Source organism: Camarhynchus parvulus, chromosome 3 (assembly GCF_901933205.1).
Source record: "Camarhynchus parvulus chromosome 3, STF_HiC, whole genome shotgun sequence".
NCBI classification, from domain to species: domain Eukaryota; kingdom Metazoa; phylum Chordata; class Aves; order Passeriformes; family Thraupidae; genus Camarhynchus; species Camarhynchus parvulus.
Window position 1 is genome coordinate 80,462,134 of NC_044573.1, and position 144,179 is coordinate 80,606,312.

Consider the following 144,179-nt stretch of genomic DNA (forward strand, 5'->3'; position numbering starts at 1 on the left):
TTAGTTATGAGAATGAAGAAGTTTGGTTGCTAATTGCCACTTAACTGCAGTACTATGGCCTGTACATGCCTAGGATTTTCTCTTCCCCCCCTGCAATAAACACACAGCTGTCTGCTTCAAAATTCACTAGTAGCTATAAAATAATGATACAAAGAGCAAAAGTTTTTTTATTCTATACTAAAATATAAAAACATCCTTTTCTATTATAAGACCATAAAAAGAAATAAACGTATTTCAAGTATTGGAAACTTCACAGTAGGCATGAAGAATGCAATCACACTTGACACGTTTCTTCTGTGAACAATGAAGCATGCAGTCATAACCAAACTGCTATGTCTGCATCCTAGCAAATACATTGACTTTTACTATGGACCAGATTGCATCTTTGCCACATACCCCATGTCAGAACGAGCAAGCTGAGAAGTGCTTTGATGGTTGCATATGTTGTTATCGTGCAGCCCCAACGAACAGCAGTTTCACGAGAATGAACTCCCAGTCTATTTAAATATATGTGCTACAGTGCAACCTCTTTCTAGTTCAGCATATGTCCTATATTGGGTTGTATTTCTCCCCATGGTAGTTAAGCCCTGTATTTTTTCACTGCAGAGCTTCTTCTGTGGAAACAAATGTACCCATGAGAGCTAGAGATAACACTATATCTAAAGGAAATATCATGCTACCTCTGAGACAGCACAAAGCTTTAACTCCTTTTCTTGGCTTGGTCCTGTCAAGCAGAGATTCAAATAAATAAAGTCTTTGATCAATGAGAAACCATAAGCAACAGCCAGAAAAGTAGATGTGGTTAACAGCTGACATTACTATTGCTGATCCACAGGGCATTAAGTGCTCCCCAACAGAATGGTGGAAATAAGGCTGAGAGTGTCTCACATAGTGAACAATATTGTCAGCCCTGGGATGCAAGGCTAAAAACAAACTATTCTCAGCTGTCACCGTCTAAAATCCAGGTAGGCCAGCTGCTAATAACAGCTGGAAACAGGAAAACAAAACAAAATCAGATAAATTAACAAATACTTTCAATACTTTTTTGCATACCAGGTTGTGTAACAAGTTAACAACTTTTTTGGGCTATGATACTTCCAAAATTTACAGGCAATAAAACAGCAGTGTTGAGTGAAGAATGTCTTCAGATAGTTTATACAGCATAACTGGTACTCAGTTTTCTATTTTTTTTCCATAACCATAGGTATTCTTTATAAATACATAGTAGCTGTTTGAAAATAGTCATCTATATTGTTGCTATATTTCAATATTATGGATTCATTCTCTTTAGGGATATTTGCTCAACATTTTTGAAGCTCAGTATTTGTGTTTGTTTTTTTTTTTTGCAAAAGGGGCCATTGTTTATGTAACACCAATGCCATTGCATAAAAGTGCACCATTGCCCCACAACTGATCTTTCCTGAAGTAACAAATGCTGGGAAGAGAGTTGAAGATCAGCATGTTCCTCAGATCTAGCTCCACCTGCCTTATTGACCTTAAGGGCAAATTGAATTACCTGAATTCAGGTTTCTTTCAAAACCAATTTGCTCTAACAGTAGGCACATCCTCTTAAGAAACTTCTGAGGTTTTTTGTTTGTTTGGTTGGTTAGGTTTTTTTTTTTTTTTTTTTTTTTTTTGCCAGAAATCAGATACATGGAAGCACCAGGGAATACATGTAAGACAAAGAAAGATGAGCTGTAGTGAACAAAGTAAGGGTCTTTTTTCCATTTTATAAAACCACTGCTGGTTTTAAGGATAGTAATGGGATTGTATCTCAAATACATATATGGTTATACTAAGCATGCATAAATGGTAATCTTGGATTGTCTAAGACTTCAAGAAATGATTTCAACAAATATAGTTTGTGTAAATTTGAAATTTGCTCCTCTTAAGTGTCTACACTGGTAAACCACAGATCTCATATATAGAGGCATCTTGGCTATATTCTTTCAAACTAATTTCCAAAAATGTTTTCTCCATCTGTTCATTACTAGTAAAGACTATCATTCTATCATAACTTTTGATTAAAGAAGAAGCAACATTGCATCAGCTACTGTCATTGTGGAATGCATAAACCCAGTAAGAATCTTTCAGTCTTTAGGCAAAAGTGATATAATTCATAGTGCTTAAAAATGTACTTTGTTTAAGAGATGCTATCTTCCTATTACTTAAATGTCTAAGACACATCTCAAATTAGCATACTATTTTGCTGAACTTTGCTTTTGCATCACATTTAGTAGCAACTAGCAATCGTCTCTCCTTTCTTTTATTTGCTATTTCATCACCTTAAATACATATCACTGTCTTTTCTTTAATCTTGATTACTGTTTTCCTTTTTCTAGTCACACTTTATAAATTTTGGTTATTACTTCTGTTTGATTTTTAATAAGAAGGCAAAGGACTGCCAATATTAATTTCCTCTCTCAATAATTCTAGTACTTGTCTCATTCATACTGTAATTATTTTTTGTAAGACTTATGGAAGCTGCTACTATTTTGAGATAACAGTAAATCAGTTTCTGCACATTTTTAGTTTGAGAAGAGATTGAGCATGACAAGCATCACCCAGAGTCAGTTTTTCTAAGCACAATTGCAAATATAAGCATTTGAAACACAAAGCTTGCAAATAGAAAGACTCAGAAAAGATGACCAACCCTCCTAAGACAGCATTACCAAGAAAATTTGAACTGAGGAATTGCCAGTTTCCAGCCCTGAGGACGGTCTAATGAGACATATTACCTACTGCAAATGAATATTGTTTCCCTATACTGACTAAAGCAACCTGAGTATGCAGGAGCATGCAGATCCTGGAGCTCCCCACATTGTAAAGAAACCACGTGAAATATTGAAGATCAAAAAGTAGGTCAGACTTAATAAATGCATTTTTAAGTAATCCACACTTCAGATTCTGATATGAAATGGATGAAATCTGTGGTCTGTTTAGTAACTAGAGATTCACCCTATTGGCTTTTATTATGCTAAAAATCTTGTGCACACAGAAATGGCTTATTTGCATCAAAAAGGAAATTAAAGAAGCTGCAAAATTAAACCCCCAATTCTAAATAAGAAAACTGCACAGCAAAGATTGGAGCAGGGCCAAATGTAGTAAGAACAGTCACTTTTACCTAGCAGATATTATATGTGGAAAAATCATGACCTTGCCTAGGAACAGTGAAAATATCCAAACTACTCCTTTCTGGCCTTCCTTCCTCAATTGCAAATAAAACACAATTCTTATTACATGCAAAACAATATCTTTCATTCACTATTAACAGAGCATTTTTATGGGTAGTATTTTATGACTGAAATATAATGTATAATCAGCTGCTCCACAGATCTTGCTTTGTGCTAGAAAGAACTATAAATTGTAGCAGTTCTGAGTGCTGAATCTGCCTCTGGATGTTGACACTGGAGCTGCTCCACCTTTGCTTCTTATTCCAGATATGAAGCCAAAACATCCTGCTGTTAATGCCAGATACAAAAGAAGCAAAGGCAGTAGAAGGATGGCAGCACACTCTCACTTGGAAAAGCAAAGGTTTTGAAACATGATTGTGTTCCACATGGCAAAAATATGATCTCCTGAGTCTCCACTGCTCTTTCATTTGCTTGTATTTACAAAGTCAGTGCTCAAGGTATTTTTATACAAGTCCTTGGCTCTCAGTGGACCTCCCAGGTAGTTCATGTGGGTGTTCTACATAATACTTGGTGCATTGCTTTCATGAGCAAACAGATACAGTTTCTAAAGATGCCTGTAACCTGTGAAACCAGTCATGCCTTTACGGAAATTCATAGTAACAGCAACCAGAGGAAAAAATGGTCTGGTTGTCTCTCTATTATTGACAGCACATCAGAAGCTTGGGGTGCTTCCACAGGCACAGGAGGACTGATACCCCCTAATAAGTAGGAGAGATCCCTCAATCATCACACTCATGCAAGACATGCACATTGTCCACACCTTTAAAAAGATCTTTCTATTCTCCTTATTCCTTTCATCTTTATACTGATACATCTCTGCATGTATGTATACACACACACATATACATAAGCAAATTCCATTGCACCAATATCCCTGAGAGTACTGGAATTCAATTTTTTTTTTGTATGCTTAAATTGTTAGAGCATCACCTCACAGTTTTTTGGACTATTTGCACCCTCTTCTTTGGCACATATGGTGAATTAAGCATGGCCCAAGGACCATGTTTAGCAGGGATATGCAGATTACTCATATTGTGAACAGTAAAATAGGATGGACTATAGTAATAAAGCAATTATTATTAGGGCCAGAGAATAAGTCCAAATACCATTTGGTTTACTAGTAAAGAAGTAATATTTGGGTCTCAGAAGTAGCACAAACAATGAAAACTTCAGGGAGAAGACTCTTAAACAAGTGTTTTTCATTTTTACAGATGCTCTGAGTGTGACCATATTACTTATTTCATCACTCCTTTGCTGGAACTGTAGTGAAGTCTCTATTCATGTCTCCAGAACTCTCAACACAGTTGAAAAATTTTGAACCAAGCATGTTTTCCTCCATAGCACTGAATATTTGCGGATCTAGAGACTTTCTTTTCACGCTTACAGTATTATTCCATTGAAATTAATGAGATTTGGGGGCCATTAGAGATATGTAATCAATCCAAAGATCATAAACAGCCCCTACATTTCCACTGACTTTGAGGGTACAGCAGCAGCTCTGCAGTAAGACTCAATCCCTTGAGGGATAGTTTTACAGAGTTCTTTATAACCTACACATAAGTTTAAATTTCCCAAACCCTGATAAGATGTTGCCCAGCTTTTCTCAATAAGCAATCATATATTTAGGATTTCCAAAGCATTCCCTGCGCTTTATGAATGTGAGTTCAAGAATTATTAGAATAACTACCCTTTACATATAGACAGCTGAATAGGCCCCAGAATAAACTGTTACCACAGAGGCAAGGGCTTGAAACAGATCACACATTATAGCACGTATACACGAGAACAAGTGGGTAAAATATTTCCCATGCTAGCAAAGATTGAAGTGACAATCAACAATTTGCAATATTTGATGAGTGTTAAGCTTCCATAGTTCCTTTTGAGAGGAAAGCCAAGTTACAGTTACAATTTTAACAAAGAAGCCAGTGTTGAGGTGAAGATTTTTTTGCTGTGTCCCTTTTTTGTTTAGTTTTAGTGGAGGCACTGGGAGCGGATCAGATGACCCACTGTGGCGTTTGTACCACAGCAACACACACAGGAAGCACAGGATTCTCTGAGTGCAGTCCTGAGCAGACCTTCCCCCTTTTTGCTGCCATCCTGACGTGGCAGAATGTCCTTGCTGCAGAGAGCCCAGCGGGGGCCAAGGGCAGAGGCAGCTCTGACACCGCGGGTCGCTGCAGGGCGAAGAGTCGTGCCGCGCTCAGAGACCACGACTGTCACTCAAGGAATCATTAGCAATGAAAAGAGGCGGTGAAGCTTGTGGTGTTGTCATCACACTGTAAGAAGGTTGGCTGCAGCCCAAATTAACTTGCTTAGGGAGTGTGAATCAAAATGACATGCAATCTGAATGTTAATGAAAATTTTTTTGTGCTTTAGACTTTAGATTCCATCCAGAAAGCTGTCATCTGGAAGACATCATCTCTCTCCTTTCCCCTTGCTCTCTTCTTAGGATATGTATTTGCAAATATAACTGAAAAGAGGAACTATTTATTTCTCTTAAAACCTGTGCTGCTTGGATCTCAGTTTCCAGAGCACTGTATTGTTTCTGGAAATTTCCCTGCATTGTAGCAGATAAAAAAAGAAAGGCAATAGAGAAAACACCCTACTTTTCAGACAAGAGAATTGCAAGGCAAGTTTCACAGGCAAATAAGTGTCATACCTCTAAGTGCTGCTTTACACTAGTGCAGCTGTACTGTCACAGAGAAGGTTCTCACTTAGGTTTCCAAAGGACTGGACTATTCAGATGTTATTTGTGATATTCACCCATATAAGACTGTGTCAGTGAAAATCACATGTTTTTCCAACCCAGACAATAGAGCTACTCCAATGTGAAACCAGTCTACAGAGATGGAAATAGAAGGAAAACCTTTAATGTACACAATCATCCATTTCCTGACTAATGTGCAGTCATATGCCTCACCACTTGGCAAGGAGCATAGTTAATTTTAATTAGCATCATTTTTTTCTAACAGATATTAGAGACTCTGGGATTGCTAAATTCAGAGGTCCTCTTCTCTCCCTCATGCACTTAAAAGGCAGCTCAAAATTGAATTTCTTGTCACATGTTGTCCACCACGAACTTGTGTTCTTCACACTATATTTCAAGGCAGCTGCTATGTGTTGCAAAGCACACATATCAATACACACGTGTTATCAATAACTAAAAAAAACCCTCTTTCCTATCAAAGTCAAAAGAAAAAAAAAAGAAAAAACTATCTTGAGAGATTTGAGATCATAAAATGGTGAGCATTACTGGTCTAAATTATAATTTAGTCAGTAAACTGTCCAAATCCCTATTTTAAATCAACAAAAAAACCAGATTCTGGCTTAAAAGAGAATATGAATGCCTGAATCTAGCAAAAATAGTCTTAGCAAATTGAAACAATTTCTTCAACACAGAGAGACTTAAAGTGAAGAAAATCTAATGTATATCCCTTTAAAAGCTGTTTCTAAAGCAGGATCACTGTATTTAACAGATATATAAAGACTGTGTACAGAAAATGCTACTGTAAAGTTAAATAATTTGTGATGAATGTTGGCAATTTTTCTTCAACACAGAAATGTGAATACAGTGTTATCACTGAGAGACAATTCAACATTTTTGTTAAAAAAATTAAGAATGCTTAAGAATTCTTAGACATTAAGAATTGTAAAAGAATTAGATAAACTGTGTTTTAGAATCATACTATTAATCCAAAAGGATTCAGATTTTAATAAATATCAACACATAAAGAAGTACTGGTGAACTCTGAACATTCTGAATTTGGGCTTTTTTCAAGTTACATATTTACCCTTCCAAAAAGTTGGTTGGAGGAATGTTTTCTTCTGCATTAGAGACAGTAGCACACTCAAGAACTGATGCAAAACAGACTGAAGTCAATCAAGAGTATTCCAGTTTGGAAAGGAAGGCTGTATCTTCTTAAAGTTGAGTTTCTGATTCAGTTTGGTCAGTGTGTACACTATTGTATTTAAAATATTGAACCAAAAACTTGGTTTGGGATACAAAGGATGAGTTAGGTCACTAAATAGAACTTCAAATGTGTTAGTTCAAAAATCTAAAACCTTGAAGTCCTGAGAGACCTCAAAGTTTTCATAGGCAAGTACAGTCATCTGGGCTGCCAGGCATGCACAGCTGCACATCTCCACTTTTTAGATGTGCTAAATCAGACCTTCTCTGAGCAAACCCAAACTTAAAGAAGCAAGGATTAACTAAAGAGAAAAAAACATCACATGGACATCAGCAATGAACTAAGTTTGCAAATCTTTGAGGACAGGATACAATTCAGAGAATAAAATGTCATTGTTCTGCATTCTTGATTTTTTTTACTTAGCAATAAACTACTTTAACCACTATTCTCCTTCCATTATGACATCTGCTCATCCCAGCGCATTTCTTTGTAGGAACACATTATAAACCAGAAAAATTAAATTATCCAAACAAAACAAACATTTTGGGGAGCCCTTTTGTAGGTCCCATCATTCATTGAGGCTGTCTCCAGGACAATGTACAGTAGATCCATCAGCATAGCAAAAGGCAGCAGAAAAGCAGAATACTTGACATTCTTTTGTTTTCTCAGGACAAGCTACTTTCTTGTGGTCCTATAACTCACAATTTCTTTTTACTGTTTAAATATGATCACTAAATAATTTTTGGACTCTATTAACAAGGCCACAGTATTACCTAATCTGTACCTCTGGTACCTCTTGTGTGGGGAAGGGTAAGAGTGGTTTCTCTACAGCTAAGGGCAAACACAGTTGAAAGTTTCATGTATGGTTCAGCTTTATTTGTAGCTCTAGTGCAATGTATAGATGTAAGGATATGAAGCTTAGATGTGATGATCAGATAAATTTGAAAGTGGGCCAAATTAAGAAGCAATGTATGAGGAACTGTGACTCAGGCTTGTTTGCAGTCACTTAGGTCTAATTACAGCCACTTTACTGATGTGAAAGGTAATCTCATTATAATTTACATGCTTAGAAGCCGGAAGGAGGTGTAACATAAAAGAGATTGGTTACTTCATTTCCATTTCTCTATATCTCCTTAGCATGCCATTTAGACTGAGACTCCTTAACACACGTGTAGAGATGGAGTAAGTGAGACTTAAAGTCAAGAAAATCTAATTTATATCCCTTTAAAAGCTGTTTCTAAAGCAGGATCACTGTATTTAACAGATGTATAAAGACTGTGTACAGAAAATGCTACTGTAAAGTTAAATAATTTGTGATGAATGTTGGCAACTTAAATAATTTAAAAGTTAAGAAATACCAGGCTTGTTTTTCACGTAGGCAACTCATTTGCTCACTTATACAGCTTTACTGAGCAGAGAAGAGAGGGATCCTATGGAAAAATGCTATATGATCTCACAGAGAAATTTAATGTATTCAAGATGTACAAAAAGCAAGAGACATATCCTAATCTTCATATGCTTGATTATGGAGGGTGAGGAAACAATGTATTTTTATAATTACACATGAATTTCCCTTTTTTTTAGTGATAAGAGGAAAACTTGAATGTGTTAAACCTCATGCCATTCCTGTCATGCATTGCTGATATCCTTCTATCCTGAACTTTCAGCACTGCAAGACAGCTGTGACAGAAGTCTTATTCTATACATTGCCACTCAAAGTAGGTTGCTATTTAAGTGAGAGCACAGCATAATCTGTCCTCTGCTTCTTCTCTGGCTCTGTACACCTAAGGCTATTTCCATCACCATACAAAGCTGAAAAGCCTCTACACAGGCTGAGATGTCCATGTATGCACAAAATAGGAGGTAAATCAAAGAATAAAATTAGATGTTGTCTCTCCTCCCCTTTCTTCACTTCTAAAAGATCTTCATCCCTTTGTGTTCCCTTAACCAGAAATCTGGAATGAACATTTATGGCAGAGTTTAATGGAGAGAAGTAATTTTCAGGGCATGGAATAGCCAAAAAAAATTCCTATGCCATTTGGTACCTTCCAAGGCTGCATCTGTACCAGAAATAAAAGGGGACACATATTATTCTATTTTCCTGTCACAGCACAGCTTGCTTCTCCATGGCTAATCTATGTCCTCCCCAGGAAGAGGTGGCACCCTTTGCGCTGCCTGTTGAGAAGAATTCTTGGTGTGTACTCTCACCAAAACCCATGTCTAAGCTCGGTCTGGAAGGATGATAATTGTCACAAGGCACAACTTTGTGAGGTGACATCCCTGCTAAAAACGCAGACAACTACAAACAATGTTCAATGTTACTGCTCATTGGCTTGTTTTGTTATTACCTAGGACAGATTTAATAAAAATATGACAGAAGAAAGAAGAGTTGTCTGCTCTTCTCCCTTCTGCCATCTCTCAGCAAATCCTGAGAACTTTCAATAGCCTGTTGTTGCTGCTCCTACTGCTGCTCTGGCAGTAATACAACTCCAGCCTCTGGATGTTCCTATATTTAGACATTATTTCTGCCGTTGCCAAATCATACCAAAGGAGAGCAAACTAAAGTAATGATGATAGAAAACTCAGCAGCAGCTCACTAAATAATCACAGCATTAAAAACTCACCACTTTACTTCTTGTTAAGCCTAAGGGGATTTCTTTTGGCAGCAAAACCTTGCACCTGTAAGACTTTAAATGAAAAGGTAGTGAGAATCATTTATGAAGCAGAGCAGTAGGCAACTTAGAAAAACAGCTTCTATTTGTGTAGTCTATGCCTATCTTTGCCAGATAATAGACAGATCTTTGACTTATGACAGCTGTCAAAGCATCTTAAAATTACAGAGCAATGCAGTATATCCATGAATCAATAACAGTGCATTAGCCAGCGCCCTGCTGCTGGAAGAGTCATTTCTCAGGAAAAGTAGACAATACGTCAAATATTTTGCTTTTAGTTTTCTCCTTGAACAAATCAGTAGGCAGAAGTACAAAGATTTGACTACCCAGAACTATTGCAGGATATTTTAACTTACATATGCTTTTTGCAAGTTCACCACGTCTTCTAGAAATCATGGACCAGCAGTGATCACTGCTGCAATCTCAAACCCACACTCTTCATGCACAATCCTTACAAAATGCCCATACAACATTATTTCATGGTCTATGCAGAGTTAGTGCACAAGGGAATAGGGATCACATCCCATATGGCCTCATTTCGTGCCACCTTAGGTTTCAGTGCATGAACTTCAGTCCGAGAAAGCTTAAGGCCAGTTTACATAGGAAGGATATGACTCAATTGCCCATAATTACCAGTTTTTATGTCATTGCTGAGACTGTCTTGTCTGCAAAAACTGCTGATGCAGACTACTACAGCACAGGCAAATTTTACATTTGCAGGAAAAACCCAGGGTGGAGTTCTTTAGAGACTCTTGCCTGCTGTTTCTGCAGGCACAGTTGTTAGCTATAACATTCGGACCTGAGCAGGCATAATCGGAAACAAGAGAGAAGTCTAAAACATTACTTGTTTAAAAGCAGTTCTACAAAACCTCCCAGAACTTTAGAACAGCTCACTGAGACACCCTGACAATTGTAGACTGCTTTTTGCAAAGTTTTAAGCAAGTACTAAGGGCACCCTGGAAGAAGTTGAATATCTAAACCATTTCCACATGCTCTCTAAGCTGCTTCCTTTTCAAAACACAATATCTTTGAGGAACTTTATAACTGTCAATACTATTCCCAAACTCGCTTGAAAGAAGCACCATTTATTTTTGAAGTATACCTTCTTGATATAGTATTATGAAATTATTTATATCTCCTATCAATGAATTTAAGTCAATCTTTGATGGTTAAAATTAAGCCACTTTCCAAACCCAAAAATTAAAAAAACTAAAGGAAAAAAAAAGAAAAAAAAAGACAATTAAAATGTAATATTATGACTGATCATAGTTCATGGTAAGCCTTTTCTCTCTAGTCTTAGTTTCCTTGATAAACATCACTTTTCTACCCTTCACTTACTTGGTAGAAATCCTTTACTCAAAATATTGACAATAAGTTAAAATGCCTCAGCTTTTCTTCTTCAATGCTAATTTGAAGCAGCAAAATTTGATTAATTATATCAGAAAATACAAGAACCACTGCTTCTTTGATATCTAGAATCAAAAAAATATCAATACTGGATGTTTTGAGGGTCAAAATACACACACATCCACCTCTGCCAGCTCATTGTTGATTGTGTGTCTGTGTGACAGACAAAAAATACATTCTGCAACCTTTTAAACTTAATCTGATGACTTCAGATGTCTTTGCTCTGGGTGTTTGAAAGAAAAGACCTTCTGAGTGCTAGAGTAAAAAAAAGGTGTTTGGAGATGCTGTCCAAACTAGGAACCATTCAATAATTAACATTCAACAATTAATTATTTAAAGCCTTTAAAAGAAACCCTTAAGCTTTCTGAATATATTTCCCAAAGCCTATTGGTGGTCACTTATGTTGGGTTATGCTACATTCTACCTGAAAGGCTGAGAAAAACGAGCCTTTGCATGCTCCTGCAATGATGGAAGTTCCAGTGAAGCACTGAGGCAGTGGCTACTGTCAAGAGAAGCACTTTGCAATTCTGCAGGACATCACAGGAGATGGCCAACAGGCAGGATAAGTCTGGGAGAGCAGAGTCTTACACTGGTTGAACAGAGGGAAATTAAAAACTCACAGGAGGCAAATTAACATCCGTGCTTACATTCATCTTCATCACCAGCTGTAAGTTACACAAACCTTTTTCTTAATTGAACAGGTAAGTATACCTAAGTAGCCAAATTCTTGGACTGTTATGTCTGTAAATGTGTCTAGTGGCTGTATTCCTCTCCTATACTGTCATTATGCAACCCTTCTCCCTCATAAAGAAGGTCAAGGCATGTTTTAATTGCCTTTGCTAATTTTCAGGTCAAGTCTAGCTAAAGAGTTTAAATCTTTTTTCTTTGGTTTTTTTTTTTTTTTTTTTTTTTTTTGCTGATGTTTCCCAAATCCATTGGGAAGTATCATGGAAAGTTGTGGGTGCATAGATTTTTGGTGGTTGTTGCTGCTGGTTCAGTTTTTTATCTTTCATTTTCTCTTGGAAATTTCCACTTGACTACAAGCTATTTTAAAAGTAATAACCAAACAATTTTTTTGTCACCAGTTGTAATTTGACTTCAGTTTAGAAACCACTCAGATTAACTTTGAAAATGTTAGTAGCCTCACTAAATCCACCACACATATCTGTCCAGCTGTAAATTTAATTCACTGTCTCTGAAAACCAAACCAGACAAGCAAAAAATAAAAAATGATCCTGCCTTGTAAAAGAGAGTCATAAAGCATAACAACTAAAAATTTTAACAGAGGAGAAAGGGAGAGAAGGTTCTAAGAATCTATTCTCCTTGACAAGTGGTATTTATTTAAACAGTCTTCTGCTTCGTTCTCCTGATTATTACACAAATATTTTAGGCTCTGGTTGTTTTACAAGTGCATTAGCTCTTAGGAGAAGTATAGTACTTTTATTAGTGCTCTATGAGACTGTTATACAAAAACCCACCTGGGAGGTTTAAATTTTATATCCCCAGCTCTACTAATTGTTCTCTAAGGGATTAATTAGGGTAACTCTTTAGCTTTCCAACAAGTTTGTATTCACACATACACTGAGTTAAGAAAGAGCTTGCACAGTGATCACAGAAAAATTCCATTTGTTTCTTTAATATATCTAAACCTTCTGACAGGGCTCAGAGTGGTTCCAGTAAAAATAAATGTAGATACAAACATAAGAGTTTTAAAATATCATAATCACATTTTCATTTGATTTTGTCCTCTGAGTTTTCTGGACAAAGATAATTATTTACAAATAATATAAGGAAGCAGCTGAATGCAGTTAGAAGTCATTCATGTTTGTGAAATGTTGTGACTATTCAATTAGTTTGCAAAAGTATCTAGCAAAGTTATCTCTTGTTAGTGTCTTTCCCTGGATGTCCAATTGTACTGTGCTTTTAAGACTACCACAGAGGAGGCCAAATTAAAAAATAATTTCTTATCTTTATTCACATGAATTAAGCCGTAAAAATAATTTGTTGAGATTTGAATGTTAGGTGTGAATTGGACATTGAATCATCTAATTAATGGTCTGATATTCATACATGCAACTATTTTATGTGCTAATATAGACTCCCAGTTCAGAGTCCGTATTTCCAGGGTAGTTTCCTAAAGAAACTACCTTTAAAAAAATTATTGACCACTATACTCCTTTAAAGCCCGATGGCAATTTAAAGAGGGAAAGATGATATTAACCAAGAAAAAAAGATGTTAAAATTCAGATACCAACAGTAAAACTCTCTGTTGGAAATGGTCCCTGCCTGTGCTAGGTACTATTCTGTGCCCAACATAAGTTTGGGACTGTGCAGGTCAGTCTGGTCCAGGACCAAGCTTGGGACCATTCAAACAATCAAACAACAAAATTCTTAAATTTTATTAATATCTATGCCAACTCAGTGAAACACCCTCTGGTCCAACCCAGTCTCTTCCATGGTAGTTATGAATATCCCTTTTGGAGATATTAAACTAACTACTTTTAAGAGTGTTCAAAAGCAATTTCCAGTTTTGGGTCCTCTCTTATTTTCTGTTGCTTACTAGAAAGATGGTAGTCAACATTTGTCATGGGTGAATTTTCTGCCAAACCCCGGCTATGAAGGCAGAAACTGACAACCTAGCTCCTGCACCTTTGTGAGGAAAGTCCTTGCGATCAAGGAAACTTGCACCTTGATAGCAATCCTGTGACTTTGAAAAGTGAATCATTTTTTTGCTTGCTAAACAAGTATGGCAACAAAAGCACAAATGCTGAAGTAAAATGAAGTTAATTCTAAAAGCATGTCAACTGAAAAAGTTAGCTTCTGCATTCCAGAACAGGCAGAAGGCAATCATAACAGAAATTTTATTTACATTTGTCCACATTAAAATTTAATTTCAGGATCTTCTGTGTTTTCATTTAAAAAATCTTGTATTCCTTTATACTTAATTGCTATCCATTGGAACTGCTGATTGACCTGGATATAGCCTTCAAGGATGGACTTGGATAAAGGCACCCTTTATAAATCTCTCCAGTCACTGAGGATCTCACTGACTGTGTAAACATCCTAGGGGTATTTCTAAAACCTTTAATCTTGATGCAGTCTGACTCTAGCCTGTTTCCTTCTCTTTTTTTTAACAAGGAAAATATGGCTGGGAGGTACTGATGTGAAGGGAGACACCGAGCTGCAAGGCACTCAGTTTGTGTAGACTCAACCTAGAGAGCAAGGTCAGGTTTATCTTGCAGACTGCATGTAGCTTGTTCAGAGTCAGTTTACATATTTCCAGGCTTTCTGGTGTGTCGGAGGCCAACTTCTCTGTGAAGACTTTTCTTCATTGAACAGTTTTGTTTATCTAACACTTTAACTCTTACGAGTTTTTTTTTCTCCTGTAAGGTCTCCAGAGTCTGGTAGCTATGGCTTCAGCAGCTTTACAGAGGAACTCATGCATTACAAGAAAGTCTCCCTCTGGTGATCCAAGCACACAGTTTGACCTTAATGAATAGACAGGTTCTAAAATAGGAGGTGAAAGTTGTTTAGATAAGGGCCTTGTTCTGTTAAAAGATATTTCTGTGAATTTTTTCACTACTCTTTAATAGAGTGCCAAAATGCTTATGCTCCTATTAAAAAAGAAAACAAAAAACAAAACCAAAAAACACCCAAAACCCCAAAAAACCCAAACCAAACCAAAACAAAAAAAAAAAACCCAGACACTTTAAATTATTTCCGCAGAGTTAGGGGAAACACCAGCTCTCAAATCTGAAGAGTGTGTAACAAGCAATTTCATAGCCGAGAAAGGCAAGCAAAGCACCTTTTTAGATTGTGGGGTCCTATTTTAATGAAAGGGATTAGAATCCTTTAACATTTATGATGCATTTGAATTATATAGTAAACATCTACACACTGGCAAAAATTTGAAACCTTGGACAAAGTTTCATTTCATGATTTACAAGAGTACACTCAGCAAACTATTTTAAGTAACTGTGCCACTGCATGCAGAAGTTGCCACAAATGTCAATTTTACACTTGGAAAATTTGGGAACCCTAAAGATGATGTACTTTCTTCTTTGCTGTATAAGAGCTTCCACCCATTGTCAGTCAGAGTCATGATGTTTAATTTTCTCTAATGTAATCGTTTTTTGTGTGCTATGTTTAAGACAATTTGAATCAATATCCCATGCAAGTCATTTAGAGTCCGTATCTATAACCATTGCAGGCAGTGAATCGTCTAAAGAACAAATAATTTGGGCTGAATTTCCTACTTTCTCTCACTGGCTGTGTATAATGGTATTCGCTTTGATTTGATTTGGGGTTTTTTTAAAGAAAAAATAATAATATGTTTAACAATAATTGCATAAAAGTAAATGTTTCCTGCTACTCAACCTTAAATTGTCACAGACATTTCTTTTATGAAAAATCCTCTTTCAGGATTTTTCCTGCTGAAGCTGAGAGTTTCAGCAACAAGACATAAACAATAGATTATCTCCTGCTGTGGAATGCAACAAGTCTGTCTGGATTGGCCCAACTTGCATGTTTATAATTAATGACCAATCCAGAGCTGAGATCTCTCGGACACAGTCCGAGAGAGCTCGTTTGTTATTCATTCCTTTACTTTCTATTCTTAGGTAGCTTAGGTTAGCAGCTTCTGGAAACTCTCCTTTCTTTTTCTTTTTAGTATAGTATAGTAGATGTATATATCATAATAAATCAAGCTTTCTGAAATATGGAGTCAAGGATCTTGTATCTTCCTTCATCCCAAAAACCCTTGTGACCACCGTCAACATTAAATAAAAAAAAAAAAAAATTAATTGAAAGAGCAAGTTCTGCTCGCTTGTCCTCCTATTACAAGATACAAGGTAATGGTTTAATTAGGTCTGTCAAGTCTTACACTTTTCATTTAGCTCAAGGATCCACTCACATAACTTCCCAGAACATGACACTTTGCTTATGCAACATCTGTGGCTTCTGAACCTCTCACAAGGAATTCCCCAATACCCCTGTTGTCCAGTGAATGGTTTAAGAAGGAAAGACCAGGGCACCAATCAACCACCTGGAAGGTCACATACTTTCTAAGAGGGCCTAGGCCAAGGAACAAGCTTAGATCTGTTTTGCCCCTCAGTCTCATGCAATTGCAGTGGAGAAGGTGAAGGATGGTTCTCACTCAGCAGCCAATCTTTTATTCAGCAGTTCATAGTGGGGTCAAGTCCCTGCCTCACCTCTCTCGAGAGGATAATGCATTACACCCCTTCAAAAAGTCTCCTCTCAGAGCACAGGTGCTTCCAAATTAGCAGAAGACACCAAACACTGGAGTATGCATGTCTTCCTCCAGAGAGAAGCCGAACACAAAATGCAGATCCACAGGTTGTACTACTCCACAATACTGGGAATTCTATGGTTACTGAGGGAAATAGGTCAAAATATGACTTGACTATGGCATGATGACATTTCCCCTAGTGTCAGAGACTTGCATATTGTCCTTAAAAGAAGGGGTGCCCTACATCGTTGTATTGCAGTAAAGGCTTTGGCTTTGGTTTGAAAATTAAATTTTCAAAGAACATTTTTCAGCAATACAACCACAGGTAGATAAGAGAAATGCTTGCAGTATCAACCTTCACTGCAGCACATGAGACACATTAATTTAACCAAGTTGTTTTTCTTCATTCAAAGATCAAATTTTCCAACACCATGTACACAAGATGCCAAATATTCATGCACTGAAAGATAATGAATATATATGTTTGTTCTAACTACTAAGTGGGATGACTAGGCACAAAAAAAATTGGCTTATGAGCTATCCAAGAGAATTGAACACTATTCTTACTCCACTCAAAATTATAAAAAAAGCATCAATGACTGTTCTTTACCCCTGAGACTTCATCAGAAATAGGATTAGAGAAACACAGGCATAGCTTCAACAGGCAGGATAGACCAAAAGAACACTCAGAGGAAGAGATATCAACAAGCACTTCAAGAAGCTGTTTGTCTAACCTCTTACTCATGCTGGTTTTGTCTGTGATAGATCAAACTAATTAGTGACTGGGTTAAAGGATAAAAAAATCTTTTATGAATATTTGACAGACATAGTTTAAATTAGCACTACACTTTTCATTCCTTAATTGTATGATTTTATAATCCCAATCTTTAAATTTAATATTCTATGAATTCTCCAAAATGCATTGTTTAGTCAGGGACCACAAACACAGACAAAAAAAATCCCTGAATTATGCAAGACTTTGTGTAAAGGTATTGCAAATACTGAGTTGCACTGGAAAAGTCTTTAAATTGGCAATCTATTTTACTGCTGGGAAGCAATAAAATTGTTGCATAATTTCTGGTATCTAATCTCTTAATCAATATGAATTCCCAGTAACAAGCAATGAATTCCATCCTAATTGAAACAATTAGCCTAACACTGTTGTCAAGAAAATAAACTATCATAAATCATGACATATTAAGTATTAATTTCTTAATCTAATTTGAAATATGACTGCACACAGCCTCTCCATGATACTTACTGTTGATAATACAAATGTTGGCTGTGAGCCTGCAAAGCGATCAGTGTGAGTTTATATTGGCATGTAGGGTCTGCAGATTTACATTACTTTGTAGAATGTAGTGTACAGGGAAAATGGAAATGAAGAAATAGTGCAGAACTTGTTTATGGTTGGCTTTTCCAATCTGGAAATCTTTTCTACAGAACTCAGATCACCTCTGTAAAACTTAGGAAACAGGGCTCTGATGCATGCAGAAATAACTTTGAAATAACTTGTTTCTACAACAAAAAATATTCCTAATTTAGTAACTTAATTGTTTTATTCTTAATTGTTAAGAATTTAATTCTTAAATTCTGAATATGGAGTTCTTAAACTAGAAGACTAGAAGTTTATTGTGTTTATCCTTGTATTGTGTGTTTACAAAACATTATTCCTAGTAGGTGAAAGATAATAAAACATAATAAGCCATAATAAAAGACAACTCCCTGTGTAAAACGCAATCTCTAAAAAGCTAATGTAAAATAATAAAAGTAATAAGAAAGAATGAGAGAATCTGTAGTATTTTAGAGAAAGGACAACTGAGAAATCAATTTCAGCAAGATGCCTCTCATTTACACTAATGCATATAACTTGTCCTCTAAATTCCTTCATAGCAACAAAAGATCTAGTCCCACACCTCATAGGTACTGTTCATCTTACCCAGAGGTGAACATAAAAATCAGCTCAGCAAAGCTGTGCTATAGAAGTGCCTGTTATGGGAAATATTGTATTTTTAGGTCACATCTAGTTCTCTGGTGTCCATGAGTAAGCTGTGTCAATCAAGGAAACCTAAGAATACTTTGCTTCATCAAATTTTTACTATTCAAAAAACAGATATTTTGTCTTAGCTATTTTTCATTGTTCTTACTAAAGTTAATAGAGAAAGAGCAGCACATCCAAAAGGTAATCTTCTTGCCTCTGTCTTTGAATGAGATTACTTTCAGGAGCTCACACAATGCATTTTTGTTTCATGTGTCTTAAGTTAGAGAACCTCACACTCTCAGGCTTACTCAAGCCTGTACAGAAAAACTACTGCAAATTAGAAAATCAAGCAATGTGTCAAATCCCAGATGACTGTTTCAGCCAAAACAACGCATTTCTTTTCTGAGGTGTCTCTTTTGATTTGCTGCCTGATAAAACAGTAGTGAAATAGTGAAATATAAAGGACCTACCTTGTATTAGGAAGATCTTAAAAATTCTTGACACACAAAAACATCTGTATATACACCAAGACAATTTTTGGAACATGTAAAATATAGCAAACTCTAGAATGATATTTTATATCATGAACAGAATATTGTTGCAGAGAATGGCAAGTATCATTTCCCAAGAAATTTTTCATAAACTGACATACATCCTGAAAGAAATTGTATGAAGCTCTATATCCAGTCCCTTGACCACACAATTTTCATTTTATTTAATTTAGCAAACTTATTGGCTGTTTTGGGAACCGCTGATCTAAAAATGTAGTAAAAGTAGATAAGACCATTTTTAAGAAAATGATTGTACAATAAAATACTTCAGTTCAAAGGAAACTACAACAATCTGATGATTTTCCAACTGCCTGACCACTTCTGGCCTGACCAACAGTTAAAAATGTTGCTAAGGGCATTGCCCAAATGCCTCTTAAACACTGACAGGTATGGGACATCAATCACCACTCTAGGAAGCCTGTTGTAGTGTTCGACCACCCTTGCTGTAAAGAAATGCTTCCTAATATCCAGTCTAAACATCACTGGTGCAGCTTTGAAACAATCCTACATGTCCTGTCACTGGATACCAGGGAGAATAGCTCAGTACCTCCCTCTCCACTTCTACTCCTCAGGAAGATGCAGAGAGCAAGGAGAAGAGTCATCATTTTATGCAAAAAGTTCCACATGACGCATCATATTTCACCAAAACTTATATCTGGACCAGTATGTCATAATCACTGCATAAAAAATTATCAGGAAAAAAAAAAAGGTAGTAAGAATATTGGAAATGGGATGATTCAAAACAGAGAATTTTTGTTTTGGTTTGGTTTTGTTTCAACGCACTTTCCAAATCTCTACAAACTCATTAATTCTTGAGTTATATCAGTCAAACAATCCTTTATCCTTAATCAAATTGCATCTAACATCTTTAGAGGAATCTGTACTTAGTCCATGATTCTATATTGTCATTATTGCTGTTAGATTCTTGCCACTAAATCAATAGCAGCCTAATCTGCCTCTAGAGATCACTGTATTCGCAAGAGCTTACTCTTGTTCATGGATCATTTGAGATCTATGTAGGGCTTTCATGTGAGTAATGGTGAGGTTTGGGACATAAGAAAACAGTCACACATAATTTTATGAAACAGTAGTCCCTTAAATAAACAGCTTCAAATACAAAGCAGAGGACACATGAAAAAAGACATAGCAAAGGTTTGAAAATGCAGAATCCCAAGTGCATTGGAAACTAAGCAAAAAAAGACAACTGTCAGCGTTGATCTAACATGCTAATTGGAGAGATTTTTCAAAATATCTCTCAGAGCTGAAGAGTAATTCTGCTGTAAGCTAATGGGAATTGTGATCCTAAGCCATGTAACCATGGTAAAAATTGTAGACTGTGTATGACAGAATTCCAGAATTTCATAATGGTTGGAAGGGTTCTATAGAAGTAATTTAGTTCAACTCCCCTAGTCAAGTAGGATGACCCAAAGCCAGTTGTCTGGGTCTGGGTCTGTATTTGTAATATCTCCAGGGATAAAGAGTCCACAACCTTCCTTAGCAACCTGTTTCCAGTACTCCATCACCCTTTCAGTAAAAATATGTTTCCTGACGTTCAGACAGCGCATCCTCCATTTCAGTTTGTGCCTCTTGTTTGCGCCACTGGGAACCACTGAAAACAGCCTCCCTTCAGATATTCACATACATTGCACCCTCCTTTCAGGAGGTATTTACATAGATTTATAAGATCCCTCCTGAGCCTTCTCTTCTCTAGGAGCAATGGTCCCAGCTCTCTCAGCCTTCCCTCACATATGCAGTACCCCAGGCCCTTAACCACCCTTGTGTCCCTTTGTTGAAGTCTCTTCTGTACGCCTGTGTCTCTCTTGTACAGAGCAGCCCAGAACTGGCAGAATACTACAACTGTGGTCTCACCAGTGCTGAATAAATGGGCAGATCACCTCCTCTGGAGTCTGATGCAGCACAGGGTACCATTTGCCTTCCTTGCAGCAAGGGCTCCCTGGCTCGTGTTGAAGAGTTGTGCATCAGGACCCCCAGCTCCTTTTTGGCTATGCTGCTTTCCAGTTGATCCCCAGCACATAATTCTGTTCAGAATTGCTCTTCCCCAGGTACAGAACTTTGCACTTGTCTTTGAACTACAAGGGGTTCATGGTTTCTTCAGCCTGTATCCATTAAAAGGAATTTTTCTACGATGTTAAATGTTTTGCTCCTTGTAACTGAAATTGAACTCATGTTGTTGGATCTCTTTTCTGAAAGAAAAAAAAATACATAGTTTTCTTCCCTTCATGGACAGGTATATTTTCATTTCAGTAAATTCCAGTACAAAACAATTGAAATTTTAAGATGTGAATACCCCCTTGCCTGTGCAACTGTCAAAATATAACAAAACTTTTTCGGTTTGCAGGAGATGGCAGGCAGAAGCTCTCCCCACACACTCGACAGAAATGATGGAAAGGACAATTACATTTTGTTAACAAACAAACATTCAAACATAAGGTAAAATTATGCTTGACTGCACAGAATTTATTTTTTCCAATAAAGATTTAGTAATAAAAATGATGAAAGACTTATTAGTTCTTCTCAGTGGAAAAGGGATTTTTATTATTTTATGATATGTTACAGATTGCTCTTCAGTAATATGTAGAGCAAACTACTTGAACAGAACAAAAGTGTCACGTGAATAAAATGCAAATAGCCTGCTGGGGGCGTATATAATAATTCTCTAGGGGTTTTGTTGTTATTATTATTGTTTTTTGATTGGTTTCTTGGGAGTTTTAATAGAGCAAGCATCCAAATCAAAATAAAGCTACATGAATGTGACACACTTGAACTGGACTGGGACCTCAAGAGGGACTCAAGGGAGAAGAAGGATCCATTAAAACTGTTCAAGTCCACAAGCACATCTCTAGATAGTTGAGGTTTTAAATTGCCTTCTTCATCCTCACTTTATTGGTGCTTATACTACTGAAAGAAATGGCTTCAACATGTACATGGTCTGATTAATTTCATGGTACTTATAAATTTGATTCCATTATAAATTGCATTGCAAAGTACTGTCTTCAGCTAAGATGACTACATAAACATGCATAAATTCAGTGGCTAGACCTGCAATGCAATAAAACAGAATGTTGATCTGAAGGTTCCTGAAGAGCCATGAAAATATGTATGCTAGCAGGTAGGAACAGACAAAATGTGCTACACCAATACAGTTCTTCTTTTGTTCCAGCCAACACATGGTAATGTAAAATTATAGTAATTGCCTGATCCTTGCATTTCAGGGTAGGCAAATTAATGTATTCAAATTAGTGGTTTAGTAGTTTCCTCACCTCCTGTTTTGTTCTAAGCATTCTGAATTCAAACCAGCTAATTGAGATATCAGTGCTAAAGGATGAAGCTAGATTGGCTTGGTGGACTCAGAAATTTCTAAACATGAGAGAAATTTCCAAAAATTAAACCCTAAGAAAGAGAAAAAAATCTTTTAGGCATCATTTTCACCTCCTCCTCGCATATAATAAAAAAGCTAAATACAAACTATCAAGTTATAAAAACACTTCCCTCAAATCAGAGGCAAATTGCATCAGGAAGAATTTATTCCCAAGACACTTCAAAATCTGAAATCACTGAATTTTAAAACACAAATCAAGATAGTGGAAGACAGTGGAAATAATGTCATGAGACATTTCAGGGGTAAGGAACTTTGTGTGAGTTTACTTCTCTAAGGCATATAACACCCCTTTCGTTTATTTATTGAATTTTTCAGCAGCTGGAAAAAATAGGAAATCTTAGAATTTCATTTCTTGGAACTGTGTTTTGGCATTCAAAGCTTTGCAGCTGCTAATTGCAGTATTTTGTTGTAAACCTCCTTTCCTTCCAAGCCTGTTTCTTTTTCTTGTCCCATCACATGAATACTCCCCAAAGAGAGCACAAAGTGGATTTCACTGTTGAACTTTCCGCAGAATGAAATGTCTTCCATGAACACCTGAAATTCTTCATCACAAGAAAACTGTTTTAGAAGTGAGCATTCTATATTAATTTCTAATATCCCTTAAAATAAAGCAAAACCCACAGAAACTTTTTTCTAAATATCTCATCACACTAAATTTGTGTCCATTGTCAAAATGTTGAGTCTTGTGGCTGACAACCAGAAATGTTAGCCTTCCTAGTAGGAGGCTAAAATAATCCCTAGTAGGATTATTTTCAGTGTCTGAACAAGTACTTTTCTGTTCTTGCTCTTTGTGATTGAGAAGTCCCCATAATTATCTACAGTATCATATTTCCATCTTGAAAAAGATTCTTCCCTCCATCTCCTCTTTTCCATGACTTGTAGAGAAGCAATTAACCTGTTACGCTGATTAAGCTTAACTCTTTGCTTTTCTATCTGTTATCTTGTTTCTTATATAGACTGTTCAGAATATATTTTGATGTTTCTGCCAAATAAATTTCTGAGATATTTTCTCTGTACTTCATGCAACAGCAACAAAACACATCAGTGAAAAATTCTGGACAGGTTCCTTTGAAGAAGATCTTTTAAAAAACTAATTTTTAAAAATTACATATTTAGAGGAATCTTGCATTCCCTATTGCCCCTGTCTATATTTCACAATGGGAGAACTACTCTGGTTTTCCAGTATAGCTCTGACATTTGAAATTCTGGACAAGTGCTAACTGTTAGACAGCATTAGTAAACAACTATTTGTCATTTAAAAAATCATTTGGGGTTGAAAACAAGGGGTTTGGAGTCAGGGGATACCTTCTGAGGATTTATTGTTGAGGGGAATCTCTCAAGTGACTGATAGACAACCATTTCTCTTAATGGAACCTTAAAATGTAAAATAATAAAATATATGCCAGGTTGTACTTTTACAGAATAATCTGAGTAGTATAAACTAGTTTGATTTCCTTCTATTTTTAATTTTTACAACTATTAATAACAGGAAAATTAGTTACACTTAAAAGAGTGATACTCAATTTATTTCTAGAATAAAAATTAGGAACCTCTAAGTGTTACAAGAACTCCTTATGTATTTTAAATTTATTAGCAAGCAACTGAATGCTTGAAGTACACTGAAAACTGGAAAAAACCTAGAATGCAGGGCCACTAGACTATGCATATATTCATGCTCGGGGGAGAATGCACGTCTTTGTTCAGCCAGCCAATGTGTTTTGCACTCATTTTCACAAAGAAAAACTCTCAAGATTTAGAAAAAATAAGAATAATAATCAAATAAGAGGAAAGGGTCAGTATATATTCCTGGTCAGATCAGCTCAGCTTAAGTGAGTCATAAATTAATTCTGTCAAATGAGGAAGTGTCTCAAGCCTGTGAATAAATTACAGTAAGTTGGTCTGTTACGTTGCGTGCACTTAAATTTAAAGTTTCTGTTTATAATCTCTCACATAACAAGATAATTTAGAAATGCTAATGTTTACCATAAATGACCATCTTAAATGAATTTTAACAAGCAGGCAGGTGAGTAGAATTTCATGGTGATTGCACCATATTTAAAGCTTTCAATTACAGCAGTATATTCAAAGATTTCATCTTGTTGTTCTGAATATTCACATTGTTGATTCTCATAGGATTAATAACTACAACAATTCACCCTTCTGAAACATTCTTTGTTCACATTTCTCTGTCTTGGCCTCTTTGGTAAGTTTGATGTATGATTCCTTCATACCTTAAAGTGTAAAAATAGGGTGACTACTGAAAACTGTACAAACATAAAACTTCATAGGCTACAACATAACATTTTTCCGGGCAAGAAGTTAAGGTTAAGGGAAGTATCTCTAATACACTTCCAAAATGTCAAATTAAATTTTCAGGACTGAAGTCTTTCTGGTTAGTTGTACCTTGACTAAATTTACTTCACAGACTATGGTCACTCTAGCAAAAACTGTGTGATCCTACGCTTCCTGGAGCAGTCACATGAGGAAAAGAAAATAAACAAGCCTGAAAATCTGATACTATCCAGAGCAAGTTCTTGTTTGACAATAAGATCATTGATTAAAAGAGTAGCTTCAATTATCTTCAACAAGTTCAAGCCTAAGCTAACTCCATCAGTTAAACGTGCAATTACCTCTGGTCCTTTTCCTGGTCTTGTAAAATCTAAATCTGAAATTACTTTTCCCTCATCTATGGTGGATAAAGTTACATGTTCTCCTAATGAAAATGCGGTCTTCCATTTGGTTGCTGCTTATGTTCTTACAAAGTCAGTGTGAACTTGTTTTCCTGGTTTGTACTGAGCAAGCCAACATGATATGGACTAAGCTGCCATTTGCATCATGAACCTTTGGACCTCTGTTAAGACACCCACTATTACCTTTCTGATTTTTAGCACCTTAATGTACATGAGAGGGTTCTTGTAGGGTTTATTTTACACCATAAGAAAATCATGACTTTTCAATCAAAAATTTAGATTCAGAAAGTGTTAAAAAGACACAAATATTTTTTTACCTCCATTACAGAAGAAATGTTTTTTGTCAAACAGCCAAAGAAGAAAAAAAATGAGGTATTTTTTAGAACTATCTGACCTGTGATTTGTTTTTCTTCTGATCTAATTCTTATCTAAATACTCTTGGTTTGCTTCCAAGAAAACATATTTTGCCTACTGTGAGGTTTAATTAGTTATAGCTGGCATAGCACTTTGAAGATGTGAAGTATTCTGTCCAGCCTAAGTAACCTCTATCATCTCTCCTTTGCTGCTGTCTAAACTAAACTAAATAAAATATCATGCTGCCTTTTTTTTTTAAAGTATTATTCTAGAAATACACATCCTAAATAAAATGCAAAATATTTCTGTGTTTTTGCATAGTGGAAAAGTATTTTTCCATAGATGCATGTCCCTTTATTTACCATTCTCAGTCATCAACAAAAGAAACACCAGCATTTCCACTGAATGCCAAGAAAGCCAATATGACATGATTTATTTTTAGTGGTAGTACTGAACCCAAGTTAAATCACAGCCCTGTACCAGACATTGCATATACACATTCAGTCCCAATCTGCAAAGCTTGCAGTCTAAATGCACATCATAAACTGACATAGGAAGGGAACTGAGGCAGAAAGGTCAGTCAAACAACACTTGTCCAGTTCACACAGCAAGATTTATAAAACTGAGATTCAACCTACATAGATTTCTTTGGGTTCAGATCATGTTTTAACAGCAACAACTTAGGCTGGAATGTATCAACTGGCTGGGGAAAGAGGAACCTGAAGGTTTATTGTTAACCTACAAACAGAAAAATAAGGATGAATACAGGAAGTCTAATCCCTGTATGCATCAGTAATATGAATGTGAAACCACAGCTGTTCATCAACTCAAGGAAACTTAGTTGGAGTCAAAATCCATGCTAAGACACTTCAGGAAAACTTTGAATCAGTTAGTGTGCAGTAAGAAAAGAGGAAGAGTTCAGAAAACATTGATAACAGCACATAATAAAATAATGATGGATGTAAGGCTATTTAATCTAGGAAAAGAGGAGGGAGGTTATGGTTGTTCACGCTTGGCTGGCCACCAGGTGCTCATCCGGATGTTCTCTCACTCCCCTTCCTCAACATTAAGGGGGAAGAAAACAACATGAAAAAATTCATGGGTCAGGATTAAGACTGGGAAATCACTTGCTTATTACCATCATGGACAAAACAGACTGAACTTGGAGAAGATAAATTTCATTTATTGTCTATTAAAAATAGCACAGATTAGTAAGAAACAAATCAAAACTAAAGAGATTTTCTATGAACACCACCTCCCCTTGTTCCCAGGCCCACCTATACTCCTTCACTCTTGTATCCTCTATCTGTTCCCCTCCTGAGCAGCACAGGGACCCAAGGAAAAGGAGTTAAACTCCCTTCATAACTCTCTGCTCTTCCTTCCTCACACTTTTTTCCTATTCCAGAGTGGGGTCAGTCTGACATGAACTCTTTTCACAGGCTGCAGTTCTTCAGGGCAAATCCATCTGCTTCAGTGTGGGGTCCTCCATGAACTACAGAGCAGATGTCTGTTCTGACATGATTATCCATGGGTTGCAGGGGAAGAAACTGCTCTTATTCATGATCTGTGTGGAATCTGTGGTGCCTAGAGCACCTCTTCCCCCTCCTTCTTTCCTTATGTGGGTGTCTAAAGGGCTGTTTTTCTTCTACTTTTCTCACTTATTTTTTTCACTCTCATGGTTTAACCCCAGCCAGCAACACATCCCTACACAGCTACTTGCTCACTCTTCCTGGGTGGGATGGGGGAGAGAATTGGAACACTTAAAAGGAAAATAACTTTGTGGGTTTAGATAAGGACAGTTTAATAGGTAAAGCACAGACTGCACATGGAAGAAAGCAAAACAGGAAATCCATTCATCACTTCCCATGGACAGGCATGTGTTCAGCCATGCCCAAGAAAGCAGGTCTCCATCACATAGAACAGTGACTTGGGACCAAAAATGCCATCACTCCAAACATTCCCTTCTTACTTCTCCTTACCCCAAGTTTGCATGCTGAGCATGATAACATATGGTGTGGGATATTCCTTGGGTCAGTTGGGCTCAGCTATCCTGGCTGGGTTCCCTTTCACTCCTTGTGCACTCCCAGCCTCCTCACTGGTGGAGTGAGGAGTAGAAAAGGCCTTGATGCTGTGTAAGGTCTGCTCAGCAACAAAAACACACGTGTATTATCAACACTGTTTTCAGCAGTGAATCCAAAACGCAGGCCTATAGAAGTCATTTGCAAGGAAATGAACTTTTTTCCTGCCAAAACCATTATGCTTCTCTCTCTTGCAACTGCTGCACAGCAGTTTTTACTCTTTCTAAAATGTTAAATAGTAATAACATCACATTACATTTATGCGGTATGCAAATGGAGTCACCACCAACATCACTGATGGCTCAGCTTTGGGCAGCAGTGGGCTCCTTTTGGAGCCAGCTGTAACTGGCTTTGTCTGACATGGGGACAGCTTCTGGTCTCACAGAAGCCGCCCATGAAGCCCCTCTACTACTAAAAATTTGTCACTTAAACCAAAAAGAGAGGTGAAATTTTCAATTCTTAAACTCTATTAAAATTTATGTAATGGAAATTAGTAAAGAAATAAACATCATGAAGCTCAGGAAATCTCCTGTTCTGAAAATGCACAGAGGCCAGGAAATCATTAGGGATGAATTATGGATGTTTGCCACACGTGCTGGACCTGCCACTCTTACTGAAGGACACGCAAGATGGAATACTGGCTAAGTGGTCCACTCTAAACCAGAGCATCTCTTCTTAAATCCCTTTATTCAGAATTTTATAAAACCAATCTAACATTTTATTACTTTCCTCTTGAATGTCACAAATAGAATTCAGTAAGGTTCGCTTGCTATACCACAAAAATCTCAGGATTTGAATACATCTCTTCTGTATCAGATTAAGGACTTTTCAAAGTACATACATAGTTATAAAGGAAGTGCTATTTACTCAAAACAACCAATAATATCTATTAAAGTGGTGATGCTTCAAGATAAATACATTAATCTAAGGATTATTCTGTGTTCTGGGATAAATGAAAGTCTTCCCTGTTTCAGAAATTCCATCATTACTGGAACTGGTAAAATCTTGCTGAAGTGTCCTGAAAGGTTAGACTGGTCAGAAATATAATCATTGTACATGCTCTTACACTTCTTCAAGCTGAAATTTTTAAGGAATAAAGCTTTTCAAACCTTGTGAAAAAAAACCTAAGAAGTTAATGAAAATATCTTGGATTGGGGAGGACATCTGGGCCTTCTTTATTCACATTCTTAAAATGAAACAAATGTTTAAAATGTCCAGTGTAAATAGTCGCTAAATCTTCAATCACTTCCTTGGGTAAAACAAACCATTATAATGAATAATCTAAGAAAGACATAATGGAACAAAAGACACACTTGTACTATGATTATGTGCATTTTGCCACAGGCTAAACCCTGAAATTTAACTTATGCTGAAACTTTACTAAAACCAGTAGGGACACATTTAAAGAAGGGAAAAAAAAAAAAAAAGAGATTCAGTAGCCAGGTTTTCCCCATATTCCTTAAAGGCAATTTTTTTTTTCTGAAAGGTGCCTGCTGGACAAAAGATAAAGCAGCTTTCATTCCTACCTTTCCCATGTAACAGAATCATCAAAGAAAAGCAGCTGAAGCTTCTTATACATGCTTCTGATAGTTCTAATACTTATATCCTTATTTTTATCTATTTAGTAACAAATGGCATTGATATGCAGCCTTTTAGTGCTACTTAACATTTGCTAACTCCTTCTATAAAGTAACTGTTCTGTTACAGTTCTGTTCAGAGATACCCAGCGGTTGGTACCAGGAAGAGTAAGTTATTCAGAATTTATAATTTGCATTAGATAAACACAAAAAGATTTAGAAAATGTTTAGCTGATGCTTCACTGTTTTGCTGCAAAATAAAAAAAATAAAAATAAGATGAATATTTATTTTAACAGCAAAACTCAGGATAATTATTTATTGTTTATTTAATGGTTATTGAAGAGGTAAACTCAACCCCACAGCAATACACTTTCAAAGATTCTTCTTCCTTCCCTCTCAGTATTTCCATTTAAAGTGTGGTCATGCTGTTGACACACAGTCAGCAAATGCCAAGCAGCAGAGCTTTAAATTCAGTCAAATCTGAGTTCCATTTGCATTCCACACTCACAAAAAGAAGTAGGAAGCTGCAATATACCCGCTTTCACAACTTCAAGCTTTACTTATTTATGCTTCCAGGAACACTGCTGGAAGTCTTAAATCATATTAAAGTTGGTCTCTAAATAGGATTTTCAAACTTCAGAAGAAATGCATAAGCAGTGTAAAGCTCTTTCTTCTTATCTTGCATCACCAGTGCTTACACTAATTTCAACAAAATAATCTCTAAAAGGCACAGATTTCATAAATTAGCAACACAGTACCCGTTGGAATCCATCCTTCAGATCATCTGGAGGCTTTGCATTAAAAGGAAAAAAAGGAGAACAAAGCAACAATGTAAAAGTTAAATATCTGCCTGAAGCACACAGTGTGATATGAGCATTGATACCAGACTCTGTTTTAAATTAAAAGCAATTTAAGGAAGTTCCTTATAAAGTAAACCAGCTAGGCTGCAACTGAATAACATAATGGGCTTTTACTGCACTGTTTGCTCCTGTTGCCATACTCCTGTCTAGTGTTTCTCAGGATTTATAGGACTTTCTTGGAGGTCTTCTAAAGAGTTTTGGGTTTTAGTATTTCTTTGCTTTTCTTCATCATCCTTTGTAAGTTACTGTTGTCATGTCACAGGACCACAACTGTTTATTGTGAAAAGTCACTAATGACCAAATGACCCTGCCACCTGGGGAACTTACAGCCTCATGTTAAACTCCAGCTTTATTAAAAAAAAAGATCTTCCCAGGCTATTGATTCACTGGCAGTGTTTGATTGTACCCTTGAGGCAGGTGACAGCAAGGCAACTGGGCTCTTACTGTTTTACACTCCCTATTACACAAACCAAATAAATCTTCTCTAAATGAATTCACGTTTGTTCTAACTTCTATGTGACAGTTCAGTATTGAACAATCTGTATACTGTTTGCTTCTGGGATATTGAAACCAAAATCTTTATCATCTTCATAACAACAAATTTCTAGACCCTCAATTTAGCTTTAAGATAGCGGCAGCATTTGTTGTGCTCTACACTCCACAGACTTTTGAAACTGTCAGGTCCACAGCACGACTCCTTTAATACTTATCACGGTCTCCTTGTCCTACCCAGATTATCTCATTTTGGAAAAGACTTCCACTAACTGGAAATATGGGCAACTCCTACAATATCACTTGTCTTATACTGTGACTGCAAACATAGCAAGCTGGCCTCATAGCGAATGAAATGAGAATTTAATGATCAAGCTAGTCTAGAATATGAATGTCTTGAAGAAAAGCTGCAAGATTTCTTCAAAAAAAGAAGTTGGAAAAAAAAGTTGCATTAACCTGCCAGCTTTCCCAGAAGGAAAAATAACCCCAAATGCCTGAATAACCACAGCAAGAAAAAAGCAAAGGATTGCAGAATCTGACTGAATAGATATTCTGGGAGGTGCCAACATAAAACCTAATTTTTTATTTTTAATTTGAAAATCTCACTCAATTTAGAATATACAGTGTCCTTTACTTCCTGATTTAGTACACCATAGTGCATATAATGGTGGTCTTAAGAGCAAAGTCATCTTAAAAAAGAGCTGCAGTAATGAATAAGCAATTGGAGTCACAGGTGTGGTCAAATCAGGAGCATTTCAATATTCAAAACAGATTTTCTTGAAAGACTTCTCTACTGATTGCCTGTTTTCTCCAGTTCTTTTTTCACTGTGTTTTAAGTTCAGTTTCCTTTTGTGCCTAACCTGTGAACTGGTCATCTGCCCTCTCTCACCTCTCTTCTGTTCCCTTGTCAGTTTATGTCTTTCTAATTCCCTGCCTCCAAAACCCTTGTATTAATGTGGGTTTCTTGGCATCAAGAATCACTTTTCTTTTTTAATCTTGAAGTCTTTTTTGCCTTGCATCTGCCGTATGTATTTCTATGGTTGAGTATCTTCTATGACTCTTTAGGTGCCTCTCTGTGTGACCAGCTGAGTTTGGTAATCAAGCACAAGGAATGGCTTCTCCACAACGAATCCTTGTGTAACTTAGGCTTCTTCAGTCTGGAGAACAAGGAGTTTTAAGGAGACCACAAAAGAGGGTTTCAAAACAGTGACTGATGTGGGTGGGTTGGGGTTGACCAGTCACAGACTACTTGAAAACAAGGTGCCACCAAATGAGATCCCAAGAAGCAAGGCTGATCAAAAGGCAGAAGTCCTTCCTGCAGCCAGCAGTAGAGCTGGAGAACCCTATCAAGTATGTGTACACTATCTCTTCTGTTCATAGCCACCTCTGGAGACAAAATATGGACCTGTTCATGATCAAAACAGTTTTTTCACATTAATATCAACAATGTCAACTGCAATGAGATCATTCTTAAAGGCTAGCAACAAGCTAGCAAAGACTAACAAAGACGACTAGTAAAAAGCAAACAAGCAAAGAAACAAAAAACAACCAAAAAAGACCCACCAAAACAAAACCGTTTTTATTTAAATTTCTGCCAAAAAAAGAAATTTGATTGGAAAACTTTATGTAGTCCTACTGAAAGGACTATAGATAAATAAATTAGTTAGACAACAAAAATATATTTAGCTGAATTGAAAAAACACTCTTTCATTGCATATTTTGCAGTTATTTCCATGCCTAAGTCCTTTTCTATATTAATCTCACAGTTGGAGATTTAGAACTTGTCACCACATTTGAATATGAGGTTGTTTGGACTGAATACAATGTTTAGTATACAATGACAACTTATGACCTTCTGTCATCAGTTCTGTCTTAATATTATGCACATACTTTATTTCAGCTCTTTGAAGTGCTATTATTTAAAAATATAATAGAAATATTTGTCATTTGCCCTTTTTATGCACATTGCCTCAATTATGCTACTGTGTCATGACAATTCTCATTTAATATAAAGTAATTTAGGCTTGTAAAAGGAAAATATGCAGCTAGCAGGATGTTGGGTTACTAGAAACAGAGGTTGCTCATGTTTTAGCCCTCACATTTTGAGGAGGCATCAGCCACAGGAAGTTGTGTTAAACCAGAGAATAGGCAGTATTTCAGTCCCATGTACTCCATTTGCTCTCTCTCCATCATATCTGCCTAAGACACTCTAAGGGCTAGAGGTATTTGAGAAAATGAAAAAGTCCTGCCTGGACCCTCACTGCACCTAATTCCAAACAAAAATGGCCACCAAAATCCTAATTGTTTCTGTAATTTATATTTTTTAAATTTGGCTGAGCCCTATCTTTAGTTTGTACATGTCATTAACCAATATTTCACATTCAAATACTGAAGCTTTCAGCCTTGATTTATGTTATACAGGAAGCTAACTAAACTCACTGATAAGTTTGTACTGAGATTTCCAGCACTGAAGCAGAAACCCGCACTCATTTTTTTAAGTTTCAGGTTGGTTCCACCTCAAGAAACCATGTATGTTCAAATGAGGATTTCTAAAATCTACTGGAGTCTTTGAAACTGTTTAAAAGCCTGTGACTTTCCCTGATGAGGAGGGAAGGATAAAAGGCAGTAAAAGTTCTGAAATGAGGACATCCTGTGAAGGGGAGAAAGCATAATATGGGATTATTTAAGAAAAAACTATGCACTGCATTGAAGTGTCAGTGAAGCAAAAATAGTGTTGCTGAGCTGCTTTGGATATTCGCATATTTCTCATCATCACAAAGAAATTCCAATAAAATCCAGAAAGAATTGTAGCTAACTCTGTTTACCATGATACACATATATGTGCATGTGCTTATATCTCTGTATTCATGTTTATATGAAAACATTGATTCCATTGCATTAATTCCTGCCAGGAAGTACCAATTCATTTTACTTGAACAGATGAAGTATTTTAAATCAATTAATGGAAGTACTAGCTCCTTTTGAACTTCTTATAAATTTCTCTTTCCTCCTATGCAACCGGGTCAAGGAAAAGGAAGATCCAGCACATTCTTTGTTCTCTCAGAAAGAGAGAACAAAAACTGGTCACATCTACTCGTGGCAGACTACAAAGCTCCCTCTCCCTCCTCAAGAAACTAAGTTAAGTAGGCATGTAACAGCAGTTAGCTCTGCTAACTAAACATTTGCAGCCACTTCTCATTAACCTTTCCTGAGGAATTCAGTTGTTTAGCTATAAATTATAATAATTATTTTGTGATATTTTTTTACTTTAACTGCATTTCCAGAACAATAAGTATTTTAAACACAGATTTACACTTTCCTCTTTTCAGCCTTCCAATCTCTATTTGGCCCTTACTGTGGCTCTGGGATGTCTGAGCTCACAGGGTAAGAAAGTTGCCTTGGCTCAGAGGAAGCCACTCTGTGAGGGCTAATAGCTGCAGAAGCTGTCCTTCACTTTGCAGGAGCTCAGGCTAACTCCATTCAAGCTAAGAACATTTTTAATGTAACTCTCAGTGCATTACATCTTTTCCATTTGGTAAGTTGACACATTACAGAAAATACTTAAACCTGTTAAATCTGAAATTGACAAATCCATTATCCCAAAGAAAGGGTGCCGAATGGTGTTAGCAAATAACCTAAACTATCAGAAGTTCTGCAGATTCCAAGAAAAGATAGTAAAAGATGCTTTTTCTACAGCGATAGAGAAAGTATTATTTGGCATAACAGGTTTTAAAAGTCAGATATGAATACAACAGTACAATTGACAGAAACATCAGAGAGGATGCATTGATTAAATTCATGGTATCCTAAATTGTCTTTTTTGGAAGAGAAACAATTTAAACTCTTGCCATGCTCACATTGAAATATGAAGTGGCTAGTACAACATCAAAAATTATGTACTTTTTCTTCAATCCCAACAAAGATTTTTTCAGGACTAGTGACAGTCTTTAATGTGGCATTTAGCCATTTATTCCATGTGTTCACATGTCCCTTCTTTTGACCACAGAAATGCTTTTTAATTATAGAGTCAGAAGAGAAAACCACACTAGTGATTTATGATCTATTACTATTAGATGACTTGAAACTTAAATAAAACTGTCTTGACTTACACTAGCCAGAAATCTAACTCTGAAACAGAAAACTACCCTAGACTTTTCCAATTAAATTCCTCCATTATTCCATGTGAAAAGTTACTCTGCTTTTTCAAAAAAGTTTTGCGGAGAAAAGATGGAATTTGCTATATGAACTGAAACTGTTTCACTAACAGAGGAAGAAATATTCTGACTTTTTTTTATTGAGTCATTAGTAGAATAAAACCTAGTCCCTTATGACCATGAATAGACATGAAATGGCAGACAACATGAACAGCTTCCCACAAGACGCAACACTTAAAGAGATGGCATGTAAAAAGTGAAATTTCCAAGTAGCTTCAAAAGACCATGTAGACAGTAGAGCAATCTAAAATGGAATTGAAAACAACAAAAAAAGGCTTTAAAATTATTTAATTAAATCAATCTTACTTTTAAAAAACATTCCTTCATGGTCATTTTCGTAGGTAAAGATTATGAGAGTGAAAAAGTGCAAAAAATTATGTAGAAGACTTCTTGAATCAAAACAAAAGAAAACAAGCAAGCAAGCAAACAAACAAACAGAAAAACCCAAGAAAACCCTAATCAAACCAACTAAAAAAAAAATCCCATTTCTACTACTTTATGATTCTTCATTCAGTCATCCTAGCCATAGCCACAAGCAGGCTGTCTTTGATGTTTGTTATGGCTCAGTCATTCTCCAACAGCTTTTTCTGGTTCATTTTTCTACTCAAAAGACAAGATTATCCAGCTGTTGATCATTCTTGAATTTCCTCTTCCATTAAGTGGCACATGCAGTCCCTGGTGCTCAGAAGGAGTTCCTTCTCAGAAGGAAAACCACATAATTACAGTGCCTACTATCCATGCAGTCATGCTGGCTTTCAAAATGGAATTTGAACTTCAGAGAGTATTTTCACAAAATCAGACTGGAACCTCTGAATCTCTTGCATTTGTCAAAAAAAAAAAAAAAGAAAAAAGAAAAGAAGCGAAAATGTATATAGCAGTATATAGGATTTACATGCAACTTGTTCACGCAGTGCTAAGCAGCCAAGTCATTACTAACAGTGCTAAGCTGATATAATATTATTATAATACTATGGTCAGATGACCTTCTCTGGCTCAGGTGCCCACCAAAATTCTCTATCACTTTTCCCTCTACCAATAAGACAGAGGGGAGAAAACATGACAAAATGTTCATAGGTGAAGATAAGGACAGGGAGATTACTTACCAATCACAATCATAGGCAAAACAGGCTCCACTTGGTGAAATTAAATTTACTATCAATGCACATAACAAGAAATAAGAACAAAACTAAAAAACATCTTCTCTCCACTCCTCCATTCTTCCGGGGCTCAAATTCACTGACATTTCTTTTACCTCCTTGCCCCAGGTGGCACAGGGGGACAGGGAATGAGGGTCTTTGTCAATTCATCAGAATTTCTCTCTTCTGCTTCTTTCTCCTCAAGAGGACTCATCACACTCTTCCCCCGCTTCAAAGTGAAGGCCTTCCCACAGGAGACCGTCCTCCATGAACTTCTCCAATGTCAGCCCTTCCCACAATCTGCAGTTCTTCATGTTTTCCACGGGTCCTTCAGGCACAGGCTGCTCCAGTGTGGGTTCCCTACAGGGTCACAAGTTTTGCCAAGCAAAACTGCTCCAGCATGGGCTCCTCCCTTCACAGGGACAGAGGTCCTACCAGGAGCCTGCTGCTGTGTGGGCTTCCCAGGGAGCCAGAGCCTCCTTCTGGCATCCATCTGTCCCAGCATGGATCCTTCATGGGCCTGGGTGGGTCTCTGCTCCCTCACGGACCTCCCTGGGCTGCAGGGGCACAGCTGCCTCGCCATGGGCTGAGCCAGAGGCTGCAGCACCTGAATTATCTCCTCCCCTCCTTCTACAGTGACCCTTGTGTCTGCAGGGCTGTTTCTTTTACATATCCTCACTCCTTTCCCAGCTGTTCTGTGCAGTGGATTTTACCTTATCTTAAATATATTATCCCAGAGGCACTCCACTCCCACTGTTTCTGCCTGGCTCAGCTTTGGCCAGATGTACCCAATAGCAAGACCCTCATTAAGGCAGCTGGCACTGACTGTCACAGACGGGGGCAGTTTCTGGTGTCATCTCACAGAGTCATCCCTGTGGATTGACCCCCAAAACCTTGCCACATAAAGCCACTACAAATGCAAATGTAAATGTATCATATTGCTGATGTAATAGGCTTCAAGGTTTTCTGAAGAGTTATATCTGCATATCATCTCAATTATCATATATTGCAGTTCCACACACATGAATCATGCAAAGATAATACAAAGTCAGCATTTTTTATCTCATGACTTCATTTGCCTTTCATATAAATGATTTGGCTGCATCACAGGGCTACCAAATAACACTGAATCAGCGTGCATCTAAGTCAGTGGAAAGATGTCTATTGATTGCAATAATCTTTGCACAAGAAATTGAGTAAACTCACCACTTGTAACTTCAAAAAGAGATTAGAATTAAAAAACCTCAAAATCATGGAAGTTAAAATTTCTTCACTTTTTTCACCTACCTTATTCTCTTATTAGTAATAGTGATTTAAATAATTAATCTAATGAACGTTAACGTTCTCTAATCATTTGAAAAACAGACACTTCAAATAGATCACATTCATGGCCATGGAGGCCAATGCAGAAAACCATTTTATTTTATATGTGCAGTATAAACTGTCATAATATTCATATAAAAAGAAAATGTTTCAGTGAGCTTTTAGTAATGGAAACATTTTGATAACAGCAACAAATCTGGGGAAGCAAAGCTAGGAATGTGGACTCTGGAAAAAATTTTAGACATATATGTTGCTATTTTATATACGTTGCTCTGTTAATTAAATGGGAAGTAGTCTTGATGAGTCAGGCCTTTGGAGCCAATATGGTGACACTCAAATTTTATATAAGGTATTCCTCCACAGGAAAAGGATAATGGTGCTTTCCAGTGTAAAGGCAGCATCAAAAATTCTTACATACTCTGAAACAGATAGAGCCAGGAAAATCACTCAAATATATCACCTGTTAAATGTTTGACCACTTCACATCTAACCACAATATACTATCAATCAAAATAAGTTTTTCTATTTTAAGATGTCCTGAGAGAAGTTAGGGCTTCTGAGAGTGCTTCCTATCTTGGAGTTTGCTTGAAGATGAAGCTGTAACTTACATGGAAATTGACAGATTTAGACTACCAGTAGAACTCCATTTCATGGGACATACAGTTATTTCAAATTTTTCTTTTATTCTGATGCAATGTGAATCATAAGGTATAGTATTCTACAAGAAAATATGTCTGAAAGTGGATTTTGATACACATTCATAGTATTCCATGTCTCATTTTATTTCTGTTTCTTAAAAGAAATATATCTATATGTCCACAGACAGTTTTATTTCAGTCTCATCAGGAGAACCTTTCTAGCTAGGTCTGAAAATGGCACTCTAGCTTTGAAAGGATATTAGATTTAATAGACTGATGTTATTTTGTTTTCGTTTTAACAATCTTTTGTTCTATTGTTACTTATCAGCCCACTCATTTCTATAAAATTTAATTATATACTGATTCATTTTATTTTTTTAGTTATTGCTACATTCATGGCCTCCAAAGTATGTGCATAGAGTTCCCAAGCCAAACTTTAATTCTAATTTTACTTTTCAGTGGCTTCCCTGGAAACCAGGTCAATCATATACATTTTGGTAGAGGCAAAAATTTACAGGAGGACTCAGCAGATGTTAATATATATGAATTGTACTTGAAAAACAAAGGAGTCCACAGATCCAGTGTAAATTAGAGGTTTTATGAACAACTCATCACAGTTAATTAAATTACAATTAACTTTCATTGACTTCAATAAGCTTTAGATCAGTTGTTAGTCAACGTATTTGATACTTCTAAAGCAGATGGAATATGCTCCTTTTTTACTTCTTTGAACTTGTACTTTAGTAGGTGGTGTATTTTTATTAGGATTTTATCAGGTGTCAGGGTTCCCAAGGATCAAGGACAAGATTATTTTCTCTTAGGAGTATCTATGATACCAGTATTTTGAAATGTGTACATTCTAGTAATAAATGTTTTCTACAAAATAAATAGATTTTTCATTTTAATGATGGTAGAAGTGGCATATTATTACTCTCCAAAAGTTTTTCTTTTGTATGTATATGCATATATATGCACACATATGATATATTTGTGTGCAGTATATATCTTTCAAATGCACACAAACAATATATCCACTGAGTAATAAGAATATTTCTCTATGGAAAAGAAAAAAATTATTTGTATTTAAACTCAAATCATACAATAATTTTGCTTAATGTATTTAATTGTTTTATAGAATACTTAAACAGTTTAAAATACCTGGTATTTCCTTTCCATTTATGGTTGATAAAGTAATAATTTTATCTTCTGGTATAAATTTTTATTATATATTACTAAATATTGTAATGTCCTTATACAGTCACAGACAAATCATCTACATGTTCTCTGTTTCTTAAATTCAACGAAATCATAAGACTTTTTTTGTCCTCTAGTAGTTTAATTATAAAATATTCCTTTTCAAAAATAGCATCTGTTAAGCTAATGTACAGAAAATGCAATTTTTACTTTAGTTACAGTTTTGAAACCTAAACACTGCCTTGTACAGATGAATCTTCATAGCCTAAGGAAAGACTTCAGGCATACTAATAAAATGTGATCAGTTTAGGTCCTTAAAAAGCAATCTTTTTTGTGTCCACCTTGTGTTAAAAACTCCCTAATTGTTGCATAAAATCAATCATTGGGTTCCTTTTGCTCTCTCTCTATGCTAAGCATATAACAACTAAATTTTAAAAACCATCAGGGCCTACATAATGGGACACCCTTGACAAAAAACAAGCTTAGTTTGTGTCAAAGCTACTTCACCATAGCTGCTTCTCATGCAGCAGAATTTGGGGAATGCTGGTTCAGAAAGCAGAGTTTCTTTAACTTTCCCTCTTGGAAAAATAAGTCTTAACTTTATCAATACTTGCAAACATTTTTGTCTTAAAACTCCTTTTGTCTCCCCTTGGATTTCCCACCTAGGGTAATAGCAGTGGGTGATATTCATTCCTGTTCCCACATCAGAAGAGTACAGAAAGGCAGTTTAAGATGGTTAATTTCTCTTACTACCTGGAAGAAAAGAACCTTACCTCAACATCTCTCCCAACTGAGTCTTGTTGATCACTGCTACTAATCTAAGCTGTAAAATCAAGCTAAAGAAATAAGCCATATTCATGAGAGAAATTGAGTCTGTGGTAGCCATACACAGAAATTTGGGGGCTTGAGGCTCATTCATATACTAATTACTCTAGTACAATACTTAGAAGAAAACTATGTGTTGGCTGCCATTTTATTGTTGCTAGGTTGTTTGGGTTTTTTTTTTTACATAACACTTCATTTCAGTGTTGATTTTTGTTGGACCCTTTGGTGAAAAAGATAAAGGGAGGGAATATAGCATGTAATATCATTTGAAACCAAAGGCTCTGTATTTTAGTATGGACAGCACCAGAGTGAGAGCTGTAAGAACTACATTATGAAACAGAACAGCTGCAGAGTTAAACAGTGTGATATTGCCAAATGCTAGGAATAAATGTCCCTCTTCCATAAAAGGGGAATTCAAAAGGGGAAAATAAAGCTCTCCTGAGGGTTGGCAAGTGTCTTAGAAGAGGAATTATATTTTATCCCCTCTTATATAATTTGCTACTAGTAAAACCACCACTATCCTTGCAAAACTGTTGGTCTGTGGCCATGCAGCTAAAAGTCATCACCATAATGCATCCACAAGCAGAAGAGAGCTGTCTGCACCAGTTTCAGAAAGCAGTCATGGGCACAACACACCCAGTGTGCCTGCATATCATATGGTTTTCCTCAGAGTCCCTGAAGTCTACATTTGAAAAACTGATGCAAGCTGTTGTGGTTGCCTGTGCAGATACTGGACACGCTCAGATATAAGGAGTCCTTTGTTTTCTAATGGGTCTTCTCCAGCTGCTTGTGGTTATACAAACCATAAACACAACTTGCCTGGTCTTGAGCTCAGCCTGGGCATAAATCTTAAAATGCAAATTACAGTTAGCTAGAGAAACTCTAATCTGCACTATGGAGTAGTACACTAGAGACAAAGAGTACAGTTCTCCTATTTTCAACAGCTCCCTTTGGCAATGGAAAGACCTTAAAAGAAGCAGTTTGACCTCAGAAGAGGAAATCAGGGGAGGGGAGGAGAGAATATCAGGAGATGAAGGAAACTGCTGTAAGCAAAAGGAGAGGAAGTCATCAGTTAGAAAAGTCACAGTGACCTCTCTGGGGCAATCCAAAAACTGAAAACCAGAAAAGTATTTAGTCATATTCCTTTTCTGACCACACAAAACATTGCATAAAATTTGACCCTTGGTCTGCTGGAAACATCAGCAATCTATCTGCAATATAAACAAAATAATGCTTGCTGGCTTTTTAAAAAAGCAAGCTGTAGCTGTGCTCTGCAAGGTGGGTGGGGGCTGCCCCATTGCTCCGTGCAGATTCCTGTCTGTGCCTCGAATCACGTCATCTCAACAAGCACCCATGAGTTATGGTTCTGAAGTAAGTCTCAGCTCGTCATGAGAAAATCAATGTACAGCAGGAGTGAATTTACTACCCTGAGACCTGTTTTTAGCAGCTGCAAGAGATACAGGTACTAAATATTCATATATAGAAATTATGAGTTTTTGCATCTTTGTGCAATGGTACTTTCAAGCCCTGGACCTCAGACCTACTGTCGTGGTTTGTGAGGAAGTAAGTTTTCTGGGATATGAAGTGGTCTGGCCAATAGGTGTTCAGATTTGAACATTGGCACCTGGTTTGGCCACTGGGAACAATGAAAACTTTGCAAAACATTACCCTTTCCTAGAAGAGAGATAGAGATGAAATGGAAGAAGGAAATGTGCACATGTGAAGGTCTGGGCAAGTGAAAGATGTTGGGAGAGTAGAGAAGAATCTTAGGTGGGAAGAGATGATAGAGTGGCTTTTGCTGGATTCTTCTTGTTATAGCCATGGACAGAACCATGTTTCCTGTGACACAGAGACTGCATCTAGGGGGAGGCAATGGCTCAGAGCCAAGAGGGTTCAGTGTTGAGACCCCTTGGCCCCAGGGGGTGAATTTTGGGGGGGACAGGTGTCCCAAACGTGACACTGTGCTCTTTTTGGAACGGGACAAAGCATCCTTAAAAGGAAAACCCTAGAAGCAGCTCTGGTCCATGTGCAGTGGTGGGAGCACTGGGCATGGAAGGAAGAGGTCACGATGGCAAATGTTCTCCGGGCGGTGCCACGAGTGACACGGAAACACACGAGGTTTCAACGGTGCTTCCAGGGGAAGCCTATGGCACAAGAAGGACTCCTCTCCTCTTGATGAGTTGAGAATTGATTATCTAAAGGGTGGTGATAGACAGAGAATTGGTGATTTGGGGGATAGATGTATTGGAAATTTGGTGGGGGAGGAGGAAATGTTTTTGGAAAGTTTTCATTTTCCCTGTGTGTTTCTTGTTACTTAGAGTTGCAGTTTAGTTAATAAAGTTTTCTCTTTATTTCTAAGTGGGAGCCTGCTTTGCTTATTCCTGCTCACATTTCACAGCAGACACCAGGGAGCATATATTTTCATGGGGGCATTGGCATTGGGCCGGTGTCAAACCATGACACCTACTCTCATGCTCACATTCCCAATGCTTAATGCAAGGATGAATTTGTAACAAATTTCCTTCCAAAATTTGATTTTCTGAAGCAATTATATTACTGTTCTTCACACACACATGGAGTTTCAGCCTGGTGCACTAGAAATTATAAGCAATGTCAGATGCCAATGAGATTCTCATACATAAATAAATTCCTCCTTCAATAAATGAAGTTTTAAAGTTTCATTCCTGAAACTCATGCTTCTTGCCTCCCAAAATTATTTTCTAATATGCTCAAGAGAAAATTAAGTTTCTAAATCTTACAAAAATTAAAACAACTTCTCTCCCTTGTCCTTACCACTCAAGTTTGGGCCAAAATAAATCAATCACAGGTATGGAATGAAGGTTCAGAAATGTCAGATTAAGAAACTCCACCTTTTAACATCAAAATTACACATTTAGAAATCAGAATGTGTCACAAACTGCCACTTAGGAGAAATAAACATTATTAATATATAATAATCAGTATTTCCTCTCTAGCAATTTTTTTATTTCATTAGAATTTTATATTTCTTTGAAAAATGCTAAAAAAGTTTTCCTTGTGTCTATTATTCAAAATAAGTTATGCATATATCTAGTGCCTGTTACCAACCAGGGAGCTTTAAGAAAATGTTTCTCACTAAATGTGGGCATATTAATATTCCTATGACTTTCCTCATTACATTTATTCTTCAAATTTCCTTTCAAACCAGTTTCAAATAATTTTCTGTAGCATGCAGAAACCATGCTCAGTGATAATCATGTATTGCCTATTCTTCACATAGGTTTATAAAATACAGGTTTAGGGAACAGCAATTTTAAAGGAGTCAAATACTGTGGGATCTTATGTGTTAAATTATTCACATAGAGTAGCATGGTCTTACAACAGCATGGCTACCTGGAATTCTGGGGTGGTTTTAGATGTTTGATGGGACCAGTCTCAAGGCACCAGAGATGTAAACAATAGTTCTCATTTATTTTAATATGATTCTTTCTCAACCAGTAAGTTTTTCAGCCATTGACAGAGGCAGCACGAAGAACTGTGTGTGTGTGTGTGTGTGTGTGTGTGTGTGTGTGTGTGTGTGTGTGTGTGTGTGTGTGTGTGTATGAGAAAGAGTATGCAACGCTGATTACTGATTAATGCATCACTATCTGCAGAGTATGCTTCAGTTACAATGTCTCACAGTAAATTGCAGAAAAATCATCATAATCCACTGCTCTCAACCTCTGGGAAAAAGATCCTGAAAGTAAGGAAGATGCATGCATTTAAAAGAAGCATTTACAATGCATTCACAAGAATATGGAAGATGTATATATGCCAAGGTTTACTAATGACTGTGGCTTCTATGGAGAGGTTGGGTATTAGCTAGATAAATCATCTGCATTCCATTTTATCGGGCTTTCAAATGCAATTGATATCATCCATCTAGACCACACAGCTCTATACTTCAAGTAAAAATCAAAACAAAGCTGTGTGGTCTAGTTTGTTAGCACTGTAAAGACAACTTATTGTTAAGCTTAAGATAAGCCTCTGCATTTAAATCTATTTATAGCAGTCTTCAATAAGTATGCCTGGGTTCTTTTTTACTTTCCAGGTCAAAGTCACAAAGGCTGTCACAGGAAGGTGTAAATTACACTCCTTTGCTACAGCAAATCCCTTTGCATAAGGGATGGAGTACATTTCAGCTCAAAACAGTGAGCTATTTCACTGCTACCTTCTCTCAGGATTTCTACTACAGAATAGAGGAGTGGGCAATTTAATTTTGATAAAGCTGTCAGTGGAAGTCATTGAAGAATCACAGACCTTGACCACCCCACTTTTATGTCAGAATTGCCTACTTTTAAAAGCTTATCCTAGCCCTTCATGCCAGGTAACAAAGAGAACTATAAAAAGAGATTGCATCTTGTTTGTGATCTCATTCCCTCTAAGAAGGGCAATTAAAATAGCTTTCATTTTCTTTCCATGGAAGAGAATCAGTAAAGTGAGTAGAGTACTGTATGAATCCACTCATTTAATATCTCTCATGGAACTGAACTACAAATGTAAAAATAAAAAAAAAGTTACCATTAAAACACCTATGTCTGAGTGTCTATTGAGATACAACTGTCCTGGTATCCTCAACAATGCAAATTTATTTTCTGCCCTTTCACCTTAGTTCTTGGTAAACTATTCTTCACCCATACACACTCGCTCTCTGTCTCCCAACCCAGACAATGGAACAGAGAGAATCAGGCTTCAAAATACTTCAAAAACTCACAATAACTCAATCTGTCTTGTTACAACAGAAAAAGCTATCTCAAACTGAGAGATACTCAAGACTTCTAAAACGATTACTTGGAAAAGGAGCAGAAGGTGCTGAGTTCCAGTTCCATCCCTCAGAGCCTTCTAATGAAACAGGACATTTCTGTCTGAGTCTCCATGTGCACACTGGTGTGCTTTGGAAAGCCTGGGCAGATGACCAAACTCAGTTTGCAATCCTTCTTTCACAATTACAGCTGGTCAAGGGGGTTGACTTATGTCTGCTATTTATAACTTATGCCCCATGGCTTCTTGTTAGAGAGCAGGCTGTGCTGAGAGCCGTGTGATTGATAGTGAGTTAATGATTCCATTGTCTGCAGTAATGCAGAAAGTATAATTCTCATGCATCAAACTGAACAGGAGCTTTATCACCAAGGCTCTGTGCTTTAAAATGGTGCTGTCACCAGCATTCCTGAAAGGAACAGCAACCAGGACCAGAGGCGCTAGGATGAGTCTTTGATATTCATGTTATTAATACTTCTGTTAACTCCTCAGGGTACAAAACTTGTGGAAGAGAACTCGTCAGAGTTGTTATGATGAGTGCATTAGGATAAACAGAAGAAGGGCAGTTTTTCACCTTGCCTAAGGAAATGTCCTGGGGTTTTTTTGTTCAGTACTGCAATTAAGTGCTTGCAATCAGTTACTCAAAATAATTGTTACAACTTTTCTAACTGCCCTTACTCAATGCATGCATTGTGTTTTTCCCCCTATTTTACCAGACCTACAACACTATACCTCCCTTGTGATACCCTCAATAAAGTGACTGGCAGTGCACACACCACTGAGTGGCTTAAAATTCAAACATTTCTATTGAATACAGAGAGCATCACTTTTCCTGGACAAATTTCATTTTTGCCTTTAATAAGTGAGGAACCTTAATTTCATTGTCACCATTCTGCATCCCCTTCAAAACTATCAACAAACCTCAACTCTGCACTGTGTGTCAGGTACAGATGAAGAGCTGGAAACGGTTCTGTTGACTTTCATCTGTCTGCAGAGATTTCTTCACATGATAAGGAGTAATATTACAGCCACTCACATTGGATCTGAAGTAATGCCTCCAAGCATCTGGAAGTGTCACTAGCTGTAACCTCGAAGGCTTAGAACTACACATCTGTCCTGCTGAGGGTATCATTTGATGAAAAGAACAAAAACCCTTAACACCCTGCATTTTATTGCTCTGTGCTGAGACCTGGGATTCACAGAAACTCATGACCTTAGAAAATTCATATATTTGTGTAGATACACGTTCCATCATTGCATTTTTTGAATATTTAACTCTGTGAATAAGATGAAAAACTTCCTACACCTCTATATGTGAATAAGATTTAAGTTCCAATACTTGTTTCATATTTTGGACCAAAATAATATCAGTAAACTACTGCACACCCGATTCTTGCTCAAAGTGATGTTCAGTGTTATAAGCTTCTACCTTAAAAAATAAATAAATAAAAAATTGCCCAGCAATTTTTTTCCACAGAAATATATTGCCCAGTTCTGTGTAGAGTGTTGGATTTGCATGACATTTCCTGTGTGTGCACTGAACTCCCGTGAGCTCAGACACAGCAGACATGTTAGATACAGCCTTCATTCCTCTTAGAAGTATCTATATGCTTAAATCTCTGAAGAAACAAGCTTCAAACAGGCAAACAAGGCGTGTTCAGGAAAATCTAAATGGATTATGCTCCTAATAAATATTAGCATCAGAGTTTATGTTTCACTTTTATTTGCCCATCATAATTTTACATAAAATTTTATCTCCCACTGTGAAGAAAGGCAGTCCTGAAATGTTTCTATAGACAATGTAATGTGCAATTGTGTGGGACACAATAAAAGCTGATCCAAAGCCCCCAGTGTTGACATTACTGGCAGAACCACATAATGAAAACCAGAATTTTTTGGTGCTGACATGGAAATTTTCATACAAAGTTAGGTTGAAGTTATGACTGACCAGGATGGGATCCTTCATACCTAGGTACTAGTGTGTTTATGGTTCTAGTTCTCTTAAAATCACATACATCCACAGAAGTGAACAGAGTCCCCCAAATGGTGCATTATGCAGAACTGCCAACAGAGCAAACAGGGTAAATGTGAATTAAGCATAATAACAGTGGTTGTGCTTTTCATAAAGGTGTAGGTGACAACACGTCACAGAGGAAGAAAAAGAAACTGTCCCAGTAACATTTTTTTCAGTCAACATCCATGGAAGAAAACCAAACCCTTATTAGACACCCCTGTTTAGCCCATTATTACCAATGTTTATGATCGCAAAGAACGAAACCTCAACTCCTCCCAGAAAGGAAGTAATGAGTGTATCAGTCAAAAGAAGAACTTGTAAGGGACTAAAATAGATGAATAGCAGTAAAATAAAATCTACTAATGTTTTGTTCTCCAAACTTCCCAACTCCTTCCTAAATATTATTCATCCTTATAACTCTACTTGTCATGTCTGAAATGTCATCTAGATTTTCCTGTTTTCTAAAGATTACTTTGTTAAATCTATTGACTAAAGAAAAAAGTGTATCTGGAAGAAGTCAGATTTATTTGAAGTATGCATATTTTATAGGAGTTCAAAATTTGAAATGCTTTCTTCAAATAAATACTGATTTTTTTGGTTGAATCTCTATAATTTGTAAGGTTTGGATTGATACCTCATTGAGATAGAAGCAAGGCTGTATAGAAATGTTAAAAGATGTCTCTTTTCAGAACATTTTATCTTGATTAAAAAGTTTCTTTTACCATGCTCCATCCTTAGAATTAATTTTAAAAGAATTTTAGAATATGGAAGCTTTTACTACATGTTCAGTGTTAACATTAAAACCAATAAATTCCCAGAGAGCAACAGATTTTACTTTTTCTAATTTGATCATCTGCTGCTGCTTTAGGATGATATGCAGATATGTGTACGCTGACATCTCACTTTGTTCCATCACATGTTGACAAGAACTGAGAAGAAGGTGAGAAACACAGTTCTGGTCTAGCCTTTCTAGAGTTCCTAAATAGAGTAAATAAAGTAGTAAAAAACACACCCTCCATTCACATAAGCTTATTTTTAAAAGCTGGAATAGAGATTTGCCTCTTGGCAGTGCTAGTAATGTTAGGACATCACCTTAGGATAACAACTTTAATTGTACAACCATAACCTTTCACCCCAGTTATGTTCAGTCTGAATTTATTTATTACTGAAGCCTGATGCACTTTTGGTATGTGCTTTTTATTTTACCTTGCCTCTTTCCCTTAGAAAATTTGTAATGCCCCACATACAGAATCATTAAAGGTCCCTTGATAAAAGTTCTTACTCTTTGACGAGTCTGAATACAGTTAACGTGCAACAAAGTCTAGAGAAAACTATTTCTTATTCCACATTTATTTGCTGATCATGGTTTTTCTTCTCCTTTGGCTTTGTAATGTCACTTCCCATTTTCCCTCCATTCTGTGAGAAAAAGCAGCACTAAAATAATTCTATCAAGACCTACAACTTACTGAGTAACAGTCATTTTATGTGGTATCACATGACAAACATAACCCAAGACAGAATAAGATGGATATACTGTGTGACTTAAAGTCATGCACATTAATTACAGATTTAAACCAAAACAAAACACCTCTTCTCAGAACACTTGGTATCTTCACCTATTCCCTAAGCCTGAATTTGATTGCTTGTGTCCATTATTACCTTGACTGACTGCACTGACTTTAATTATTCTGACTTCAGTGTAATTGCTGACTGTTTATTTTCCTGAGTTATGGGAAAGCAGTGCATGAACTTAGAACTAGGAAGCATTTAGCCACTTCTTACCCTCTTTTCAAGGATGTTTTTGTTATAGCATTTCCAATATTTTTTGGAGGCCTCATTCAATCTCAGAATACAAAGGACAAAGAAAATACCTGCTTTCTCAAACTTCAGGCACAATGCATGAGATTCAGATGAAAAGAACAGAATCAATACTCCTGTTCTACAATGTGCTGGTATAAGCTGCACCCATGTTAAGCTAGATTTACCTCAGAGAGCTTTTGCACAGGAGCAGCAACTCACTGTAAGTAAGAATATTTAGTCCCTAGATCCCAGTTTGTCTAATGTCTGTGTCTATAGGTGTCACACCAAAGACACAGGAAATCCAGATTTTCTTTTAAAAAAGGACAGAGAGACGTTTTACTGGACTGTCTAAGATGACTTGATTTTGTGCAAACATCACTGATTTCAAAGGCAGAAAAAGAATACTGCCCTGAAGTTATGAAATTGCAGACATAGTTAACATAATTTTTTTGGCACCAAGTTTAATTCAAAAGGATTAAATAAGTATATTCATAGATTTTTAAACCAATCAAATCTAGAAGCCATTTCCTGCATTAATTTCCCAGCTAACTTAATTATACAGCCCCAGGCTCTGGCTCATGATCAATTAACAGAGCTGTAAAAATCTGGAGCCCAAGACTAGCACATATTAATCACTACATCTGATGTAAGGAAAACAGCCTTTATTGTGGTTTCTGGATTTGCAATCAAACCAGTATCCACAGCTGATATAGCTCTGCTCTGCTTTAAAAAAAAAAATTAATTTGTATTTTTCATGATTTAGAAAGATGTGGGAAAGATAGATTGTCATATGCAAAACAGGTCTGAAGAATATTTAAAGTACAAGAATGTGTTCATTGTAAACTACTGAGAAAACTATGCATATCTGCATATCTGGAGGAAAAGAGTTCACTAGTGCAGCCCACCACATAGAGCAATACTGCAAGTTCTTAATTGTTTTCCTCTTCATGATGCAAAAGCTGTTTAGTTCATGCTCGCCCAGAAAATTAGTCATAACAGCATGATGAGCAACTCTGCCATGGGAACCAGTTTGGAAACACATTCCCTTTCTGCCCCACACACATCTCAAGTTCACAGTGCTTTTCTAGGACAGTGGGTGCAATTTTCATTCTGATTTCATTTGTCTATCTTAGCAAGAGAAAAAACATGCAAGTATCAAAACAGTCTGCAGGGAATTACACAACGGCTGAGGCAAACTTGCAGGTTCCCAGTAAATTCAGGTGGGTTAAGGCTTTTGCAGAGGGAAGATGCTACCATTAAGCTACAAATGGACTCTTCTATAAATATGTAGCGAGTTTCAACAATGTTTAGGGAGAAGAACACCCGACCTTTGTGGTAAAAGAACCTTTCTGTGGTCAGGCTGATGCATGCTGTGAATATGTAATAGGCCTGACAACAAACAACCAATGAAAAAATCCACAGAAAGGAGAAGGGGGGAATTAAATACATGCAGACAAAGTTCTAATTATACTGAAGATTGCTGAAATTTCAGGAGAATATTTTCAAAGTTGTATCTTCAAGGCTTGATTGGCAAAATAGCAGGGCCTTTTAGACTGCCCTGATCTAAAGGTTCTTTGGAAAGGTTTCCAGGGATGCCTCCAAGCAGCAAATCATGCTTGTCATTTGCATACATTTAAATGTTATGCTGAACTGGTGCCACAGACACCCTGTAGAGACCAAAGGTGAACCATTATTTTAGAATACATTGTTACAATACAGCTTTTTCCAGTTTACTTTGTTAAGGTATTTGAAATGTCTTGTGCCTTTCTGGAAGGTCAAGCAGTTACACTTATATCTGAGAGTCAGGAAACAAATCATTGAGCTATATGTTAATGCAATATTCCAGGATGCACATATACCAGGAATGCCTCCTTAATACTTAGGTTCTAAAACAGGTGATACCAGATAGGTTAAGCTCCTCTGAGTTAGATGCCTTTATATTTAACTGTCTTTACTCTTCAACAGGGCTGAAAAAGGAAGCTAAATCTTCTATTTTAAGCAACTACAACATATCAGGGATAAATGGAGCCGTGACCTGATGAGATGACTGACTGATGTCATCTACCTAGACTTCTGTGAGGCCTTCAGCCTGGTCCCTCACCAGATCCTTATGTCTATATTGAGGAGATATATATTTGAAGGGTGGACCATTTGGTAGATCAGAAATTGGCTGGATGGACACAGCCAGAGAGCTGTGATCAATGGCTCTGTGTCCAGGTGGAGGCTGGTACAAGTGGTGTCCCTCGGGGCTCTGTCGTGGGACCAGCGCCCTTCAAAATCTTCATCAATGGCACAGGCAGTGGCATTGAGTACAGCAAGTTTACAGATGACATCAAGCTGATCAGGGCAAATCAAACACCTGAAGGATGAGAGGCCATCCAGGGGAATATGCCAGATGTCATCCTGGATGAAGCTCAGAAGTGAGTTTGGAAGAACAGTATGAGGTTCAACAAGTTCAAGTGCAAGGTAATGCAGATGGATCAGGGCAATCCCAGACATGAGCACAGTCTGGGAGAAGCACATTGAGACCAATCCTGCAGAGAAGGACTTGGGGATGCTGGTGGAAAAAAAAAACTTGAGATGAGCAGGCAATGTCTGCTCACAGCCCAGAAGCCCAGCAGCATCCTGGGCCACATCAAAATAAGTGTGACCAGCAGGTCAAGGGAGATTCTCCTTCTCCATTGTACTCTCAAGAGTCACCACCTGGAGTGCTGTATTCATATCTGGACTCCCCAGCACAGGAAAGACATGGAGCTATTGGAGCAGTCCAGAGGAGGACACAAAGATCATCCAAGGGCTGCAACATCTTTCCTGAGAAGGCTGTTGAGAGAGCCAGGGCTGCTTAACTTGGAGAAGAGAAGGCTCCAGGGAAACTTCATTGCATCCTTCAGTAATTAAAGGAAGAAAGATGGGGAGTGACTGTTTACATGGGCAGATGAGAGGACAAGGGGGGGAATAGTTTTAAAGTCAAAGAGGAGAGATTTGGATTAGAAAAAACTTTGTAACTCAGAGGGTGTTGAGGTGTTGCCCAGGGAAGCTCAGGATACTCCATCTCTGGAAGTGTTCAAGGACAGGTTGGATGGGACCATAAACAGCCTGATTTAGTGGAAAGTGCCCCTGTTCATGACAGTGGAGTTGGAACTCAATGGTCTTTAAAATCTCTTCCAACACAAGCCATTGTATGATTCTATGAGAAGAAACTTTAAAAACTCCATGGGCTAGTTTTTTTGCTAAATGACCAATTTTGTGAACTCCATCAGTTCAGGGATATCTGGAGTTTTATATATGAGAGCCCCCTTCGTCATTTCATCCTAAGGTTGCATATTTAAAAGATCTTATCATGCTCTTGTAGGGAACAAAGGATTTTAAGAAAATCTCAATGAACACATACTTTTTAGGGCATCCTTATTCTTAAATATACATGATTTCTTAGTAATAATGGTGCCAGATTTCAGATGCCATGTGATATTTGAAAGTAATGCCTTCCTGGTGAGTAAAGACCTCAAGCACATCACCTCAGATGAGTTTATTTTGGCAGAGGGAGGAAGTAATTACTCTGAATCTTTACATGGCCCTTCACTCTAGGTATATATTAACAGAAGTTTAAAGCAAAAGTAGTTTGACAAAATTGCCTTCAAACTGTCTAGAAAATCTTCAAGGTACATAGACAATTGGAAAAGATGAGGGGCAGAAGAAGGAGTCCCAAACCAGTATTTCAAGTACCCAGGAACATGACCTAAGCATCAAACTTGATATGATGAGATGTGAGGACAATGCTCCACCATTCCTAGTCATGCTAGACTCTGCATAAAAAGGACATAAAAATATTTGGATTTTTTCCCAATTAATACTGGAAGTGTTCTCTTAGAAGCCCACTGAAGAGACATTGGACACGGGAACAATAGATTCTGGGCTCAGGCCCAAAGACTGCTACAAGTCCTACTTCTGTCTAATAGCTAGGACATTTTTCTTGGAAGCGAGGGTTTAATCTCCCTCTGCAAGATACATTTCACAGGTGAGTATTCAAACCACAAGACTTTTATAAATGGTTTACAACCATTGGACACTCTACTACCACCTTTATATTTTAAAGTATATTAGTTACCCAGTAGGACAACTCATCATCTTAAATTATGTGAAGATTTTAGGCTGTGAATTTCATCCTCACAGGCACAATGAAGATCATAAAACTCAGGAGAAAAGTGGGTTTCAGAAACACTTTGGTATTCACCACTTGCTGGTTTAGATGCTCAGTCCCATTCAATGCTGACTGTTGTAAATTCAATTCCTTGGCACCTTACTATCCTATATATTGCTCAGGGACTGCAAACGTCTAGCTGGGGTTATGAATTCAACTCCACAATGTCAGTATGCCAAAATTCAGCTGAATTCTGTTGGCAAGGATAGCTTTTGGTGACTCTTTTCTTCATTTCTATGTACAGATCCTCAGCAAGAAGAGTAGGTTTTTTCCAGGTTAGAACTAAGAAGGAAATGTCAAGGTTGGTGTAAAATCAGAGATGAGTCTGATGTTCCAGCTACAGAGATCTCTCTGCCATTTCAACTATAACATCTTATAGAGCAAGTAAAATAGGAAAACACCTTCTTCACTTGCATTTTGACAGAGATGTAAGTGGAAAAAAAACTGATAAGTATAGGCATCTGGACTGTTAACCACTCATCCAGGTATTCAACCCATTCTCATGCTTAATTTCTCTCTGTGACCCTTTCTCCATGATTTTGTTCTTCTGCCTGTCCTTCATTATCAGCTGTCTCAATGTCTTTTTTCCATAATATAGTTAAAAGCACACCTTATTTTTCTAGTCTACAACTCCATTCCCAGGCAACTAAACCCTCTCCATCAAACCCATGTAATTAGTTTCTTTTCTAAACAACCTCAGAAATTTCTGAACTATCTTCTTTAATCAAATTATAGCTCTACCCCAAATTAATCCTGTGCTTACCCTCCAGCAGAAGGAAATTTAAATTCTTCTGCCAAAGAAGACTTTCAACCTACATTGATTGGGTAGTCAGCAGTCACAGCATAAACTCCCAGAGCCTCCTCCCCTCCCCTCCCTTTGCTTGTGCTAGCACTAGTTGGTCAGACAGATTCTTGGTGGGTGACAGCAGATGAGCATCACAAGCCATCATGGGTCAGTGTTTGACTTCACCCAGTCCAGGGACCACACTGTGTTTTGGTGCTTCTTTTCAATTCTGTCTTTTCCGTGTGTTTTCTGGAACTTCTTCTTCATGTAAATTTACTCTGTTGGGCTTGCCTTTGCTCAGCAGCAGCTGGACTCGGCTGGTGTTGGCTCTGTGGGACATGGCTTCTGGCAGCCTCTCAGAGAAGCCACCCCTGTAGCCTCCCTCTGCTACCAAAACCCTCCCACAAAAACAGTACAAGTCATTCAAGGGTAAGGATGTTGCCAAGATATTGATTCAGCAGCAGCAATATCACCAACATTTCTGACTTTGTCCTGTGGATGCCTCAGAGCTTCCAAACCTGTGAGATGAATATCCATAATACATAGAAATATTTTCTTTATTCTCAGTGTATTGGCAAAGGGGTAGAAATTTGGACTGTTTGTGTCACTATGAATCATCTTTTAAATTTCAAGTATCTGACCCCAATAATATTTTTTTAATCTAGTTGATTTATAATACATGTGAATTTCACATATCCTAAACACACCTTAATGTCTTCGGTTACCTTTCTTTTGTTGCTTTTCATCTGAGATCAAAAGTTGTGAGATCTTAGCAGATGCCACTTAAAAACACAGAAGATTGGAGGCCAAGAAAAATTTTTATTGTATGAAGACTGAACTAGAAGAAATATTTAGAATATGTTGAAAACCTTATGCACTCTAGTTTTGTCTTTCTGGATGTTTGGGGTTTTTTAAAAAACACTCTCATGAGATTTTTGCACTCAGTTATCAGGCTTCAATACCTTGCACTCAATTGGCAAAATAACATGCTCTCAAGTTTAAATGTTGCAAAATTAATTTTTCTGACTTAAATATATGCCTTGGGGTGAAATAGAATTAGTATGAGATCAGAGTTGTACATATCTGCTTTCAAAATCTATTACTTCTTATTTTTTAAAGAGAAAATGACCAAAGCCACAGGCCTTAGAACAAGACTTCAAAAAAAAAGTAGTAAGCCAGTTTACAAATCTATTCAGACAGTAATTTTCTTTTTAATTTTTTTTGAATGTGTATAATAGCTTATTGATATAAAAGAATCCTGTTTTCAGAGGTTTCATGCCAGTAAAATTAAGCTAGTTTCCATTGGTTTTAACAGTACCTATGCACAGCACAATTGATTGGTTTGGAGCACAATGCTGCAAGGTGCGCTAACTGAACCCGAACACTGAAATGTAAAAATTTTGATAGTAGCGTAGCAAGACAAAATAGGTTTTGTACAAAGGTACAACCTTTCAAAAAAAGATTGCTTTTAAAATTAGCATCAGTCTACAAATAATATATTTTGTTTTCACATGAATTGTGATTCCTTCTACTTGTTCTGCTTAATGAAAACATATAGAAAGCATTATTTTATCCTAAAGGAAAAGAACCTGATCTTAGCAGAAATAACTTTCTGCAAAGTACCATTTGAATGATTTTAAAAAATGGTTATTTTTATTTTTACTTCAAAGGTTTTCTTTGCTTTTGTTATATATGTATGTATGTATTTATTTATATGTAAATTTAAATTCCAGAGATTTTCACTGAAGATTTCATTATGTAACAACTTAGTACAAATTGATTTTTTGCTTTTTTAACCATAGCTATAAATAAAAAAACCCAAACTCTTCAGTGTGAAAGAAATGAGAGTCTGAAAGAAAGATTAGTCAAACTGTAATACATCACAAGGAAACCCAACTTAAGATCTGCACAATATATTTTTCACTTTAAAAGCCATTAAAGACCTTTTAGGTTTAAGAGTATAGTTCTCCAGATTTCTGGTTTTCCATTTCTGAACAGTAGCTTGGGGTTTTTTTCCCCACTTTTTGTACTTACAGCTCTAAAACTGATCAAACATACCATTTCTGGTAATAATGCTTTCCTTTGCTCTCAGGGGAGTGAAAGACATCTTCAAGGGGTCTCCAGGATCTTAAAAATGGATCAAAAGAAATCCAAGCAATTGAAACAGTCATTCTTGAGCACTCTCTTACTTGTTCCTATGGAAAAGTCTCCATATATTCCCTATGGTAAACCTTTTACATTCTCTGTATCACTGCAGGTTATTGTGGTAACAAATAATGTAATGTGCTTTTGGTGTTCTCTGACGCTATTTCCCTATGCCACATGAAAAGAGTTTTGTAGTACTACAGCTGCGCCATATTTGCCCCCAAATTCACCTTTTCAAAATGGTTTGACTGCAAAGAATTCAGCTGTTGAAGATATGGATCTCTAAGTGATCTCCCCAGACAGCAGGCCCACAACTGCTTGTGTCACCAGAGTTACCAGGCTGCTGGGTGGTTCGTTACTCAGCTCCACAATTTAAGAAAGGCTCTGTTGAATAGTTATGGGTGGAGGGCTGGGAGGGTCATCAGAGAAGGCTGCAGGGTCATCAGAGCAGGAGGGAAGACAACAAAGTCGAGTCAAGAACATCTGTGTCCATCAGAAGCAGAGATTTTGCGAAATTCTAGTGGCTAGGAGGGAGACAAAGGGCTGCAAGATGCTGCTGGCCAGCAGAAATGAGATGGGTACTGCAATAGTAAAAGTTCCCATTCCAAGAGTGGAAAAATGGCTCTGGTGAAAAACGGGACACCCAATGAAGACTTCAGTACATACTCCAGAATATGTATCCTGGCTCCAATGACAGACACTTTGTTGTTAATATATTCATCACATCAAGTTTCCTGATTCTAGGATGAATTTGGGCCATTGATTTTGAGATCCAAACATTCTCCTGTGCCAAGACTTATGCATAGATATAAAACCCTCAACAAACTTTGTTGCAGAAATAATTATTTTACTCTATGATGTAATCTTTGCTATTCTTGCTAGCCCTTGCCCCTAGATCATAAATCAGCAAACTCAGTTTTACATGTCCTCACTGGATTTGTTAAAAGTTGGAAAAAGTTTTTTACAGTCTGTTCCAACTACCAAAGGTTCATAAATAGAAAGAATAATTAATAATTTACTGAAAGCAATAGCCTTCCATCTCTGCAGCTCCACTAAAAACCCTATTTAAAAATTAGGAATTCTAGGATTATACTTGCATAAAAACATTCTACTTACAATACATTTTTCTTACTATGCCTCTGGCAAAGTAAAACCAAGAAAATATTAAAGAACATAACTATATATACACTAATGTGATTAATTTTTTAGTGCTGTCATTATTTTGAAGAAATATTTTGTCATAATTCTGAAGAAATATGTATTTATAAATGTAGTAGATTTCACAAGAATCCTGCATTTTCCAGAAAGAAAAAATACTCTTTTCTTACCACATATCTCTCTCTCTGTAAATCTGAGGATTTAACATAATTTACTTCGTCTTACTTTCTGTCTGAGCAAAAAGAATGTTAACCAGAGATTCTTAATTCTGAGGCAGAAACCCAGTAAGACTTTCACCACAGAAGTTGACTTTTACACTGTGAATTGCATTTTATGCACTTTATCTATTAAGAACTTCAGAAATGGCATGGAGTGAAATCACAAAGTTCTGTTTCGAACACAACCTTCTTTTTTAATTTCTGGTCACATCTTCAACATGACCCATATATTTCAGAAAAATAGTTTAAGTGGGCATTACTTTAAGGCTAGAGGTTCTTGATTAAAGATCAAATTAAAGCAGAAGCTACAGTTTGATAATATCAAAACCTCACCACTTGCTCATGAGAGTTGGGCAAAACCTATTTTAAATGCCATAACATTTACACCATTCGATTTCTATCATCGTGACATTTGAGATAAGTTCTCCAGATGAACCTTTCACTGATGTGAGCAACATTATTTGATTCAGAAAACACATTCCTCTGGTTTTATATCTGATCTGAAATAAATCCGCAGTGGACTAGCAGGATGAAAATGTGAAGATATGATTCACATAGAAGTCTCTAAAAATAAAATTTGATGAAAGCTGCGCAAAGTATGAGGAAGGAAAGCAGCAATTACTGGCGTTTCATGTATATGTGTGATCAAAGTCACACATTAAGAGTAGACTACCCATTCAAATGTACACACGCCACAATTTCAAAGGAAGTCAGGAATGTATTTGAGACCTAAAATGACTTATTCCCTTTTACTCATTTTCTATATAACCCCACCACTCTTGGGATAATAATTGTTTCAAGGTGCGAAAACATGTATAAATGAGTATTTTTCTAGAACAAATATAAGATAAATCATATTATACATACTCTGCCTTTAAACTTGGGTAGATCAAAACCCCGATTGAGTTTTTGAGGCCAAGGAAGAATGAGAGAACTGTAAGTCTGGATTTCAATTGAGACCAGAAATAATTTGCTTATAGAGCTAGCGATTCATATTCTTTCCTGCAGTGTTGCCCATTCGAGGATTTTCACACTTCTCTGGCCCCCACAGAGGATAAGCCAGATGTTCAACAGCCCATGTGTAACACACTGAAGGATTTTGCTTTGTTAAGACCAAAGAAAGGGGGGAGATGCGGAGGAATACTGGGAAGGAAATTATGATTTTAGGCACCCTGCTGGGAAACCCAGACACATCCAGAAGCTGGAGACAATGGTACTGGATGGAAAACTTACTATCTACTGGCACTGCACAGTCAACTCAGAGGAACAGTAGTTCTTCAGGACTGGGTAACTCATGCAAGGAGGAACTGCGAGTTCCACTGTCTCATTTGGGATGTATTTTTGTGCTTTAACAGCAGGTCAATCAACAGCTGAGTGAGGGGCTGAAATTCTATTGTGTGTGGTGATCCCCAGACTCTTTCTTGCGTGGAAGAAAATGTGCTGTTATTTGTCAGTGATGGAGGGTTGGGGTAGAGCGTGCTATGTATAAATGGCCATGATACAGAAACCCGGAACTCAGCCTTAACAGAGACTGGAAAAACATACATAATATATATATATATATATATATATATATATATATATATATATATATATATATATATATATATAAATGAATTTATATATTTATATATTATTTATTTATTTATTTATTTATTTGCTGAAGTTTGAAAGTGTAAGTTTAATATTAGTATGTTTAATGAAATATGCATACCAGCAGAGGGAAAGTCTGAATATAAAACAGGAGTTAATCTGTTGCAGCATCGTTTAGGAGAAAAAAAATAGCATTCAAATATTTAAAATTTAAATATCTGCTAAATATCTGCAGTATTTCCCACCCAAAATAAGCAATTATTTTACAAAAAATACTGAAAAACAGAATACCCAATACTGGGATCATGTCTACGTATGCAAGATTCCTGTGTAGAGCCTTCCTTCCCTCCAGCAAATCAACACTCACACCCAACTTGGTGTTGTCAGCAAACTGACTGAAGGTGCACTTGATCCTCTCATCCAAATCATAGATATTAAACAGGACTGGCCCCAGTGCTGAGCCTTGGGGATCCCCACTAGTGAGCAGCCAGCAGCTGCTGTGGCACCATTCACCAGCACTCTCTGGGTCTGGCCAGCCAGCTGCTTTAATCCAGCAAAGGGAGCACCTGGGCAAGCCATGGCCTGCCAGCTTCTCCAGGAGAACGCTGTGGGAGACAGTAACAAAAGCTTTACTGAGGTCCAGATAGACAACACGCACAACCCGTTCCTTATCCACTGGGCAGGTCACCTGGTACTGAATGGAGATCATGCTGGTCAAGCAGGACCTGCCTTTCCTAAACCTATCCTGGCTGGGCCTGATCCTCTGGTTGTCCTGTATATGTTGCATGATGGCACTCAAGATGATCTGCTCCATGACCTTCAAGGTCACCCTGAAGCTCCCTGAATCCTCCTTCTGACCCTTCCTGTTGATAGGTGCCACACTGGCTTAACTCCAGTGTTCTGGAACCTCCCTAATTAACCAGGACTGATGATAAATGGTGGAAAGTGGCTTAGCAAGCTCCTCTGCCAGCTCCCTCCGTACCCTTGGATGAATCCCATCTGGCCCAATAGACTCGTGTGTGTATCACTGACTCAGCAGGTCACTAACTACTTCCTCCTGGACTGCAGGTGGTACAGCAGATCCCCACCCCGGTCTACCAGCTCAAGAGGCTGACTGCCCTGAGGATAATCAGCTTTTCTGTTAAAGACTGAGGCAAAGATGTCATTAAGTACCTCAACCTTTTCCTCATCCCTAGTCGCAGTGTTCTCTCCCACATCGAAAAGAGGGTGGACATCTTCTGGGCTGTTCTTTTCTTGTTAATATCTTTAGATAAATACATTTTATTTTCTTTCACAGCAGTATCCAGGTTCAGTTGCAGCTGAGGTTTTGCTTTTGATATTGTCTCTCTATGTGGCCTAACAACATCCTTGTATTCTTGCCTGCCCATTCTTCTAGATGTCATAAGTTCTTTTTTCACCCGAGTTCCAGCAAAAGCTCCCTGCTCAGTCAGGAAGGTCTTCTTCCCTACCAGCTCGTCTTTTGGTGCATAAGGATATCTTGCTCCTGTGCCTTTAGATTTCCTTCTTCAATTGTGTCCAGCCTTCCTGGACCCCTTTGTTATTAAGAACACTTTCATGGGGACTCTCTGAACCAACATCCTAAATAGGCCAAAGTCTGTCCTCCAGACAAGGTAGAGGTTTTGTTGACCTTTTCCTTACTACAGGAAAAATTGAAAACTCTGTCATTTATGGTAGATATGCCCAAGACAGCCTCTGACCCGCACTGTTTCCACCAGCCCTTCTCCATTTGTAAAGAGTCAGACCAATTAACTCCTACCTTTCCGGGAACAAAGCATCTCTTCAGTGGCACTTTGGGTGGTCTGTGATTCCCAGTGCACTGCCTGCCTGGCACCCCATACAGTGCTACCACTCAGGTCCCTGAACCAAATATGCTACTCAGAAATACATTTGCTGAGCAAGTACAGGGCATGACTTATAAACACAAGCTATAGACAAAAATTACTCTGATCAAAGAAGGATCCCATTATGGACACTCAGGACAGGAACAAGGTTACCATGCTGAGATATTAGCCAGGATATTGGTGACAGATTCCTTTTCTAACAATGAACAACCAAGTGCCTCATCAGTACCAGAAGTTAGTATTGCAGGATGTTCCACGTGAAAGGGACATGGAAAATCTTTTAACCAAAAGAGAAAAAAAAATGCAGATTTTGAAGCAGAGGCTCTATTTGGCTTTTTATTGATGCACTTAGTCAACTACATATATATATATGTATTATATATTTTGTTTATAGTCTTTAAAAATAATCCTGTCAGGGGCAAGGGAGTATTAGAAGGGCAGCTGAGGAAAACTGGAACTAGAAGCTATTAGTAAGGCAATTTGTAAAAGTGTGTTTTTTCAGATTTTATCTGGGTTGTTTCATGTGAAAGGAAGCAAGGGAAAATGGTTTGATACCTTCAGCAGCAAGGAAAACTTGTTTAAATTTTGATTTGAACAAAGACAAATGCTGCTCCTTTGTGGAAAAAACAAAACATAATGTTTTAAGTAAAATAGTCCCAATGCTCATGATAGTCTGATGACAGAAATGCAGATATTAAGTAACAAATTGAGACAATCTGGTAGTATTAATGTTTTTGTTAAAAGCAAACTGTAGGGTGTAGAGAAATGCTGGCACATTTGTCTTCCCTAGGTAACATATGGACTTGACAATTTAATGCCCAAAAATGCTAGAGAAAGGTAGGAGAAAAGACTGAATCACTCTCATACTTCCAAAAATTTATATCTGCTATACCTCCAGCTTCACCAATGATCTTGTAAAGGACACAAGAATGAAGAAATCATTTACATATTTAAAATAGAAGATCTTATTGTTTGATTACCTTTGAAGAATAGTCCTTAGCCTTTGGGAAAGGTGCTCATAGGTGCACATGGATGATTTGCTCATTTTTTTATACATATCTATAGTCTTTCCAGACTTTACAGAGCCTCAGTAATACTTTCTCACTAGGAATGTTTGGAATAGTGCATAATCATTTAAACAATTTGTACACCAAATTCATCAGGGTCAGGATAAACCAAACATGCCTAAGCAATATAAGGAGAATGTTGCATGTAAGTGAAACATAGAACATTGAATTCTAAAGATTGTTAGTAGTAAATAATAAATCTGTAACTAACAACCAGTAAATCTATTTGCAGACAGTACCACAAAGCTTGAGCAGTATAAAGCAATTGAAAGTAATTGGCAATTAAATATCTAATTCCAAAGTTGCTTCCTTTAGTGTTTATTGTATGGGTAGTTCCAGAACTTTCTCACTGGAGATAAAATTATGCTTTTAAATATTTTCTGAAAAGGTAAGATTGATTTTAGGGACACTTACTAATTAGTAACTGAACAGTTAAGAAGTCAAATGAAAAGCATGTAGGAAAGACCTTAATGCTTAAGGCCATCAGTTGAGCAGGGAAAACAGGGTTTATAATTAGCAATATTTTTCTTTAGACCATTTTTATTTATTAAAAACTTTTGTACTACATAAGAAAATATAAGGACTGTCATATGCTTGCATTAGTAGTTTTTAATAATGAAATAACGAGGTATGAATCATCTAAGAATCAAAAAGAATGAAGATCTTACTGAAGTAAAAATATGAAAAACTTCACTACAACTAAAGACTAATGAGTAGCAGAAGTATATGGGAAAAAAGAAAGAAAATATAACACGGATTATATCGTCAATTATAAAATACATGGAGGAAAGTTCTATAAAACATTAGATAAAAGTGACAAATAAAAAAATTATAATGAGAAAACTGAGCAACTAATGGACTTTTAGAGGAAGAACGAAATGCTTAGAATATTCTTTGGTTCAGACTTCATAAAAAAGCTGTGTCCAGATGCTTAACTTAGTGATTATTAATGAGGATATAGCAACACCAGCCTGAAAATGTAACAATCGATTAAATAAGTTGAATATATTCCAGTTGTTATGACTTGACAAGCATCACCCCAAAGTACATGCAGAGTTAGTTAAAATCTTTCTTTATGGATGCAGGAGAAATGAGAGAGGTGTGTGGAAGGTGAACAAGTTCTAGAAAGTCAGAGAACAAGCATGGGAAGTTAAAAAGGACACAGGGAACTACAGAAGAGTCAGCTTTTCTTTGATAGGAAGATAACTGAAGCAAATTATTAAACAATCAATTTGTATTCACCTAAAGACAAAATGCACCGACATGAATTTGTCAAGAATAACTCAGGTCAATGTAATTCAATTTCTTTGACAGGATAACAAGATCTGAGAAAGTAATAGATGTCAGACTCACATGCTGCTGTAGAATCTTGCCCAGAAAACTTGATAATAGCTTGTTGGAGAATGGATAGAATATATTACATAATGCCCTTCACAAGACTGACCTGATATTATTCAATATGTTAACTAATAATGTAGGTGTATGTAGAAAGTTCATGAATGACAACAACTTGTGAAGGATTTAACTTCAAAAGACAGAATTAGAATTCAAGCTGATTTGAAAAAGTAGAGATACCTCAAAGATCTGAATATAGAAATACACATAGTACTAAAAATGGAAAGGAGAAATCAAAAGCACAAGGAAAGGATGAAAAATTTGTTGGGCAGACAGATTTCAGAAAGATGGGATGTTGTATCAGAAAGGGAGAAATCTTACTTCTATGGACATTAATGATACTGTGAGGCTTGACTGTCACTGTTAGGGCATATTGAAAGGGAGTACACATCTGGTATTTGTGAAGTCAAGATAAGATGGATTGAACATGATGGGATGCAGAAGAAAGCTCCAGACAAAAACAAAAAAAAAAAGTCAAAAAATATTCTAAAGTTTATGAATAATGATTGAAAAAAAAGGGTCCATAAAAGAGAGAACTGAGGACAAAATATAGTATTAAAGTGGTAAATAATAATGTGTCTTATTCACATATAGTGAATCTGGGACAAGAAATAATTGCTTTCCTTACAAGCAAGGAAAATTGAAATTTCAAGTATAAAAAAATTCTGTTACAGCAGTTGTGTAATGGATGAAGCTACATTTGAAGGTGTTGAAACCAATATCACAGTAGGCATTTAAAAGATGTTCATATCAAGAACAATTTTTAAAAAAAGTTGATTTCCTTGCTCTGAGACACAATGATTGTTAGATGACACTTCACCTCCATATTCCTTGGAATTCTTTAACCATACGAGATGCTGCTTAGAGTCTACATTTCCCACCTTTTCAGTACTTATTTGTGATTTTTTTCAGACAAACAGTGTAGCCTGTTGGTCAACTATTGACCTGTGCAACTGGAGGTTATTTATAACCATTTAAAAAACCTTGTCTACTTTTCAGACAATTATCTGTTAGTATATATAGATAAAAATTGCTTACCTACACACTAGGGAATGCTTTGCTTTAGAATTTATGAAGTGATATAGATGTAGAAGTGACATTGCATTCCTGACAAGACTGCAATTTAATTACTCCATTGTACAGACAGCAAACAGTGTCTGGAGCCTGATTAAAGTGTATCCTTTGTCTTGAGTTCATCAAGAACTTCCCATTGTATGCATGGAACAGGCCTGCAGTTCACTTATAATTACAAAAATTTTTAGGGAAAAGTTAAAAACTTAAATTTAGCAAAATAAAACAAAAATCTTAACGAATAACAATAAACCAGGAAATTAAAATGTCGAAACCTATTAAAAAATGTACAACCAACATCAGCCAAAGCCAATATATATAAAGTTAATGCTGAAACACCTTCCAATGGAGTAACACCTAATAATATTTTAGAAACATGTTTTTAAAACATTTGTGTGTGGTTTAATATATTTCACATTTTTGTCAGATTTATGTGATCTAAAGTACTTTAGTTCAGGGTGGTCTATAGATTTCTAGAAAATCAGTGTAGAAATAAACATTACTTTTATATTTTCCAAATATGGATTGAGCTGCTGTTGCCCCCAAATGCCACTGGTTACTAATCAGGTAAAGGATAAACATCTCAAATAGGTAAATGTAACATTTCAGAAAGTTTTTGTCCTAGATCAATATCAACTGCATGAGTCACATCTATCATGTCTGTAATTCATCTTTAAACTGAAGTCAATCAGAGCTTAAGTCAGACAGAAACCCTCCAATTTAGGATTATGTGGACTTTGCTCTACAGGTCCTGGAATGCACTTGTGAAAAAACAGATCAATTTATTGTTGAACAGATTAATTTCACCTGAAACCCTATAAAATGCACAACCCATCTAAACATATTCCTTTCCCTCCTCTTTACCAGGACACAGACTGCTCCTCACAGAGGTGTGCAGAGGTGCCATACAAAATGATGCTGATCCAATGCCATACACAGCATACTGGAAAAAAATTGAGTACTTCTGACTGGTAAGGAACATTTTATGCAAGTGTATATGAGATTTACATTTTCACCATTTGTGTGAGATTACAAGGAATGCTGCAGGGAATAGTGAGTCAAATCCTACTTTTGTAACAGGCAGAATCTATTTATTTTACCAGCCTTCACAAGCAAGACTGCACCCTACAAATTAGTGACTTCAGTGACCTGTGTAAATTTAAGAGTGCCTTCAGGTCAGTAACCCTGCATGTAGTAGACATATGTAAAGCACTGTTCATTCATGCCTAAAACTTGCAGTCTAAACCCGGATCCAATTAGTAATAGCTAAAAGGATTTACTTCTCCAGCTTTTAAAGAAAACGGAACTGAATTTTAAAAATTAGACTAACAGGAGTAGTAAAAACACAAAATAAAAATCTTTGGTTAATACTGTTCTTCAGGGTGCAAATCAAATAGAAAATAAAACAGGAAATTAGAAACATTTGGTGCAAATTCAGTTCAGCCCCCTTTTACACAAATCATGAATTATATACCAAGAGATTACTTTACTCAAGGGATCATGGCCTCAAATAGCAAACGGGACTGGAAATTTTCACTTAACAAGCACATATGTAATGTTTGGTTTTACTCCAAGGTTGACTGTTAGTCTCCTCTTCCTTTGTCTCATTCCAAATTTAAAATTATTGAAGCAGTTAACTATGTATTAGCAAGTAGCAATCTCTCAAAAAAAGCCAAGAATAGAATGGATTACCTTTTACAACTATAGACATAAAGCACAAGAATGTTACTGTGTACTAGTAGTGCTTTGTGCTGCTGATTCTAGGGTATCAGCATAATCACAAAATCTGACATGCAGCACCTTGTTGACATTCAGGTTGACCCCCAAGAAGCTGGAAAACTTGAAGTCTACAATAGCACATTTCTACACCTTAATTTAGCTCTTGAATATGCTGGGAAATTCACTATAAAAGATTCCTCATATTTTTCTGTTGGTATAATGTGCATTTAGTGGCCACAGAGAAGAGGGCTTGGTAATTTCATGTCCTTTTACAAATCCTTTCTCAAGATCTTGACCTCCTGTTTTCTACAAAGGAACACCAGTGACACAGTCCCTTTGCTCTTGGGAAATTTTTGTAATCAAAATGGGCCAGACTTCACTCCATAGGAATCTGCCCAACTCTTTCATCTGGATTTGTTGCTAGTGCTGCAATAAAAAGGAAGATTAGCCTGAGGCAGACACCTGGCATGGAAAATTCAAGTCCACATTCCAGTATGAACAAAAAAATTATAAGCTATGAAAACCAGAATTTTATTGTAGGGAACATCAGACTCTCTTAATAATTCTACTTTTTAAATATAACTAATGGAAAATAAGGTATTCAAGTCCAATTATTTACAGACAAAATTTGGCCCAGTGATAAAAAATCCCAGCTGAGTTTTCATGTCTATCTGCACCAAAGGTTTTTAACGAAAGGAGAGTGGATTCTATTTAAATGAGAATGGATGGAGTAATTATGTAAATATCTTTATCCCATGGAATCACAAACTGATTCAGTTTCAGTTGAAGGATAAATACAACTAATTCTACAAGAAGTTGCACAATGTGCCATTAAATTTCTCTTAATAGGACATCACTAAGAAGGTATGAACTTTGTTGGTAAAGTTAGCTAAATATATTGGAAGGAGACACTGTTGTCTCTGTTAACCTAGGGCACAAATTATCTCAAAATCATGGTTTATTTGATGATGAAAGTTTAGCTGAAGGGATCCACATGTGCATGGAATTATTTCTATTCCCATCATATTTTGATTTAGAGAGAAATTTTTGGAAAAATGATAAAAAAGAGTTAACCTGCAAAGAAAGCTACATCTTGGGAGGCCAGAAAGTGAAGGGATAAAGTGAGGATTTCCAGCAGTCAAGCTGAGTTAGACCTTGCAAAGGAAATGAAAACAAGCAGTAAAAGGTTATTTAGCAACATAAATCAAACAAGAGAAGCTGAGCGAGTAAGCAGTGCCAGTGGATTTGAGATTAAGACTTTATAGGTACAGACCAGAAGCTAACTGAATATTTCACTTCAAGCTTCAGGATGGTAGCTATGACAAAATCAACATGGATAACAAGTATGAGAATTGGAAAAGGAAGTTAACACCATGAAATTGAAAATAAAAATCAAATCATAACAACAGATTATTTCTGTCACTGAATATAAATTACTGAAAAAACTCAAATAAAAAAAATGCAAATATGATAGCAAAACTACAGCTTCAGAAGAAACAGAGATTTTACTTTGCCCTGTGAGAACTGAATTGCAGCATCAATTTTCAATTTGTTTTGTTCAGATCTCCAAATAGCTGTTAAATCATAAGACTTTTCCTTCTAAGAAAAGTCAAAAGAGTCAGTAAAATAGAATGATATATTACAAATGTAGATTAGAAATTCCTTCCCTTTTTGTCCTGTACTGCACTGCATTATTCTTGAAATTAGCTTTAAATTGTGTTGAATTTAAATAAAATCAGAATTGTGTCTTGTTTCTTATTCATGGGAATTCTACTTGAATGTCTGTTTCACTAATAGTACATGAAAAGAATTATAATAAGGAATTGTATCTATATAATATCAATGTGAAATGTTTTATTTTTTGAAACAAGTTGCGTTTTCAAGGGAAATGAATTTAACAAAGAAGTCATGGGAATATTAATTAACCTAAGAAATTTTTTAAAAATTACAGCTAATGATCACTAATGGGTTTCTTATTTGGAAGTAAACAGAAGAATTGTCATACTTCAATTCCTGTTGGTGTTCCAATGAATTTTGATGGTGGAAATGAAATGGTATCAAAATGATTTTTCTACCAGAACCCAACATAGAGAGACTGATCTATATTTCATGACAAAGTGGTGGATCATCAATATTGCCAAGTATAAAAACTAAAACTAGAGCTTACTGTGCAGGCATACAAACAAGCTAACATTAGCTGCTGTTACAAGAGTAATTTGCGTGATAAATTTTCTCAGTTATCTTTTCCCAAATGTGTTTTCTGCAACCCCTTCTTTACAGAAAAATATATTAAGCAAATTTTATAGTAAAAGAAAAAAAAAAGGGTCAGAAACCACTATACTAATGTTTAAGTGTAAAAGAAATTAAAGCTACCTGTAAAATTGCAGCTACAGGGAATTGTCTTGTTGTGCAAAATGACATATTTAAAAGCTAGTGAAAGTCAAATTAAGTATATGATGATGGACAGACTAGAAAAGCAAAATTATTTCTTGATGGAGACGTAATTGCATGAAAGATACAGTTAATTCACTGATTTACAACATCACAGATGATAAATGCTCCCTGCTGTGAAATATACTTTCTGAGAAAAAAAAATACAGTAAATATCATCTACAAAGAGGGAGGAGTTTTTACCATAGTCTTCATTTATTAAATATCTCAAGTCCTTACAATGAACAATAAGAAAGATAACAGAACACACTTCTGTTTATATTGCTATAAATAGAATGAAGTTACCACTAGAGTTGGAATAAGACTAAATCTGTCCAGGAGTACATCTCCTCACAAATTCAAAAACTATGTGTGAACAGCAGTACACACGCATAATTAAAAGTGTTCAAATCATAAAACAGTCAAATAACAGTCAAAAACCAATAAAACAGTCAAAAACTTCTATATTGTTCTAGAGTTATTTCCAGTTTGGCACCTCCTAGAATCAATAAATTTATTTTTATCTCAAACAAATCAGATATGACTATACAAAACAGAACACTGAATTTGCTGCTGCTTCAGAAAAGATACAGATATAAATTATGCTGAATGGGAATTATTGCTGATTTTAGATTTCCATGGGTCTTAGCTCTGAGGTGCATAAAATTTCATAAGATCAGTATCTGAGGTGGAAGGTGAAAGATGTACAGCCAAGACATTTGCAAATGTTACAGCAACATGAAGCTGGGGTAAACAGGCTGGTGAGCTCCTCATTCACACAGCATACAAACTAGCTGTTGAGAATGTAGTTCTTTCAGAAATTGGGATCTAACCTCAGTAAAACTGGTTTGTTTGTTTGCTTGTTTGTTTGTTTTGTTAAATACAGACCTGTTGAACAATACATTCAGTGGAGAAGCAGGAACTCACAAGTATCTTACTTACCTGAGAAAGGAGGAAATGGACCCAGAGTGGCATAACTGTTGCCTGTCAAGGCCATCTTTACTGCTCTGCCTAGGGTGAAAACCCCATCTACAGTCCCGTATTTTGGCTATCTTAAAACTTATCAGTATGGTGTGGGTTCTGCAGAGAAACAAACAGGCAGCGTTGTGGAGAATCCCCGAGGGGACAACTTTTCAAAGTAAAATCCTAAGGCAAAACTTTTAGGGTAATATTATGTAAATAAGCAATAAGATTGACTGAGGTTTCAGCAGCAGTGCTCTGTGATTTTGCTTTGAAAGTTTTTGCCTTTTGGAGTTCACTGTAACCTCATTATGCTTTGCTGGCACTTTCTCCAGGAAAAGCAACAGCTGCATAATACTGATAAACCTTAATAAGGCCGACGTGCATGGTTGTGGCTTGTGCTCCAGTCTAAGTCAACCATATGTAAAAGCTCTAACCTGGCACCACTTGCTGTCATTAAATCTCAAATTCTATCTTGCAATGTTAAATGTGGTTAAATAAGACTAATCATCCATAAGAGTAAATCTCTAAAGAAAAAATATTTAAAAATATTATTCCTTAATTAGCCACACCACTATTATTATAATATACTTCTATCAATATGGACTGAATGTGAAATCATTGCAAGGGAGTTGACAATGAAGAAAAATCTTTATCCATTAATTGTTTTTTTAGTAGCCACAGAAATGAATAGATGACGCTTCTAAAACCCCTCTGAATATATACCAGTATATTAAAAAATGTATTATGACAAAATCATTGATAATCCTAATAATATTCAATGTTGAAAAAAAGAAAAAATATGCTTTTGCTGAATATATTATTCCAGGGCATAATAGTCTTCCTGAACTTGAATGATTTAAATTAAAACAACAAATAATTTTTTATTCCTTTGCTGAATCAGCAAGTTATAAAATTCATATTGTCCTATTTTTTATCTTCCTTTTTATGTACAGAGAAGAAAGAAGTCAAAAAGTACAGTCATTTACTAGCATTGTCTTATTAAGAATGCTGGGGTAGGTCCAGAATTTCTCCCATTATCAAGATAGAAGAAAAATTAAGGGTGTGCTAAGAAATACAGAATGGAGAGACACAGATAAAATACCAAGTTTTCTCCATATGTCATTGGCCTGTGGAATTATTAAACCATACAAATCATTGGTTCTAAGAGTTCAACACAAGTGAAAAGGGATTTTTCACATTTAATTATCATGGACAATTATGACTAAAGAAATTAAAAATGTAGGAAAGAACATGAAGTCCTTTGTTTCCAAATATAAACCAATCCCTAATTGAAAAATGCCTCTTGCCTGTAGTTACAGTACTGACTGTATCTGTGACCCACTGTGAGAAGTATCTTTGTGTATAATACAGTAAGATATTGATATTATTCCATACTGATTTAGAATAAAGTCCCCAGCATTTGAGATCTTTGAACCTTTGCAAGTTGGATCCTAACTGTACAAGGCTTTGTGCAAAAAGACGTGGTGTCTGTGTTATTTTGAGTTAGCAGGAATGCCAGTTTTCACACAGGACTGCTAAAGTTTTGTATCTGGATCATAAGAAGACATTCATGAAGTCTTACATTTGAGTTTAGAGATGTAGTTATGATTCTTTAAAAAAATCTTCTGATAAAACCAGAAAAATCATAAAAATCTCAAGGGTAGCTTCAAATATACTGAAGGCAGAGAAAAGGTACTTGACCTATTGAAAACAAGTTTTTTTTTATTTGAACTCAATAGGTCTTTTGTACAAGGCAATTAATTTTTCAGCGTTGCTGTCAAGTATTTCAGGTTTGTTGAATGTTTAAACCTAATTTCTCCACTAAAATGAGAATTCCCATGTCTTCAAGGGTTTGCTCTCTAGCAGACAAGTGTGATTCCTCCCATACTTTGATTTCTTTTCTTGTTGTGTGAATCTTTTTACTTTGTATTTATATGCAGGCGTGATGAAATTTAGTCACATAATGCAGCATCCCAACACAAATTATCAAGTATAAATACTCCAGAGAAGTCTTACTTGAGAGATGCAGAAAGGCTCTAAAATTATTTACTTTCAATTTCTCTGCAGATTAGTCATCTATCTGGAGCCTGGAAAAAAACTCCAAAATTTAATAAATCATACAAAATGTTGATCAGACTCATGATCAATTTGGAAAATTCTGAAATCCTTGCTAATAAACTTTCCATTGCAGGGAATTCACCACTTAATTACATGTTTATACCAAAAACCAGACATTCCATTTATCAACCTTAAATTTTCTACTTTAGATTTAGTAAATGTCCCATTGCTGTTAGTTTTCAGGAAAAAAAAAGTTGCTATATTTTGCTTTTATGCTACTAATTACTGAATTTCTTTCTGAAGTGTATGATTACAACTACTTTATTTCCTTCCTTCTGCTTTGCAACCTGTTCATATTGCATACACACTTTTTAGGAGAACTATACTTCCAGTCTTTCCTTCAGTCTTGGAAGTCCAATGCAATGTGAATTGACAATAGATCTATTTTTGTAGAAAATATATATGTGCTCTAATTTTGATAGAAAAATAGAATTAAGATATGAACTATTGCCATCCATGGGATTAAAATGTATTAAAAAAAATAGGAGATAGGAAACTGGTAGGAAAATAGGAGGTAGGAGGCTGGAAACTCTGAATTACATTTCCCTCCAAGAAAATGTCCAAGAGACTCATGTCTTTCCCTAAATGTCCTTTGCTAGTCACAAATGTGGCCTCCTGCCTATTTCTGCTGCTTTTGAGACACTGAGATCACATGTTACAGACACCTAATGATGTTGAAGTGATCTGAAGACATAATTCTTTTACAAATAGCTAACTCTGAACATGAAAGAGATTTGTCCTAACCATTTCTAGACAATGCACAATGAGATATCTACATAGACAGCGATCTTCAAAGGATAAAATCTCTCTCAAGATAAATGTGATTGAGGAGTTTTGAGGATAAATAAAGTATATGAGGTTAAAAAAGTATGCAGACTTTCAAGTGGATTTGATTCAACAAAAAACTTTTTCAGCATTACTAGCATTCTTGGATGTAAATCTCCATTAAAAGGAATGTAATTTGGGAAACAGACAAAGCTCTTATTTGCTACATTTCTGATTCCTTGTTGAGCTGGTTTTTCTAGAAAAGTGCACTCTTACAAAGTCTGAGGGAGATTGTGTACTGAAATTCAGCTTTGTGCAGGGGTTAGTGCTGGCTGTAAGTCTGCTGCCTATAGAACTGGAAAGAGCCTTTGGCTGATTCCTGGCCAGCTCTTAGCTCCCTACATGGCACTGCAGTGTGTTATACAGACAGAGCTAATTAATGATCCTTTTTTTCCTATTTTTCCAAACCTTCCACTAGACCAGGCTGGTCAGGACCCCATTCAACCTGTACCATGAATACTTAGAGGGATGGAGCATCCACAACTTCTCTGGACAGCCTTTTGCAGCGCCTCGCCACCCTCTGAATAAAATCTTCATCTGATACAAATTTCCCCTCTTGAAGTTTAAAATTGTTCCCCCTTGTCCTATCACTAACTGCCCATGCAAAATTCACTCTCCATCTTTTTTATAATCTCCATTTAAGTACTGAAAGGCCACAATTAGGTCTCCCCAGAGCCTTCTCTGGCTTGTCTCCAGATTTGTTTGCTATGATCCTGTAGAAATCATAATTTGATGTCATAATAGAATGACTCTCAGGAACCAGATTGAATTACAGGATCTCTTAAAGTTCTTTAACAGTGCTGCTGTGATTGAAGGTGGTCTTAGGGGATTTAAATGGAAGTGGCTGTAGCTACAAGGAGCTGTAACCTTCTCTCACTCAAGCCTTCTCTGTATCCATGCTAATACCACATTAAGTAATTTTGAGGCCAGTTTATTTAAATCACAGCAGTCAAAACAGCCAAAGCTAAATCAACATACACCCCTTCTCCATCTGCTTTAAAAATGTCTACACAAAAGATTAGAATGTCTACACAAAAAGATTACTTATGTGCCTGAGACATGTTCACTTTTTACAACTGTATCAGCTAGCCTAATAAGAGATTTTATTTCTCCCTAAAAACCTTGCAGGTTACTTAGCAGCAGCTTATATACAAGTTGTTCTGTGACCAGTGTAATTAGTGAAGTATGTGTTCAGTACAGCTTGGATTCCAGAGTAATATCAGATGTGGATTCTCTGATAAACAGTAAAGGATTAATTCAAGCCCTGTTTCTTTTACAGAAGCCCACCTTTCCCAATATTGCTGGAATTTACTGTGTTTAAGACCTTTACCTCCATCTCTAAATTCATCTTCAATCTATAACCAAGAACAAAAGATGGTGGCAAAAGACTCAGATAAATGTGGCAAAAATGCTCCTGAAATTAGGTAGGTATGAAATATGTCTGATTTTAGTCTGAGGACTTTGGCATGACAAACAGAAGAGAACAGAATCCACTGTCAAGCTTGTGGTCAATTTAGTCAGTGTTTTCTGTGTGCAATTCTGTGGTGTGTTGACCCTGGCTGGGTGCCAGCTGCCCACGAAAGCCTCTCTGTCACTCCTCACCTGGGCTGAGAGGAAATACAACAAAAGCCTGGTAGGCTGAGATTAGGACAGGGGGAGATCACTCATCAGTGACCATCATGGGCAAAATAGACTTGAATCAGGGAAATTAGTTTAATTTATAACCAATTAAATCAAAGTAGGCCAATGGGAAATAAAATCTTAAAAGAGCTTCCCCCATCCCTCCCTTCTTTCTGGAATAAACTATTTTCTCTACCTTCCTCACACAATGCCTCTGCTGCTCTTTCCTCCTCAGGAGGAGAAGGACTCCTCACACTCATTCCCTACTCCAGGATGTGTCCCTCAAATGGGGTGCAGCCCTTCAGGAGCAGCTGCTCCAGCATGGGTTCCTCACAAGCTCACAAATCCTGTCAGCAAACTGCTCCAGCATGGGCATTTTTCTCCTTGGGGCCACAGATCCTACCAGAATCCTGCTCCACAATGGGCTTCCCACAGCGTCACAGCCTCCTTTGGGCATCCACCTGCTCTGGTGTAGGATCCTCCATGGGCTGCAGGTGTATCTCTGCTCCACCATGGACCTCCATGGGCTGCAGGTGGATCTCTGCTCCACCATGGATTTCCATGGCCTGCAGGTGGATCTTTGCTCCACCATGGACCTCCGTGGATTGCAGGGGCACAGCTGCCCCACCATGAGCTGCACCACAGGCTGCAGGAGAATCTCTGCTCCAGTGTCTGGAGCGCCTCCTCATTCTGCACCAAACTTGGACTCCACAGGAACTGTTTCTCTCACACATTTTCACTGCTCTCTCTCAGCTGCTGTTGCACAAGGGTCTTTAACTATATTATCCCAGATGTGCAACTGCTGTTGCTGATAGGCTTGGTGTTTGCTTGGCTTGGAGCCAGCCAGGGTTAGTTCTGTCAGGCATGGGAGGAAGCTTCTGGAAGCCTCTAACAGAAGCCACCCCTGTAGCCACCATGCTATCAAAACCTTCCCATGAAAACCCAATGCAATTTGCTAAGGAGGAAGAAGCTCTTTGTGTTCATGAGATAGAATAAAGGAAAATAGAAAAAAATTCAAAGAAAGAAGCAAGGATGGAATATCTGGGATGGGAAGGATTTATGCTTGCATCTTTCTGCATGTTTGGTGTTGTGATTTAACCCCAACTGGTAACCAAGCTTCACACAGCCCTTACTCACCCCACCCAGCTGGATGGGGAAAAAGAATCAAAATGGTAGAAGTGAAAAAACCTCATGAGTTGAAATAAAAAAGTCTAACAAATAAAAAATATACTACTACTACTACTAATAATAATAACTACAATAATAATAATAATAAATATCATAGTAATGGCAATTATAACATATTAAAGTGAAATAAAAATAGCAGAGGAAAAATGAAACCTGAGAAAGACAAGACCATGTAAATGGAAACAGTTGCTTACTACCAACCAACTCATGTCCAGTCAGTCCCTGAGCAGTGGTTCCTCACACCCCAACCCCTCCCCCAGTTTTTTCCGCTGAGCATAATTCTACATGTTATGGGGTATCCCATGGGTCAGTTGGGGTCAGCCGTCCTGGTTTTGTCCCCTTCCCACATTTTGGGAACCCCCAGCCTCCTCAGTGGTGGGGTGGGGAGAGGAGTGGGAAAGTCCTTGACTCTGTGTTAGTACTGCTCAGCAATGAACAAATCATCTTTTTATTACCAACTTGGTTTCCATCACAAATCCAAAACACAGACTGATACAAGTGACTGAAGAAAATGCGCTGGTTTTCAGCAGTGTATTTCAAACAATATTCACTCTATATGGTCAAAATGTTAGAGACAACGTTAACTGAGAGCAACCAGGACAGAAGATACAAATTAGCCCACATAAATTTGAACTCTGAATGTCACAGTTCATGCTTACAGGACACGCTATACTGCGGTTTGGCCCTGTCTTTTGCCTGTACATCTGTAACTATATACTTACCCACTACTGTCATATCTGCAGCTAAATTTAGATCTTAGCTGGAATTAGTAGCATCCTCACCTTGTTAAGTCAAACTACAAAACTGTGTTTCTTTTATTGTGAGGTAGGTTTCTCTAGTCAGTGGAGACAAATGTACCTTCAGGGGACAGTAGATGCTTCACCTCAAGTGATCCAAGAGGAGGCAGAAGTTCTGGTCAATTCTGCTACTGGCTGAAAGGGTCATGTCAGACCCTGGGTGCACTTTTTCACCTTATCAGAGAGGAAGCCAGCGGCTATTTCATATGTGAAGTGCTGCTGTTGATTTTAACTTCTGCTTTCAAATGACAAGAAACACTTGAGCAGGCTTTAGGGGGACCTTCAAAGCATCTCCTTCTAGCAGTGACACACTGCACACTATGGAGAAGAACCCCTATGCATGGCCCAGGGTAGGAGATTGTTTAATGTAGCATGAGCATGTAGCCAGTTTGAGTCTCATGTGTGTAATGACACAATCCTACCACTTGCTACAGCATGACATGGTAGATAGACTTAAAGAAAAATAGGCTGGCTATTTTTGTGCTTCACCTTTTCCTCAACAGATCCAATAATTGGTATAAATAGCCTCAGAAATCTTTATAGGACTGACTCAAAAAGCAGAATACCTACAACTACTTCTGATGTTATTCAGCAGTTATCTGATCAAGAAACAGAATAGACACAAAGAGATACCACTGTAACAGTAGCTTTTAAACCTTACAAGTGAACCTATGAAACATTTTGAACCTATGTTTTCCACTTTTTATATTATCTTTCCACATCTAACTCCTTACTCTATAGAGGAGATTTTTCCGCACACAGCTTTTCCTTTCAGGCTGCTTTGATTCCTTGTGGAAGCATCTGCCTATTGACTATATGAAGCCTGGGAAAACTACTTGGGTAGTCTGAGTTAAACCTGATGGAGCAGACACCACATTTTCAAAAGGGCAAGGAAAGTATTTGAGGCACTGAGATGGTAAGTTTCAGTAGCTAGAAAATGCCTACATAAGTCAAAATCAATCAGCCAGCACAAATGATAGCATTAATCACTGCATGGCCCCCAGAAATAAAACTGTATCTACTTCTCTCATAGAGTTACTCAGTTTCAAGTTTTTTTATTAGAATACTTCTTCACAAGTCTCAATGACATTTGCAGAAGTACACAACTGCAGTTGTCCAGCAGGGAAGGTTTTGAGGTGGCTTTCTTGTTATTTATTTTTACTCTGTCAATTCTGTTAAAAACCTCACAAAAAATGTTTATACATGTCCTGAAAATATGCTGAGTGAACATTGATTCTCCTGCAAGTTACATCTCAACATAACTTAAATCAAAAACTGTTGTGTCTGTAACCTCTAATGAGAAAAAGATTCAAGAGAGATTTTTTATGGACCTGTGCCATCATTAAATATACAAATGCAAGTTATAGTGGCACTGATGAATAACCTCTACTCCTTCCTATAGCAAAGTTGTGCCAGTTTCATTTTAAAAAGATAGCAACAGAGAAAGTGGAAGAATAACACTTTGAAACAGCTACTGACAGGCGACTTTTCTCCACTGCAAATCTCTCAGCATCATATTTTCCCATTTCACTGATTTTGCAATGATAAGTGCAATAACACTGATAAGGAAGCCAGCTTGTTTTACAACTCTGAATTTCACTGTTTTGATGCTGTTGAAATCTTCAAGGAAGTCCTTTATGTACTCCTAAAGTCAAGGACAATTCAACCTGAATGAACCAGACTTTAAGTCATGATTTTTGCTTTATTGGGTACTACTTTAGTACATCCATCTATCTGTCTATCTATCTATCTATCTATCTATCTATCTATCTATCTATCTATCTATCTATCTATCTATCTAATCTCCATAAATATATATATATGTACACAATGTGCATATACAGAAATGCATATCTATGCTTTTGTGTGTGTATATACAAATATATTTCTGTATATGAAATGGAAAAAAACTCATGAGTATGAAAAAAATTAGGAAAACAAAAATTTGGTAAAATAATAATTTATAATATTCTCAGAAACTGTCAAGTAGCAGACCACAATGCAGTAATTATTACTCCTGATGGGCATTAAAAATGTTTCAGGACGAATGAAAATTTTCAGGTATAATATCAGTGAACCATTTATCTAAGACCATTGCAATACAGGGAATTATGAGTTCCATGCCAAAGTAATATGGAGGGAAATGCTGATATAAGAAAAGATCAGCTGATAGCCCAATAACAAATTTAAAAATCAAGATGACTGTCCACCATCCACCGAATATTACCTTCTGGAAAATCCTATTCTCAACAGTTTGAAAGTACCATTAAATTCTTCTATAATTAGGTAGTCACCTAAAATTCAGGAAAACTTGTTTTTCTCAGATTAAGGCTTATAGAGACAAAGCTTCTTCACAAATCACAATGAGAACAGTGTCAGACACACTAATTGTATGTGATAGCCACATGATGAGCACTGTGGGCAGAAATAGAATTTGTTACAGTGAGTTTAGCATTTTAGCTAAAAACTTTTTCTTCTAAAAAATGTAATATTAAATAAAATTAATTTTGGTTGTGTCATGGGAAATGTAAACCATAACTACTCTAACAACAAGAAATCTACAAGAATTAGAAATACTGTATCATATATATCTCTGACACATTTATTTAGAAACATAGTATTTCAAAAATCTGATGTAACAGAAGACCAGATAAAAATGAGTCTTTATTTTCCAGTGTTGATTTACTGCAGTAATCTGGTAGTTGTGTTCTTCATCAAAATAGAACAGCTTCTGCACAATTAACTAACCTGGACCTGGATAATTATTAGTGAGCTTTTATAATGTGTATTGTACTTCAGAGTGTCTCTTACTGCCCCATTAAACAAATTGCTACTTCTGAGTACAACAGCAAAATTAAATAGGGTTCCTGTCAAAAGTCATTTATCTGTCACACATGCTTCATAACTAGTTTTGCCATGCTACAGCCATGAAATTAAATATGGTATATAGCCTTGGTACTGCTGTAATTAGAGCACTGATTTTACACCAGCGAGGAATGTACTATGATTCTTATTGATTTCAATGAGTAAATCAAAAAGACGTTCCTTTTTGTAGTAGGTCTCTGAAATACCAAAAAATACTAAAATAGAAATACCTAAAAAAAAAAACCCAGAAAATTTCTTGGTAAAGAAACTTTATGGTAGCTATAAACAGTTATAAAATCAGTCTAAAGAACTAACTATTCATTTAAAGAGATTGAAGAGTTACCTACTAGTGCCAAATAACTATCTTTTCTCCCTCCCTTTTCCTTTCCTCCTAAAGCAGGTTTCTTTTTTCTTTTAAATACAGATGAACACACACAGAAAAGGTGCAATCTCAAGGGAAAAAAAAAGTAAGACCAAAAATATCCCTTACTTTCTCTCTTTATAATTCACATTTTAAAAAATGCAACACTCTGGTAGAGAAGCAAAGAGACATTAGCATAAAAAGGGGAGTGCACTAAAGGTTTCTGAACTACAGTTATCCCCCAGTAAGTCCCACAATGCCCACAAAATACACACAGATCTTTAAATCAATGCAGGTGCTCAGACTTTTTCCTCTGTGAGAAGTCACACTAGTTATAGATGGAAATAAGGACTTACTGACCTCTGAGTCTAAACCAGAAAAAAGGTATAATGAAACTAAACCAACACTAAACAGCAGACCTCATGAAGACTATCAGGTGGTAAAAACCAGGTCTAAATGGACCTGGAACTATTAAAGATGAGGAAAATTATATTGTCTTACCATAAGGGCCTTTCTCAAATATTTTCTGCACTAAAGGTTTCATATAGTATCAAAATGTTTGCAATAATAATACAATGACATCCAATTTTTAAATATATTCAGCACAATCGAGTTGAAGAAGGCACGTTCAAGCTCAATTTTTTTCCTGTGTAGTAGCTGGTACTAGTAGTTCAGTACAGAAATCATGCTTTAATGGTTGAACAGTGTACAGTGAATGCTGGAGAGAAACCTTTTCATTCAAGAACCAGGCCTAAGACCAGACTCTTCTCAAACAGGAACTCTGTATTCAGGAATCCTAATGAATTCAGGAGTCCTAATAAACTCAGGAGTCATTCTTTATTCAGGATCCCTGTTCAGGAAACCTATTGAAATGAATGAAGCTCTGTGTGTCTGTGTGCAAGAGTCAAGGGAGAGGCTTATGTGGACCTCTTTCATTCTTTCATTCACAACATCTGTGTACACATCAAACAGTTCCAAAACAATTTATATTATTTCCCATAACAGTCCTACAATTATTCCAGGTAAAATTGACTTCACAGTCAGTTCGTCACTAAAGTGGTCTGTGTGTTCCTCATAAACAAACCTCACAAGAATAAATTCATTCCAGATTTTAATTTATACCCTTCAAAAATGTTAAGGTATTCTAGTTTGGAAAACAAATATAATGTGGCATCTTTAGGAAAAAACCTGCTGCAGACTTTTTCTTTTTACCTCCTTATGGTGAAGAACTCAAGAACAAGTATCGCTAGTGAAGGCAATAGCATGAGTTATTATAGGAATAAGAAGTAATTTAGGTGTGCATTTCACTAATGACACAGAATTTCCACTCTGATAACATGAAAAATTCAGTGTCAGAATGCCCTCAGGGTAGAGCTGAGGGAAAAGCATACCATATAGACACACAAGTTATATATATATATATATATATGTGTGTGTGTGTATGTGTGTGTGTGTGTTTGTGCATGTGTATCTGTGCGCATGACTGAGTTCTGACATCAGAATTTGCTTTGGTTTTAAACTTTGTTTGTGAAAAAACAGCATTACAGCATTTAGTCATTGAATGTGTCATGTGCCACTGGTAAATGAAACATTTAAAAAATGTCTCATGCATCTTTTGCTATTACTTGTACATTTACAGAAATACTGGCCTTTTTCCCTTCTCCCTATATATCTTCCAACTCTTCTCAGTATTCCACCTTCTTGACATGTTAGGAGTTAAACATCCTATATTTATTTGCTGTGCATTCTGGTTGTGAGAGTAATGACTGAGAGATTGCCTCAGTAGACTGGAAGACTTTGCTGGGTTGCTGCCTTGAACAATGATTCTCAATCTCGCTTTTCCTTTTTCTTTCTAATTATACATTACTGGACTCATGTTACTATTAAAAGGTTTGTGTCTCATGTTAATGGTTAGAAATAAAAAAGCTTGTGATTTCTTCCCTCCAGAACAAATTGATATAATTATAGGCTTACAATTCATGGCTATTGATATAATATCTTTGCATTTTCATGTTGTCTTCACACATGCAGATTTGTATTTGGGAAGCATGTACTCACAGCTTTAATAGGCAGGATGAATACTCTTCATATTATGTATTAAAAGAAATTTCCAGCTGTTAGCATTATGTGAGTTCTTGGGCTCTTTGATTGTATCATGCTGAATTTAATTTTGGAGGAATTTCTACTTTAGGGCCTTCTTGGTGTAAAAAAAAGACTAAGTGGTGATGTTACCTGAAATTTTGCTGTAGTAAAATATTTCCCTGAGCTTCAGGTAAAGGGTAGCATGTAATTTGTAATGATAAGCACAGCAATGAGCGCAAATAGTAGTCAGCTATTAGCAGCCATAATTGGTGCACCTTTCATCTCCTGTCAAGCAGAGTGGCACCGATTAGGACCAAAAGACAGCTATCAGATCTCTCATTTCCAGACTCAAACAAAAGGAAAAGAGGTGCCTGTCTGAGCTGATAGCTTTTGGCCCTTTGATCAGATCCTACCAGAAGTCATCCAGTCGCAGTAACCTGATTTCTCATCAATGGGCTACCGTTTTTGACGTAGGTAAAGTCCTACTGCAAATTGCATTTATGAAGGCAAAACAGCGGGACATAATCAAGGAGTATAGTTACCAATTCACAAGGAAAGGTTGTTTTGGCATCCTACTTTCTTTGAGGGAGGTAGTAAATAAGTTCTACTAATATTATGGAAAAGATACTTCTATAAACAACTAGCAACACAGCCCTTCAGAAAGTTATGTTTGCCCTCCTCAGTGTAACAGGAACTTAGGCGTGGTTTAGTGTTTATGAAAGGTCCAAGCAAAATAACAGAAAATCAAATTTACTATTGATGGATGGGAAAAAAATTCCCTGCTTGGAAAGAAAACATATTTGGAAAATTCTACTTCTAAATAGTAAGGCAAGCAAAGTACATTTCAGAGAAAGACTTTTCAAGTTTTACTTTCTTTCACTGTAAATCTGCAATATCAAGTACAGATATGTAAAATGTGTATGAGTCCTTTTTTATTTTATTCAGAGGCTTTCTAGGAATTATTCTTTACTGTTAATATCACTGTTACAGTGGGCTACAGAAAAAACTTCATCACACGTTCAGGAAGATGCAACAAGGTTTTACATGATGTAACTAACAGTTGAAGTACTATGAAATCACCCATATAATATCATTATATGGAGAATTTTGGTATAAAAATGAGAAGTCTTTCTCTCAATTTCGCATACAAATATTATCAATTTAATTTAACAGCTGTTATTCTCCTCCTGATAAACAGATGCTCTGTATTTTGGGGGAGAAAAAATCTGCTTCAGAGTGGAAGAGTACTGCACTGTATTTCACCAGTGCTTTTTTTTTTATCTGACCTCAAAAGTCCTTGGTCTGTGACATCATGAAATAACCAACTTTTTGAAGTCTCTAACTAGTTAGAGAGGTAAATAATTTTCTGCTCAGTCTAAACTGTTGAATTAAACATCTATCACAGTTTAGGAACTGTGATAGAGGTACTTTTGTAGTCTAGCATCCTAAATTTAATCTTTTTTTCCCAGTTAAATTAGAGCATGATGTCTGGCAAGTTGTATAGAACAGAATAGCTTTTCTGGCATTAAGAAAATATTCATCTGCTAGGAAAAATGTTAGCCTGCACAAAATTCCTAAATTTTAAATAATATATAACAATTTAAACACAAATAAGATAAAACAAACAAAAATCAGAACTCCAACTCTATCAAAGGAGAATGAAATTTTGAAAAGGTTACAATTTCAGCCATGTTTATAAAAATTAAATTCACTTTTGGATTACCTTTTAAATGTATTAAAAGTTAATCTAAATCAGTTGACTTATTGTATGTGCTAAGGCTTAGAAAGAGGACAGTTTACAGCTGAATGCTGCCCTATTTTTCTCTAATTTGTTCTCAATAAAGAAAATTGAAAGGATGTGGATATAAATAATGGATGCTGAGGATCCAACTAACAGTGGCAAAAAGTAATTATATTTAAGGACAATTCTGACAATGTTTGAAATTTATTTTAAAGTCATTCATGTATGTATTTGGGCATTTATAAAAGTATTTAAAGATATACAAGGCTGTAAGACTGGCATCCTCTTCCAAAAATCTAGTCCTCTTCTCTGAATACAAGTCAAATATTTAAATTGATCTGTTAAGATAGGAGACATCTATTTTCTAAAAGTCAATAAAACACAAACTAATTTCCAATAAAATGAATGGCAGATACTCAGTCAGGGTTGTCTCCCTCTGTCTGCAGCTCTCCAAGAGAGTGCCAGAAGGCTTTGCACCAGTTCACATCCAGACATGTAATTCATACATTCAGCTCCATGCTACAGAGACATGTGCTCTGCAACACCAATTTCATGTTATTTGAGATGGACTAAACTTAAAGTGTGGCATATTTTGAGGACCAATATGCCCCAATATGCCATAGAGCCCAGAAGGAACTTACAGACAGGTGCTGTGGTATTTGGTGCCTGCTTTAGGACAGACTTCCTAAGCAATGTGGATGGGTGCCAGGGGATGAAAGCTGACTGTGTTAGAAGTGGTCTTCCTTCCATTCAGAGGAATTTTTGAACCACAGGATGCTTGTAAGAAATACCCAAGACTTTGAGCAGTTGAATTTTGAAAAGATGCAGTCCCATTCTTTTCCAGAAATTAGGAACCTCAGCATGGTGACAGTGTGAGTCTGGGCAAACCTGTGTGTGATATACTATCACAGTATATAACACAGCTCAATAAATTGTATGGAAACCATGGACTGACAGGGACAACTTAGTTACACTTCTGGAAGATCCCAAGCCACCTACATCCCCATATAGCAAGAGGCATGTGGAATATTGTGTCATACAGAGTATCAAGCCTGGTTTGTTGTTTTGGAGTGTTGTTTAACAGAATTATTATTCATATGGAACAGACTGGGGATACCCACCAGCTCTTCTCTGACTTGCCCAGATCCCATTAGAAAATACGGGACTGGGGAATTAGAGCAGCATATTTGCTTACAGCATATTTGCTAGTTCAGCCATTTTCGGTCTTTAAAATTTGATTTACATACTTTAATTGTTTTAAGGATGGCAGACTACCATTGAAAACCTTGCATTTATTTTCAATAGAGATTTTTAAATGTTAGCAATTTTTTTAGATTTCTAATTTTAGAAGAATGATAGTTCATGTCTACAGCCTGATTAATGTAATGAATTATATCAAGTAATGTTGATTGTTTTATGGGATTAGATATACATTAGATAGACATTTAATTGAAAATCTCAGTGTCTACTAGAACATATTCAAAGGTTGCTGTGTGTTTTGTTGATCTAGATTGCTTGGTGACTTTTCTTAAATACTTAAATAAAAAATTTTAGATGCAGTTCCAGCTTCTCATTTTTTTGGGTTTGCTGAAATTTCATCTTCTCCAAAAGCTAACCAAGGACATAGAGAAAGATAGAAAAACAAGTGTAAAGATGGGATAAGCTCCCACTTTCTGATTGGTTCTAGGCAGAGATGGAAAGGTGTTTTCCTTTTCATTTGCCTCCTACTATCCAATTGTTCTGAAAGAGAATGGAATGGGTGAAGGACCTGAAGAAATAACATGATTTTTGTATAGAGATGCCAAGTAGCTGCAGATTTTTCTAAGCTTCCACCTTGTAATTTTTGTTTGAGATATCAGCATTGCAGCTGTATCCTGCTCTCTTTCCAGCTAAGTAAGATGGTATTAAAATTCACTCCTGCTAAAATCACGGGAGTGGTGTATGTACTTAATTGAGCAAGACTATGCTGCTGTAAATGGCTACAGCATAATTTCAGGATTTTGTTATAGACATCTTTTCATGAAAATCCTTTCATTAGGATTTTTTCCTTCTGAGAAGCTGAGAGGCTTCAGGAACAAAATGTAAACAATGGTTATCTGCTGCTGTGGAATGCAACAGGTGCATCTGTGATTGGCCCATCTTGGATGTTTATAATTAATGGCCAATCACAGCCCAGTTAGCTTGGACTCTCTGTCTGAGACACAAACCTTTATTATTCATTCCTTTCTATTCTTAGCTTAACTAGCCTTCTCAGAGGAAACTTTTCCTTCTATTCTTTTTAGTATAGTTTTAATATAATATATATCATAAAATAATAAATCAAGCCTTCTGAACATGGAGTCAGCATTCTCGTCCCTTCCCTCACCTGAAAACCCCTGTGAACACCATCACAGGATTTGAACAGAATAAGAACTAACTAAAGAAAAATACCCTACAAAACACCAAACAAAGAGTTATAGCTGTTACCAGATATAGAAAATTGTTGAGAGAAAAAGGGTTGGCATACTGGAGAAATGCTAATGCAGTCTATAGCATGAGCTGGCACACAAATTGCAAACAGACCATTGTAAGATGGACACCAATAGAGGAGGGGGCATAACTTATACATGGACTCCGGTCTGCTCATGCTGTGGTCCCCCTGGGAAACAATGTTGAGGCTTTCAGGGATAGGAAATAGCTAGAGTGTAGTCTCCTTGGATTATAAGTATCAACTGCAGTGAGCCAAGGGATTTCTCAGCATATATAAGCAAGATAATTCTGTGGTAAAGCCCCATGTTAAATTCTAGACGTCAAAGAAACCATTTATTTTGCAGATCTCATAAATTACCTTCAAAACTAGCGCCACAAAACCATAGTTTTCTACTAGGGCTAGATGACTGTGTCATCACATCTTTCTCTGTTTTTCTTGTCTAAAATCAGGTTGTCAGTAGAGCACAAACAATTAAATCTCAGCTTTAAAACTAGAAAAAAACCACAGTAAAGATATGACTAATACCCAAATGCCCTACAAACTTTCTGGGATTTTTTATTTTGGGTTTTTTCCTAGTAAGATCTGTTTTAAAGATCTTTATTTCTGCAGATAACTGAAGATGTGCAGCTTAAAAGGAGGACCAGTGGCTATCCTGTTAAATACTGATTGTATCTAGAGTATTTGCAGACTCTCCAAGGGAACAGACTGAGAGTTTGTTGGTTTTTGGTTTTGTTTTGTTTTTTAAGTAATTAAAAATAGGTTTCTCTAAGTAATAGCCCTCTCTAGTACTGCTTGAAACCCCATTAGATTTCAAGAAAAACATTCTGTCACTTGTGATTTTGACAGGAAATGTTTAGCTCCAGCAGAACCCATGTGGCCCTAATCCCAAATATGTACGTAAAAGCTATAAAGACACTATGAAAGGCCAGAGGAAGTAAAGAGCCTTCTTCTTTTCTCAATTAACACCACTTGTATCCTATATAAGTGTTAAATTTAGTGGAATCGTTCCCAGCTTGCAACTGCACTAACAGCAGTACAATCAGACTCCTTATATCCAGGCTTTGCAGAAATATACTATGTGTGTTTTATCTCTTCTCTATTAACTCTCCTGTGCTAGTTAGGCAATATCTTTCCAGGACCATGGCAGTCTCGTTGATGATACTGGTGCATAAAAAAGGTAGATATTTGGGCAGAATATCTTAAAAACTGGCAAAAGAAAATTTTGAGTCCTATCCAGCTAAAAACATCTGTGGTCTTGGAGGTTATGCAAGGCCCTGGCTACAGATGTTGGCTGTTCAACGAGTCAAAATATTCAGACACAGGTTGGCCTCCAGTGTAAGGTCGAATAAAAGTGTCTCTGTGTGTGGTGGAGAAAGTTTAGCAAATGTGAAGGAAAGCAATATCAGAAAACTTCTCTTTTATCTTGGTGATCCAAAATTAGAGACTCCTTGTACTGGTCCCTGTAAGGCAGAGTATTACCATGTATTGGATCACTTTACAGTTAAGATATATAATGTCATAGCCAAGAACTTTTAAAAGTATTTATTCTCACAGCATTCTCATTAGGTATAGAAACCCAAAAGAATTCTCCAAAGTCCAAGCACATCACATCTACCTTGAGGCATTTGTCTCAGTTGCAGAAGACGGGAACCTTTACACTCAATAAACAGTCAGTGATTCAGCCCATCTGAATATCCCTGACCCAGTGGAAGTGTTTGCATTTTTTCTCCATTGACAATCTAATCTTACATTAGTGCCTAAATTTGATGTGAAAAATCCAGACATTAGTGATTTTTCCTTGACTTCACCAGCTGTAGGAGAGACTAGAGTTGAACAGGACTGTCAAATCTCCAAGGTCTCAGGCTGTAATTACTGAAATGCTCTGCTGTTCATCTTCCCTCTAGACACAATGGGTGGGGAGAGTCAAATAAGAATAGAATTGTTGTGACCATCCTAAGATGACCCATATCCTATCTGTCACAAATATGTATTCTGCTGGTTTTCACGTTTCCCAGAGTTCTTCCACACATGAATAGGTATTTCTTATATTTTATTCAATGTTGGAAGCTTATTTGGTCTTTCTACTTCTTATTGACTAATTAAGGCAACATAGTCTGTTGGGGGCCACGGGATCTCTGTGAGGGATTTTCTGGAATCTTCTTTCACATCCAGTAATTTCTGTCCAGAGTTTTCTTTAGGTTCTGTCTGATTTTTTGAAGCAGTAACACAAATGTGAAATATTTCCATGACTCTCTCTCTGGGATGAGAGAGATTGATGAGGAGACATATGGAAACATAAGCAGACACCACAGATCACTGTTATTTCTGTAATTAACTGAGTTGAACTGTCTTCTCAAGCTACACTGGCAACTTAGAGACTATCCCAAGTGTCTTGCTCAACAAAACTGGACAGGAACAATGGCAGCACAGGACTTATCAGAGTACACTGACAGATATATCTGATATTTTGATATTTTGAATGTTTTTCCTTGGAAAAATATAATTAAAGCATCAAATCTCACAACTGAACATGGAGGAGCCATAAAATAAAGGAAGGTTTTCAGTCCTTTTACCAAATTCTTGAATGCTGACTTGAGCAAAATGAAGATCTGTGTTGACTCCCCATATATTTTTAATATGCACATTTCTTTGGAAAGAAAACATGCTGGGCAACTGCTTGTTATGTAAGACACACACATCACAACTGAAGATTTGTTTGTCCCAAAAGCTGGATCTGGATCAGCTGAGAACAGAAAGGTGTTAAAACAGTCAATAGCTTTCTAATTAACATATTTATGTGATTACTGAAGCCCAGAAAACCTACAGGGAATTTGAACAGTACAAACTTGACCTGATTTGAATAGTAGAGACTTTTTTTTTTAATAGTTTCCCTTTATGCATGACTGAAGTTATTTGAAAAAACTTTTACAAGACATTTCTCTATTTCTTCTCAAGATGCCCAACCTCATAATATTTATAACTATTTTCACATCTAGCTGTTTATTTGATATTGTGCTTCTGATTAGACAGGACAGAATTCTTAGCTATGCTAAACTGCCAATGAGGGCTCAATAACTTCCTCTAGCACTACTTTTTGTGAAACTGTATTTATTAAAAATAGAAATGTTATAAATACAGTTATGCTTGACAATAATGTATTTACTACTGTCTTTTTAATATTACTGTTATCAACTTCATACAAATTATCAACATAATACAAACTATCTTAGATCAGAAAACTTGTAACCACTGCTCTCAATTTATAGCAGACTGTAAACCTACATTCAGCCATACAGCCAAAGCAATAGAGTTCTTAGTTTATTATTCAGCTGAAGAAATACAGACAGGCTGAACAGTTTGGTCATAAGATGGGAACACACTTCTCTAGAAATCTAACCTGTTCAAAAATATAAGGTACTTCACACAAAACTGAGAAAAAAAAAGTTTATGTCTACATGTGGATCTTTAGAGACCTCACATTTTTTCCAAGCAATCATAGTGCAGACTGAGTTTCCAAAAAGGATTCAGGTTCTGTATTTTAATTTTGATGCTACAAAGCACAGCAAACTGCTTTCACATAAACAAAAAAAGTAATGAAACATCAGACTTCTGATTTAACAGACATTTTCACATCATAACTATCAGGATGGTTGTTAGTTTAAAAGGGAATAAAATATCATTCTCTTTTAAGTTAACAGTTGCTGTAATGTTCTTATGGAAATGATACGGCATCTGCACTACCCAGATGCCACAAGTCTATGGTGATATCTTCTGCTAGAATGCAACTTTGAAAGCCATTGAAGGAAATTGCTCTTTTTCCAAGATGGAGAAAGAGAAATACTGGATTGTCACCTCTTCTCTTGCAGATGTCTCATACATTTTCTGCTTAACAGTCTCCAGTTAGACACATCAGCAGCTTTAGGAACTGGGATAGAGGCCAGAATTCCTCCACCACTTCATTACAGGGAAAGCCTTTAACACGGGTGTGGGAGGAGTGTCACCTCAATTTTATAATCTTTTCTGCATAAGGGACAGATTTGGTAAGAATGATGGCAACATTCCAGAGTATGCTTTAATCTTTGTTTAGAGAAGGCTTTAGAAGACTGGACATCATCATCTTGTGGGAACTTGGGCACTGCTGGATTGTGTCCAGAGAAGGGCAATTGATGAAGAGTCTAGAGAGGAAGCCACATGAGGCGCAGCTGAGGGGAGCTGGGATTCTTTAGCCTGCAGAAAAGGAGGCTCAAAAGAGACCTTAATGCTCTCTACAAATGCTTGAAAGAAGCTGTAGCCAGGTGGGGGTTGGTCTCTTCTCCCAGGTAACCTGTGACAGGACAAGAGGAAAGGGTTTCAAGCTGCACCAGGGAAGGTTTGTGTTGGAGAGCAAGCAGAATTTCTTCACTGAAAGGGTGGTTAAGCATTGGAACTGGCTGCCCAGGGAAGTGGTGGAGTCACCATCTCTGAAAGTGTTCTAAAAAGTGCAGATGTGACACTTAAGGATATGGTTTAGTGGCAGACACAACAGTGCTAGGTTATTGTTTGTACTTGATGATCTTGGAGGTCTTTTTCAACCTTAATAATTTTATGATTCCATGTTCAAGTCACTTTGGGGGAAACAACAAGGAAAGATTTAATCCATTTTTTTTGTTTCTCAAGCATTTTTTCTAGCTTTTCCTATTTGTACTACCCCTTTTGTTGTTTCTGGAAAAATGAATGTGTATTCTGAAATCTGAGATAATAAATGTTTATTAATCTTAGTTCTATACCTAAGGGTTCTCATTAGGTACATATTGGGTGTCTGCACCCCAGGAGGTATGAAAGACACATTTCACTAAGGAAGCCCTCATTTGATCTGGGCCCTCTTACTTCAGAAGCACCTGCTAGTGTCCATAAATATTGATCACATCTCAATCTGAGTGGCCAGGATTGGTTGATTATTACTAAACAGAGAAATAAACTATCTTATAAATACAAATTACCTGAATCCAGCCAAATAACAAGTAGTGAAAATATGGTTTTAAAGTTTTTTCAGGTCAGAAAACTATTTTTCATCCTAATATCCTTTGCTTTGGTCACTTTGACCCCACAAATTCACCTTAAGACTCAACTGCAGGACCTCTTATGTAGGAATGAAGCCTCATATATAAAAAGATTACAACTAATGCAAAAATAGCAATTTATCAATGCACCATGGACAGTATAAACAAAGATTATTTTAACCTTGAAAGCCAGATTTGCATGACTCACCTTAGATTCAATAGAGAGACAAATACTGCCTGAAATCCCTCTTAATGTGATTTCCAAGTTCTTCCCTTTTTAAAACTTGTCTGCCCTTTTACTTCATATTCCAATTCACAGTCTCCATCATAAAGCCCTGGAACTTGCACAGTATCTGTACCAATAGGAGTCTAATCAGATAAATTTCTCCAAAAGTTGGTCAGCTCTTAGAGGAAAAAGTGGTTTGCCTGTATGAAATTTCAGAGACAAAAACTTTTTCAAAGCAAGATTTGAAGGATGCGACACCAAACTGAAAGTGAGCACCACTGTGACCCTTTCTAGACCACGTTCTGTAACTCAGAGAAGATTTCTCATCAACTCTGAATCTGAGGAGAAATATAGAAAGGGAAATATAGAGAAAGAGATTATATCAAACACAGTGAAGAATTATACCCTGCTAATTCAAAAAGTACATTAAATCAGTGAAGGTTCTGATTCTGATTTATACATCTTATTCAAAAGGTAGAGTGAAAAACTGAGCAGCAGGCCCAACCTAGTTAAAAGTTCCTGTTTCATTACTAGAACTGTTTCAATTTCAGGTTACTTTTTGTTAATAAGCTGTTCTATTAGGAAAGTCAGTGTAAAAGTCGATATATGATCCTATCACTGTGGATTCCACAAATAAAACATGACACAAATAAAATAAAAGAGCACAAATAATTCAAATATGGATTTTAAAATGTGAAAACACCAAAAAATAAGCTTCAATATCTGTTAGATTTAAAAAAAATCATCTCTTCCCCCACAAACCATTTTTTCCCCAGAAGTGTAACTTTATGTAAGAATTTACAGTAAGCATGAAGAATGTTTACAATTTCAGACCATTATTTCATCTCATCCCTGGTATTTTTTGTAATTCTGTCTAGAAAGCTAAACTCTATCTACCAGCATTTCTAAAAACATATTCAATTAAAACACTTTCTTGCCTTAATCTTGTGAAATCACTTTTTTGTTGTTTTAAGAAAGACCTTTGTATTTTTAAAGTGGGAAAAGTTTTTTTTTAAAATACTATTTCAAACTTATTTGTCATTCTCATGCAGGGCTAACTCTGCGTTGGGCTATTTCATATCAGAAAAGCTGAGTTATTCAATAACCAGCAAGCAATATGCATGAAAACTGTCCCCTAAAATCAGATTCATAGAGCACTGGTACCCAATATTATCTCAGCTTCCCTTTATTTTCATTAGTGATGGGATTTCAATTTTGGTTGTACAGAAACTCATCATTCCCAAAGCATCAAAAACCTCTTTAATGTAAACAGCGCATGGCCTTTGACCTGCGTTGGTTTGAGAAATAAGATGGATGACCTGCCCTGTGAGACCTCATACCAATTCTTATTCCACAGCAGAGCAAAGATGTTGCTTCTAACTGCATCTGAGAACTTGAAATTGCGACAGTTCGCAGCTCCTTTTACCTTTCTGTTAGGCTGGACTGTCCCCTTCCAATTTTTTAGCACAACGTTAAGTTCACAATGTGTGTCTTACACTAAAATGTTCACTCCATTGTTCTAGCCCCTAGAAGCTCTTCTTTTCCCATACAGTCCTCCTCCCTGATCTTCAGCCAAAATAGTTTCTTTTAAATATGTGCCTCACTCAACTTTTACTGCTGAGAAGATGCCAAAAACTAAGAATTTTTCTTGATTTTTTTCTTCCCTCTGGCACATTTTGTTGAGGTCCACTTTCCTGAGTCTATTTGGGAACCACTGCTCTCAAATTCCCTTATTCTGAACTGAAATGAGGAAATACTTTGAGTTGGGACATCTAAATAATTTACTGATGCATAGAAATATATCACTGGTTTCAATGAACAGAAAATTGATAGAAAATTAAAATATCAAATAACATGTTATAGATTTTAATAATTAAATTTTCCTGAAATCATGTATAAACTTCCATGAATAAAGGAATTAATTAAAAAAAAACCAATCCCACAACTAAACTGCTCTGACACTGATCATGAAACCACAACATTTACCAGAAATTTTGCCATTTGTCTGACTAAACTTTTAAATAGTGTGTGTAGTTTATTTAATATAAATACTAATGAATGATGAAACAATAGGCCACAATAGTAATTAAACAATAGTAATTAAAAAATAGGCCACAGCCTGGGGGAATCCCCAATAAAAATGTGTTAACAAGAATGAATGTTGCAATGATACAGGAAAACATACTTAGAGATGATAAAGATGAAGAATATGGGCTCTATTTTGGATATCCAGAATTTTGAAGAGGATGTTTTATTAATTAGCAAAGTTAATAATTTAAATTTCCTTCATTCTGAATCTTCACATTGGGGCAACACTGCACTGAATTTCAGGCAGAAAAAAATATTTTGATTTTTTAGTAAACAGACAAGATTCTGTGTATTGTCATGTATGTTTGTTATACGATAAATTTCAATTCTACCACTCCAAAACTACAGTTAACCTGAGATTTCTACATGGATTCTGTCTACTGAACCATGACTTGTGCTCTTTTGCTTTGCTTCACATGGAAGCAGTTTTTAGGGCTGTCAGTTGGTGAGTTTCAGAAAAACAACATAACCTTTGAAGTGCTAAAAGGTATTTGTGGTGAGTGTAAGGCGTATCCCCACCTTCATTTTTCCCAAAAGTAGTTCACCTTCTGTGCCTTTCTGCCACAACTCCATTTTCTCTTGATATCTGGATCCAGAATAGCACAGACCCAGAACCATACAGACCCTGTAAGGAGAGGAAAAAATATCTGGAAGGATATGAAATATGGTCTGTAAGAGAATGGGCAGTAAGTGTTTGTTTGAATTAGAACTGAGATGTATCTTAAAAAAAAATCACTAAAAATTATTAAGGATAAATTCCCCAAACAAAAATGGAAATTTCTTTACATGATTAATAGTCCAACTGCAATTCACTGTGGTCATTTGCATACTCACAGCATGATTAGCCAAAGTCATGGATAAAGAGTCTATTATGGATATCACTGGTGGCCAGAAAATCCCAAAGACACAAATGATGGAGCCTGGGGCAGTGTACCTGGGAAATAATGAGAAATTCCTACTGCATTTTTATACTTTTCCATAAGGGCCTTCTTTCAGGCAATGCTGGTATAATATGATGTACCAGCGGACATATAGTATGAGGTGGGTGGGGGCCAGTCATGTCCTAGTGTGCCTATGGGGACTCTCCTGTTCTGATCAGACTTGGCTGAACATGCTTTAGGCCAAAAGAGCTAAGGCATTCTCCCTCCACAATCCTACCACAGTAGTACAAAATTATTAGGGATTTACTGAATGTAATACAGGTATTTCTGCCTCTGCATCTTCTACAGCACATAGACATCATCTTCATCTTAGGTGCTGTAAACAAGTTCTACCCAAAAGTTCTTGCCAAAGAATGTTCATGACCTCTTTGTGAACATAAGCCCCAGCTGGCTCATGGAGTACCTTTCCAAAGAGCAGGGATTTTCCTACTTTTCTGGAGTTTTAATTGTATGTTATTTCTTTTTATCTCAGTTTATTGTTGGAGGATACAAAGATATGATAATTTGTATTCCAGATATAGCTGTAAAGTCAAGACCTTCATTACCATGGACTTGTCCTTAAATTTCCTTTACTATCTAACAGTTCACAAAATAAAAGTTTAAATTTGCGAATGTGTTGTGTTTGTCTAGCCAGGTTTTGACAGCAGAGGGGCTACAGAGGTGATTTCTGTGAGAAGCTGCCAGAAGCTTCCTTTGTGTCCAGCAGAACCAACCCCTGTCACCTCCAAGATGGACGTGCTGCAGGCCAAGGCTGGGCCAACCAGAAATCATGGTAATGTCTCTGCAATAACACATTTAAGAAGAAAAATAAGTGATTATGCAGATTTAATTGCAGCCAGAGCAGAGTGGGATGAGAACATGTGCTGAACAGCCCTGCAGACACCAGGCTCAGTGCAAGGGAGGGGCAGGAGGTGCTGCAGGCACCAGAGCTGAGATTCCCCTGCAGCCCCTGGTGCAGCCCATGGTGAGGCAGCTGTGCCCCTGCAGCCCATGGGGACCCACAGGGATGCAGAGATCCACCTGCAGCCCATGGAGGAGACCCACACTGAAGCAGAGGTGCCTGAGAGGAGGCTGTGACCCTGTGGGAGGCCCGTGCTGGAGCAGGGTCCTGGCAGGAACCTTCAGAGCTGTGGAGAGAGGAGTCCACACTGGAGCAGGTTTGCTGGTGGGACTCTTGACCCCATGGGGGACTGGAACATCCTGTCCTTGATTGACTCACACTGCAGCAGTTTGTGGAGGACTGTTTCCTGTGGGACGGACTTACACTGGAGAATTTCATAGAGAACTATTGCGGGCATTCAGGGTCTGGCCTGGATGGACAGATCCCTAGACTGCCCAGAAGATTGGCAAGAGGTCTTCTTGGCCAAACTTGGTGTTTAAATAAATGAGGGACAGGCACAGATTGGTGACCTGAAAAGGAAAAATTAATACAAAAATAGCAAACTGGTCAAAGAGAAATGCAGTACCGAGGGATGCACCAAAAGGGCCAAGTACAACTCATATAAGGTAGGATAGAGGTGGGTGAGGGGCCAATAGGAAAGAGGGGTTAGGAATATGTAAAACCTTGCAAGACTTTTTAACAAATAATCTAACAGAGAACAAGGAACTTTCTAGAGATAATTATCATGCATGTGTAGGGAATGCTGGTAGTAAATCACTTTCTCACTCTAAATAGGTGGATCTTCCCAGACCATACTGTTGTAGCTCTTGGTACTTTATTCAACTCCAACAAACTATTTCCTGTGGGAGGGACCCCATGCTGGGCCAGGAGTCCTCCCACTGAGCAGCAGCAAAAACAACCTATGATAAACAGACCATAACCCCCATTCCCTGTCTCCCTGCACTGCTGGGAGGAAGGGTGAGGGAAGTGTGTTTTGTAAGGTCTTATTTTACTTCTCATTATCCTGCCCTGATTTTGTTAGTAATAAATTCAGTTAATATCTCTAATTTGTGTCTGTTTTGCCCATGAGAATATTTAGTGAGTGATCTCTCCTGGTCTTTATCTCAATCCATGAACCCTTGGTTTTATTTTCTCTCTCCTGTCCAGCTGCAGAAGGGAGCGCTAGAGTGACTTTGGTGAGTGCCTGGCATCCAACCAGGATCAACTGACTAGAATTTTACAACAGCTGCATGTCCCATGTGATACTGCAAAAAGATGATATTATTTCAGAACCTATTACGCTGAAGTATCCTTCTATGTGTTTAATATTCCTAGCACATAAATGTTGTTATACTGGCAGTAAACTTGACCCAGCAAGTCCCAAGATGGCCAATAATTTTATGTACCTCTCAGTAGTATTGCCTATGCTGGAAATAAATTGTAAAATTGGGAACACAATAAAACTATGTAAAATAATGAGTGGGCCATAGAATACAGAAGGGAAGATTATGCTCTCCTTGTTTCAGAATATATGAAACACAATGCATTCTGGGCAGATGGAAGGAGAAAAAATCATAACATAGATGAAAAAGATTTTTCTCATAGTAGCAACTATGATGTGGATTTTTTACCTCAGAAAGACTTCAGAGAGTGCAACTTCATAATGTCCAGTACATAATAGTACATGTACAAAGATACCAGAAATCCAAGGAATTACTATTTTAATTCCAAGGAACATTTTAAAATGGCTATTAAAACATATATTCCTGGGTTCCAGTCAATTTATAGTTCAGAATATGTTCGTGTAGAACAAATAGTTATTCTGCTGTCTAATGAAGCATCCTACGTTATGTTATAACGCTGGTTCAAGACAGCAACAAGATACAGATGGGACAGATTATTCTTACTATGTAAGATAACAAGACCTACCACAGAATCATAGAATCATTTAAGTTGGAAAAGAACTCTTAAGATTTCCTGCTCACTTCTCCAAGGCTTGAAAACTCAATCATTCTGAGATTGTTGTGCCCAAGGTGGCCTCTGACTATCATATGACCCATCAGTCCTTCCCTGTTTGTGCAAAAGAGCTCCAGCGAGACATCTCCCCTGGCTGGCTCACTCACCAGGAGTGTTAGGAACTTCCACACACTCCAGGAACTTCCTAGACTGTTTTCTCTTTGCTGTGTTGCATCTCTAGCAGATATCTTGAAAGTTGAAGTATCCCAAGAGAACAAGGGCCAATGATCATGAGACTACCCCCAGATGCTCACAGCATATTTCGTCTGCCTCTTCATCCTGGTTGGGTGGTCTATAACAGAGTCCCAGTAGGACACCTGCCTTATTGGCCTTTCCCCTGACTCTTACCATAAATATGCAACCCTATCATCACCATCATCAAACTCACTGCCTAATCTACTGGGCTACCCCATCACTTCTCCTTCCTTGTTTATTCCTTCTGAAGAATTTATAGCCATCTATTGCAACGCTCCAGTCATGCAAGTCTTTCCATCATGTTTCTGTGATTGCAAATTTGCCTTAGTTTTCCAGTTGTACAATGGCATCCTCCTGTTCGTTGCCTGTGCTGTGTGCATTGGTGTAGATGCACTTCAGTTACGTTGTTGATCCCACCAACTTACAAGGGGAAGAAGCCATGAGAATTCTCAGGCACTTCCATGATTTCTGTCTCATCAATAAGCCTGATGTCTTTGCTGATACATAAATCTCCATCTCCCACCTCTACTGAGCTGGCAGATTGAAGGACCTTGCTAGTACACCGTCCCTTAAACATTCACCTACTGACCTCAGGCTAATCTCTAGTGAGCTTGATTTTCCCCTTTCCCCCTCCCAATCTAGTTTAAAGCTCTTTCTATGAGACTTGCCAAGTCCTACGCAAAGATTATTTTCACCTTTTTGAGACTGGTGTATCCTATTGTGGCATTCATATTCTCTGAAAAAATTCCTTCGCCCAGGGTTTTTCTCCTGGGAAGCTGAAAGGCAGCAAAAGAGGCCTCAGAGAAAAGGAAAACAATTCTTATCTCATTTGCTTCTCCTGTGTTGTGCTTGTGTGGAATGTGTTTGGAGATTGTTTATCCACAGGTGATTGTTTGACTGGTCTCCGATGTGAGTTGTTTTGACTCATTGGCCAATCGGGGCCAAGCTGTGTCAGGACTCTGGAAAGAGTCACGAGTTTTCATTATTATCTTTTTAGCATTCAGTAAGTATCCTTTCTGTATTCTTTAGTATAGTATAGTATAGTATTCTTTAATACGACATAGTATAATAAAGTAATTAATTAGCCTTCTGATAAGATGGAGTCCTCCTCCTGATTTCTCCCAGACATCAGGCAAAAATATTTACAATACCCTTCTGTCATTAGCTGGCCTAATATCTTTGAAACTGACCCATGATCAAAAAGCCACCCAAATTTTACCAGGCTCAGAGCCGAATATAGATCTGCTGTATTTTCCTGATTTTTCACTCATCATTCTCTGCAGCTGGAAGAATAGAGTGCTTCTGACCTCTTGGCTGATCATCCCAAAGCCCTGAGATCTCTCTTGATTGCCCTTCTTGTGCAACCATCTCTGCTCACCTGAAAAATTCACAATGGATGATAATCCAAGACCTGCATCAGGGTAGGAAGCTCTCTCTTCATGTCTTTGTGTATCTCTCTGTCTTGCTCCCTGACACTCCTCAGTCAGGTCCCCTCCTCCTGCAGCTCTGTCCTTGAGCAGAAGGGTTCCTGTGCCCAGCAGTGCCTCGCACAGGGCTGCTCTCTCTGCTGGCTGTGCTGACAGCAGGCTGGGCTCACCCTGCAGTGTGGCACTGGGGTAGAAGTGTGTTCCCAGCAGAGCTCTGTCTGAGGAGACACAGAGCTTAGAGAGGTCGTGGCCTTCTGCCAGGCAGATACTGCTGCTCTCTGTTCAAGCCAGCAGAGCCCTCTGGGTGCCTGCCCTGGTCATGGTGCACTCCAGGGACTGCTTTACACATGTGGTGGCTTGGTCACCATTGCTCCTGATCCCACTCATGTCCCATCAGCCACTCTCACTCAAGCTGTGGAGCCTTGGCTCCCCTTGAGGGTCCCCTGTTGAGGAAATCCCCTTGGGCATCACACTGGAGCTGGAGAGCTCTGCTACTGATTGTGCCAGCACCAGAGCTGCTCACCCCAAAATATGAGTGACAGACAAAATTGTCAAACTTGTTCCAAACATATGTAATGATGTATCCATAGTACAGATCCAACTGAGTTAGTTTAGCTACTTTTAGTTCTGGTCCCTGACTTCAAACCAATCCCTGTTTGCATTTTTATACAAGCTAGCCAGTATATTACAGGGAGAGGTTCAGTGAAATGGTTATATTCCCTGCTACCATCCTTCCCCCAGGAGTATGGACAGTTTGAGTGAGACAATGAGGAACAAGCAGAGAAGCAAATCTCCAATGGATTTGTTGAAATAAAATGCACCTTATGCATTTTAGTTTTGACTTTGATTGTGAACCACAAGGCATCCCTGCCTGTAAGAACATCTCTCTTGCCCATGTGAGTAAAAGATAAGGAAATGACATTCAGGTATTCTCCAAAACCGTGATCCTTGCCAGTGACAAAAGGCCTAAAATTAATCCCTGGCCAGTCCTTCCATTAAAAACATCTTACTACTGGTGGAACAGTAGGGGAAGAATAAGAAGGAGTTTGCAAACCTTGTCTTACATTCCTTCCCAGAAGTATCTCATATCCACCCATGTGTGGGAACAGAATTTTTATTTCATCCTTAGTAGAAAGTCCAGAACAATGTACGTCTCCTGCACACAAATATGTTGCTAGGCACTCAGTATTGCTAAGTAATTCCTGCTGGGTAATAAAAACTGAAAAAATACATTTCTGACTGGATATTAATTAAGTTTTCAGAAAAGGAGAACATAAGAATTTTATTTCTGTGCGCACAGATGTACTCAGATGTACAAGAAATTTGAAGTTTAAAGGCAATATTGGAAACTATTTGAGCAGTTTTAAGATGCTGCTAACAATAAAATAATTGACTACTCAAAAATGCAAAATTAAATTGGATTAGAGTACTCAAACCAGCAAGAGCAGACCACTAACACATCAAAAGAATAGAAATAATTAATTATACATATGTGTAATTTTATTCTGAAGAATTCTTCATCTATTACAATCTGTTACATATTATTAGGAGTCTCTTAGTGATGATCATTTGGTGGCACTACTAAAAGCTTGTTGGAAATGAGGATGGTTAAAATAAAAATACAAAATGTTGTTGCCTTTTTATGTCTTTGTTTCATTGAACTCTATAGGTGAGCTGCCTTAGCTAAAATGATTCTTTATGCATATATTACCTTTATGCATCTGAGTCTAGGCAGACCTTGAGCTTTTTCTCCTCATTGGTATATAAAAATTTAAATCCTAGGGGTTAGGATAAAATTGAAACTTGAAAAGTCAGCTCCAAAGTTGAAACTTGTTGATATAAAGCAGACCATGTCCCACTTCTACCACTGCAACTTTAATCATCTTTCATCATTGCCTTTCTTCTCAGAGTTCTGGAAAGCAGTTAAACTGGTATCCTGGTAGCCAGGAAGGAGAGAGTCTTTGCAGGAAATCAGCACATACTCCAAAGCTAATCTCTTGGAGGGAAAGAATAGTGTTATTCTTCAGGGACAATTTATTAGGTTATTCAGCAAGATCTTTTTAATTTAATTTGTCTTTTATGTATTATTCATTAGAAAAAATTCCCATGACATAGCAATAAGAAGGTCACTATGATAGCCGGGCCAAAATAAAGGTAATTTTTTTGCTGGGTTATAGAGCAATAAGATGAATCAGTGTGACACAAAAGAAATAGCTGTATAAGGATGAAGGACAGTGAACCAATTATTGTTAACTAGTAGGAACAAAAGTTATAATCATCACTTAAGGATGGTTCTGGTATTCCAGTATACAGTCTTATGATACAGTCTAATAAATTAATGTGCATCAAAAAGCAGAATTGCTAGACAACAGTACACATATGTCTTATCCCTTTTAAAATTGATGTTTGCTCATGACACTCATGATTATTGAGATTTTTACAGAATCACAGAGTGGATCATGTTGGAAGGGACCACAGTGGGTCATCCAGTCCAACCTCAAGGAGGGTAATCCCCGAGCACATGGCTCAGGATTGTCTCCACATGGTTCTTGAATGAAGTGAGGGAGAATCTACAACCTCTCTGGACAATCTGTTCCAGTGCTCAGTCACCTGCACAGTAAAGTTCTTCCTCATGTTCAGGTGGGACTTCCTGTGCATCAGTTTCTGTCCATCACCTCTTTTCCTATTGCTGGGCACCACCCAGAAGAGCCTGGTCCATCCTCTGACACTCCACTTCAGCTTTTTTTGTACACTGTCATCTTCCCTCTCATGGGGATGTCTCTCCTCAAGGCTGAACAGGCCCAGCTCCCTCAGCTTTTCCTCATGAGAGAGGTGCTCCAGTCCCTGAATCACCTTTGCAGTCCTTGGCTAGACCCACTCCAAAAACTTCATTGTACTCCAAGCCTGGCTTGTCCTGAGGAGCCCAGAACTGGACACAGCACTTCAGATGTGCCTCACCAGGGCTGAGTACAGTGGCAGTTTCTTTCAGAGACAGCTTCATTTTCCTAATATTCATGTATAGTTCAGTTTTTACTATTAATTGTATGCAAGTTTTCTACTTTGCAAGTTTTGACATTTCAGATGTTACTGATGTTAGCAGTATGGACATAGGGATTAATTTCTGGTTATATCAGTAGAGTACTGGGTCTTCAAACCATCACATTGTCTTACTATTGTACAGCATTTTTCTATTGGTACTTGTATTTGAGAGAGTATAGGTCAGTTCTTTCTGAATTTACTTAAGAATTCTACTTTTAAATAAATCAGGGGTTGTATTTCTCAAAAAATGGGAACTCATCAAAAATTAGGAGATAAAGAAATATTTAGATCAAGAGAACAGGATATGCTTATTGTGCTGAAAAGTAAATTTGGCTTCCATTTAATTTCAAATATTTTTCCTACTTACTTCAGAAGAAATTATTAGATATTTACATTTTGCTCTTGTTCCTTTTAAAGAAGAGGAATGCATTTCCATAAATTATAAAGAGTTTTCTTAATTTGATTTCATTTATTATCAACATAAAGCTCAGCTATTCCACAGGATTAATTTTCCTATGAATAAAATGACAGTATTTCTTATCATTCATTATGATCCAGTTAAAGAACTTTTGATTATGTGCAATTTTTTTCTCACCTCCAGTTAAACAGAAATGCTTCCATAGTCTATAAAGTCTCTTTAGTAAAGTCTTTACAGTAAATAAGGATTCTTTTTACACATTATTTATTGGCATGGATAATGGATTTCAACTGAACCCCAGTGTGACTGTTTACTTTCAAATGAAAACAATCTGCCTAAAGAATATTCTCAAAAAAATGGCTGATAAAAATGCACGTGTTTTTTCTTACACTTGCATCTTTAAAAAACACACATAAGAAGAAAGGCTGTACTTTTTTCTAAGAAGGCAATGTTGGGGAAATTTAGCAAATTTAAACATAGCAAAAAATATTAACACATGCTTGGCCAATCTGTACAGGTTATTGAACAGGACCCAAAGAGTCTGTCCTTGAAATTGAAGCAAATTGGAAACACTGCCTGATTAAGGACAGCAGCATCCAAATCCTTGTTTTCTTGTTCAGCATCATTTTGTGTGGTACCTGGGTATACAGGGAAAACAAACAAAATAAAACTTTCTAGTCTCGGGGTTCAAGAGGAATACATGTAATTTGAAACAAAATCAAAGGTCTCCGGTCTAAACAAAAATATAACCCTATTTCTCAGCAAAACAGAGTTTCTAAGAAAGTCTACATGAGCCTGGAACAGGGGAGCAAGGAGACAGCAGAGTCTCTGATTTGTATTTCTGCTCGATTTACTTGAGCAGGATCAAATATGCTACTGGCAGACCAAACTGTGAACACTTTTAGTGCCCACCTAAATCCTGTTTGCAAGACTCAAGTGAAGCATGGGCCTTTACTGGCTGTCAAAACAAAGACAAATTTCATAGTTTATGAGTAAACCAGGAAGAAATGTAGGAGAAGACATAAATGATTTTCCTAGGGTCTAGTTTTAAATGCAGGATTGTTTGTACTGAAGCAGAGACTATTGAGGGAGACAAGAAATTCAACTGAGCAGATAATTCTTAAAAACTAAAATGGTTTTTTGCCTTCTCATTCTTCTGTGTGAATATTAGCCTCCTATTTTTTCTGCAAGAATTTTGAAAACTGATTTGAGTGGCTTAGAAACACAAAATATCTGTAATGTGGAAATGGAATAGTGGTTTTTCTTTCCTTGGAATTCCCTTTTAGACTACCAAGAATAAGGCTGAATAGTAAGAGCAGTTTCAATACTAATTGTGTTAGCACAGGATTCCGATCTTGTAACATTTCATAGGCGTGCACAGATCTGTTTGTCATTTAATTGAATCAAGTGGCAATGCATCCTGCCCTAAGTTAAAAATTGGCACCCCAATTTTTCAGCAGTAGTAAGCAATCTGAACAAACAGCAGACATGTCTCTTTTGCATCCAAATGCTTGCTTTAACATTTTGGCATTAGCAGCCTCGTGCCTGGTGTGTAGCTTATGAGCTTACACTGCCACTTACATTTTGTTCTTGTTTTGCAATTCTTTGCATAAAAACAAAGATCAAGAATTGGTATGATGTCACAGACATTTCTTTTATGAAAAATCCTCTCTTAGCATTTTTCCTGCTGAAACTGAGAGATCAGCAACAAGACATAAATAATAGATTGTCTGCTGCTGTAGAATGCAGCAGGTGGATCTGTGATTGGTCTCGTGTGGATGTTTTGGTTCAGTGACCAGTCACAGCAGAGCTGGCTCTCGCAGTTTGTCAAGGCCAGCTCATTTGTTATCATTCTTTACTTTTCTTACTTAGCTTAGCAGCTTCTGGAAACTCTCTTTTCTTTTTCTTTTTTAGTATAGTATATGTATATATCATAACATAATAAATCAAGCCTTCTGTAATGGAGTCAAGGATCTCGTCTCTTCCTTCTCCCCAATAACCCTTGTGACAGCCGTCACAGTATGGGAAGGATAGGAAATATGAATTTCTGTGTAATTTTCTGTGTTTATGCAAAACACATAGAAAACAAGGTAAGGGCATTTCTATAGAGGAACCCCATAACCACTACATGTCTCATACAAAAAAAAAAAAAAAAAAAAAAGGAAACCAAAGAACCCCAAAAATGTCACAAAAATATTAAACTAGACTGTGGTTTTCTTCTCTTACCTTGACAAACAAAGACAATTAAAGATCATCACCACCCACATCCATGCATCCTCTTCAGACTGCAAAATGGGATTTGGTGACAATCCTGCAGATGATGTCTAGTCATACAACAGAGGTTTAGAGTAAACCTCAGTATTTCCCATTTGTTTTAGTAAAGGCTACAATGTTCTACAATTTTATGGAAATTAAAACATGATAGTTTTGGTTCAGAACTTCATGAAGCTATTAGCTCAGTGGACTGTGCCTGTCAAGGGCCACAAAAGAGAGAGCAGAGCAGATGTCAGAATTTGTGTTTCTCTTCAGGGCCAAAGGTGCAGAGAGAGACTTTGAAGCTGTATTACCAAAGCTGAGCACGCATCTTGGAGGAGACTGATCCTGGCAACTTCCAAAGACTGCCACAGACATTCACTCTTGCCCTTCTCACACTGGATGGAGAAAAAATAGGAATAAGTTTGAAAGGCTTGTAGATCTTGATAATGACCATTTGATAATAAAAGCAAAACTGTGCATACAAGCAAAGCAGTCAGAGGAATTTGCTCTGTACCTCCCATTAGCCCCTTTCTGGAAAGCAGGGCTTCAGTACACAGTACAGATTGCTTCAGAACACAAACGTGAAAGGAGCAGACTTTCTCTCTTTCTTCTCCTTTCCCACAACATCTTGTCATACAGAATATCCCTTTGGGTCACTACAGATCAGCGGCCCCCTCACAACTTTTTGCCCACCCCCTCACTAAAAGGAAAGAGGGAGGAGGTAGCAGTGAGGGAATGAGAAAAATCCTTAACTGTGTTCAAGAAATATTTAGCAACAGCCAAAACATTGATGAGATAACAGCACTGTTTTAGACACCAGTCCAAAGCAGAGCACCATATGAGCTGCTATAACGAAAATTAACTCCATACCAGCCAGACCTGGCACATATTCTCTGAAAGTTCAGAGTAGTAAATTCTCCTAGTAATTTCACTTAGTAGTTCACCTAGTAAGTTCACTTCTGTGCCTAAAATGGAAAAAAAACCTGAGTGATATTGTATAACCGTGTTGCCATGCATGAAACAGCAGAAAGGAAAGAAGCAAGGGTAAAGAACTCCCTGCTTCATTGAATGGTTTGAAAAGTTATTTAAAATTGTGCCTGAAACTATGTTCAAATGTTGTGCTAATGCTCAATGTCTGCTAATTTAGAAAATCGTACAGTCTTCTGTCCAGGAAACCTACTGGCAGCTGTTACTACTGCCCACGTTTGTGATAGATCATGAGGCTGTTAAATGTAACACTGTAAGGCATTTCTCTTCCAAAAGTATGAAGATGTGAGATTCTGGTCCTAAATTGAAGTTGAGAGGCAGGAAAAAATGTTTTGTTTTGTTTTTAAATGAAGTTCTCCTAACATAACAGCCAGCTGTGTGTGCATGTATTCCTGAGCATTGCTTTCACCTAGCTGGGCTCATACCACCACGAAAACCTGTTGCTCCTTTCCCCCACACCAACTTAACAGTCCTGCAAACAATTCTTCTTGTATGAACAGTTCTACTTCAAACTGAACAACAGCCTCAATGAATCTGGGAAGCTCAGAGTTGTCAGGGCTCTAGTGCAATATCAAGGAGAGCTAATATAAGAAGGAAATTACACAGCCATAGAAGCAAGGAAAGAGTACTATAAGGGGAAAAAAACCAAAATATATTTAATTGCTATTTATGTTGCTCAAAAAATATTCTAGCATTTAAAGCAGACAAGCTTCCTGAGACACAAGTGCCTGAAATACCAAAATAGATATCCACGTATCTACTTGGTATTTATCAAAAATAAATATTTCAGTAGTTTCACTTATAATTAGATCGACAGTGAATGCCATCTTTAAATTAAGCTCTTCATGTTTTATACTTGCAAATTCCATATATTTAAATCCTTATATTTAGATAGGAAAGTGCACTGATTAACCTCTGATCTTTTGTTCATCAATGTGTCAATGCTTTAGCACTGAGATTTTCTGAAAATGCAGCAATTGCTGTGTAGTTACCCTCTGAAAATTCTTAAAAATAGAAATTACAAAGACACGTTTAAACTAGACTGTCCTCCTCTTGCTCTGTTTAATTTTATTGAGAAATACAGCCTGTGTGCATACTGTTTTAAAATTTAAACTTTTTATATTTTAACATACACATCTTTTGCTAATGTCAATGCCAGGTGTCATTCTGGGACTTAGGAGTCATACATTTTTACAGCTAGAATGTGCACATACTACAGGCTTCTAAAAGTTATTTAGTTTTAATATAAATAATTCCTTGAGTTGTGCACTACTTATAGAACCACCACTCTTTTCTGTGGAGCAGGAATTTTTACAAAATGAAAGACTATGTCTTATAATCTTGTAAAGACAAGGAAGTAATCACATTAAGATCACAGTTTTAATCATCACAAATTTTTCATGTGTCATAAAGAATAAAAAATCACCCTGTGGAAATAGACTGATCTAATAGCTACAGGAGTTTCCAAAATTTAGTCCTATTTGAACTAAGGCTTATCTTTTAAAAGAACATCTAGTTGTAGCACAAAAATTTATTATTCTTATGAATAATAAAATTCATAAGAATAAGATGAAGAATCCAAGTGCAGAACTCCCGCTAAATTGTGCCAGAGGGAATTCTTTCCTGACTATTAAAAGCCACAACAATTATTTTCCAGTGTGAAGAATTTATCTAATTTCTTCCAAGAGGTAGGTGTTAACATATATTTGCCTCCTAAATTAAAAGAGGGCCTCTTAAAATAATTTTCTTTTACATTATTTACTGGGTGTGACTGGGTAGTACTTCAGACAATAATTTGTAGTGAAAACACTGAATTTTGAACTATTTTTTTTAAAAAACTACCCCCCTTGGGTAATATTTTCCTGCAAATAAGCTGTTTTCAAGACCCAAATGGATAAAGTCCTCATAAACCTGGTCTGATACCATATCTCACTCTAACTTGAACAGAAGGTTAGAGACCTTAAATATTGAATTTTCTCATGAATTTTTAACCTCATGACCTTTGCCAGTTTCCACAGTGTCCACACCATACTTCCTCAGGTTCATCTTGGCATTTAAAGGAGAGAAAGACAACCTTGATTTTATTTTTACACACACACACACACACACACACACACACACACACGCGCACGCGCACATATATATATAATTGACAGCTATTAATTGTCAGTATATATATTTGATAAATCATATGAACTAATAGAGAAGAATTAAAAACTTGAACTCCCTGAAATTCATTTCATTAATTAGCACTGGTCTTCTTACTTCAGTGGTAAGTTTTTAGATGACACACTTTTTCAAATTGCATCCCTAAATTAATGGAGCTTAAAATTCTTCTTTATTTGAAGGAAGGTTAAACATAAACCACTGCTACATCCCAATTAGACTCTCCTGGGATTTAATAAATGGGATTTCAATTGTAAACAGAGATCTAGACACTTCTTGTGAAGGAAAGTTTTTATCCATACATAATTTTTCACTGACATTACTCATACAGAAAAGGTCTCTGGTCTTAAGATAATAATGAAGAAAGAGTACTAGATAATTTAACCTCATGAATACACTGCAAAAGCAAATCCATATATATATTACCCAGTCTCAAGAAAGCTGTAATCTTTTGGTTTTCTGCTTAACATCAAGAGTGCTATGTCGCAGACATCTTTTCAGGAAAATCCTTTGTTAGGATTTTTTCTTCCTGAGAAGTGTAGAGGCCTCAGGGACAAAATGTAAACAATGTTTATCTGTGCTGTGGAATGCAGCAGGTGGGTCTGTGATTGGTCTCATGTGGATGTTTGGAATTAATGGCCAATCACAGCCCAGCTGGCTTGGACACAGTGTCCGAGCCGCAAACCTTTGCTATCATTATTTCTTTTCTATTCTTAGCTTAGCTAGCCTTCTGAGATTAAACCTTTTCTTCTATTCATTTAGTGTAATTTTAATGTAATATATATCATAAAATAATAAATCAAGCCTTCTGAAAAATGGAGTCAGATCCTCATCTCTTCCCTCAACATAACACCCCTGAGAACACCATCACAGTGCTAGTTGATAAAAAAAACACAAACCAACCTTTTGAGAATGAAAACTGAAACCAGAAAGCTAGACATGATAATAATGGTACATGGTTATCTATTGTACTAAAAAAGGGTTTAAATCATCAACAAAACTGCAGTAGAATGGTCTGCCTGGGCAAAACTGTGTGACCAGCCTGGGCTTTCTAATGGACTATGAGTCTCTATTCAAAATAGAGAATAGAATTCAACCATCTTCATCTCTGTGCTCAAATGTTCCCTATAAGGTTGGTTAAGATGTGACAGGTGATGAAAGCAAATTAATTGAATTTCTACATATCAGCTGCTCCATCAGTAAGGAGGAAATCACAAACATAAGAGATTAAATGAGCAGTGTGATTAAAATGCTATCCGTGTGCTTGAAAAATTCCTAGCAAATGTTAGGAATGTTAGAAGTTTCAAGATTGCTTCTATCCTCAGACTAAGGTGGTAAATCACAATTCTGCAAAAGCTGAATGAGCATCCTCAGACTGCTCAGTGCACCACTAGCAATCTTATAGCACTTGTCAGTGGAAGTGCTCCAAGCATTTTAAGCAGGACACCCTGTTTCATTAGCCTTATTTTACAGTTTATGTAACAAATGTAGTGAGAAAGTGGCATAAAAAATGTGATGGGAACAAGATCCCCACTGAGTTCTTAAAACTCCAAATTCAGCTACTCTTTATTATACTATTCTTAGGCTGCCTTTTAGCTGTCCTGAAGATTTATACTGTCCAGAAAAGAGAGACATAAAAATTTATGTGCTTCTCTTATGGCTTTAGGAGCATACGTATGCAGTAGTTTCATTACATATGTGTGCATAGATATGGGAATCCATATCAAAATTGCTGCAGTGATGAGAAGTGGATTCAGTATTAGCTGATCTTCGCTCCTACTTCCCACTCTGGCCCAGTTCCACACTGAGTGCAGTCAGCATTCTATAGACACAGACAGCATCTGGGTTTGGGATCCCAGGGTGAGAAGGAAATCAGTGAACAGCAGGGAGTTCAGTGGAGGACTAACCAAGGTGGTCAAGGATGAGAGCACTTATCCCATGAGGAGAGGCTGTGCTTGTTCAGCTGTCATATTGTAATGGGAAATATTCTGGTTTTAAACAGGAAAATATTACCATATATGCAGGCTTTGTAGAATGGGAAGATCTTGTAAATATCATGATACCATTGAAAAATAACAATATGCATTCCTTGACCTACTCTGCTCATATTGTATAAGTTAATGTCAACGGTTTTAGCTGCTAATGACTGGGAATGTATAAAAAGGAATTTAATGACACTTAGAAAATCAGGACCCGGAGCCTAGAATAAGTTTTTTGTTAGCCTGGAAGCAGAGATTTTTATTGTAGGGGAAAAAGAATGAGGTTTTCCCCATATAAGTATATTGTTTATAATCAAAATAATAAAAGAACAGTACTGTACAGGCATTAAAGTGCAGAATTAATAAATTAATGTTTGTTCCATGTTCAACACTGTAAATATTTCAGCGCTATTGATACTACAAATTTTAAAGGAAAATAAAAAATCTGCTCCTAGACACCTCATCATTACAAATATATATGTAATAAATATAACACACAGTAAGTAATTGACAGATTTTATTTAAAATTACATGCTCTACAGCAATGTGTTTAGAAAGGCATGTATGCAAATCATGTCTACACCTTAACCTTGAAAATACCTAACCACATGTATACCTGTACCTTTAAAAATTGCTCAAATGAGTCAAGCTATTAAGCTTACAACAATGATCTAAAAAAATGCCAAGAGAAGCATTTATATATAGCAGGAATCAGAAGATAAAGCAAGGATGTTTTTAGACTGAACAGACTTAGGTACACACTCCATTAATTTTCATGAAATTTTGCAGAAGTAGAATACCTGTGCATGGCTTTAGTGTCATCCCTGAAGGCTACACAATTAACAAGTGATATAAACTTGGTATGTCACATACTTCTGGAGGAAAGTATATTTTCTAAGATGAAATGGGAACTTTAAATGGGCCTTCAGCATATAGGGGACTGTGAAAGCACAGTGTCAGATACTTTGGATTAGCTGTGCACAGCACAGCTGTTCTGAGTACATGCAGCATTGCTGAAGAGCTGGACTCATGTGCCTGTGTGCAGACGCTCCATATTGCACTGTGCCATTCCATTCTTCTGTATCTACATTTGCACCCCAGCCTCTGACTGATTCCCTCAAGATAGCTCTGCTGGTGAAACTGTCAGTCTTGACTCCTGAGTAACTTAGTGACTTCATTTCTTCAAGCACAATGGTTTCAGAGAAATAAGTAACACTGCAGTTTAGACCTGAACCATAAACCTATTGGCATACAAGGCCAATGCAAAGAAAAAAATGTGTACATACAGATTTTACAGTATAAAATAGGATATTGAATGCAAATATTTCTTGGTATTGTTTGGATTATATAGGCTGTTAGAACTTATGATTAGTCATATACCTTAAGAATAGCAAACTGTTAGGGAGATAATGGAGATCAACGCATACACCATATAATTATTACTGCAGAGAGGATGTAAGAACTACAGTATCAGAAACTGTATTTGTATCAGTTGCAAATGAAAAGATCCTTTAATCCAAGACTAGATCAGGCATCTGCAGCAATCCTTTGGGCACTTATTGTACTGGTTGTCTAGATTTTTTTGCATGCTGTGTTAAAAAAAAATTTTAATTGGATGTTATAATCACATTTATCTAGAATCTAGGATCCTATTTGAAATCCTGATTGGACACAATAACAAGAAACTACCTAACTTCATGTCCCAATAGAGTAATAGAACAAGTAAGTAGAAGAAAAATATTAAAAAATATAAAACCACCGAGAAGAATTTATAATAAGCAAAAATAATTTCTTAAGACCAAAACAAAAAACAAGCTGTCAACGATTATGAAGACTAGATGAGCCAATTGTTTGGGGTTTTTTTTAAGTGTTAGAAAGCTACTGGATGGAGAAAAATATTTGATAGGTGGAGTTGGACAACTTGCATTGGAAATCTCTTTGGATAAACTATTATCTTCAGATAATTCAAATTTAATTGTGCACACCTTCAAATCAGTGAACAAAAAACATACAAAAAATTGTAGCATTTTAGAAAAACAGGAGTCCTTCTGAATATGGCGGTGTCCTTGGTAAAATAATTATCTTATAAAAGTTCTGCTATCCAACATGACATGCACGCAGACATAAAGCATACTTGTTTCCTTTATTGCTGTTTTTTTTGGAAGAGTTGAGCTTACAGAGTCCACTACTCAAAGTTTTCACTGTTTTTCTGAACATCTACGCTTACCAAACTATCTTTAGAGGTGTGTGTGTGTGTATATTCTATTGTGATAAACTAATAGGATCCTGCCCTTAAGTGACAAGTATTTCAGCATCAGGAATGATAAAAAAAGATGATACACAAAGGTAAATTTTCAAGACAATTGGGAATAGGCAGAATCTGTTTGCCAGATGAGCATTTATTCCCTGATATTTTATGTTAAAGAGATATCTGCAATTCACCCACATATTGTACATTATCAAAAATTTTGTTATGAAAATTTGATTTTCCAATGGTTTTGCATGTCGTTCTCTGACATATGACACAGTGAAGTGATTTTTTTGCAAAAAATACTTTGTAAAACACTCTCACTTGGAGTCAGTGGATTGCAAATTATCTGCAAAAGCAGAGTTCTCTATTACAAACCTGAAACCAATATAAAACCAAAAGGATTTCAAACCCTGTCAGGCATTCAGAAATGTGTGACTGATTTTATTCCCAGTACAAAAATGAATTCATTATAGCTTGAATCTTGTGTTTTGTATGAAGAAAATCATAGAATCATTAAGTTGGAAAAGATCTTCAAGATCATGAAATCCAACCTTAGACTGAACCAGCATGCCAACTAAACCATAGCACAAAGTCCCATATCCAGCTCTTTCTTAAACATTTCCAGGGAGGGGGACTCCATCACTTCCCTGGGCAGCCTTTCCCAATGCTTAACCACCCTTTCAGTGAAAAAATCCTTTCTGGCATCCAACATGAACCTACCCTAGTGCAGCTTGAGGCCATTTCCTCTTGTCCTGTTGCAAGTTACCTGGGAGAAGAGACTGACCCCCACCTGGCTAGAGCCTCTTTCAGGCAGTTGTAGAGAGCATTATGGTCTCCTCTGAGTCTCCTTTTCTGCAGGCTAAATAATCCCAGCTCCCTGAAGAAGAAGCAAGAGGAACATTTGCAATTATGGTTTTTGTCTGCTCAAGTCACCATTACATGTGATGGGGCTCTGCTTTTCTGGGGATGGCTGAAATCCTGCCTACCAACAGGAAAGTGGTGAATTAATTCCTCAATTGGCTTTGCTTGTCCATGTGGCCTCACTTTACCTATTAAACTGTCTTTATTTCAACTTCTATTGTCTCCCCCTTCCCACTGGGGAAAGTGAGCTAGAGGTTATGTAGGGCTTAGTTGCTGGCTGGGATTAAATCACAACATTGTCCCAAAAGTGTGTCAAAACATAGTATGTCAGGTTCAGCTTCCTTTCACAAATATATCACGGTCTGTTTTGATACGAAAGGGATATAGTTTAATTATTTGTTTTTAATCTGACTCCAGACCTGACATATGGCGCCTCATTAAATTCTTTTCACTTGTTCAGTTAAAAACAGCCATCCACAAAGGAGGCATGCAATTTCTGGACAAAAAACTAACTCAGAAAACTTTGTGTCATCTTACAAGATAAGTCAATCTGTGTGGAACACCTGAATTTTGGTTTCATAGGTTAACTGCCCTAGCAACTGTAACAACCTGTTAGCAAATAAACTTTTTTATTTATACTCCAGAATTTTTCCCCTGCCACAGACTTCAATGATCTATCAAAATCAAATAATTATCAGACTCCATTAAAAAAATGCAGGTAAATACTGAAAAATCTGAAATCAAAAAGGAAAAGGACATGTAAGTTGTTTTCTTACTTAGTACCTTCTAATCATTCAGCCAGACTTTTGAAAGCTAGAAATCCATTCTACAGCATGTAGAAATTCAAGACATATATAGCAGCTGGGGTTATTTGAAATGGAGACATATGATTTTGCTTTTTCTGCCCTGTAACACAGCTAATCATTTAGAATTTAGGGTAAGGCATTCAGAGGGGATGAGTCAAAGAATCATGGAATGGTTTGGATCGGAAGGGACCTTATAGATAATCTAATTCCAACTCCACTGTCATGAGCAGGGATACTTTCCACTAGAGCAGCTTGCTCAGAGTTCCAACCTGGCCTTGAGCATCTCCAGGGATGGGACATCCACAACTGCTCTGGGTAATGAAAGTCAGCAAAAAAAACCCAACACCCTCTTCAAGAACAATACATAAAGCACAGTTACCATCAGGTACATCGTGGAGAGTTAGGGCAAAATAATGGTATCTTGAACTTGCATAGCACATTTCATCTGGGCAACCAAAAGTACTTTACAGACACATGTTTTAGGCCCTACCAATGTGTTCTTCCTCTGGGTTCTCTAAAAGGTGTATTTTTCTTTTGCTGAGTTTCCCTTTATATTATTCTTGGTCACCCTCTTTGACCATGGAAGCAAGCAAGATTTCAGTCCCTGAAGGACAAACCAATCCAGGGGAACAATATCTTCAGTCCAGGGAAACAATATCTTATCTCTAAACTTTTCTTCATGATATAATATATCCCCAGCCTGAGAAAGAACTTGAGTTTTCCAGCAGTCATTTTCCTAAGTTCTTCCATCTCCCTCCACTCTTACTGCTACTTTAATGTGAAGCACCAAGCTCCAGCTTCTTCTGGAAGCTGTGCAACAGAGAACCAGGTGATTCACATGTCAAGGAAGAGCTTGGGTCTCTTTTGCAATGGTCAGATACCATGTTTAGAGTTCTATTTAAGCTCATATGTATGTGCTGGTAAGCCAAATTACAGCACCAGTAGAAAATCATATTGTACAACAATTTTTCAACACTCTTTTGAAAATAATATTTTAATTGAATGATTTTACTGTTACTTGAGAACAAAACATGTTTAATTTTCCTTAGGAAACATATTATCAAACAAAGGCTTCTTTATAATAAATGGAGTATGATAGATAAAATTGTCAAGTAAAAACAGAAAGTCCAAGGACTTATGTAGCTCTTCAGACATCTAGAAATCTCTTTCTTATGTCTTTAACATTACAAAGGCTCCAGGTCCTCTGTTGATAATGTTAAAGCATTGAAGAAATCAACAAATCTGGGAGGAATATGTTGTAATTTGGTGAGACAAGTATATAACTTGGAGTCTTCAACCCAGACAACTGGCTAGTTTTGCCATAGGGTGAATATCCTCATTGATTTTTCTGCAGTCCAACTACATAATTCTTTGTCTCATTAAAAAAAAAAAAATTGCACCCGAGGCTATTTAGCTCCCATTTTTTGACATACCTTCCTTAGTGTTGACAGATATTCAGTATAACTTCTGCTAGGGCTGAGATTGTTGTCATTTCTTCCTAAAGCATGAGGATACCTTTTAATAATAGTTGTGGCTCTCTGTAAATTTTCCAGTGCAATATGACAGTATCCCATATGGCAATATACTGTGGTGAAAAATTCCTGCAGTCCTACTCCAGGTGCAGTGGCTACTACACCTTTAGCTTACTACAGGTTTTTTTACAGTTTTTACAACCATCTCACACCTGACAAGCCTGCTATGCAGAAAACGGATAAAAAATCTAGAAAACTGAGACATGGTAACTTTGAAATCTCCTCAGTGGCAGACAGCATGGCCCAGGAAACCACAGGCACAGGGAAAATGCATTCAGAAAACTTCAGTGGTTATCCAGTGTTCTTTTCTTGTAATTCATCAATCTTAGTTACATTTCTATCTTAGAGGATCAAACATAGAGTTTTCAATCTTGCCACTGAGATCAGCTCAGCTGGTTAGAGCCTGGTGCTAATTACACCAAGGTTATGGATTCAATCCTCATATGGGCCATCTACTTAAGGGCTGGACTCAATGATTCTTTCCAACTCAGAATATTCTGTGATGCTGTGAGTAACACTATCCTGTCAAGTTGCTCTTCTATTCATTAGTGCATTTATACCACTGATAGTCGGCCCGGCTTCATGTTCTTCTTGACCCTATATTATTACTTGTGGTAATGGTCCCCCTTTCTTCCACACCTTATCTGTGATATTACCTTATCTTCCTTTGCACTCCTTCTTCTAAAATTAAGGACCTTCTTTCTTCTTTTTTTCTTCCTTCTTTTTTCATGAACATTTTAAATTTGTATTCCTTCATTTCATAGAATTATAGAATGGTTTGGGTCAGAAGACACCTGAAACATCATCTAGTCCAAACCTGCTGTCACAGGCAGAGACACCTTCTACTACATCAGATTGCTCAAAGACCCATCCAATCTGATTTTGAGCACTTGCAGTGATGAGACATCCATAACTTCTCTGGCCAACCTGTACCAGTGTCTCACCACTCTCCCCATGAAAAATTTCAGTACAGTAAAAAGTATCTCTTCTTCTTAGAAGCCCCTGTAGATGCAGCCCAGAATACATTTGACTTGCTGTACTTCAAGCAGACATTGCCAAGTCATGGCCATCTTTTCATCCACCAACACCCCAAAGCTCTTCTCAGGAGGGCTGCCCTATGCCCATTCTTTGTCCAGCCTATGTTTGTGCTACAGGTCACTTGCAATCCTTTGGGATTCCTGATGTGTGTGGGGGGAGGTGGTGGCTGCTCTTACCTCTGCCCACCACAAATGTGCCTCCTCATCTACTCTTGGGCCAGATGCTGGCATTTGGCATCTCTTGGCACTCCCTTGGGATTTCCCCACCTCAGGAACCCCCTTCCCCAAACTCCACAACCTCTCTCTCTCCACTGTGGGATCCACCTTCTACAGAATTGAGAAAGCTGGAAAAGAATATTTTTCCCTAATAAATAAGATTTTTCCTCATGAAGTACAAATTCCTGTTTTAAAAGACAAAAACATTAGATATGTTCTAAATATATTTTTCCTGTGTAACCTGAAATTTAATGTTTTTTGAATGATGATCAAAACTGCCATGGCATTTATATTTTGTATTTTTGTTTTCAATAAATATGAGTTTCAGGAAAAGCAAAATCCTTTTGTTATGACCCAACAAAGAATTTTAGTAAAGGAATGAGTATATACATAAAAAGTTTCACACTGCTTAAAAACTTTTCAAACCATAACGATTGTCCCTCTTCTTTAACTTTTAAGAACTCTATGAAAAGTAAAGCTGACTGAATAAAGCTTACAGAAAAAGAATAAAATTTTGATGACAACTCTAAGAAAAATAATCAGAACGGAAATTTATCAACTACAGTGAAAAACATGATAAGTTTTGAAATCCTTTAGTGGCTCCCAGATAAACCATAGCAAACCTAAATTCAGCTGAATAATTTTTAATTCATGTACTACTGTGGGATGTTGCATATGTAAGAAGGTGCAGATTTGTAACTTCCTGTGTTTACAAAGATGCATCTCATTCAAAATCAAACAGCCAACACACAAAACTGAGTGATGTAAGAACAGACTAGGAACCAAAACTGCACTTCGTCACACCCTGTGTGCAGCTATAGTTTAGTTATTTAGCGATGGCAACACTTATGAAGAAACTGAAGAAGCATTTATTACAAAGAGCAACAGCCTGATTACTTTAAAATATGACTGTTTTTTCCACATTTTCTGGAATTAAAGTTCAGAGATAAGTAGTTTTGGTATGGTCTTCCATGGTGTTCAGCTGTGGAGAAGAAAAATGTCTCCTTATAATGGTTTGCTGGCTTCTGTATTAAATCAAGATGTTTGTTGCATTTTTTCTTAGTATTATCACGCAGAAATAGACCACAGATGTTTTTTTCAAGGAGATGAAGGAGTAAAACTATTGCTTTTTATATATGAACTTAAAAAGCATAATATTTTGATGCAAACCAGCAAGCTGTTCAAAAGTTTTGTTCAATATTTCAGACTTTTTTGAAAACCATAAATAATGAGTTTGATTTTATTTTACTACTTCTGCTTTCATTTTGGTCAATGTGTAAAATATCAGAAAGAGGATTATGCAGCTATTCAAACGTCCACAAGCTGAGTCTCTCCTGCTGCCATCACAAATCTGAATGGCATTGCCAAAGTTGACAAATGTTCACATGTGTCAGTGAAGATGTTTTCAAAGATTAGGCCTTTCCACCATAGCAAGTTCAGCTTGGTGCAAAAATAAGTTGAGTGCATGTGTGTGCACGTGTATATCTGTGTGTGTGTGTGCCAAAGGGAAAAGCAAAGCTTTGTGTAGCCTTTCCCTCATCTGGACAGGTCCAGTGCAGGAAGTGGATCTGCTGCACTGATTCTCATTCTTTTAAACAACAATCAGAGACCAGGACTTTTTTTTTTCCTCTCATTTTCATTTTGATTATAATAAAAGGTTGTAGCACAAAGGTAAAATGTTCTGTTCCCATACCTACTAATGAGTAGAGAACTTTTCCTTGTGATGCAAATTTCTAGTCCTCGATAAAGAAGGCAGCTGGAATAAGGTGCTTTATCATCACTAGACAGAGTAATAGCCAAACAGCACCAAATACCACTACATGCTACCTGCAGAGGGATGGCTTTTTCAGAGGACTTGCAGGGTCATGAAATGCTTAAAAGCAACAGCTGCACAGTGGGTGAAAATATAAAACCTCTGCATGATGAGTTGGTGCCTAATGATCTTGCCTGTGACCTTACCTGTGTGCTTTTTCCCACTAGGAAACCACTTCAGCCCTCAAAATCCAGAGGTACTGTCTTGGCTGAAGCAAAAGCAGATTAGATGGAGTTTAGTCTGATAAATAACCCACATAAGGAAGCTGGGACCATGGAATTTGCTGAAATTTTAACTGTAACCATTGTTGCATGATTTTGTGTTGGCATTTGGAAACAATACAGTAAATTGAAATCCTGACCTCATGCAAGAAATAATAAAAGAGTGGATGAAATGGTACTTCTACTGAAGTCAGCACATATAGCTTGATTCCAAGTATGCAGTCTGTTTTTTTCTTTTCCAAAAAAATAGATGGAAATACTTATTCTTTGAAGTCTATATCCATTACAACTGTCTTAAGACATGAAAACAGCTATACTACCTAGATTTGCTGACATTATATTTTGGGCTGAGATTTCTGTTTGAAGATTGAAATGCACTGAAATATTTCAAGTGAAACAGTAAGCAAGAATGTGAAGAATGAGGAAATTTACACCAAAAGTCACAACTACAAGCCCACGTGACCATCTTTATCTGATCCCACTAGACCTTTGCTAAAGCTAAAGCATAAAAAGGTAAAAAAAAAAAAAAAAAAAAAAAAAAAAAAACAAAAACACAAAAAAGGACTGCATATCTGCAGTATTTAAAGTTTGATATTTGCACATGAATTTAATGAATAGTATGATTTAGTATTACTTTGTATTGCAGTACTTCAACACTCTGGATACTGATTGTTCTCCAGGTGGGTGATATTTTTGTTCTGCACTACAACCTTACTACTGACAGGACATACATGACAGAATCACAGCAGGGGAGAGGTTGGGAAGCATCTATGGAGGAGGTCTAGGCCAAACACCCCTGATCAGGGCAGCATCCTTTACAGCACACAACTCAGGATCATGTCCAGTCAGACATCATACATCTTCAAGGATTAAGAATCCATGGCCCCTTTGGGCAGCCTGTGATCATATTGGAACATCTTCTGGGTAAAAAAATCTTTTCTTGTATTTAAATGGAATTTCCCATATTGGATTTTTGCTTGTTACATCTTATCTTTTCACTGATCATCACTGAGATGAGCCTGGATCCGTATGAATCTTTTATGATTCATCTAGATACATATTCCCCATAGTCATCTTTTCTCCAGACTGGAGAGTTCAAGCTCCCTCAGCACCCCTTTGTTCCCCAGGTGGTCTGGCCCATTAATGATCTTTGTGGCTATTTGTTGGACCCACTCCACTATCTCCATGTCTCTCTCCTACTAGAGAGCCCAGAAGTGGATACAGTACTCCAGGTGTGTCTCCGCAGTGCTGAGTAGAGGGGAATGATCACCTCCTTTCCATGCTTCTAGGCTTCCTTGCTGCCAGCACACTTTGCTGGCTCAGGGACAACTTGATGCCCACCAAGTTGGTCTCCATCATTTTCCCCCCCTGTTCTTTTCAATACATGGAGTTACTTCTAACCAGGAGCATTTCTTTTTGTTCTGCTTTATTTTTAGCCCATATCTTCTGCCTGTTGAGGTCACTTTAAATGGTAGCAAACCGAATATATTTTAGCATCTACTTGAATATAGTTTTGTTAGGGTGTAAAAACCCCCAAAGAAGCACAACATGATAAATGATAGAATTGCTCTCAGTGTGCAAAAAATTTGCAGTCCAAGTGGAGGAAACCTAGTGAAGGTAGGTAAAGAGGGCTGTCCTCAATTTGGAGAGAAGAGCAACTGAAGCACAGAAATTGAATTTTCACCCTAACTTTAAAAAGAGAGTCTGTGGTAATGAATCTATGTAATATTCCCTAGTGGGCTCAAATAATCAGATTATTTTTCAGCCTGAGTACCTCAAAATAAACGGAATATGCAGATCATGCTGTACAATGTGCAATACCAGAAAATTTGTGAAGATCTTGATCACACAGAAATTAGGAAAAATTATCAAAGACAAGGAGCATTATTAGTTCTCTTGCAAAAATGGAAAATAAATTTGACATAGGGATCCTACAACTGTTTTCAGTATTTGAAAATCCAAATAGAGTTCAAAATCTAAACATTAAAATCTCTTTTTCATACAGCAAACAGTACTCTCTGTGAGCAGTTACACAAATAGCTCTTAAGGTGCAAAGGAAAAATTATGATTACAAAAACTTCAGTTTCATCTCTGATACCAAGTTAATACATTAACCTATATCTCAGTTCATTATTGTTTAAAAACAATCAGGGGAAAATATTTTAGGTATTGTCAGGGCTTTTAACTGCCCTTGGAAAAATCTCTGTTTGACACTGTATGTATCAATATCGTGATACATATTACTCCTCACTCTGTACTATAACACATAACACTGGGAAATATTCATCTCACCTGCATTGATATATACATAGAAAACATGTATAACTAATATTATTTAAGTAATGGCACAACTTTCTGTACACTACTTATATGAAACTACAGATAAGAAAAAAAGATATTTCAAGAGGAATATTTATTCTCTGCTTCTAATCTTTCAGCTGTTACATGAGAATGAGGCTCTTTGGATCTTAAAAGCTGAATCTTCTACATCACAAACATTTTTTGCATCTTGTATCTAAACTTTTCAGAAGCATATTTCTTATCAGCTGAACACATGCACAAACAGCACAGGATTTTATATTGTATTATGCATACACATACTTCCCTAGTATGCTGAAATCAAATGACCAAGTAAATATTTATAGAAATATATACACACACCAGGGAATTTCTTTTTGAATGAGTGAAATAAAAAACCCTCTCACAGAAGAATGCAATATGCTGTTTAAATATATATTTGTAAATTAAAAGAAATTTTAGATTGTACTGTGCTGCATACAGGGTTTGTGAAAATTATGTTTCTTGTTTTCCATAAAATTTTACACCAAAAGACTGCAGCTGACATTCTTATCAGAAACAAGCTGTGCTCTGCTCTTGCCAATTAAAACCTAAAGGAGACGTCAGTCCTCTTATGACTCATTTTAGTTTGGTGTTACCTGGTGGGAATATTTTTATTCCATTTTAACAGAAAACAAAACAGCACCTCACAGAAGTTTAAAAGACATAAACTTTGCATAAGCTGTGGGATTCCTGCTGGACATCATCCCCTGCCCTTGGGCCAGGGCACCTTCTCCAGGCAGCGATCCCTGCTGCTCAGGAGAGAACACCAAGGCAGACAGAGCAGACCAAAGGACTCTGCTGGTCACAGCTCAGTGGGGCTCTGCTGCATTACAGTTCATGAGCTGAGGGGTCAGCCCAGTCACATCACACATGGGAAGCCATAAGACATGGCTGTATTTAAGCAGAAGTAACAAACTAGGAGACTAATGAAAATAAGCCAAGCAAACACAGGATGATATGAGATGCATTTTGCACCTACCCCCACCTGAAGCCAAGCTACAGAGCTGAGTCTTCTGCTGCTACAAAGGTATTCCCTGCTACACGGCCTCCACACAGGATAGAGATAAGATACAGTGGAGTGAAAGAGCAGATAATTCACCCAACTGCCTACTCTCATCAAATAGCATAATTAATCTACCTTAGCAACTGGCCCTAATGAAGATAAGGTACCTAAAATTATTCTTCTGAAGCAAACAGGGACACAGGAAATGAAACCAATTTTAATCTGAATCTGAGCCCACTGCAGTCAAAACATATTTGATTTTCTCTTAGCAGAAGCCAGAAGAACTTCTGGAAGGTGTCAGTAGCCAAAGGAAAAGCAGGATACCCAGAATCTTGTAGAGCCTGGATAAATAAAAATGTTTTGCAGTAGATAGTGAAACTTCTATTAAGCAGGAGGAAAAAAATAGATTATTCTGTGCTGAAATATGTCTCTGTCTTATTACAATCTTTGTCTCCCTGAATAAAGTTCACCAGTAGGCAGAATCCTCAATTCTAATCTGTCTGAGTCAATGACTCAGTCTGTGACCTTGGCCTAATCACTTGACCTTCATCTGAAGCAGTCAAGCCAGCTAGGAAATTCTGTGAAAATACCACATTGCTGAAAACCAGATTCTGTACCTAAAATGAGATTTTCTTTAGAAAAAAAATGTACACTGCAGGGAAGAAAATAAATTATTATTTAACCTGAACTCTGGGTTAGAAGGCCAAACCAATAATTTCCAGTGTTCACTCTATAATGAGAGGATTCTTGCCTCATAAATACCATGACACTGTGTAAGATACATATAAATAAATTCTCTGCAGTTACTTTTTAAGCAAAGTTTATTCACATGCATGAAATTTTAAAGAATTCTGTCAGTTCAACTCTTCAACATTTAAAAAATCAGTGTGCTCAATGATTGCAACAACCTTGCAGAAGAAAAAAAAAATCTGAAGGTTACTAAAATTTAGGTAATTCACAGCAGGGTTCCAAACACTTTCCCATTTCAAACCAGTGAGGTTCAAATGAGAATATACAGTTCAAACAAAACATCATTGAAACCAGAAAAAAATGTAACTATAAAAAAAGAATCCTTTAATGTGTTCATTAAAGAGTTGGAAATAATATGTACTGTATGCAGGATTATCTACCCTTCAGTTGTTTTCAATTATTGAATTTTCTGGTTGAAAAAAAGCCAGGGTTTTAACATATTTTGTTTTAAATATGCTCTGAAAGTTTAATATTTCAATCTGTGAATGAAAAATCTTACATAAACTGATTTTGTTGTCTGAGATCACAATGGTTAAGTAGAGGGGTATAAATATAGTCATAGAAAGCAATTAGTATTTCAAATATGCACAGCAGATTGAAAAAATGGTCAGTAGTTCTTCATCTTTTATTTTCTTCCTTCATCTACCATATTCTTTCCTTCATTTTGCAGTCCAAAAAGAAAAAAAGAAGAAAGAAAAAGCAAAGTGGAAAAGAAAATTTTAAGTAAATGAACAAAAGAGTATTATTTTGAAAATTCAAACATGAAGTATGTAATACACCTAAAACATGAAGACTCATTTTTATATTGTGGCCCTGAAATGAAATGCTTCAATTTCTAACACTTTAATTTCTGAAAGTATGGTTGTTAAATGCTCTTCCATTTTCTCATGCTACTGTGGGTGCTGGCATGTGGCTAGATTATATTTGTTTCTAAGAAGGGCAATTAACCCACTAAGATCTATAAGAAAAATGTAGGAGATTTGTCCTCATGGCAGGGGAGTATGGTGAGGTGGAGGGAGAACAAAAAAGAAAAATTGCTTCTGAAAAAGAATGAGAATTTTCAATTTGCCTTGGATATACAGAATACTTGAAAACAAAACATCAGAACTTCAAAGTTCTAGAAGACAAGTCACTATGAATGATATACCTATGAGAAATATTTGAGAATTCCACTTATGCCACCAACAGAAATTGTGATTCAGAAATTGTAAGTAAATTGAGAAATTCTATCTCAGGCAGTCTAAGGCAAATGCTAAAATATCTCTGGGTAAAACATCTGGAAATGCATGAAATTGATGAAAGATGGTAAAGAAAGTCAAGTGTTATTTAAGGTGATCTTTGCTGGGATGTAAATATTCACCTACTGCATCCATTGCAGCACAGATGGGGAAGAGAAATGGTTTGGTGAAACTTTTTGAGCAAACAGCCTCATACTCCTGGCTAACTGGCACTGATTGTTTACACTTCTAGAAGTTCACTTATGCTCTTGTTCAAGTGCAAGGCTCTGCTTTCCCTGAAATTAATGTGAATGACTATGACATGAGAAGAAAAGGAATATGCTCAGATCACTCCACACAAGTTTTGTAGGGCAGGACCAGAAGTGTGAAAAGTGTGTCTCAAATAGCTCTGTTTAAAGTTTTAATAATCATTTTATCCAATAAGCAATTTGTTGAATTAACATATAATATGAAGCATTGGCCACTCTTACTGAGGTTGACCACAGCGGTCTAACATTCACAAAGGCTTTCCCTCCCTCAAAAATAATCTCCTATTATCAGCAATAAATCACTGTTGTTGGTCTCCTAAAAAGTCAATATCTATTATTAATCATAGATAAAGTAGTTTGAATCATATACATTTCTTCTACCTTCATTTGCCAGCTAAGCAGCTGATTCTGCCCTGATTATATAAAGTGGAAAAACTATGTTGCTTTAATTTTTTTAAGAACGAGAATTATTTCAACTAGTTTTATTTATCTTTTATTTAAAGAAATATAATTCAAGTGTTATTTTATTTAAAGGAATATGCTTCATTAAATGGGAGAGGCTACTTTTATATTTAAAGAGACAGCTTTGATTACAAAGTAGAAGTTATTTACAACTTGTCTTGCCCTCTATGCAATATGAAGTGGAACTGTGTGAATACTAAGAAGCAAAATATTCTGCAATGTGTTCTCAGTACTTTATCATCTAAGTCTTATTAGAAATGTTGATTTTGTACATATAAATTCACTGAATATTACTTTTTTCTTTTCCTAGACATTAAAAAAGAGTGCTTACATCTTGATTAATATTTCTATAATTTTATTCTACCTCTCAGATATATTCACAGGACACTATTAAATAGAAAATTATAAGTTTGACCCCAAGACACCAATTTGAATTCCAGTTGGATGCCCTGAGGTATTTAAAAGGCATTATATGTGTGATCTTTAAGACCTGAAATGCTCTGTAAATTTTGATACCACTGGTGGCTCAACCAACATGCACACACTTCTGTGTGTCCATGTGTGCCAAGGAGCTTAACATCCACCTAGTCCATGTTTTCTGTTGTGATGTTAGGGGAAAAAAGTAAAAAATATTTGAGTTTATCTGAACAAAAGAGAAATCTAAGAAATGTCTACTGCAAATCAAAGCTGTGGGGCACTAGTGATTCTGCTATCACTGCCAAGAACAAGACTACCTTAGCTTGCTCAACAGGTATTTTTTTGCCTGCTCTCTAGTCACTGCAGCTCGGGATGTGCTCTTTCCTGGCCTCCATCTGACCTCACAGAACACCCTGTTTGTTTCTTGTACTGCTGCACATATGTAAGTCCGCTCTTCATTGGCTAAACTCTACCCCAAAGCACCAGTGTCACGTGAAGACCATCTAATCTCGTTCCCAACACTTTCTTCCAGGTGTTATGTGCAGAGCAAGGAGCACCCTCTAGTCCCTGTCCTATCTAACACACACCACTCTTGTGGCTTGGTATTAGTACAAATTAACAAGGCTTGGTTTTCATGGAAGAAAAAAAAATTTATATATTCACAACTAATTATGAAAATTGACAGATCAAGTCTTTCCTTCTCTGGGAATAGGAAAACAATCATGATTACAGAAACTACATAATGTGTTATAATAGTTTTGGGGAATACCTTAATTCTGTAGAGCAGTCCCTATGTTCTCCACAAGTATTTGATATTCCATATCAATAGTTGGTACTCGCCAGCCATGTGCTTCAGCAAGGTGTTTAAGCAGGTATAGATCTTCAGGTAGGTAAATTTACATGGAAATTTCCATGTATTTAAATTTGTTTTACAGAATTAGATGACTCTTTACATATCACTCTTCAAATAGTCAAGTAGCTTGAGGAAATTTTGATAAAAATAAACTGAAATGAAAGAATGAAAGCAATGTAGCTAATCCAGTTGAAGACAGCAGAATGGTTTATTCTCTTTAAGTCACAGAACATCTCCAGAGTCTTATTGTTGTTATATCTGCCATTCTGCCATAAAACAGGGAATATCAGTTAATTTTTCACTGTTCAAAATTTTGCTCATGTAGCTGCTTTTATCTACATCTGTTTATTATCATAATTTATCTTTCACCACAGAAGATGGATGCTATCAGCAAATCACTTGGAAAGGATCATTTGATTAAGATTTTTTTTTTAAAAAAAGGCTTGAACCATGTTAATGACAGAGAAAATAGTTTCAAAGTCAGAAGCCATGCTTATCATCATTTGCAGAGGGAAGAATATGTCTCCAAATTGTCAGGTTAGTCAACAATCCATGATTATTCCTCCATTTTAACTGATGTTAAAGTCTCTGGGATAACCCCTGAGCAATTTTTAAACCCTCCCAATTGCTGTTGTTTCCACCAAGAAGCAGTGATCTATTGTTCACCACTCACTTCTATCACTTTTCAGCTGGAGTAAAGCTTGTGGCCTTTGGCAGATACCAAACTCCTGGCGGTGCTGAACTGGCAATATGTGTCCACTGACCATGATCACATGAACAAATCTCAGCATCTGAGACAATAGACTTGTAAAAAAAATTTCCAGAAGTGTTATAGCCTTATTGCCAAGATCTTAGTTGGTGCTCATATGTAGAGGGCCAAAACACTGATTTAAGAGCAGTAAAAAGAAAAAACAAAACCGCTTTGTTCATTTGACATAAAAAATTTCTTTATTAGAAAAGGTATTGGTGCAGACTTATGTGACCTTGATCTAACATTGCAGAATTGTCTCCAAGGGAAAGTAAGGACCACTTTGTGACCTTCCCCTCATGATGCACTCACTCTGTGCTCTGCTTTCTCAATTGTGCTGGCCAACCTATTCTTTCTCTGGATGTCTTTCAAACTCAAACACACCAGGCTGCTCATTTGCAAACACGAAGAAGACAAAACAGCAAACACAAAACAGATGTTAGTCCTTTTGCTTAATTCAGTTCACAGATACACTAAGACTTTGATATAAGAACCTTCACAAGCATTACAGACTACACAGTTACTAATGAGTCTAATTTTATGTTACCTTAAAAAATAACTGGTTTTAGAAGGGCTCCACAGAACAATATCCACCTCTTATCCATGCCCTTCACTCAGTAACTCAAAAAGTCCAGGAAATAGAGTAAATGGAAGTGAGACATCAGAAGCTTCATGCTCTCTGTACCAATTTAAAAGCTATTGAGAAGTTCATGCATTTTCACATTATGCAGTGGTGTCATTTGTCTTTGTTTGGCACCAGTTCTCCAGTAAGCTTGTCTTTTCACCATATAAATGGCTCTGATGCTGTATTAGCACAGAGGACTAAGCAGAAGCAGCTCTGTAGTACTACCCATGCATTTAAGAGCACTACCTATTTCAGTAGATGTCAAAGGAACTGTCCCATCATCAAAACTAATACAGGATCTGACCATAATAGATAGCTATATTCCACTTGCAGTGAGTAGAAATAAATCTACAACAATGCCATTACCAATATATTTTGCTCTGTTGCCTCTCAAAAGAGAGTTTTGTTCTGCTTCTCCTATATTTTCACTGTTGCAGTAGTGAAAACTGTGGTTAAAAGATTTTTTTATTGACAGGATCACTGAAAGGAAAGGTACATTTGAAACTTTTAAATCCATTCATATACAGGTTTTCCTTCCTTCCTTTATTGTGATAAGATTAGTTTCCTGAGGTAGAAAGTGAAATTAAAAATTAAACCACTGATAATTAAATCAGCTACAAGTGACCCCGTAGAGATGGAAGATTTTTGTCAGTCTTTGTTTCTTTTTTCTGACCATGGGGTTTTTGGGGTTTTTTTGTTTGTTTGTTTGTTTTGGTTTGATTTGGTTTGGTTTGGTTTGGGTTTTTGTTGTTGTTGAATGTTGAATTCATCTTTTAATTAGGAGGTGTATTCTCACTTGGTGCTAATACGAAAATCCTCCTAACACTCACCTGAGTGCTGCACCCTTCTGGACAGCAGGATAGGTCTTTTTCATGATTAAGTATATATAAGGTTAAGCACAGCACGGTTTTAAAGATCTAGAAACTTCGTTATAGAAATCCACCATTAAAAGAACAAAGTCATTATATCTGCATTGAAATTTTCTTCAATAAAATTTATGTTTGATTTCATTGAAAAGCTTATTCCCTTCAGCCAACCGGTGTCAGCATTCTTAACAGTAGTATTTATATGGGACAGACTTACTACAATGACAAATTATATCTTTTACAGCAGTGTCCAGAAGTTCCCTTGCTACAGAAGATACAAAATTATGCCAATTATTCATCACTTTCTTATAATACCTTCCTGACACACAATATTGAAATTTGCGTAAAAATATGTATCTCCTTTCCACTGTACCCCTATCTTCCAGAAAGGTAAGAGAGGAAGGGGTAGGGTACTTCTAGCTCGTGTTCGTAATGTGGGGGAACTTATATATTGCGAGCACATAAGTAATATTGCAGCACTGGTTACACCATACTGAAAAAAAATTTCAAAGATTCCTGCTCTTATGAACAGCAGTTATATTTACACTGAAACATTAAAATACTAGAAAAATGCAAAACTCAAACAAAATATAACAGCTGTGGGGAATGCTTTCTCCCTATCTTCCAGAAAAGATTCAGGGCTTTTCTATATATGGATAGTTAGGCAGAAACCTAACGTTGGAAGCTCTCCCAGCAGCTTTTTCTGTCAAGACACTAGAAATAAAGAGATGCTTTGGACTTAAAACATTCAGGGCCAGAATGGATGGTTCTAAAAGTCTGCTGTCAGACACTAGTAAGTGTCTAAAAGTCCTGTGACATGATCACTTACTGAAAGATCCCAAAAGAACATCCCTTCATTACAAATAAGACTCTGTGACTTCACAAAACCAGCTCAGCACATGGTAAAATGGAAAAATGACATGAACTACCTACTTATCTAGGACATCCAGTAGCAAAATAATGATAAAGAGTGTTGTCCTGAGACAGAGTTATCTGATTTCAATAAATGACAATGTTCCTTTGTTTATTCTCCTGCACAGAAAACATGAGTACTGTCTAAATAATGTAATGTATGCTAGAGTAATGACACAGGGAAAAATTAAATTAGAGCCTACCAAGACAAAATCAGTAAGTTTAAAAGTTCTGCTGAACATTCAATTTTATTTTTATTTTTGATTTTACATTTACTTCTAAATTTAAGTTTCATTTTACATCTACTTTTATCTGGTTACCATGAATTATTGAAATCAAGTTAAAAGAAGTACACTTATCCAAAAGACATGTTTAGAAAGAGAATTGGTGTATTACGTTCTGATCCAATGACACTGAGGACACTGGCAAATCATCCTTTCATTTCAGGGATACAGAGTCAGACCTCTGGTGAGTGGAAGAAAAAGACACTACCTATTAAAAATTATGTACTGCAGAGTAATTACATGTTCTTGTAAAGGATTCAATAATTACACAAAGTAACTCCAAAAATAGTTTCACTTGCTGTTTGAGAGTCCATGACAAAACCCTTCTTCAAAAGCAAGAAGTAATCAAAAACATACCCAGCACTTTTAAAATACTGATTGTATTATGCTTAAACTTGCAACATATATTTATGTTGCCACCACAACTGAGCAGTTGTTGGAAGAAAATTCCCAGGAATATTAACAATTTATTAAAATATGTTCTACCAGATCTATGGCTCTTTCTATGGTGTATCTTATATATTTATCTTCCTAAGTAAGAATCTTAATACAAGTAGAGCTTTAATTACTAGTTGTTGCCACAGCTTCTTGTATTTTTATATGAATATGCTGCATTGTAATAACAGGTACATGTTCTAAACGTGGGTTTAATTGTTGAACTCTGAGAAAAATAATTAATATATATAAATATACTACTTCAAAACCATAAAAAAGAAAATTTACAATTTACTTGCTATAACAGATGAGATAATTTTGAAAATGAGGGGGTTTATGGGTTTACAAGAGACATACAAACTTAACCTCTATCACTGAGGTTTTTGTTAGCCTCCATCACAGAATAACCAGGTGAACTACTTTTGTAAAGAGTCTCCAGACTGAGTTAATTCCAAAACAGTGCTTGATATGTATTTGGAGAGTGCTGACTGACTCATGCCAAAACCTTTTAAATAATTTAACCATTTAATGGTTGAACCACTTGAATAATTTAACAATTTTAATGAGAAAATTCCAGTAGCTGGAGGCATGCCTTGATGGTGTTTAATTTGCCAGAGCAGACAGAGACCTAAAGTTTATAAACCTGTTTCCACAGATGATGACCAAAGACCACTACTGTGAGTAGCCATGACCTCCCTGGCAAGTGCCAAATGCATTTTAAAGTGCAGTGCAGTGACGTGTAGAATTAACATGTTAGCACTTGAAAGCTAAAAAAGTTATAGAAAGGAAGATAGAGAACTCCCATGAAATATTCACTTACAGAATCATACTGGCCACTACACTTGGAAGAGAGGGTGATCACCTAAACTATCTGAATTATAGATAATCTGAACATTACTTCATTTTGGAGACCTAGACATTACCATGGCTTTAGAATCTGATATTAGACTGTGGCTTCTCAAATTATACTAGAATACCCGGAAAACAGAGGGAAAATATTCTTGGCTTTGTCGAACATCAACCAGCCTCTCCCATCCTCTGCTCTTGAATGGAAACACATAGAGAGCAGATTGCTTTAATCTCCAGAACAGAAGTTACCACAGTTGCATTTCATTCTAGCATGAGAAAGGAATGGAAATGAAAGAGTAGGTTTTGGATCTAGGTGGATATCAAGAACAATGACAGTGTCTGCAGCAAGTGAAATGGGCACCTGTATCCACTGAAGATCCCTGCTGGTGACTGAGGTTGTACCTTGATCTGCTTATTTATATTCCACTCAGATGTACACAGGTTAAAGATAAATCCTGGGCACCACCTGTGTTTCTGAACATGTCAGAGGACAACTATCACAGATACAGCACACATACCCTTTATAATGACCAAAATCCCTGTTTGAGGACTCCTGAGGAAAGGAAAACAAGCAGCCCATGGAATGTCATGACTGATAATTAGTTGGCTGTACAGACTCTCAGAAATCAAACTGTATTAGTCTGTTTCTAGTGGCCTACAAGGAACTAAAGGTCTGGTGCACACATGCATAAGAAATTATTGACAGGATTCCAATACATTACAGATTTCTTCTTCCCAAACTATTTTTTTTTCTACAGAGGAATGTCGTCGGTTGGACACAAGGTTTTCGGGGTGAAGGAAGAGATGAGATGGGCTCCACGATCAGAAGGCTTGATATATTATGTTATGATATATACATCTATTATACTATACTAAAAAGAAAAAGAAAAGGAGAGTTTCCAGAAGCTGCTAACTACCTAAGAATAGAAAGTAAAGAATGATAACACACAAGCTGGCCTTGACAGACTCTGCAAGCCAGCTCTGCTGTGACTGGTCACTGAACCAAAACTTCCCCAGGAGACCAATCACAGACCCACCTGTTGCATTCCACAGCAGCAGACAATCTATTGTTTACATCTTGTTTCTGGGGCCTCAGCTTCCCAGAAGGAAAAAAATTCCTAAAGAAAGGATTTTAGTGAAAAGGATGTCTACGACAGAGGAAGAAATGGCAGGCAGGATGAACCTGAATGTTTTATTCATTTTTGTTTTCTGAGCCATATCTGATACCTGATTCCTCAAAGTAAAGCATCTGGTTGAAGCTCAATCAGAGTTGTAGACAGAATAAAGGCACTTCTAGTTTGGGGCAGGAATAATATTTTGGGGAAAAAAATTGTATTGTGTTCTGTAACCTTAAAATGAAGGCCTAAAACTGTAGTTTTCTTCTGAGTCATCTTCAGCCTTGTGTGTTTTTTTCTGAACTAACAATGAAGCATTATGTTCAGCAAAATTCACCTACCTCCTTAGATCCCTCTCTTATTCCTGTACACTATTTGAAAACACAAATAGCAATCTGTGCCCACCCAAAGGTCAAGGCATTAATGTGAAGAAGTTTGAGGCCCATTACTGCTGCCATCATTTTTTTCCCAATTTCCTCATTTTGTTATCCTGGATCTACTTCAGGAAAAAAAGTCAGGGTAAAGTTTGTCAAAGAGAGGGCTTTTGAAGATTGCTGTAATGGGAGTTTTAGAGTCTTATCTATAAGACTTATCCATACTGTATTTGGGTGACTTAATTTTTGAATACTATATATAACACTTCATCTGAAACTTTTTCATAAATCAAAATTTTAGAAGTAAAAGTAACATGGACTCACTACATAGACATCAAATTTGCTCTTGGTTAATAGTAATGGATTCATATCTTTGCAGATTTGGCAGATTGAGTAAATAACAAAGACAGATATGGACTGTAAGAAAACTGTTGATAGCCTATCAATAAAAAACATGACATTAACAATGCAATAGTGATTCCAAAGCTCTGTTGGATCTAAGGCAAATGACAAAAGAGAGTCTGAATAGTACCTTCATTATGGACAGGCAGATTTTGTAGGTAGAATCAGTCTCCTTTTACTTCAGGCATTTATATCTTACTTTTGTATTCAATGTATTTGTATTTTTGTATTTGATGGAGATAGATATTTCTGGTATGCAGTTAAGCTGACACTTTTCAAACATCTACTTTAGGACATATAAATACATATCCAAATGTGATTCTTCTCCTTGTCTGTCAATAAAGACAATCTAAGCTATCTAGATATTTAACATTGACTTCAATTGATTAAATGTAGGTAGTTAAAAGAATTAAGGAAGATCCTAATTTAGATATCCATATAGTGGATGAAAACTGCTCAATGAGATTACAAAATATGCAACACCTAAAACATTTCTAGCAATTTCAGAAGTGACTTCAGCATCTTACTGCATTTTGCACTGGGACTTTTATTGTCTCAGCTCGGGGATCTGTATAATGTGGTGAACCCCGACTTCCTTTTTTTCCCCCAGGAAAACGAAAAACAACTTTTCAGTTGAGAAGATGTACATTCAACATTTGTTTGTTTGTCTTCCAAAGAACTGAAAAATCTCTGGGTGACCAGTTATTTGTTATTGAAGAATAAGCTAATTTATCAAATGTTGAGAGGTCATTATATTAACAAACAATCAGAAAAAGAATAATAGGAAAGTGAAACTAACTGAAAAGGCCAACAATTTTTAGTATAAACATTTTTGTTTTGGTTTGGTTTTTAACTCATTAATATTCTTATAAGATACATTTATCCTAATATAGTTGGCTGTAATTATGCCTAAAAAAATATTTTCCAATAATGATGAGGTACACTGCAAATATGGTAATACAAGAGTTGATATTATTTTATGTTGCCTTCATTAGTTACCTTATGAAGTGACACCAGTAGGGAAATCAAAAGCAGCCAAATAAGGCTGATCAGGTGCTTTATATGAGTGTCATGATGCCCTTATGCAGAGGAACATTAATGTCAATGCCAAAGCCATACTGCATACAGCATCAATATTTACCTTCTTGTGAACCTTGATTCTTATTCATGTTGCAAATGACATGATCAGAAAAAAATAAAATACTATTTGCAGCGTAAGCATAATGACTACAGAAAATAATAATAATGATGTGAGGATAAGTAACACAGCTGTAACCATGGTAACATTGCAGAGTGAATAATTCACAGCAAATAACATACTTGATGAAGTTAGCCTACTTTTGCTGCAGTGGAATGACTGGTAGCAAGTTACAATTTTCTCTTCAAATGTGCTTCAAAAGTACCTGGGACATACAGGAATATTTTGCATGTGATCCTCAGTGTCTTAAAATAAAGTCTTTTGGTAGCTATGAATGGAGACCAGACTCTTTTTTTATGCTGCCTGATCAGATGAGCACCTATTCTCAGTTTAATCCAACTTCCATTAAATTCAGGAGAAAGAGATACCTATCACATTGAGTTAGAACTGGATCAATAAGGAGTTTGAATTTATCTGTTTATCATTAACGATTTTTGCTCACAGAATTGAATAACTAGCCATAGAACTGTGGGCTCTCTATTCATGAAATAATTTATCTCTTCTTTTCTTTTTTTTCTGCATGTAGACAAGAAAGGATGTTCTGATTCCTTGACATCATTAGGAAATGTCTTTTCAACACACCTCTTGATCCAAAAGCTAAATGTGAAGGGGATTGGGAATGGTGTGCCCAAAATTCAACTGGCTGCTCCTGGCCTAGCATGCATGATTAAGACATGTAAGATTCAGTAGCCAGCAGCATACGAGGTCAGTAAAAAAGCAGTAAAGTTAGCATCACAACCAGCTATTTTTAGTCCTCAGCCCAGGCAGGAGTTCATTTACAGATGGATCAGCTCAGGTAGGCAGTAGATTTACTGCACTTGCTCACTGGAAAGTCCACATTCTGTGGATTGTAGCCAGAAGGCTCAAACATTCTGCTACCATGTTATCCCTTCCTTCTTTAATCTGTTTTCTTGGCCTCCCTCAAGGCCTGCACACAACCTCAAACTGAGTATTTATATTTTATTTGTATTAGATTAGCCCCTCAGGGACAGCTCAGAGAGAAAAGCTACTTACAGGAAAGAGCAGAGGAAGTTTTGGCCTGGTTTCACCATAAGCGTCCCTTTGCCCTTCTTTCATTTCTCCCTCTTCACTCTCCCAGACCTCCAATTTCTCTAACTTGCATCCTCTGCTGGCAGCTGGAGAAGAGATGGTGCTCCACTGCTGCCAGTGGGAGAATCTCACTGAACATTTTGCTCCAACACACACTGGAGACATTAAAGATACAATTTGAGGTAAAGCAATTTTAAGTTTTCTTTGAAGGCAATTTTCAGTTGGCCATTGAATAATCAATCATTTAATTCCAAATTGAAATTTATACCTTGTAGCCTTATGAATCATTCTACCTGCTTATTTTAACTTATAACAAATTTTAATGAGTCTTGTTTTGCACTGAAGTAAGTTCTGAAAAGCAACTACATATAAACAGACTTTTCCGAGGCAGAACTTTACCATTATGTTACATATATCCCCAAAATATTTTGCAAGTACAAATTTAGTCCTGGTTGCAATCAAGGTTTATATTCTTTATGGAGATTTTTAAAAGCCACCTAGCAGCAAAAGAAAAACAAACAAACAAACAAAAAACAGATGTTTTCTTTACCCTGCATCAATAATGCCATCATCCCTAAAATCTTCAGCTGAATTAGCCTGAATTTTGTTGAAAGCCTGTACCAGCTGTCCCATTGCTTTGCATATAGCATGGAGAATGCCAAGGAGCAGTAATGCATCTTATCCATGGAAGCATATGACCTTGGGAAGGGGCTCCCCTACCAGCCTATACAATTTTAAGCTCCTTTGAGAGAATTGACTTTGTGAGGATCGTAAGTAAAGCAATACCTTCACAACTAAAGCTAGGCTGGGCTGGCACAGAGTTTAAAGGGGCTTTATGCCTATTCCTCCTTTTACAATGATAATACATCTGAGCTCTCAAGTTTGTAACTGTTCTGATCAGCAAACTCCAGTGCTCTTGCATCTACCAGGAGGCCAAAGAAAGTTCTGATAGATGGGTAACACAAGCTGGACTAAATAAATCACAGAAACTGAGTATGGGTTGGAGACAGAAGCAATATTTCTAGCTATTTTTGGCTCTGCTTTTAATTAATCTATCATTTTACATCATACAACACTTTGTAAAATTTTGTGCTGATCACTGAATATGAGCAGATAGATTTAATTTAACCAACATTTGAGATTTTCAATTTATTTTAGAAACATGATAGTCTGTTTACTAGTTTCATTAGTGACTAAGCTCTTGGCTAGCCTAAGAAAAGTCTGTAAAAAATTGATTGACCTAAATTTCTTGCAAGAATCATTTGTCATTCTTTCCTATTTGTATGTGCAAAAGGTATTGAAAAATATTTAATTTGGTAGACCGGAGAGTAGCTTATAATTAAATTAAATTTTTTGCAAATATATTCTGCTTTCTGTTTCTCAGTTGTGTGAAATGACTGAATATTACCCACTGCGAGAGAGTTGTTTTCTCAAGATTACCTGAATTTCTAGTAACAAGACATATATTTCTTAAAGGTAGATAGCTAGGTTAAAGAAAAGCTTAGCAGAGTATTCCTTTGTAGTTTTGAAATGCTGTGCAAAAGTCATTAATTTCTTTTGCACTTGGGAACTATACAAACTAGCTTTCATAATCTGCAAGGCCAGTTCTCGGGTGTCACTGGCACCAGTGCTGCTGCCGCTTCATTTTTGTCTTCTTTTACAATAATGATAATGATGCTGAAGCTTACAATCATAGACTTATATCAGACATCAAATGAAAGCCTCCAGTGAGTGGATTAACATATCAGGACAGTTGGCTGATGCATTTCAAGAAGCCTCTGAATTATATATGGCCCCCAGTGCCCTTATCATTAGGCAAAGATGTACTTACAGTTCATTGAATGGGACAGGATAAGTGAAACAGGACAGCTTTGCTTGGTGATTGGTAGAAGGGTGTTATGCAGCCAGATGAAATGGATTGTTGATTACATTCTGTTTTAAAGTTCAATAAATTCATCCCCAGAGCCTATATTGGTGTTACAAAATAATGGATTACTCAGCTGGTGCACAGTCACGGCTGTATTTAATATGGTAGAAGCCTTTATGAGGTGGTCAATAGTCATAGATTTATACAGAAAGGGAAAATAGCCTTTCACTTAACGGGAAATACTTAGTCTGTGCAGTATTTTAAAACAATCATAAACTTTCTTAGCCTGAATAGATTGCTGATTGCTGAAGGTGCAGTTTACTGGTCCTTCGACAAAAGCGGTGGGACTGTAGATCAATTAAAGTAGAGCACCAGGCAGAGAATGGGCAAGAAATTTAAAACTCAATATATGGCTGTTTGCTGTCTGTTCATGTTTCCTTAGTTAAAAGTGAATTTCTTTTGTGTTCAATTGGGAATTCAGACTTTTTGGTTTTGTGAAAAATATGATCATCTTCCATTCTTAATATTAAACTTGTGGCATGGAATAACTTTCCTGAGAACTAGGAATTTAACTTTTCAGAAATCATTACTTTAAGCTTTAAGCTTATTAGAAATATTGCATGATGACTTTGTCTCAGGGGCTCTTGTTCAGTCATTTTATAGTTTTTTTTTTACATATAAGGACATAATTAAACAATTGGAATTAAAATGATGATTCCATATTCTTAGCTTTAAGAGTAAAATTGCAGTAGCATTGCAGTTATTATGAAAAGCTATTAAAAACCAGAAAACTCAGCTTAACTGCACACAAAAGACATCCAAACATGTATCAGTAAGAAACACAGATTTAAAGTGTTCTAGTAGCCTTAACACTACCTCATGGGACAAGAAGTTCAACACAAAAGAAAAAGTGGAAGGTAAAAATCTAAAAATAAATTTAATAATCAGTAGGTTACATTACTTCCTCATGATATACCTGTAGGGAAAAAATGTGTAAATATCTCTATATACAAATGCTTGTGGTTTTTATATTAACATGTTACGTTTAATAATGTCAATTTTTTGATAAGTTCAAAATCTTTTTCACATTTCTAGGCCAAGAGTGTTGGCATACATTAACACTAGAGTTTCAGAAATACTTCTGTGTCCAAAAATGAGTTTTTCTGAGTAAAATTAGTTAGTCTATTAGAAAATGTTAATCATTAATAAGGCTTATTTTCCTATACTTTTTAAAAAAATTACCTAATTACTATGTATTAGTTATTTCTGTCTTGAAAGAAAAGAATTGCCTTTATGAAAATCATTGAACTTCAAAGAGACTCAAATTCAGCAAACTTAAAGTTTATCAAACATAAAATAGTGAATGTTTTGTTAACATAGGCAAAATCTTGGCTTCTGCTGATGGAACTGGGGCAACAAAAGATGCAGTAATTAGTGATGTCACTGATGATAAGCAAATGTCCTGACTTTTATGTCCTCACAGAAGATGTACAACACTGACTGGAGCCACATCTCCAGCTGCATGTTCTGCTGTATTTTCAAGGATGACACAAAAAATACAAAAAATATTAGCAAAATTCTTATGAACAGAAACAACAGATTATAACTATATTTTTTCCACATTGAGCCCAGTGGGAAAACTTACCTCTACTATGTGTTAATGCTTTCTTTGCTATTTTTCTTCCTTCTGTTTTCCCTTTGGTAAAACAGTCGAGAGAAAAGGGAGTGGCTTCCTCAAACTGTGGAACCACAGATACTCAGTCAGCCACCAAACAGGCTGCTAAGCAAGGGGGAGTGAAGACAGAGCTATTGTCACTGGCTTTCTCTAACAGTCCAAGAGGTGTTCAATAAACTACTTGTGGTGTGGCAGAACCCGCTCCTGGTACTTTAATGTTTCTGCAGACAATAGGAAGGGAAGAAAATGAAGCTCCAAACAGAAACCAAGGCCTTCCAGTTTCTTGCTTTTATTAGCTTGATTTCATGATTCCCCAGTATCTGAGAAATCAGTGTGTGATTAGGTTATTGTTACTGCAAGAAAGGAAGAGATTTGGTATTGCCAGGCTGCCTAAACAAAAGAGACAATTATCCTTGTTAAAAGGGTAGCAAAATGGATGAGGTTTTACTGCCTACTTTGTGTTTGGTATAGCTTGGGGAGCCCAGGGAGATTCTGGTGCTGGAAACACCAAGAGGCTGTTGGAGCTGCAGGAAATACTGAGAATGGAAAGTGCTGCCCTGAACCAAAGCAGCAGTATGGCTCTCCTTTGCCCTCACCTCTGACAGCAGGAACAGCAAACAGAAGTGGTGCTGCTTCTGGTTCTCCTCCTCTCTTTGGTCTTTTTCCATGACAGTAGTAGCTAAATCCTGGACAAAAATTAACGTTTGCCTACACCTTTCTTTGCCACATTTAGATAGGCTGTAGCATGGAGATAAGTGAAACATGATGTGCATCTGTAATTACACCTACCAGGTTAACACTCTGAGTCTCTCCTCCTTATCAAAGCCTCACTCTTACACATTCCTAATATCCCATGTTCATGTACCCAGGTTTTATACCTATGGTGTGGCTGTGAGTAATCATGCAGATTGTTCAGAAAAAAAAAAAGGATAACCAAAAATCTTGTCTGCACTTTTTCAAGATTGGATTTATAATCCTCCCTGTCTGTAGGTTTGGTGCTTTAAAATTGGGCTTAACATGCACATAACTTTTAGATTGCAACAAGCTATAACCTGTATTCTTATGTATTACATTACACATATATAAATGTGTAGGAAAAAAATGCATTGGAAAAATTTAGTGCAATGTAAGTTCCAAATTTCATTATTAATAACAAGAAAAATAATAAAAAAACCCTGAAGCATCCCTCAAAGATTTTGCATTAATATTTTAGTTCGTTGTTAATATAAAGAAACTGACCCTATAGTCACAACAGACCATAAACCAACATTACAAGAAGTTACCAAACCAATCTTCTGTTTAAATGCAGCTCACCCTATTAGAGACAAAAGGGAGCTAACAAAAATATTTCTGATTACTTTTACAGAGAAATGAAAGCAAATTCCAGATAACTTCTTTTAGTGAATATAGAAACTATTGCAGATTTTAAAAACCTTATCAAATACATGATAGGGTAAATGAGCTTCTAACCACTGAGAGATGAAATGAAGACTGATGACATGATTGGTATGTGCTGATTTTCTTATGACACTCATGCACTATGATTACTTGGGTTGCACTTCCTGGGTAATGGTTTTAGGGCATAAAAAGCCTCTTAGCCACAGGGCTGAGCAGGCAGAATATCAGCCTGACATATTCATGGTGACTAAAAAAGAATTGAGGGGTTCATTTAAATTTGGGTGAGCTTAAAGTTCATTTAGTTTTACCAATCTTGCCTCTAGTCTGTTTCAATGGTTCATGTTCAATTTGCAGTTCATTTTCTTCTTCTCAGAACTGCCTTGTAGGACAATGCCCTCCTATATATTTCCTCATTCTCAAAAAGCTCTGGATTTGTTCATATATTCAGTACTTCTCTACCTTCTGTAACACCAGCTTGTTCCCTGACAACAACAAGGCAAAGCTAGATCCTGATCAAGTGACAGATCTCAAGAGCCACCCAGGCTGAAAGTCACTTTGTGTTCCTCTGTGGTCCACAGACCCCCTTCACTACAGACATGCCTAGACTGGGAACAGAGATATCTGTGCAAAGAACTGTTGTTGGGAAGTCACAGAACAGTCTCTAAAAGGCCATGCAGATATGTCACAGACATATTATTTTAGCACACTCTGTGAGAAGGCTGGGCCCAGGTCTCTACAGTCAGGTTGTTTCTGTGTGGGATAGAGACAGGACACAGGCTTAGTCACTGTCACCGTCATCCATCCAGTGTTAGCACACTGCCTGACTCTTCATCCTTTCTTCCTGGAAAGGGTCTGGCAAGACAACACAGAAACTGTTCCCAGCAATCAATATGACTTAAGAGATCTTTGTTTTTTTCTTTTGATCAAAGATAATTTAATTTTCTGGATATGAGTCACACTGTGACACCTGTCCTGAAGATGAGATAGTGAGCCTTGAATAATTTAAATCATGAAGTGGGCTTCTTGTATCACATTTTCCTAGCATGTGTCTAACACCAAAAAAGTTGTTCAGGGTTTTGGAGCAATCAGGAACCCCTTCCGTGCAAAAGCAAATAGTCCTCAACACTTTAGTATGGAAATGCAGCTGCAACTCAAGTACCCACAAAAGCTCAGTTTTATAACCACCACCCTCTACCATTTCATACCTTTACATAATTGAAAAAATTTTGCAGAGTTTTTTTCCTAAAAATGCAGTTCTGCTTTCCTATTCTATTCTAAACCCAGATGTAGATACTGAACTGAAACAGCAAACAGTTTTACCTGCTGGGGTGAACCCAAGGCTATTTTTAGATTATCCTCTCCCTTAATTTACAATATAATTAAAGGGATACATACAATCTCTGACTGAGAATTTCAAACTTAACTGTGTATTTATAAATTAAATTTCTGCAAAATAAAAGGAAGCTTCTCAGTTCTGTACTGACCTTCAGTGTGCAGGAGTTACATGGTTTCTTCCAGACAGTCATAGCTCTAACATCTTAATAATGCTTCCAAAACCCTTAGGGAGCAAAGCCCAAGTAGCTGTGCCAAATGGACATGCACTGAGTATTTGTTCTTTTTGACTTGGAAGCAAGGAACTACATACCCCTTAGAATAATTTTTAGCTACAATATTTTTCTAGGGATCACTTGCTGCAGTTAACAGGTATTTTTGGCATCTTCTTCAGAATCCAAAGCACCCATACGATTGACTGGCTTGACTTCCTGTATAAACAGGCCTATGAGGAACTCCTGAAAGTCTCTGTGTTAGACCTGTAATTTCTATTTGAACTGTACTACATCTTCCATAGATATATTCAGCTATGATTACTTTTTAATGTTGTGGATTCAACCCACCTCTTGGGGTAATTATATTTCTGCACAAAAGACTGATGGATGCTCACATTTCATCTAAGGATTTGATATTAGCCTTAATGTTTGTTTTGTCAAATAGGATGTCTATGACCTTAAGACCCGAGTTACTTTATTAGACTCTGAACTGTTCTTATGGCTCCTTTAGGATCCGCCTCATTTTTTTCAACATTATGTAGTGTAAAGCAGTGATATTCTCTCTTAAATCCTACCTGATATCCCTTTCTGTCTCCCAAGGCATTCCAAAGAACTGATTTCAAGACAGTCTTTTAGGCTGCAACACTCAGCTTATGAGAGGAAATACTATACATACTTGGATATTCAGTACCTTTGCACAACTTTTCCCAAACCAGGTCTAAGTCAAATTTAGCTTTGTGAGAAGCATTTTATCAAGTATTTTCTACTAAAAATATAACTTCTGATCTGATTTATTAATACAAACTGTGTAATTTGCCTGTCATTAGTACTTATCATTAACTAGTGAATTTTTCTGCACCAATAAAAAAAATTCGGTACTATTTTTTTCTTCCAGATCATCCGTATTGTTAAAAACTAAATACCCACTTAAGCCATGTTTCATTTCAAGAAATTTGCTCTGAGGGATATTTTAGTCTAGCTCAGTTTTTCTTTACAGAATTTCAACAATATTATCCTCAATATGCTGAAAGATACCCATTTTGTATTACAATTAGGCAATGATCACATTACATGAGAGATTATCCTTCCTTATCTAGAGTAAATAGTTACAAGTTAAAAGAAAATAGAAGCTCTATTCATGAATGATTTACATACTGTTTCTCAAGGTTTCATTTTATTCCAGTAGAAACTCATGCTCAGAATATTAAAGACATATTCTAACTTGGTGTACACAAACAAAGCTGACTGCTCACAGTAGTTTCTTTTGAGTCTGTCTAACCCTGACTATAAATTTCCTCACTTCTCTTTGAGGATCAGACAGAGGAAATCAATAACACTTCAGAATGCATGGTATGTCAGGTATAATAATATTAACATTAGTTTTGGTAGATCTGAAAATGCATGGACGTGTATGTTCCAATGGAAGAAACAGCTTCTTTACTATCTAGCAATTATTTAGTTTCCCTACAGGTAAATGAGCAAGTCACTGCGACGGTTATCTTGTTATTACTTCTTACCTGAGGGAAAATTAACTTTTAGAATGTGCTTAATAAAAACTTAAAAATTTATTTTCTGACATTTAAAACAGTCTGTTTCATTGAGAAGTTAACTCAAGGAATTAATTGAAGCTACATTTCAAGAAAAAGGAAAATGTTTTAAAAGACACCTTGCAAACTGGCCATCTGTAAGAACAATGGATAATATAGTATTCAGTGGATAATATAGTATTTTTTCAAGGACTCAGAAACAGAATGAGAGTACTATTGTTTGATACCTTGTCTGTCCCAATAAATTTTTAATCCATTTTTCTGTGCATAAATTACATAACTGCCAAGCATAGAAAATATGATGTCATTTAGGTTTTTGTTCCACCTCCCCACCCCCATTCTGCGTGCAAAGGAATGAATTACTCTGGCAGAGGAAGAGAGAGAACTGTGTGATGATGACTCACCTGTGACAGCCATACTCTATTTGTTTTCTCAGAAACTTTTAGCTCTCACTCATATTTTGAGAGGAAAGCTTGCAGAAGGGCGTGAAATCAGAGAAAAGAATGAAAGCTGAATTTCTATTCTCAAGTCACTACATTAATCAGTCCTTCAAATTTTTTTTCACAGTCCAACAAACCGTAACAAGATCTCAAGGAACTTCGGTGCCAAATCTGTCCAACACCTTTTCCCCAAGGAAAAATTTGAAAACTAACAATGGAAAGGAATAATGAACTTGTTTATGAAACAATCTCAGTAAAGTATTTGGATTGCATTGATCTCATGTTCCACTAGGCTTTTGGAACTAAACACTTAAAAGAAGGAATAATTTCGTAAGTCATGGGATCTTTGTTCCCTTGCTTATGGAAATTGCTGAAATTAAAAAATTTTCTATACAGGATGTAGCAGCAAGATCACCCTGTCTTAACTGACAAATACTGTGACTGAGGGAGCTATTATGCAGTTACCTTTGCCTAGTTCTTATCTTTGTTTTAAATATGTTTTCTAAGTCTCTAATATTTAACTGGTGGTGGGTAGGGAAGGTGAATGCAGAGTTAGCATTCAATTAAGATTTACTTAATTGAACAGTCAGAGATTTTCTGAAACCTTGAGCTCTCTAACCAGTGATGGGAAAGGTAAATAAACTTGGTTCTGAATAGTTTACTGATGTATGAAGCAATAATGCAGCAAAACAGCACAAAATGGTCTTTACGTGATTTTTTTTTACTTCTTAGCATCAGAGAAAGCATAAAAGTGAAAAAAAGTATTAAAAAACTGGAACATATATATAGTGTAAGAAAATTTTATTCTTCCAACATCTGCCAATTTTTCTTTTTTCAATATCCCAAACCAGAAGAATAATTAAATAAATACATAAAGAAATAAAGAAATACATGAAATAAGGCTCTTTTGTAAATATACAGTCTCATAAATTTGACAATATTGACGGAAATATTTATGAACTTCTCAAAAATCCTTACAAGACTCCTATCAAATTCAGTTCAGAATTAGTCTCTTGAGTTTTCACCTTATTTTTATTCCAGTACCAGATTAACAGGATTTAGTTAACATGATTTTCCATTGAAGGCACGGTGAGAGGGTGGAGATGGGGAGAGAGAAACAGAGTAAGCAAGGAAACAATCAAGCTGCATTATATAAGCATGAAATAAGAAATTCATAGAGAAGTGTCACAAATGTATTTTGTTTCCTCATATAGTTCATATTTAGCTCCCCAAACAAATCTGCTAAAAAAGGTCAAGAATATTTTCAATAAAACTGAATAAAAGTAAATCCAATCCATTTTTTTAATAACCAAATCCTGACAAACAGAAGAGAATGCATATGTTTCTTTAATTTTAAGTCTCCAGGGCAGATTTTTGTCTACTTAGAGGTTGCTTTGCTCACACTGCTAAAATATTCTGGGCCCTGATTTTTATAACTGACCTTAAAAAGATGCTGTCAGGTTAGGAAAGCTTTTACAGTCTCAGAGCTGGCACAAGAGTTCTTCTGAATCCTTCACTAATCAGCTTAATTTGGAGTAGCCTTTGTAATGCTCTAATTTAACCAAATGACTTGTATATTTATATATATATTTTTTTTGTCTTATCCATTATGTTTAAAGTATTTCTCACCCCCTTACAACTTGATTTTAGGTAAAGCAATAGATAGCATCCCTTTGAACCCATTGACTAAAAACCAGATATTAATATTTTGCAGTTGCATAAGAATAATAAAGATTAATAATCCACAAAAGAAAAAAGGAGAACAAAATGCTGTATTTTGCTGTGAGTCATGAAATATTTTGAAATTATCTTCTTTAAACCTTCTTATTTTTTCAAGTATATTGTTTCTATCTCTCTTGAAAATATCTCATCCCATAATAAACATCCTCTCCCATAATAATCAATTGTTTCAAGAATAAATATTATTTTCATTATAACAGTTTTATCTAGAATAGAAAAATTTAATTATAGTTTCATCATAATGATCACCTTAACCAAAAGGAAAGTTATAATTATACAGAACATCACTGTTCGCCTATGGATTCCATATAGAATATTTTGCTTGGATTAGTGAAATATCAAGAGATTTTGACATTTCTTCTTAGAAAGAACCTTATTTTTTTCCTTTAAATTTTGCTA